Source organism: Nyctereutes procyonoides, unplaced genomic scaffold (assembly GCF_905146905.1).
Source record: "Nyctereutes procyonoides isolate TBG_1078 unplaced genomic scaffold, NYPRO_anot_genome, whole genome shotgun sequence".
NCBI classification, from domain to species: Eukaryota; Metazoa; Chordata; class Mammalia; order Carnivora; family Canidae; genus Nyctereutes; species Nyctereutes procyonoides.
This window is the reverse complement of record NW_026575040.1, coordinates 11,089,754-11,232,950: the sequence shown is the minus strand read 5'-3', so window position 1 is coordinate 11,232,950 and position 143,197 is coordinate 11,089,754. Positions and strand designations below refer to the sequence as shown.

At 44.5% G+C, this 143,197-nt stretch overlaps 3 protein-coding genes and 1 pseudogene across 6 annotated transcripts; 1 reads left to right on the top strand and 3 right to left on the bottom strand.

Moving 5' to 3' along the window:
- The first annotated feature begins 25,712 nt into the window (after positions 1-25,712).
- On the top strand, positions 25,713-71,896 carry ANKDD1A (ankyrin repeat and death domain containing 1A). Its single transcript, XM_055319626.1, has 15 exons — positions 25,713-25,983; positions 30,208-30,311; positions 31,149-31,247; positions 34,706-34,804; positions 40,882-40,986; positions 41,689-41,787; positions 47,257-47,355; positions 47,743-47,841; positions 50,219-50,317; positions 60,766-60,864; positions 61,426-61,524; positions 62,534-62,629; positions 65,551-65,746; positions 68,304-68,435; positions 69,450-71,896. The coding sequence occupies exons 1-15, from the start codon at positions 25,713-25,715 to the stop codon at positions 69,509-69,511; spliced, it is 1,758 nt and encodes a 585-aa protein (XP_055175601.1). The 3' UTR covers positions 69,512-71,896.
- LOC129506148 (60S ribosomal protein L36a-like) lies at positions 44,419-44,763 on the bottom strand (annotated as a pseudogene).
- Positions 71,897-74,208: 2,312 nt separating the features above from the next.
- Positions 74,209-97,613, bottom strand: SPG21 (SPG21 abhydrolase domain containing, maspardin). Of its 3 annotated transcripts, none has more exons than XM_055320141.1 (10): positions 97,376-97,612; positions 96,554-96,785; positions 93,745-93,831; positions 90,976-91,137; positions 86,624-86,704; positions 84,912-85,057; positions 82,157-82,265; positions 81,245-81,352; positions 76,312-76,452; positions 74,209-74,920 (listed from the first exon to the last, which is right to left on the bottom strand). In XM_055320141.1, the coding sequence occupies exons 3-10, from the start codon at positions 93,805-93,807 to the stop codon at positions 74,804-74,806; spliced, it is 927 nt and encodes a 308-aa protein (XP_055176116.1). In that variant the 5' UTR covers positions 93,808-93,831; positions 96,554-96,785; positions 97,376-97,612; the 3' UTR covers positions 74,209-74,803. The 3 variants fall into 3 exon arrangements, with proteins under 3 accessions (XP_055176116.1, XP_055176117.1, XP_055176118.1); XM_055320142.1 differs by having other exon boundaries at positions 97,383-97,612; XM_055320143.1 differs by lacking the exon at positions 96,554-96,785 and having other exon boundaries at positions 97,376-97,613.
- A 9,700-nt stretch (positions 97,614-107,313) lies between these two features.
- MTFMT (mitochondrial methionyl-tRNA formyltransferase) lies at positions 107,314-135,223 on the bottom strand. 2 transcript variants are annotated; one of them, XM_055320067.1, is made up of 9 exons: positions 134,970-135,223; positions 132,064-132,273; positions 129,214-129,336; positions 127,658-127,760; positions 126,417-126,492; positions 117,966-118,057; positions 110,088-110,166; positions 109,152-109,234; positions 107,314-107,747 (listed from the first exon to the last, which is right to left on the bottom strand). In XM_055320067.1, the coding sequence occupies exons 1-9, from the start codon at positions 135,188-135,190 to the stop codon at positions 107,550-107,552; spliced, it is 1,185 nt and encodes a 394-aa protein (XP_055176042.1). In that variant the 5' UTR covers positions 135,191-135,223; the 3' UTR covers positions 107,314-107,549. The 2 variants fall into 2 exon arrangements, with proteins under 2 accessions (XP_055176042.1, XP_055176043.1); XM_055320068.1 differs by lacking the exons at positions 109,152-109,234; positions 110,088-110,166.
- Positions 135,224-143,197: the final 7,974 nt, after the last annotated feature.

Below are 143,197 nucleotides of genomic sequence, written 5' to 3'. Positions count from 1 at the left end.
GGGGTCATATCACATAGGTCCTACTATAGCAGGCCCTTGAACAACATGGGTTTGAATGGTGCGGGTCCACTTATACGCAGATTTTATATATATATATCAGTACAGTACTGTAAATGCATTTTCTCTTATTATTTTTTTTTGAGATTGTATTTATTTGAGAGAGAGAGCAGAGGAAGAGAGAGCACATGAATAAGGAGGAGGGGCAAAGGGAGAGGGAGAAGCAGGCTCTTTGCTTGAGTAGGGAGCCCAATGCAGGGCTAGATCCTGGGACCCCAGGATTGTAACTTGGGCCAAAGGCAGATGCTTAACGGACTGAGCCACCCAGGCGCCCCTCCGTATGATTTTCTTAAGAACATTCTAGCTTACTTTATTGTAAGAATACAGTACATAATATATACAACATACAAAATACATGTTAACCGACTGTTAATGGTATTAGCAAGGATTCATTCAGGTCAACAGTACACTGTCAGTAGTTAAGTTTTAGGAGAATCAAAAGTTACATTTAGATTTTCAACTATGGGGATCCGTGGGTGGTGCAGTGGTTTAGCGCCTGCCTTTGGCCCAGGGCGCGATCCTGGAGACCTGGGATCGAATCCCATGTCGGGCTCCTGGTGCGTGGAGCCTGCTTCTGCCTCTGCCTGTGTCTCTGCCACTCTCTCTCTCTGTGTGACTATCATAAATAAATTTTAAAAATTAAAAAAAAAAGATTTTCAACTATGCGGGGGTAGTCAGTACCCCTAACCCTTGCATTGTTCAAGGATCAACTGTACTTTCTAATTCTATGACCTTGAGAAAGTCATTGAACTTCTCTGAGCTTCAGTTTCCTGATCTATAAAATAGAGATCCTCTCTCTTACAGCTGTCATGGGCGTAGGTGTGAGTACTGAACATGGGGGTTGGCCAAAGTAACTTTCTTTCTCCTTCTGAAGTCTTACCCCTCTTTCCTGCAATATATAACTTAGGTAGGAAACCTGGTCTCTCCAGCCATTTTCCTAACCACAGGGAGCTACTGCATTCCAGGGTATCCTACTCCAAAGGCATGCCTGGGAGGAGGTGTGACTTTGGCACCCATCCAGGTCTACCAATTCTAGGTAGAGAAGTGTTTCCTGGCATCAACTCTAAGTCCCTATGCTGCAATGCCAGCTCCTGTTCTTGTGCTCTAACTCAAGGGAAATGATCATTAGTTAGGGAGCCTCCTTCATGGAGGAGCAGCTTGGTGGTATGGAAAGGGTTGTGGCAAATTGGGTTCAATTCTGGCACTGCCATCATCTCACCTGTGTGCCCCGTGCCAGTCACTGACCCTCACTGTGTATGGGTTCTCTCATCTGTAAAATGAGGGGGCCAGCTTTGACTGTGAAACCTGACTCTTCCCCATGTATTCTCACCCACCGTAGATGGGGTGGGTGGAAGGGGCAGGGACTCCTGCCTACTTTTCCTAGGAAAAATACTTTTCCACTGAGGAACTAATTTGTTTCTCTTCGGGTTGAGGATGTGGGAACTGGGAGGGAGCAGGGTAGGGTGGGGATGGGGGCGGAGAGGAAATCATTAATGCAGACGTAAGACTGGCTGCCACTAAGCCCTTCCCACTGGAAACTTCCTTCCTGTTTCCTCCCCTATACAACCACAAGGAAGAGTCTAGGTGTTTCCAAGGATAGCCTGGGGAGGGTTAGATCAACAGACTAAGGGATATTCTCCGTGGGATATCTGGATTGTGAGTGGTATCTCCCTCCGAAGAGTATACTCTGGATGCTAATCTAGGTCTCCAAAACTGGGGGAGTAGGAGGGTTCAGAGATCACCTAGTCTAATCCCTCATCCTTTCACAGAAAGGGAAACTGAGGCCCAGAGTGGTACAGTCACTTGTTTACGGTCATGCAATGACTTGGCAGCAGAATGGGACAAGAACCTAGGAGCCCTGCCCCCTGCTCCCATCTTCCTGCCCTGCTTTCCCATCTCTCTTCCTTGTAACTCTGATGACACTTCCGGGTAGAAGTGGGGCTTCTCTAAAAAAAAATGCTCTAATTGATTCTTAACAGGAAGTGTGGGCTTATTAACAACCACAGCAGCTAAATACACACAGACAAGCACACGTATTCCCACATATACACACTCACACACACACCCAAATTTGTACACAGCTGTGTGTACACAGAGCCATCTGCTTGTACTTGTCAGCATTTAGGCATAGAGATGGGGCACACTTATGCACTTCTCGCGAGGTGCCATGGGATGTCCAATTGAAGACTCCCATTTTGTCCCCCTCTGATCTGTTTCATGCTTCCAAAGTGGAAGGAGGATTTGAAAGTGGGGGAGCTGAGACGTGGGGACCAGAGAGGGCTTCAGTGGGTACCAAAGGCCTCGGTGCCCCAGACAATCTTGGGCGTGAGGGGGCTGCTCATAGTCCACAGGTAGACCAACATGGAAACCCCTAATTTGTCATGGGGGCCCAATGAGCTGAAGAAATGGGGGCACTGGAGAGCTTAACTGACTTGCCCACAATGGCCCAGCATGTAAATGCCAAAGCCCAGATTTGAACCTGGGTCTGGATAGACCCAAGAACCCAGGTTCTTGGTTCCACAGACATAGGTTTCTTCACATCAAAGGACCTAATTCAGGCAGTAGTGACTCGTGTACCTACAAAATGCCGCAGAATTTCTCCTCGACAAAATAAAGGAATCAATACTTGTACGGATGAGTTGGCATTTGAAGAGGCTTTAAGAATGAATGAGATGGGATCCCTGGGTGGCGCAGCGGTTTGGCGCCTGCCTTTGGCCCAGGGCGCGATCCTGGAGACCCGGGATCGAATCCCACGTCGGGCTCCCGGTGCATGGAGCCTGCTTCTGTCTCTGCCTGTGTCTCTGCCTCTCTCTCTCTCTCTGTGTGACTATCATAAATAAATAAAAATTTTAAAAAAAAAAAAAGAATGAATGAGATTTTCCTGCAAAGAAGAGTAAGAGGGGATGGGGAAGGGCATTGCTAGTGGAAGGAACAGCACAAGCGAAAGCAGTGCAAGAAAGTACAAGGAGCAGCGCAGAGCACAGCGGAAGGAGGAGGGATGACTGTACAGAGAGGTATGGGGCCAGAGTTCTGGGATGCGGCTGGAGGACTGACGTGTGTAGTTGGGGGGTTAGGGGCCTTGAGTGCCAGGCATGGTATTTGTGGCAGGTGTGGCATCCTGGCAGGTGCTTAAGGAAAGGTGTGACTCCATCAGTCCATCCTGTGTCCCAGAGGCTCACCCTGACTCCAGAATGAAGGATGGTGATGAGTAGATGCAAGGACACAAAGCTGAGGCAGGGGTACCAAGGAAGAGCGGTCACAGGGGTACCAAGGAAGAGAGGTCAAGGGTCTAGAACCAGGCCTGGATCGGTGGGATGGCGAGAACGGTGGGTGGGGGAAAAGAGACAGCCCGAGAACAGACAGGGACTCTCCAGGGATTCAGGCAAGGATGATTATGCAGCCATAAGGTGGAGGCTTCTGAGACCACTCAGTGCCCATCTCTACCCCAGCCCAGGCCCCTGGACTCAGGCTGGAAGGCCTCAGAGCAAGTCTCACCCCCACCCTAGACTCCCTGCCATTTCTAGGTTTACCCACCCTATCCACTTGCTCTGGGGGGAAGCACCTGCAGGCAGGGCAGGATTTTCTCCTTTCTCCGCTCACTCCAACATTCAATCTTTCCACACAGCTGGAGGGATGACACTACCTGCTACTTCTGAGCATAGACACTGGCTCCACCAGCAGTGAATGAGGGACTCTGCCACTGTGAATGACTGTTGTTGCCTCTGGAAGCCAGATGGGGCTCCTTTGTCCTTAACTGACTGCCATGACGGATCCGTACAGTTACTGCCTCAACAGAGTCCGGGGGTGGGGGTTGTGCTAACTGGCCGGGTTTGGTCACATACCCAGCCTCAAGCTGCCTGGGAGGCTGGAAAACGGAGCATCTGTCACACTTAATCTCAGTGGTGGAAGCTAGACTCTCCCTCTTAAGAGTGAAGAATACCCCACACATAGGAAGGAATTTCAGATGCTGAGTGGCCAACACAAATGACAAACGTCCAATATACTATCTAATGGTAGGGACGCTGCTGAGAATTAAATTATATGTTCCATGTAAAAGTGCTTTGTGGGCAGCCCGGTTGGCCCAGCAGTTTAGCACCGCCTTCAGCCCAGGGCGTGATCCTGGAGACCCAGGATTGAGTCCCACATCGGGCTCCCTGCATGGGGCCTGCTTCTCCCTCTGCCTGTGTCTCTGCCCCGCCCCTCTCTCTGTGTCTCTCATGAATAAATAAATAAATAAAAATCTTTTTTTTTTTAAAGTGCTTTGTAGAGCATCTGGTATAAAGAGCATGCCCAGGGCAAGAAATGGACTTTTTGCTCCCTATGTCACTAGGTGCCCAGTGTGGTGCCTGGCACATAGTAGGAGCTGGACAAATGTTTGTTGCATGTATGTCTTGCTCCTCAAACCTGTGCTCTGTCCAACCTTGCTCTCCTCTCCTTTCTCTTTCTGCCTTGGTTGTGACCACAGCATTTTCCGAGGAGGAGACATGTGCGGGAGCAGAAATAACACTGTAGGAAGAGTCAGGTGCCCACACCTCAGCTCCACAACCAACTCACTACGTGATCCTGGGCAACTCATCTCCCCTCCCTTGGTCTGGGGTTCTGCATCTGCAAAATGGGTACAAGAACCTCTGCTACTCTGCCCCATATCTCTGACATAAAGGACAAATGAGAGCATGCAAGAAGCTGATTGCAAAGCAGCAAAAAGCCTCCTGCACCAAAGTGGGGGGGGGGGGGAAGCAGCTGCTGAAGCCATCCACAAAGTATTAGGACTCCACCCCCCAAAGGATCTGCTTTTGAAGAGGGGCTGAGGGGGAATGCACCGGGGAAACAGCCTTCCTCTCCCCTGAGTGAAAAGGCCTGCTCTTCACGTAGTATCTGAACTGAAGCTATTTTTAGGTAGCACAACTGCTATTATGACAGGGCCTCTTCCTGGAGGGGAAGGGTGGGGAGTAGACCTGAGTCATCAGTGGGGTGGTCAGGCTGCACAGGCTGACCCAAGGCTACTCAGAGAAGTCAGACCTATCCCCCTCAAATAACTCTTGGCTTCTGCCTTCCTCAGATAGAGGCCCCAAAGAGGGCAGTGGGGCGGGCCACCTGCCCCAGGAGGGATTAGGTCAATCATTGGGTTTGGAGCCTGTCAATCATTGTTGGTCTCCAATGAGCGAAGGGCTAGCAGGTCCCTGGGCGGGAACTGAGGACCTATTGAAAAGAGCTGGAATAAATAGATGGAAAGGATGCCTGACCCACCCTTCCTGCTCCCTGCAGGGTTGGCTGACTGAAATTGAGGGTTCAGCTAGGGTTTACTGGGCATGGACTGCATGCGCACTGTGCTTAGGGGCTTCATGTGTTCCCTTTTATTGAAGTCCTCCAACACTGTCCCCCTTGGGAATGGGGGATTTGCCTCCATTTCAGAGCCAAGGGTATCGAGGCTCCAAGGCTCTGCCTCCAGGGACGTGACTGACCCAGCCCCTCAGCATTCCTGACTGAGTCCTGAGCTGATGGACCCAACAGGAAGGGTGATTATTTTCTTTACTGGAAGACAGGGAAAGGCTTCCCAGAGAAGGTGACATTTGAGCTGGCCTCTAAACAATGAGTGGGATTTAGCTCTCTTGTGAGGCAGGGAGAGGGGAGAAGGCAGGCATGTGACACAAAAGGGATAGAGCATGGGCAAAGGCATGGGGATGTGACAATGCATGGCTTGTTTGGAGGTATCAGGTCATGCAGCAGGAGTGGTAGTGCGGAGGGTGGGGCTTGCAGGCTAGGCTAAGAGGTTTGGGCTTTTTGGGGTTCCTGCAGAGTTATGCAGTCCCTAAGCATACAGCCGGAAGTGTGGTCATGCAAGGGGCGGGTGGGGTAGCCCACAGCGGAGGAAAGATAGGGGGTGGCCTATCAGGCCCAAAGGAAACCAGGTAGGTTTCCTGCCCTGGAGCATGAGCTCAGACAGTGGCCAGGCCTGGTGGTCCTGCTGTCCCCCACCCGCCCAGCCTCAGTCAGGGCTCCGGGGCCTGGCTCCTTGATCCTGCAGGGTCCCTCTCCTCTGCCCTCTGAGCGCTTTCTCTGTGCCAGCACTGCTGCCTACAGTATTCCCTTAATTCCTAACAGCTACTTGCAAGGTGATTGGCCTGCCTATTTTGAACCAGTCTCTCTCTGGAGCTCTAGCCCAGCTGAGAAGCCGAGCAGCAAGGGACAAGTGGGGGTGCAAAGACTTGGGGGTGGGGGATGCTTATGGGACAGGTGATAGCTTGGGGCTTCTGGGGCAATCAGAGCCAAAATACATTCAGCCCTTTCATCTCACTTGAAACACTTCAGACAATTCAGGGCGAAGAAATATGCCTCTTCTCAGGACACTTTATGTGATCTTTCTGAAAAATGTACTGATTATGCAAACTTTGGTGGCATTGAGGTGACTGGCGCCCCCTAGAGTTGTACAGTGCACAATTTGCACAACTGTAAGCAGCCCTGAAAATAGAGCGAGTTCTCTGGTAATTCTCTTCACTTCTCTGTCCCTCCCCTCTTTTCCTTATCGTTTCTCACAGAGCCAGGGACCAGAGGCCATTTCTCACCAGGCAGAGAAAGGGAAGGAAGGGCAGAGACAGAGGAGGAGGAGAGAGAGTATGAGGGGCAGCAGAGGGAAAGGGCAGGACTTGTTTCGGCTCTTACAAACTGAAACCAAAAGTCCTGGCAGGAGTCAATGTGAAAGGCAGGTCTGCAGCAAAACGCTAAGGTTGCAAAGCTGTGCTGAGGGAGCAAAGTAGCTGTATCTGGGCAGCAGCCCTGATCAGAGACACTCTGGCCAAAACCTTTTGTTGCTATACCAGGCCTTGCCCCTCATCCTAACAAGAAGTACACAAGGCAGGAGTCTGTTTTCTCTGAGAATTCAGTCAGCCCCGCCAGACATTACAGCGCCCAGCACTGTGGTTAGGATCATTGCCGCAGCAGGCAGTGGGTGCCTACTCAAGCCAGTGAGTCACTTAATGGCCCGAGAGTGGGTGACCCTTAGCTTTGGCTGGAGTTTGTATTTTTGTGCACGTACACACACTCATGACGCTGGGGCAGGTGGCATCTGTATATGTCTGGCCCTATTTCCCCAAGTTATGCCTTTAAAAAAAAAAAGATTTATTTATTTATTCATGACAGACACGGGGGGGGGGGGTGCAGAGGGAGAAGCAGGCCCCACGCAGGGAACCTGATGCAGGACTCGATCCAGGGTCTCCAGGATCACACCCTGGGCCAAAGGCGGTGCTAAACCGCTGGGCCACCGGGGCTGCCCCCAAATTATGCTTAAGACATATGAAGTAACATGGATTTTTGTGTCCCACCTGATTGTGAGAGGTCACTGAGGTACCACCATATTGAATTCTTTGGTGCGCTTGATGCTTTATCCAACAATAAGACAGAATGGTTAAAATTTGGACTGTCTTTAAAAATTCAGTTTCTCGAACTAGGGGTGGTGGAAGGGGAGGAGGGCGGGGGGTGGGGGTGACTGGGTGGAGGGCACTGAGGGGGGCACTTGACGGGATGAGCACTGGGTGTTATTCTGTATGTTGGCAAATTGAATACCAATAAAAAATAAATTTATTATTAAAAAAATAATAATAAAATAAAAATAAAAATTCAGTTTCTAGGGGGATCCCTGGGTGGCTCAGCGGTTTAACGCCTGCCTTTGGCCCAGGGTGTGATCCTGGAGACCCGGGATTAAGCCCACATCGGGCTCCCTGCATGGAGCCTGCTTCTCCCTCTGCCTGCGTCTCTGCCCCTCTCTCTCTCTCTCTCTCTCTGTATTTCTCATGAATAAACAAAATCTTTTAAAAAAATTTCAGTTTCTGTGGTTACCATTTCTTGTGGCCTGTATGACTCAACAAGCCAGCTGGATCTCTAAAACTCAGGTGTCACCCCTCCCTGGAGGTTTCCTGGATCCTCTATGTAGGGAAGGATGCTGCTCCTGGAGCACGGTGGCTCCCACCTCCAGACTGGGCAGCCCTTGTGTGCTGAGACTGTTTACTTATCTTTGTACCTCTCATGAAGACAGGTGCCTCCCCTCCTCAAGATTGTCAGAGTATAAGCTCCTGACTTCTCCATTTGCTTCCTCAAGGGCTGACATCCACCCCGTGCTGGCCTCACAGCAGCAGGGAAGAAGGGGCAAGTGCAGGGGTAGGAGTAGATGGATGAGTCAGAGTACAGGGGAAACTGGCTCCACCATTTCCTAGCTTGGTGGCCTTGGACAACTTCCATTCCTCTCTGAGCCTCAGTTTCTTCATCTGGAGATAGGGATGATCTATATAGTTGACTTTGATTGAGTACGTACTGCGGATCAGGTATTGTGTTAAGCATATTGCATTCAGTGACTTGTTCAGAAAGTATTTATGAGGGTCTCCAATGTAGGAGGGACACCAGGAAGTCAGCTGAGGGATTGGAGGTTCGGAGAGTTAGGTGACTGCCAAGGTCAGATGCAGATGAGTGCAAGTATGTGTACCCCAGAACCCACTCTTTTAACCAGCCATCTGTGCTAAATGGACCCCAGGGGACTTGGGTAGACAGGCCCAAGGAGAGCTCAGCATGGAGCTGGCTCAGGGGAAGTCTACATGGTGGTGCTGTTATCAACGGAGGCCAGGCCTAGCTGGTCCAGAAGGCACTTAGCTGGTATCCAGTGGTTGGGGCAGTAAGAGCCTCGCCAAGTGACCCAACAGGATGCCATGGGAGGAGGCCCTCCAAACCAGAATTCTGAAAAATCATGTCAGCAGGAGGGGTCAAGGCTGACTAAGTCCCTGAGGAAGGGCAGGCTCTTCACTTCTGGCCTCAGATGGCCCCACAAGGTCTGGAACCTGAGAGGAAGCCAGGCGAGAGAGTGATGGAAGAAGGAGGAGGTCATATTCAGGTCTGGCTGACCCATGGGGCCCAAGCTGAAGACCATGGATCTGGGAGTGCCCCAGAAAGCAGGTCACTAAAGTGGCAACAGTCAACTCACTGGAGCTACAGCTTGGGATCTGGCTTTGCCTCGGTTCCCAGTGCCTCAGGGGAAGAATCTGGTTCTAACCTCAGACCAAGGACTGGCAGAGAGATGGTTCCGAGTAGAGGGGGCCGAGACTTGCTCAAGGACCCCTCCTGGAAGTGGCTGGGAGACCACTCAGCGTGCCAGAGAAGAGATGGATCTGAGGCACCCAGAGGGAGAGTGTGTGAAGGCCAGGCTGGATGGATGCAGGGAACCCACAAGAACCCCAGCAGCCCTGCTAAATCCAAAGCCCAGAAACCTTGAAGCATCCTTGCCTCCTTTTTCTTGCACCACACATCTAATCTGTTAGCAAATCCTGTGGGCTCATGTCGTCCCTACTGCCATCTCAGCCACCTGGGATACTCCAGTAGTCCCCTCACTGGCCTCCCTGTTTTCCCCCTTGTCCCCCAAAACTGGTTCCACACAGCAGGCAGAGCAATAATGTTAAAGATCAGTCTCAACTCAGGTGGGGCCTCCAGTGGCCCTGCCTCTCAATCCATACCTCTTTGATACCATGTGCTATTCCTCTTCCCTTCCCTCTGCTCCAGCCACTCCGGCTTCTTGCTTCTCCTCAAAATGTTCAGACAGACCAGGATACCAGCTAAGTGCCTTCTGGACCAGCCAGGCCTGGCCCCCATTGATTACAGCACCACCATATAGACTTCCCCTGAGTCCCTGTATTTCTGTGTTCCAGCAGAATACAGTGCTCCAATTAGGATTATTTGAGGACTATTCACAAAGGCGTGAATGGGATATAAGGAAACCCCAAGGGAGAGTACAATGCCCAGGCCCAGGAGCATGGGGCACCTTCACTACTCCCAGGCTTTCAGGCTGCTAAAAACAGGAAGGAGAGCATTGTGGGAGTGGACCACCTGACAAGAGCTATGGCCCTGCAGGGAGGGAGCCAGGGGAATGAGCACCTTCCTTTCCTTCCTGGCTTTCCTGCATGGGATCCCCACTGGTGAATCAGGCTGGAGGGCAAATGGACATGCCCCAGCAACACTGCCTTCTCTGCTGCTTCCACCCCCAGCCCCCAAGTCCTTTTACCTTGCTCTCTTGTCTTTCATGGCACTTATCTCCTAACATTTTACATTTTCACCAGTTATTTTATGTCTACAAGCTCTCGAAGGTCAGGAATTTTGGTCTAGGGCATGCCAAGAACACAGACTGGCACATAGCAGGCGCTCAACAAACAATCCCGGAACAGATGAGTGCCCACTCAGTCTCCCTGGGTGCCTCTGGGCAAGCCTTTGGGCCCCTGCCTGGGTAAGGAGTAGCTGGATGCTGCTGGCTGAGGCTCTGGGATTGGAGAAAAAGCTCTGTGGAGCCAAGCAGGGTTGGGAAGGCAAAGCTGAAGACCTGTGCTCAGAGCTGCCACTGTACCTGTGGTTCCCAGAGCAGATTCCTGCCTCTCCCCGTGGCTGTGATGTTGAGACCAGTAGGACTGTCCTTGGCAAAGGCCTTACTATTTGGTTTCTTGAACAAGGTACCGCTCTGTGAAATCTCCTACCTCATGAATCAGCTCTTTGAGGGAACATCTGGCCCCTCTCCTGGGCCTCTGAGGAATGTTTCCTTTAGGAAAGCCTGAATTCACCCTGCATGGAGCTCCAGAATTGTAGCTTTGGGTTGTGTTCTAGGCGTCCCTTGGCCAAGCCTTGTGTTCCCAGGGATTGGCCTGTGCAGGGCCCACTTGACCCCAGGGTGCCCCTTGCTAGGCTCTTGGGCTCCCTCTCCCACAGGTGCCTGGGGTACTGGGTCTCCCTGAGATAGCACAGCCACCCCCTCAATAATCCTCAATGTCCTAGAGAAGAGAAGACTCAAAACAACGTAATGATCATCCCTGACCTCCAAATATAAAGTTGCACATTTTCTCTAAGGGGTTTGTCAACTGAAAGCTATTTCATCTTTTTTTTTTTAATTTTTATTTATTTATGATAGTCACCCACAGAGAGAGAGAGAGAGAGGCAGAGACACAGGCAGAGGGAGAAGCAGGCTCCATGCACCGGGAGCCTGATGTGGGATTCGATCCCGGGTCTCCAGGATCGTGCCCTGGGCCAAAGGCAGGCGCCAAACCGCTGCGCCACCTAGGGATCCCCTGAAAGCTATTTCAATCCAAATACCAACAAGATTGGGGGGGGAGGGAGCCTCAGAAAATGATATTAATCTTCCTCTGGAAAAATAAACATTTGAAACTAGCAGGAACATTCTGAAAAGGGAAGGAACACACAAAATCCAAAAATCTTAAAGTAAAAGACTGGTCATTTGAACATGTAAAAAAAAATTTTTTTTAACCCAAATGGAGAAAATTATCAAAAAACAAAGCCAAAAGGCCACACGCTGGGAAAATAACGTGTAACAGAATGTCAGACAGAGAGCTAATTTCCTTAATATGCACATTTTAGAAGTCAATATGAAAAAGAGGGGATCCCTGGGTGGCGCAGCGGTTTAGCGCCTGCCTTTGGCCCAGGGCGCGATCCTGGAGACCCAGGATCGAATCCCACGTCGGGCTCCCGGTGCATGGAGCCTGCTTCTCCCTCTGCCTGTGTCTCTGCCTCTCTCTCTCTCTGTGTGTGACTATCATAAATAAATAAAAAATTAAAAAAAAAAAAAAGAAAAAGAAAAAGAGGTAACCAAATTTAAAAATGGGCAATTCACAAGGAAAGAAAAACTCTAGATGCACAGTAAATAAATGAACAGTTCTAGATGAACAGTATATGCCCTCCAGCATTTTGGAGGGCAATTTGGAAACAGTTACTATGGTAACGGTGGGCACAAATTCTTTGACACTTCTCCCATAAAGACAGGGGGTTGGTGATCTCTTCCTTTGAATTTGGGCCTGTCTTTAAATTCTCTGACCAATTAAATCTAGCAAAAATGATACTATTTTAGTTCCCAGCACATCCCTTAACTTGACCAGCAGATTCCGCTTCCTGCCTCTTACCTGAACCTCCGTGACCTGCCATCACCATGCCATGAGAAGCCCAAACCACATGGGAAAGCCCTGGAGGATATGACATCACTCGGAGAAAGAGGTCAAGAAGTGCTGAGGCCTTGTCATGTGAGTGATGAAGCCAGGTCGGCAGAGAAGCAAAGATAAACCATACAGCTGAGCCCTTCTGAATTCCTCACCTACAATATTGTGAATAAAATAAAACAGTGGGGGATCCCTGGGTGGCGCAGCGGTTTGGCGCCTGCCTTTGGCCCAGGGCGCGATCCTGGAGACCCGGGACCGAATCCCACGTCGGGCTCCCGGTGCATGGAGCCTGCTTCTCCCTCTGCCTATGTCTCTGCGCCTCTCTCTCTCTCTCTCTGTAACTATCATAAATAAATAAAAAAATAAAATAAAATAAATAAAATAAATAAAATAAAACAGTGGTTTTAAGTATTGAGTTTGGGGGTGGTTTGTCGTACAGCAACAGATATCTAGAACAGCCATCCAAATCTAAAGTTACCGTTTGACCCAACAATTTCACTTCAATATGAATCTAACCTACCAAAATGTTTGCACGATGTACAAAAACATCTGACCAAAGAAGTTCACTGCAGCAATGTTTGCAATAGATGGCACAAAACTGGAAACAATCAGTCTGTGCTTCATTAGGGGAAAAGCTAATATACCTAGTTCATGATATATATATGGTACCTACTGAAAGCCTGAACCAAGAAAAAGTGCCATTTGCCGTCCTATAAGCCTAGAGTGACATAGAGCGGTTAAGAGCATGAATTCTGAAACTGTAAACCCTGGTTCCACCATCTGTGATCTGTGTGACTTTGGGAAAATTGTTTAACCTCTCTATCCTATCATTTCCTTATCAGTAAATTGAGGATGATAATCCTAGTACTTATTTCAGAGGGCTGTAGTGGGAAATAAATGTGTTAATATTATAAACCTGGCATGGATCTATGCAATATATACTTTAAGATGTGAAGAGCCTGAATTTAAATTGAGTTGGACCAGACTTTTAATATCCTTAAGGGACTGCAAAGCCAAGGCTCTGACAGATTGCCATCCTGAGATAGGCAGGGGAGATTTGACAAAGAGTTGATGGCAGTGGTAGGAGAATGTTTTTAGAGAAATGGACACATGCTATGCTTCCTGTTCTGTTTCTTGCTATCTCTTAGACATACTTCCTACCTCAGCACTTACAGATCCATTCATTTCTTTTTTTTTTTAAGATTCTATCTATTTATTTATTCATGAGAGACACACACACACACACACAGAGAGAGAGAGAGAGAGAGAGAGAGAGAGAGAGGCAGAGACACAGGCAGAGGGAGAAGCAGGCTCCATGCAGAGAGCCTGATGTGGGACTTGATCCTGGGTCTCCAGGATCACGCCCTGGACCAAAGGCAGGCACTAAACCGCTGAGCCACCCAGGGATCCCCCCATTCATTTCTTTTTTAACAACTGTTCAGTATTGCCTTGTATGGTTTCATCTCAATTTATTTCACCATCCTCTAATTTTTTTCCAGATTTATTGAGAAATAACTGACATACATTACTGTTTAAGTTTAAGGCATACAGCATGATGGTTTGATTTACATATATTACAAAATGATTACCAACCCCTACTGGTGGACTCTTGAGTTGTTTCCTACATTTACAAACAATTTTGCAGCAATTGTCCTTGCACATTTACTTTTGCCCTAGTACGGCTATTATTTCTGTGGTGTAGATTCTTCCAAATGGAGTTCAGGGTAAAGTATATGTACAATTAAAAAAAAAGATTCTGATAGTCAAATCGTTTCACTATCTGGTCCCATCCCCACTGCATTTGTTTTCACAATTCTACTGTCTCTTTGTATTTATTATTTCTTTTAGATGGACTTTAGTATCATTTTGCAAAGTATTATCTGGCCTTGTTTTTGAATTGATTCAGAGATGAATCAGCCACCATATCTGTCTTGAAAAATTCAGTCTGGTAGAGATGAGGGGTGCAAAGTGGTATAGTGTTTGGGGCAGTAGCTGTAAAATAGTCACTCCATCAAGGCTAGAGCGCTGGCACAGAAGGCTGGACCCTGGGCTCTGGGAGCCCCCAGGAATGAGCAGCATTGTGGTCTAAGACAATCAGGGAGGTCTCCATAGAAGTTTCCTGCCTAGCCTTTGCACTGGCTACAGATCATTTTCTAGAACACTGACTCATTGAATTCTCACAGTAGCCCTTAGCATGAGGGAGTATTATTATCTCCACCTTCCAGATGAGGAAACTGAGGCCTGGAGAACAAAAGTCTTGCCCAGCTCCAGCCTCAAAGCTCTTAACTTCCCTTTTCCTCCCTTCGCTGGGCTTCTGCTCTCATGCCCCAAGCCCCAGCCCTTCCTGCCCCAACCCTGGGCAGCCAGAGCCCCGGGCTGTGGGCCCTGCTTCTGGACAGAGGCTGGGAGGCAGACCCCACAGGTCCAGGTGGCACCCCGCCCCCTCAGCCCTGCTGGGCACCGGCCGCTGCCTCACCTCCCAGCCCACAGCTCCGGGTCAGCCCGCCCTCCTCCAGCAAACACCTCCGGGAGATCAGGCCCTTGGAAGTTGGGAGTTTAGCATTTGCCCCGTGCTGCTGTGCATTAAATGCACGCCCCCCTGACGGGCACGCAGAGCCAACTGCCAACTGTTGGGTGTGAATAGCGTTATTGTATCTGTGCTCGGGTGGGCAAGGCCTGAGGCTCTCCGGGGGGGCCTTCGGCGAAGGGGAAAGTCAGGGGAGTGGGAACTCCGCCCGCAGTTCACACCCCCACCCCGGTCCTTACACCCCTGCAACTCTGCCCCCTTGCACCCTTTGCACCCCTTGCCCCCCGGGGTGCCCGTGCGCACACCGGAGGAAATTACGGTCCGGGCCGCCCGCAGCTCTGGGCCGGCTCTGGCGCCCCCGCGTGCCGGCCTCGAGAACTGCAGCTGGGCCGAGCGGAGCAGCTACGCGCGCAGCTGCTGCGTGCCTCCCTCGCGTCTGGCTGCTTGCACTGTTTCCTGAGATTTTCCCCAAAAAACGCTTTCTTTCTGGGCGACACAGAGAGAGCACCCTAGAGTCAGCGTGCCCCAGGGGACGCAGACCGAAGAGACATATTTGGCCTCACCTGGGGGCTGCAGCGCCAGGTGGACCACCCGACGTCGCCTTGGTCTTCGGAAAAGGCACACTTGGATTCGATTCTCAACTCTCTGTTCGCAGTGTCCCTGGGCGAGTCATTAACCTCTGCGCTTCACTTGCCTTCTCTGTAAAACGGAGCTCAGATTTACTAGTTCTTGCCCCACAGGGTTATCAAGATGATTCAGTAGGGACAGGTGGCAGGTAATAATTACCACCATAATGAGTCACTCATTGTGCGCCGCTGACTGCTCTAGGTAGTTTGAAATGACCCTATAAAAAAGGATCATCCATAGGTGAAGACATTGAGATTTAGTGATTTGCCCAGAGTCACACAGCTAGAGAGTGGCAGAGCTGGGACTAGACTCAGGAAGACATGAGTAGGCAAGTGTTGGGATGTGTAGATGGGGTCTAAGGTTTGTACGTTTGGGGGACGGGCTGAAAAATAAAACAGCCCTGCCTTCCTTTGTGTAGTTAATCAATGTTTTCTTCTTCTAATGAATTATTCATCCTGTCTTAGTATTATATTTTCCTGGGCAGGGAGTAAAGGACCATCCAGGCCTACTTCCTTGTGAACAGATGGGCAGAGACTTCTCCAGGGTCACAGAGTTGGGCACTGCAGAACAAACAAGGTTGGAGCTCACTTCCCGTCCGGGCAAGCAACACTAAAACTACCCATTCCAGTAGTGGCACCCCTCCAGGGGCTGTCCACTGGCTACTCCTAACCCTACTTGGTCAGAACCCTCAGCCATTCCCATCTCCAGGCTTTCCAGGCCTCTATCCCCCTGAAGGGCTGATGCTCCAAGCAGAGAGACCAGTTTAGCCTCTGGCTTCCAAGAGCTGACACCTGACCAGTAAATATTTTGCCATTGTGTGTGTGTGTGTGTCTTTTTTCCTTTTGTTAGAATGGGGCCTGCTGGGACATCTGGGTGGCTCAGTTGGTTAATCGTCTGCCTTGGGCTCAGGTCTTGATCCCAGGGGTGGGGTGTGAGGTCGGGGGGGTCCTGGGATAGAACCCCATGTTGGGCTCCCTGCTGAGCAGGGAGTCTGTTTCTCCCTCTTCCACTGCCCCCTCCCCTGCTCATGTTCTCTCTCTCTCTCTCTCTCTTTCTCAAAATAAAATAAAATAAAATAAAATAAAATAAAATAAAATAAAATAAAATAAAATAAAAAAGAATGGGGCTAGTTAGCTGTGGTAGATACACTTGTGGTGAGCATAGCATAACTTTATAAACTGTCTAAACTTGTCCAATCATGATAACGTTCATCTGAAACTAATGTAACATTGTGTGTCAGCTATACTCAACTATACTCAAAAAAAGAAGAAAGAAAGAAAGAAAGAAAGAAAGAAAGAAAGAAAGAAAGAAAGAAAGAAAGAAAAAGAGAAAGAGAAAGGAACTAACATATAATGAGTGATTCCCAGTGTCATCTTTGAGTATATAAATCATGGCTATATTTTTCTTTGTATTTTAACCTTTTTTTTTTTGGTAATGAACAAACATTACTTCATGAATAAGACAATAAATAAAAGTTGTCTTAAAGTTGTCTCAAGGCAAATGCCAATAATCATAAATAAAATGAGCTAGAAATAAGAACAGATTGTTCTCAGGACAATAAAAAAGGAAAATGGCTTTTAAACATAGACAAGAGAACCAGCTTTGCTTGTAATGACAGAAACAAAAATTAAAACTACACTGAGTTACCATTTTTTACCTATCAGATTGGCAAAAATCCGAGTGTGACAGCATGTTCTGTTGGGAAAGCTATGAGGAAACAGGCACTCTCATACATTGCTGATGAAGTGCAAAATAGTACAGATTCTGTGGAAGGGGTTTGGCAATCACTAGCAAAATCACATGTACATTTACCCTTTAACACAGCAAACCCACTTCTAAGAATAGATCCCATAGATGCACTGGTTAAAAAAAAAAGCCAATTGATACATGCACAAGGCTGTTCATTGTAACTCTATTGTAATAGCTGAAGATTGGATATAGGACATGTGTCCATCAGCAGGGACTGGTCAACTAAGCCACACAATGAAGGACACGAAACTGCAAAAGGGACAAGGAGGATTGTGACATACCACAGCAGAGAGATCGCCCGGGTGGGTTCTGTGAGTAAAGCAATGTGGGTGTCCACACTAGGCACATCTGCAGAGACAAGATAGAGTAGTGGTTGCTGGGGGCTGTGGTGGTGGCAAAAGTGGGGTGAGAGCTAAAAGGTATGGGGTTTCTTTTTTTAGGTGATGAAAATGTCCTAACATTTAATGGTGATAATAATACAACTCTGAACAATACTAAAAACCACTGAATTGTACACTTACATGTGTGATTTGTATGGTGTCTTATATCTCAATAAAGCTGTTATCAAAAAAAAAAGGTGAGATGAGACAGTTATGTATGTTATTGTAGGAAAGGAAAAAAATATACCTATGTCATGTTACATATACATGCGTGTGATTGATTTAAAGAATATAAGGCGTGGCGGCCTGGTTGACTCAGTGGTTTAACGCCGCCTTCAGCCCAGGGTGTGATCCTGGAGACCCCAGACTGAGTCCCACGTCGGGCTCCCTGCATGGAACCTGCTTCTCCCTCTGCCTTGTGTCTCTGCCTCTCTCTGTGTGTCTTTCATGAATAAATAAATTAAATCTAAAAAAAAAAATACAAAAAATAAAGATTATAAGGGTAAGCAACAAGAAAAGGTTATTGTGTCAGCCAGGATTCAACTGAAGAGCAGAATCACTCTGAGATTACAGGACGGGGGCTTTATTATAGTAATTTGCTTTGTACGATTGTGGAAGGAGCTGGTGAAGACAGTGACTGCAGGGGAGTTGGGGGATCAGAGGAGTCACTAGCCAGTCAATCTTAGAAACTAAGTGTGTCCAGCTGCCTAGATGGAACCACAGGGGTAGTTGCAGGGAGGTGTATAGGAAGCTGTTTTCTCTACATAGAAGATGCCTCAGGGCCTGCCTCTGAGCATCTGTGGTCGCCTGAGGCTGCTGTTGGCTAGTAGGGTCATCAGATGGGGAGAAAGGCTAGCTATGAATTAAGAAGAGCAACATCCAGCTGGAAGCTGCTGGTCTATGACAACTGATTGTGACAACCTTCAGAGACTGACCTGACTTTGAAACTATAAATATTTTATATAATTACTAAACAAAATTAACACTTAAAAAAGCAAAAATGAAACAAACCTATGCATTTTTTTCCCCAAACCTATGTATGTTGAGTTGGTAGCAAAACTACAGAGAGGATATATATATTCCAAGTGACTTCAAAACAGTAATGTGATTATATGCCTCTAGTGGAGTATATCCAAATGACAAGAAAAACTTTTTTATTTTATTTTTTTTTTTTTTAAGTAGGCTTCAGGCCTAGCACAGAGCCCAGTGTGGAGCTTGAACTCAAGACCCTCAGGTCAAGGGCAGCCCAGGTGGCTCAGCGGTTTAGCGCTGCCTTTGCCCCAGGTTGGGATCCTGGGGACCCAGGACCCAGTTCCACGTCGGGCTCCCTGCATGGAGCCTGCTTCTCCCTCTGCCTGTGTCTCTGCCTCTCTCTCTCTCTCTCTCTCATGAATAAATAAATAAAATTTTTTAAAAAAAAAGACCCTTAGATCAAGACCTGAGCTGAGATTAAGAGTTGGACCAACTGAGCCATCTGGGAGCTGCCCTCCCCCCTTTTTAAGTAAACTCTACACTCAACATGGGGTTCAAACTCACAACCCTGAAATCAAGAGTCACATACTCTACGAACTGAGCCAGCCAGGCGTTCCAACAAGACAAACTTTTAAAAATAACTTAAGCAGTGTTCAAGAATCACATTGTTGGTTTTTATGTTGTTATTGTTATTCTGAGACTGTTGTGAGTATATTATGGGTAATGTGAATGAGGAATTATATTGGAGTTACTGAGAAGTGGGACTTCCAAAGTGGAAGAAAGAAAATACAGATATAATTTTGATAACATTAGGTAAAAACCCCGTTGTCTTGAATTTAAGTTTATATTCCTTCAGTCAGGAGTATGAACTCATGATGCATTTTATCGGGAAACAAACAAATGAAACATGTCCTAGCTCTATCCACGCGACAGTCCTTGAAATAAGACCAATCCAGTATCAATGATCATCCCTAGAACCCAGACTCTCAACATCTTTCCCACTAAAAGGACCCAAGACTCCCTGGAGAAATGGGTGATTCTAGGTCTGGTGCTGGGAATGTGCTGGCTCAATCTGGAGTATCTTGTCACAACAGAAGCAGGGAAGCTGTTAGACTACTGTGGTTGAGGTAAAAGCCTTTAGGCTCCAGTCTGACCAAAGAGGACATATTTTGAGCCTTGAAAAATAATGCGAATCATTATCTTTAAAGTGGCAGGGAATTCAGGAAAGTTCAGACTGTTAAAAAAGAAAACCCCAGGCCCAAGATGGTGTGAGGCCAAGTCACCAAACAGGAGTTTAATACGTAACCTAAGTGCACTTTCAACCTCCATTGGGTCATCAGACACATGGGCTCTGTCCTTGCCTGGAACAATCCTTTCTTTTCTTTCGCTAATAACTTCCTTGTCCCACCCCTCTTCTCTAAAAACCTTCCCTTGTACATTCCTCAGGAGCTCCCCTCTACTTGCTAGAGGAGATGCTGATTCTTTTTTTTTTTTTAAGATTTTATTTATTTATTCATGAGAGACACACACAGAGAGGCAGAGGCATAGGGAGAAGCAGGCTCCCCATTGGGAGCCCGATGTAGGACCGGATCCCAGGACCCTGGGATCATGCTCTGAGCCAAAGGCAGACCTCAACCACTGAGCTACCCAGGTGCCCTGAGATGCTGATTCTTGAATTGCTTCATAAAGCCAATTAAGTCTTCAGATTTATTCAGGTTTTTTTTTTTTTTTTTTTAACAAAACACAGCACAACTTCCTAAAAGCTGTATGTCAGTATCTCTTTCCCCTAAAGATCCACTCATTCTAGTGGGGCCTCCACTTCTCCCAAATCTCTGCTTCTCTTCTAATCAGACTCTTTTTGTATTGCTCAGATGTTCACTGCCCAGCCTGGTTTAACATATAGAATAGTTTTGTCTGTCTATCCTTCCTGCCACTGAGAACTTCCCTATCACCGCAACAGCCCTATTGGGTGCCCACAAGCACCAGTCATTGCCTTCAGAGGCTGTAAAGACTCCTAGTTTAATGATTTTGAGCATGCAAGTGAATATTTATTTGTCTGTTTGCTTGTGATTTACCTCTCCTACTTCTTTTTTAAGATTTTATTTATTTATTCATGAGAGACACAGATAGAGACAGAGACACAGACAGAGGAGAAGCAGGCCCCATGCAGGAAGCCCGACGTGGGACTCAATCCTGGGATCCCGGGATCACACCCTGGGCCAAAGGCAGGCGCTAAACCACTGAGCCACCCAGGGATCCCCCCCTTTTATTTTTTTAAGTAATCTCTGCACATGATGTGGGGCTCGAACTCAGAGCCCCATGATCAAGAGTCCCAGGCTTCACGGACTGAGCCAGCCAGGTACCCCTTTCCCCACTCCTTTAAGCACTTCTATTCACCATTAAATCACAAAGAGAGGGGAAAGAATGACTGAATCAGTAGAAAATAAGTCTTATTTATTTGAGAGAAAGAACCCCGGAGCAAGTACCCGAGGTGTGGCCAGGAGAGGCAGCGGGAGAGAGGAAGCAGACACCCCACTGAGCAGGGAGCCTGACTTGGGGCTTGATCCCAGGCCCCTGAGATCATGACCTGAGCTGAAGGTAGACACATAACGAACTGAGCCACCCCAGTAGAAGGCAAGTCTTAATGGCACATGACTCCCTAGTTGATGGAAGCCCTGAACTTGTAGGTTTGAAGTCCCAAGTGCCCCAAGCAACATTTGCAAGGTGTCCAGATACTCCTAGATTTTACTCCCAGCTCTGACCTTGCTGGGTTTGGGAGCTGCTCTATTTGGTGGTCTGGGACCATAACACTTCTCTCAGGGGATCCCTGGGTGGCGCAGCGGTTTGGCGCCTGCCTTTGGCCCAGGGCGCGATCCTGGAGACCGGGGATCGAGTCCCACGTCGGGCTCCCGGTGCATGGAGCCTGCTTCTCCCTCTGCCTGTGTCTCTGCCTCTCTCTCTGTGTGACTATCATAAAAAAAAAAAAAAAAAAAAAAACACCACTTCTCTCAGTCGCAAAGAGCTACTCAGAATGGTGCCTAGGGGTCCGAGGTCTGACCTAAGAAGCCAGTTCACTGAAGCAAAAGGATCAGGACAAAGAGATGATTTTTTTTTCTCTTAATGTTTTACTCAGAAAAATTTTAAACCTATAGAAAAGTTGAAAGAATAGTACCACATATTAATATTTCTCCATATTTGCCTTATCCAAGGGATAGGAATTCTGTTAAAAAAATTATAGAAAATTTCAAATATACACAAAAGTAGAGCAAATAATATACTAGTCTTATAGTAGTCTAGTGTCCCCCTTGAGTATAAAATGACAGGGCAATGACTCCTGAGTAGAAACAGATAGACTCAGTGTTATTTGTGTGTTACAGAATTACAAATTGTGACTGTGCTCTGGAGGCAAAGGCTGCTGTGAGAGGGACAGTGAGGGGTGGCACAACGAACATGAAGCAATGGACACTTAAGCCAGTCAAAAATGACAAAGAGCGGGATGCCTGGTTGGCTCAGTGGTTTAGTGTCTGCCTTTAGCTCAGGGCGTGATCCCAGAGTCCTGGGATCCAGCCCCTCATCAGGCTCCTTGCATGGAGCCTGCTTCTCCTATCGCTACCTCTCTCTCCAAGTCTCTCATGAATAAATAAATAAAACCTTTTTTAAAAAATGACAAAGAGGTAATTGTGGAAATGGAAATGGCAAGTCCAAAGGCCCTGAGGCAGACCAGAGGAAACTTCATTCTACTGAAGGAACTGTAGCAAGTTTAATTTTGTATTGTTTTTTCCTCCCCCAGTAAGATGACTTCAGCTGCCTTCCTTTGACTCGATCTGTTCTTGATTGATTGATTTGTTGATTAGGTTCTTCTTTCCAGCTTATCTCTTAAAAGACCCTGCCGGCCAAGCATCCAGTGACAGGAGCTGAAACTACCACCCCCTCAAGCAATAAGGACTGCCCTGATGCCGGCAAGCTCCAGTGACTGACCCCAAGACAATGACTGACCTGACCTTTACTGCCTACCTGCACGTACCCAGTACCCACTGACCTTTGCCCCACATTTTCCTTATATAAACCGACAAGCATTCTCAGCACTTTGGAGATGGGCTTTGAGATGCTGGTCTGAGGTCTTTTGGGTGTTGGCCTCACTGAAATAAATTCCTTTCTGATTTTATCACCGCTCATTTCTCTGCCTCTGGATTTTGTCAGTGGCCAGTGGCCAAATCTTGGTCTGCTTGGGATCTCTGAAGCCAGGTGCCCTTGCACCCTTGCACCCCAGCTACATGAAGATTGGAAAAGGAAAAAGACATTTGAAATTATGTGCATCATTACTAAGCTACAAAGTTAATAGGCTAACACGATATGTAGAGCTCATAAATGACTATAATTGACATTTTTTCCACACACAAAAAAGTTTTCCATCCATTTTTTCTCACTTTGATATTTTTCTCATTATTTCTAGGAAGTTTTTTTTTTTCTTTTTTAAAAGATTTTATGTATTTGTTCATGAGAAACACAGAGAGAAAGAGAGAGAGAGGCAGAGACACAGGCAGGCTCTATGCAGGGAGCCCGATGTGGGACTCCATCCCAGGTCTCCAGGATCACACCCTGGGCTGAAGGCGCTAAACCGCTGAGCCACCTGGGCTGCCCTAGTTATTTCTAGTAAGTTTTAAAGTCAATCACATCCCTCTGTCACACACACTCATACAGGTCCTGGAGCCACCCCCACATGGTCTACCCCAAGCCCCAGCACTGTGCTTTCAGGTTCTCTCTCCATCCCTGTCAACTGTGATGGTCTCTGATTTACCTCTTTTTTTCCTGACCCCACTGTCCTTAATGCTAAGGGGATGGAGGCAGCGTGTTACTGTCTTCTTTGAGAATGACCTAGGGATCATCAAATTGAGCAAGTGAGTGATTGAGTGTGTATGGGGTTGGGGGATGATGTTGAGTGCTGGAGCTGGAGACACAAAGTGAAAATGGACTCTGCATCCCATCAGCGACAGGAAGAAGGCAGAGCCAGGGTTTGTTTACCCCAAATATCTCCCTCCAAATATCCCCAAAGAGAGAGCCATCTTACTCTCTTTGTGCATATAACCGTGGTTGTTTTAATAAAAATGCAACTTTTCTACCCTCTCCCAGTTATCATGTAAAATTGAAGTCCTCACTGTGGTTTCCTGTGCCCCTCATTCACCACAGTGAATTCCAACATATGAACATGCTAGTTTGAGATGCAAAAAGCAGCAGCCACTTCATTCTGCTGGCTCAGGCCAATGGATCTCATGGATGGCAGGTGGGCAGTTATACCAGCCAACTGCTCCCTGGCACCTCTGCATCCATCTGGGAGGCCAAGGTCTAGAGACACTGCCTGCTGTCTGTGGCTTTGACTCCATCAGCGTCCTCTCCAGCTGCCAGATGCTCATGCTCTGGCTCTTGAATCAGACCACCTGGGTTAGAACCCTGGCTCTACTACTTACCCATGTGAGGTAGGGAGAGTTATTTACTGCCTCCTGCTTTAGTTCCTCCTCTGTAAAATGGTGCACGTAGGGTGGTTTGGGGGACAACATGAGATAATCCACACAAAATGCTTAGCTTGAGGCTCTTTAAATGTTAGCTATTATCATTATGTTATTTTTCGAAGGCCATCCCAAATACCTCCTCCTCCAGGAAGCCTTGAACTACACTAATGACTGAAAAATATTCTTCCTTCCTTGATCCCTAGCTCTTTATCTGGGGGTAGAGATGCCTGGGACTTCACTATCCCTAAATCTAAAGGAGCTGTAAATGCCTTAAAGCCAAAAAAAGCAAAGAAGAGAAGACATGGACAGTCCCCAGGGGTCTGAAGTGAAACCCATTCTGATGTTTAATGTGTATCTTTTTGTTTGTGCCTTTGTAATCTGTGTTGTCCTGTGTGTGTGCATTTATTGATATTGTGTTACAGGTCTCACTGGGTTGTTTTACCTTTTCAGCTTAGCACTGGGCATTTGAATCCCTCTTGTGAATACACCTGGATGTAGAGGCTGCTTTTAAATAACAGGATTGAGCAATGGAAACCTGAGCAAGGTAAAAGGGCCCACAGCGACCACCGGCAGAGCTGAATGCAAACAGGCTCATTATGTGACCTACCTCCCTAACGCACCAATGGGGTACTTACAACCAGGCAGTCACCAAAAAAGGGAAAATTCACTCTGTCCCCATACTTCCTCATTCTGCCCTATAACTATAGCCCCTTTGCCACTGCCTTGTGGCAGTCCCCCCTTTGTTGTCCTGCCTGAAGCCCCCTTGCAGTGTATCCAACAAACTTCTGACGTTTTTGTTCTGCCTTGGGTGAATTCTTTCACAGCCTGCTGCCATCCAATCCCCAAGCTGCCATCCAATCCCCAAGCCACACATTGTTTCCTTGCTTCTCTGGTTGCATAATCCCACATTTTACCCATCTGCTCCCTCAGCACAGATGCTCCTCACCTCCGACTCCATCAGCAACCACAGATCAACAAGGCAGCAAGGAACAACCTTTTACATGTCCTTTTCTGAGACTCGAAGAGAAAGAGCTGCATTCCAGGGTCAAAGTTCACTGTGGTTAGCTTCCCTCATCACTGCCAGACTGCTTTCCAGAAAGGATGCTCCAGGCTACTCCCATCAGCAGTCCACCTGGCTGTGACAGCCCCTCATTCCCCCACCAACAGTTGGCATTATCTAGGTTTCTAACTTTGCCAGTCTAATTGGTGTGCTATCTCATTGTCATTTTAAGGTGTATTTTTCTTTCTTTCCTTCCCTTCTTCCTTCCCTTCCTTCCTTCCTTCCTTCCTTCCTTCCTTCCTTCCTTCCTTCCTTCCTTCCTTCCTTCCTCTTTCTTTCTTTCTTTCTTTCTTTCTTTCTTTCTTTCTTTCTTTCTTTCTTTCTTTCTTTCTTTCTTTTCTTTCTTCTTTCTTCTTTCTTTCGTTTTATTTATTTATTCCTGAGAGACACACAGAGGCAGAGACATAGGCAGAGGGAGACGCAGGCTCCCTGCAGGCGAGCCTCTGGCCGGACTTGATCCCAGGAGCCTGGGGTCACGCCCTGAACCAAAGGCAGCCGCTCAACCACTGAGCCACCCTTAGCTTGTATTTTTCTGAGCATGAAAAAATCTGAGCATGTCTTCATATGCTTACAGGCTTGCTGGGGGGTCTGTTCCTTGAATGCCTGTCCAGACCCTTGGAGTCTGACTCCCAGCGTCCGGGGGCAGCTGGGCAGGCTCCGGAGTCCCGAGGGTGGGGCCTGCAGGAGGCCTAACGCGAAGGGCCAGGGCCGGGGACGCCGGGACAGCCCCTGGGGGAGACACGCCCCCGGGAACCCCCGACCCGCCGGCCTCGGTGTGAAAGGCGCGGAGCGGCGGGCAGGCGGGGTCCGCCGAGGAGGCACCTGCAGCCCGGTCCTGCGGGCGGAGGCCGCGGCGGCTGCGCGCACGTCATGCTCCAGGGCTCGGGCGGGCCCGAGGGGTCTGCGGCAGCGGCCGCCGCGCGCTCCCCCGCCCCCCCGGGGGCGCCCGGGCCCCGACCTCGGCAGGAGCGCGCGCCCGGGCGGCGGAGCGGCGGCCTGGAGGAGCCCGCGGCGTGGGAGGCCGACGGCCGTGAGTCCGCCGCGGGCCCGGGGGCGGGCGCGGGCGAGCCCCGAGGAGCCCCGCACTCCCGCGGGGGCGACCGAGCCGCGGCCGCCGGCTTCTTTGTGGCGTCCGGGGGACGTTGGCCGCGCGTCCGGGACTGGGTGGCGCCACCAGTCCCGGGAGCAGCGCGATGCGGCCGCGGAGACGTTAGCCGCAGACACGATGCTTACGCGGTCCCGTGTGCAGGCTCAGTTGGCGCGCGGGGCGTGCGGTTTGACCTCCGCGGAGGACCGGGGCGCCATCTGTTGCTATCGCCGTTTTGCAGAAGGGAAGCCGAGGCTCGGGGTGGTTAAATAAGCTACCCGAGGTCACATGGCCTTTAAGTGGTAGGGATCCCGAAGGCCCCAGCTCTCCCGGAATGTTGGGGTTGGACGGGAGTGAAGACCATACCAGGTGGGGAAACTGGAACCCAGAGGAGGGAAGCTGCGGCTGCAGCAGGTGGCTGAGCGCACCACAGAGCATCCGTCCAGGACTGTGCTCCGTACCAGGGCCTCTAGGCTGGGAGCAGCATCCCTGGGGGGCATGAGCTGGCCTGAGGGGCTCCGGTTGCGCTCCCTGGGAGAGGGGAGAGAAGGGTTGTGCCAGGGTCCTCGCTGGGATGGGGGTGTGGGGTGAGGAGCTCTATGGAGGTGCTGTTTCAAAGGGCATGGGGTCGGCCTGGGGCAGAGGATCATTTGAACTGGCCCTTAAGAGCCAGAGGATCACTTGAGCTGGCTCTTACGAGCTGGCCCTTCTGCACATTCTTTAAGAGAATGTGCAGGAAAAAAAAAAAAAAAGAATGTGCAGCAATGGAATATTGGGGTGTGTGGGAGGGAATTCTGGGCAGAGGAGGCAGCACTGGGAAAGGTCTCCAAGGCCAGGGTTCAGTGTGTATTTGATATGGGCCGGAAAGAGGGTGCATGAGAGGAGGTGGATGGAGGAGATGAGATTGGGTTTCACTGTGCCTTGCAGGGTCTGCTGGCTCCTGCTCAGACTCATGGCTGTTTGCCAGCAGAAACCAAGCCACTTGTAGGTTTCAGCTAAGAAAAAGGGAGTCCCAGCTGGAAAGGATCTCTCTCTCTCTCTCTCTTTTTTTTTTAAGATTTTATTTATTTACCCATGAGAGAGAGAGAGAGAGAGACAGAGAGAGAGAGGCAGAGACACAGACAGAGGGAGAAGCAGGCTCCATGCAGGGAGCCTGATGTGGGATTCGATCCAGGGACTCCAGGATCATGCCCCAGGCCAAAGGCAAGTACTAAACCTCTGAGCCACCCAGGGATCCCAAGGATCTCTACATAGAACTTTCTTCACCGCCCTGCAGTTTTATTTATTTTTATTTTTAAAATATTTTATTTATTTATTTGTGAGAGACACAGAGAGAGAGGCAGAGACCCAAGCAGAGGGAGAAGCAGGCTCCCTGTGGGGATCCCGATGCAGGACTCGTTCCCAGGACTACTGGGAATCCCAGGATCACTACCTAAGCAGATGCTCAACCACTGAGCCATCCAGGCATCCCACCCTCCTGCGGTTTTAGAACTGAAGAAAGGGAGGCCTCCAAGGGGTACATGGCTAGCCCAGGATCCTGCTGCTAGAAAGTGGCAGAGTGGGTACTAGAACCCCAGCTTCTCTAAGCTCACACCTGAAGTGCCAGCTCTTTTCCTGAACCTGGCTCATGGTGTTCAGCCAAGAGGTTAAGGAAACAAAAGCTTGGGACTCCACGCTTCCTGGAGATGTTTGAGATCTGAGAGGGGTTCTTCCAGAAGAGCCTTCTCCTCACCTACAGGAAGGGCACCCCCCTTTGTGGATGGGGAAGGGAAGAGCTAGCAATGGAGACCACACTTAGAAGGTGGTGTTTCCCCCTCCCCTGAAATACTGATCTGAAGCTGCCTCCCCCTCAAAGCCTCTTTCCTGCCATTTATCTAAGCTTGTGGTTTGATTTTCCGGGGGACTAATGAGTCTTAATTGGGACAGTATCTTAGAGTTCAAAGGCCCCTGAAGAGATTAAATGATTTATATGTCACTCATTCATGTGTGCCAGGGCCTGAATTTGGGGATACAGCAATTAACATGTCAGACAAAGATCTCCTCTGTCCTCCCCGGCTTATAATAGGGGAAGCAGGTAATAAACCTGATAAATATGTAAGTATATCATACATCTGTGGTGAGGGGTGCCATGGAGAAAAATAATGCATGGAGGTGGATAGAGAGGGTGCTTTCTTTGGTTGGGATTTCATGGGCTTAGAGGACCCTAGGTGAAGGAGGCCCCACCACCTCCAGGTCTTTGACCACCAGAATTTACTTTGCCTTAGAGGAATAATGGTGAGGATGATGATGGCACTATTTGCTAGATAGATACCATGCTTGGGGCTTTTCTTATCTTATATCTAATCATTACAATAACCCTACAGGGTGGCTAATATTCCCTATTTTGCAGATAAAGGAACTGAGGCACAGGATAATTAAGTCACATGGCCTGGAGGCCTGGAAGTGACTTGCCAGAGTTGAAACCTAGGGCTGTGTGATTGCCCTGGGGCAGCAGCTCTGAGCTCCCTAAATTGTGTCTACAAGGCCCTTGAAAGCCCAAGACCCTGTCCCATACATATCTGGAAAGTAGACTGATGGCCAGCCCGTCTGTCACCTCAGTGCATCCTAGTTTTCCCTGCCAAAACACTGGCCACCTGTCCCTGGATATACACAGGGGCTGGATCTGGACATTCGCATTGGACCAAACATGCAGGATGTGGGTGTGGCAGCAAGTAGACCACAGATTATCTGCCCTCTAATGACCATGCAAAGGACCAGCAAATATTTGTGCCTGTGCTAGCGTGTCTAAACCTTTCTGGGGGAGGGACAGGTATCTATTAGTCTGAGGATTTATGTGTCACTCATGGAAACAGAGTTTTGTTTTTGTTTTAAGATTTTATTTTTTTTGTTCATGAGAGACATGGAGAGAGGCAGCGACATAGGCAGAGGGGGAAGCAGGCTCCCCAGTATGATACAGGACTCGATCCCAGGACCCTGGGATCACGACCTGAGCCAAAGGCAGATGCTCAATCACTGAGCCACACAAGCACCCCTGGAAGCAGTTTTATGGAGCCCTCCCTATGTCCAGCTTTGGGCCTGCTGTGAGCTGTAGGTGGATTGGCAAAGGTCAGATGTGGCCAGGGCCCCCCAAGGACCTTGTGGTCCAGCTAAGGACACAAGACATCCTCACAAGCCAAGAGCAGTCAGGATGATGGCAGCGTGGAGGGTCTGGTGAGATGAGACCTGGACCCTGTCACCAGGCCTGGATCTTCCTGGCTTGGCTACCACCCTGAGCCCACTGCTGGCAGGAGGCCAGCAGGGGGAGCTCGGAGGCTCCCTCTAGTCTGAGATAATGGTGCAGTGTTGAGGCAAGAGGAGCCCAGAGAGAAGGCAAATCTGGGTGGGCCCCACAGCTGGGAGGTGACAGCTGGTTGGGATTGGGGATGAAGGGAGAAGAGGTGGAGGGTCAAGGACAAAGAAGGAAGGTGAACATACCTCTGGCCTTGCCCAAGCTTAATGAAATACGTGGCTCAGTAAATCCTGGCTGCCTGCCCAACATGGGACTCAATCCCAAGACCCCAAGGTCATGACCAGAGTCAAAGGCAGATGCTTAACTGACTGAGCCACCCAAACACCCCTCCGTGGCATTTTTAAAAATAGAGGCTGAAAATTACTGCAAACTTTTGTTTTTTCTAAATAAAATTTAAAAATAGGGGCACAGGAACACCTGGGTGGCTCAGTGGTTAAGCATCTGCTTTCGGCTCAGGGTGTGATCCCGGGGTCCTGGAATCGAGTCCCGTATCGGGCTTCCTGCGGGGAGCCTGCTTCTCCCTCTGCCTGTGTCTCTGCCTCTCTCTGTGTCTCTCATGAATAAATAAATAAAATCTTTTAAAAAAAAATCCTGGCTGCCTTCTTCACTGGACAAAGCCATGGAAAAGGCAGTTATCAACTCCATTGGGAATGAATTCCATTCCCTTCCTCAAGAGCTGCTCTTGGGGTCATGAAAACTGGACGAGGACCATATTGGGCACACACCTGTGGGCAGTCTTGCCCATGCTGTCCCGTCTTTGGGGTTTTATTGAGTCCTGGTCGTGGGGACTTGTGGTGAGTTAGTGAAGAAAAGCAGCTTGTCTGGGGAAGTCCCCAACATCCAAAGGGAAGAGAGGCATCCCCACCACCAGTCCTAGCTAGAAGACTCCTGCCTGGGAAACATTCAGGGCAGGGAGGAGCTGTTCATCTCTCCTCCTTAGGCAGTGTGGGCACCCTCCCCTCATCCCACATCCACTTTTCTGCCCTTAGTGCTTCCTCTGGAGAGGCAGCTCCATGAGACCGCCCGACGGAACAACATCGGGAGGATGAAGGAACTGATCGAAAGGAGAGTCAACGTCAGAGCCAGAAACCACGTTCGTATGGGGGCTCTTCCAAATTGGGATGCTTGGATAGGCACAGTGCCTGCCATGGTGACACCTCCACACCAAGGGAACAGTTCATGGAGCCCTTGAAGGCAGAGCATTGCATGTGTTCACTTGGGGGAGGCTCAGATTGTTCATGTTGTCTCCAGGTCTCTGAGGCCTGGTCCAGGTCAGGGTAGGGATTCCCAGCCAAGCTTGGACAGGTGGGGAGCGCATACTCTTCGTTCCTGTCACCCATCTGAAAGGCACACCCAAGGAACAAAGGTTAGAGTCAGGAGGGCCAGGGAGGCTGGATTCCCCCAATATTGCTCATATGTGCTGAGACCAAAGACCATGATGAACTTCTGGGGTGGTCTGACAATGTGGTAGGGGATTGGGCCCCTTTGGCCTGTTCTGAAGGAAGGAGGGGCACAGAACGCAGGCAGTCAGGGGCCCTCAAAGACTAGGACAGGACTCCTCTGACAGGTGGCTATCCAGCAGGAACAAAGACAGGGCAGGGGGGAATAGTTTGGCATTTCTGAGTAGTGGGCAGGGCCCAGGGTTAGGAGTTTGTCCCAAGAGCAGTGGGAAGCTGGGAAGCCTTAGGTGGGGAGTAGGGGGATAGCTGGATCTAGTCATTGCATTTTTACTACGTTTGTTTCAGCCGCTGTCATGTGAAGGAGGAGGAGAGGGCCTGAGTGGGATTGGGGTCCTGCCCCCTTGTCACCAGAGCCTGCACAGTCCCTTCCACCCTGCAGACCAGGTGTCCTGCAGCCGGAGAGACCAGGAGCAGGGGGGTGTGGACCAGGCAGGCAGCTGGCACCTCACACTTTGCTCTCCCCCCGGCAGGTGGGCAGGGTGGCCCTGCACTGGGCCGCGGGCGCCGGGCACGAGCAGGCCGTGCAGCTGCTCCTGCAGCATGAGGTTGCTGTGGACGATGAGGATGCGGTAGGGGACCCCTCGCCAGGCGCGTCTGCGCATGTGTGCACGGCTGTGTGCCTGCCTGTCCCCGGGTGGGGAGGGGACATCCGCTGTGGCTGTCCCCGCGGAGGCTGCACTAATACACGCACACACAGGCACGGGGCGGACGGGAAGCGGTTTAGGGCCGGTGACACTATGCTGATCCCAGGTTTCCCTTGTGCAGCCGTCAAGATCTCTCCATTTTCAAGAGCTTTTTTTTTTTTTTTAATTTTACTTATTTATTCCTGAGAGACACACAGAGAGAGAGAGAGAGAGAGAGAGAGAGAGAGAGAGAGAGAGGCAGAGACACAGGCAGAGACACGAGCAGGCTCCATGCAGGGAGCCCAACGTGGGACTCCATCCCGGGTCTCCAGGATCACATCCTGAGCTGAAGGCAGGTGCTTAACCACTGAGCCACCTGGGCTGCCCATCAAGAGCTTTTTAGTTCTCGGTCCCTCATGATACCATGTGAACAGGGAGAGATAGGGGCTGTAGAACAGAAAATTGGGTGGATTGATGAACGACTTATTGGTAAAATCCTCAGGAGGTGGGTCTCCCATGATATGCGATGAGGCTTTGCCCTGGCTGACACTTTAACTAGAGACTTGACTGAAGACTAACAGTCTGGGGCTCCTGGATGGCGCAATCGGTTAAGCAACCGGCTCTTGGTTTCCGCTCAGGTCTCATCTCAGGGTGGTGAGATCACCCGAGTCTGGCCCCTGCGTCTGGCTGCGCTCAGCACAGAGTCTGCTTAAGACTCTTTCTCCCTTTGCTCTTCCTGCCAGCACACGCACGCTCTCTCTCTCTTTTTTTAATATTTAAGTTACTAAAAAAAAATAAAAAAATATTAAGTTACTTTCCACTTTTTTTTTAAGACTATTTATTCATGAGAGACACGCACAGAGACGCAGAGACATAGGTAGAGGGAGAAGCAGGCTCCCTCTGGGGAGCCTGCCGCGAAACTCGATCCCAGGACCTGGGATCATGACCTGAGCCAAAGGTAGACACTCAACCATGAGCCACCCAGGTGCCCCAATAAATCAATCTTTAAGAGAAAAAAAAAAAAAGACCAATAGTCTTACTTAACAAGTTGGCAGGCAACACATTGCTGAGAGAGAACACTAAAGAATAACAGGATCTATGAAATCATCTCTAGAGAGTTGGGGAGAGGACTGAGTCTGACGATGGCACTTGACAGGGATACATTTAAGAGTCTAAATTAAACAACTTTTAAAGAATTACAAACTTCCCTGCAGAGAGACACCTTTCACAGAAAACTGTTCTTTGCCCTGGCCTCTCTCTGTTCCCAGGCTCCAGTATGAGGGGGAGCTTGATGACAAGCTGGAGTGGAGGGGCGGGGGCAGGAAGCAACATCTCCCCCCCCACCCCACTCCTGCCCCATCTCTCTGCATTTCCTTAGGCCTCATTTAGAGGTGACTCTGGAAGGAGGATGCTTGAGATCCTTTAGCCTGTGTTTCCCGACAAAATATTGGGACCTCACACGAGGGGCCTATGCCCACAACCCCCCCCCAAATCACCTCTGTGCTCTGTTATTTCTTCCTTGAGGGAATCAGTGAGAAAAGAAGATATGAGGAAGAATAGTAAGATATGGTGCTTTTATAGATGTGTTTTCTTTGCAAATAGTAATAAATATATTTTGAAAAATAAGGGCAGTCTGGGTAGGTCAGCAGTTTAGCGCCGCCTTCGGCCCAGGGCATGATCCTGGAGACAGGGGTCGAGTCCCACGTCGCGCTCCCTTCAGGGAGCCTGCTTCTCCCTCGGCCTGTGTCTCTACCTCTCTGTCTCTCTGTTTCTCATGAATAAATAAGTAAAATCTTAAATAAATAAATAAATAAATAAATAAATAAATAAATGGAAAATAAGAAAGCTGATGGGCATGTTAACTTTAGTTAACAGGGATCCCTGGGTGGAGCAGCAGTTTGGCGCCTGCCTTTGGCCCAGGGCGTGATCCTGGGGACCCGGGATCGAATCCCACGTCGGGCTCCCGGTGCATGAAGCCTGCTTCTCCCTCTGCCTGTGTCTCTGCTTCTCTTTCTCTCTCTCTGTGTGTGACTATCATAAATAAAAAAAAAAAAGTAAAAAAAAAAAAAAAAGGTTTCATCTTTATTAAATGATGGGGAGAGGGGCAGCCCAGGTGGCTCAGCGGTTTAGCACCGCCTTCAGCCCAGGGCCTGATCCTGGAGACCTGGGATCTAGTCCCACATCGGGCTCCCTGCATGAAGCCTCCTTCTCCCTCGCCTGTGTCTCTGCCTCTCTCTCTCTCTCTGTTCTCTGTCTCTCATAAATAAATAAATAAATAAATAAATAAATAAATAAATAAATAAATAAAATCTTTAAAAAAATAAATGATGGGGAGAAGAGATGGTAGCTCTTTCATTTTTGTTATTTATTTATTTATTTATTTATTTATTTATTTATTTATAGACACACGAAGGGGAGGGGGGCAGTGGGAGAGGGAGAGAGAGAATCCCAAGCAGGCCCAGGCTCACCACAGAGCCTGATGTGGGGCTGCTCTCATTACCCTGAAGTCATGACCTGAGCTGAAATCAAGAGTCAGGCATGTAACCAGCTGAGCCACCCAGATACCCCTATTTAATTCTTATTTAAAGATTTTTTTTTTTAAGATTCCATTTGTTTATTCATGAGCGACACAGAGAGAGAGAGGCAGAGACACAGGTAGAGGAGAAGCAGGCTCCATGCCAGGAGCCCGACGCGGGACTTGATCCGGGGACTCTGGGATCATGCCCTGGGCTGAAGGCAGGCACTAAACTGCTGAGCCACCCAGGCATCCCAAGATTTTTATTTATTTATTCATGAGAGACACACAGGAGAGGCAGAGACATAGGCAGACGGCAGAACAGGCTCCAGGCAGGGAGCCTGATGCAGGACTGGATCCCAGGACCTGGGGATCACAACCTGAGCCGAAGGCAGATGCTCAACTGAGCCACCCAGGTGTCCCCGTACCTCTATTTTATTTATTTTTTTTCCCTGTGCCTCTATTTTAAAATTTTATTTAGCAAAAACAAAAGGTTGTGATAGTGTTTCAGCCTCTATTTAAAAAAATGCCATGGAAGGGTGCTTGGGTGGCTCAGTCGGTTAAGCATCTGCCTTTGACTCAGGTCATGACCTCGGGGTCTTGGGATGGAGCCCCATGATGGCCACTCTGCTCAGCGAGGAGTCAGCTTCTCCCTCTCCTTCTGCCCCTTACCCCCCACTTGTGCTCTCTCAAATAAATAAAATCTTAAAAAATTATAAAAATAAAAAAACGCCATGGTTTTCACATCCTTGGAGTTTGGTGCTCCCTGGCCTGAGTGGCATGCATGGTCCCTTATGTTTGTATGATTTTCATCACAGACCTGGGCTCATGTGGCACAGTGACACTTGCTTACGTTAACCTCACCTCCTCCCTGTGTCCTCTCCCCCAGTTTGGTATGAACGCGCTCCTCCTGTCTGCCTGGTTTGGCCACTTGCGGATCCTCCAGATCCTGGTCAACTCTGGGGCCAAGATCCACTGTGAGAACAAGGTAAGGCCTCAGCTGGCAGCCCCCTTGCTCCCCGGGTCCCTGCCCCCCTTTGCTCCCCTGCCCCTGCTGCACTGGTCTGCCCCCCTCTCTCCCCCTGCTTCCCATCGTGGCTCTGCTGTCCTGGCTTGCCCCTGCCTTCTGAGAACCCTCTGGAAGCCCCAGCTTAGCTCAGCCCCGTGAGGGTGGGATGCTTGCTATGTCCACTGGGCCTGGGAGAAGTGCTGGGGTGGCTCTCTTAAACAGCATTAAAAGCCTCTTTCTTCTAGTGCCCCGACCCTTTACCCCTTTACCACTGTGCCTGCATAGAAACAGTCCCTAGGCCTCAGGGCAGCCTCCTTAATCACACAGGAGGAATCAAAGTAACACCTTTAGAAGGTGGTTAGGAAGATTTAATGAGAGGCTGGGGCCTCCTCCCACCTCCAGCTGGGCCCTGCCTCCCTTGTGGTGTGGTGGGGTGGAAGGAGCAAAGTTCTGGTTACCAACCCTGGGACCTTGGGCAAATTACTTAAGCATCTTGAGCCTCAGTTTTCACCTTGGAAAGTGGGGATGCTAGTACCTCTGAGCCGAGGTACTAGCTCAGTGCTGTGTGTAAAGTACCTGGCTCAGTACCTGACACAGTAGGGAGCCTGGCTGCTCATTGGTGTGCTCTCTGGTCTGAGGGAGGAGGCCCCAGCTAGTCAGAGTGCCAGGGGTCTCGACACTGGTGTCTTTCCATTTAGGGGGTCAGTGGTCCTAATGAAAGTGCAGACATTTCTGGACCAGATGCTGTCAGCCAGGGATTCTCAATGTGGGTCCTTAGAGAGAATTTAGGGTGAGGAATAAAAAGAACATTTCTGTTTTCATTAACTTCTAACTTCTCACTTTCATCAACTTAAAAAATTGAACATTTTTTTCGATGATGAATGAATGCAAGAGTGGAAATGGCATGGTCTCTGGAGGCTTCGGCTGGGAAGTCACATGATATCACTTCTGCCATATTCTGTTGCTGGCTTCAGGAGATGGAGAATATTGGATTCTCCCCCTTGAAGAGAAAAGAGGACAATCCTATTGCTTTGGCTGTTTCCAGGGGTGGGAGGAGTGGTTGTGGCCATCTTTGCAAGGAGACCATCCAACTACCTTTCTATCCCTTGTTCAGGATCCTTCCTAGAAGTCTCCATCTCCCTTGCAGAGGAGCCTTGAGCCAAGCCATGGCTAGGCCACAGTTGGTTTAGCCCTGGAGCTTTCTTTTTCTCTGCTATTCACCTGGCTCTACTTTGCCAGGCGCTGGTGATATCTAGAGTTTTTTTTTTTTTTTTTTAAGATTTTATTTGTTAATGAGAGATACAGAGAGAATGAGAGAGAGAGAGAGGCAGAGACACAGGCAGAGGGAGAAGCAGGCCCCACACAGGGAGCCCGATGTGGGACTGAATCCCGCGTCTCCAGGATCAGGCCCTGGGCTTAAGGCGGTGCTAAACCGCTGAGCCACCGGGCTGCTCGATATCTAGAGTTTTACTAAACTATAGGCTGTGTTAGAATTTCAGCAATTTTCCCATTAATATCCTCCAAAGTAGTTGGTTACCTTGTCTCTCCTTAGTCTCCTCTGATCTTATGACAGTTTCTCAGTCTTGACTTGTTTTTCACAACCTTGACACTTTTGAGGAGTACTGTTGGGCATTTTGTAGAATGTCCTTCAATTTGGGCTCCTTTGATATTTTTCTCATGATTAAATTGGGGTTATGGAATTTGGGAAAGAAAACCAGAGATTCACTGCCTCCTATCAGGGGTCATAGGACACTGTCCAATGACAGTGAAAACTAAGTGCAGGCTGAGGTGGATTTATTTTTATTAATTAATTAATTTGTTTGAGAGAGAGAGATTGAGGGCATGAGCTGGGGTGGGGGAGCTGGGAGCTGAGGGAGAGGGAGGAGCAGATTCCCTGCTGAGCAGGGAGCCTGACTCAGGGCTGAATACCAGGACTCTGAGATCATGACTTGAGCCAAAGACAGACCTTTGGGGTTTTTGTTGTTGTTGTTGTTGTTTAACATTTTAATTAATTTTATTTAAATTAAATTTGCCAACAAATAGTATAACACCCAATGCTCATCTCATGAAGTGCCTCCTTAGTGCCCATCACCCAGTTACCCCATTCCCCCAACCACCTCCCCTTCCTCAACTCTTTTTTTGCCAGAGTTAGGAGTCTGTCATGGTTTGCTCCCTCTCTAATTTTTCTCACTTATTTCCCTCCTTTCCCTTATAATCCCTTTCACTATTTCTTTACTCCACACATGAATGAAACCATATGATGATTGTCCTTCTCTGATTGACTTATTTCACTCAGCACAATACCCTCCAATTCTATCCACATGGAAGCAAATGGTGGGTATTTGTCTTTTCTGATGGCTGAGTAATATTCTATTCTTTATCCATTCATCTGTGGAAGGACATAGTGGCTCCTTCCACAGTTTGGCTATTGTGGACTTTGCTGCTATAAACATTGGGGTGCAGGTGTCCTGCCGTTTCACTACATCAGTATCTTTCGGGTAAATACACAGTATTGCAATTGCTGGGTCATAGGATAGCTCTATTTTTAACTTCTTGAGGAACCTCCACACTGTTTTCCAGAGTGGCCGCACCAATTTTCATTCCCACCAACAATGCACCAAAGATAGACGTCACCCAGGTGCCCCTGAGGTAGATTTAGTTTCCTGCCCTGGGCCAGGTCACTGGGGCAGCCTCTATTTTGTAGATCTCGATATAAGAATTAACTTTATCAATACCAATATGGCCTGTCACTGGTGGCGTTACCTTGATCCAATTCTTTTTTTTTTCTTTTTAAGATTTTATTTATTTATTCATGAGAGACACACACACACAGAGCACAGAGAGAGAGAGAGAGAGAGGCAGAGACACAGGCAGAGAGAGAAGCAGGCTCCCTGCAGGAAGCCTGATGTGGGACTAGATCCCAGGACCTTGGGATCATGTCCTGAGCTGAAGTCAGCTGCTCAACCACTGAGCCACCCAGGCGTCCCTATCTTGATTCAATACTGATACCAGTTCCAATGTGTGTGTTTTTTCCTTATCACCAAGCAATTAGTTAAATTTTCCATGGACACTAACTGGGTATTCCACACATTTAACTCAATTCTAACACTATCTGCCTGGAGAGAGCACCAGATACCACTGGTTAAGGGCTCAGTCTCACAAGGCCTCCCCTACTTCAGAAGCCAGTCCCAAATCCAGGCTGTTACCTCGACTTTTCACCAACTGGTTATGAATAAGAGGTTCCCACAACCTCCTCCTTGGGTTTGGTTAATTTGCTAGAGCGGCTCACAGAACTTACTAGATCACAAATTTATTACAAAAGATATTAAAGGACACAAATCAATAGCCAGATGAAGAGACACATAGGATGAGGCCCCAAACAAAGGAACTTTTGAGCTTGTGGAGTGTGGGACCAGGCACGTGGACACGTTCTTGTTCACCAACCTGAAAGTTCTTCCGACCCTGTCCATTTACATTCTTATGATGCTTCATTTCATAGACAGGATAGATTAAATCCCCGATCTTTGGGGATTGACTCAACCTCCAGCCTCTCTCCCCTCCCTGGAGGTCAGGGGGTGGGATGGAAAATTCTAATCCTCTAATCAAGTTGGTTTCCCAGGCAACCAGCCCCCATCTCTAGGTTACCTTGGGCTTCCCTTGTCATCAAATTAACATAACAATAGACACTTTAATCACTCTATACACTTAGAAAATTCCAAGCATTTCAGGAGCTCTATGCCCAAAACGGGACGAAGACCAAATACACATTTCTTTTACTTTTTTTTCTTTTTAAAGATTTCATTTATTTATTCATGAGAGACACAGAGAGAGGCAGAGGGAGAAGTAGGCTACCTGCGAGGAGCCTGATATAGGACTGGATCCCAGGACCCCGGGATCATGACCTGAGCTAAAGGCACTGAGCCATCCAGGTGCCCCTCAAATACATATTTCTTATAATAAACCATAAATCTGGTGCGCATTGGCTGCCTTGAGCCGAGGCGGTCCAGCTCCAGTTTCTTAGTCGCTCCTCTTCATTGTTGACTATCAAAAAAAAAAAAAATAAACCATAAGCTCACTCTCGATCACATGGTTAAAGCGGGTGTCGGCCAGTTTTCTCCACCATAATGGTAGCATTTTTTTGCTCTTTGTGGTTTTAATTTGCATTTCAATACTGACTAATGGGGCAGCCCGGATGGCACAGCGGTTTAGCAACGCCTGCAGCCCAGGGTGTGATCCTGGAGACCTGGGATCGAGTCCCACATCGGGTTCCCTGCATGGAGCCTGCTTATCCCTCTGCCTGTGTCTTTGCCTCTCTCTCTCTCTGTGTCTCTATGAATAAATAAATAAAAATATTAAAAAAAATACTGACTAATGATGTTAGATAATCTTTTCATGTGCTTATTTGCCATCCATGTATCTTCTTTGCGTCAAAATGATTTTTTAATTGGGTTGTTTAATATCTCATTGATGAGCTTTGAGAGTTCTTTGTAAATTTTGGAAGCATTTCAAAATAAATTACAGACATCACTATACTTCCTTCTAAATACTTCAGCATGCATAACATGAATTTCTTTACCCACGATGAAATACACAAATCTTAAGTTTATATTCACTGAGACTTGACAAATTTTACTCCAGTGTAATCCAAACCACTGTCCAGATGTACAACATCATGATTTTTATGACCATCAATGGTTGCAACCTAGTTGAAAAACAGTGCTCCAAACAATCTAGCTATAATGCAAGGCCTTGGTAGAAGCTCTAGGCTACAAACATAGGATTTGTAAACCTCCCTCACTTAAATATTGCTTGTGGGGCCAAGAGACCTTCTTCCTGCCTACCCTTCTCCCGACTCTGGCCACTCCCCTCTGTTAAAGAACAAAATTCAAGTGAGTAAATTTAAAGATCCAATTGGCCTTATTCAATGATTCATGAATTGGGCAGCATCCCATGTGGCAAATAGGAGCTCTGGGGAGCTGTACAAGATGAAAGACTTTTATAGGCAAAAGGAAGTGGGGTAAGGAAGTTATTCTAGCAAAAAGTGGATTATTTTAGGCAAGATCACTTTCCTTTGGGGACCAGCGGGGGGTGGTGGCGTCTGTCAGGTGGACCTCTTCCCTAGTGTTTACCAGGAAATTCCAGACTCACAGGTTAAGAGTACTTATTTGAGAGGCTGCAGCTGCAATTTGTCTGGTATTAAGTCTCTGTTTTGGAGATGCCTGGGTGGTTCAGTGGTTGAGCATTTACCTCCGGCTCAGGTCATGATCTGGGGTCCTGGGATTGAGTCCCACATCAGGATCCCCTCAGGGAGCCTGCTTCTCCCTCTGCCTATGTCTCTGCCTCTCTCTGTGTCTCTCATGAATAAATAAATAAAATCTTAAAAAAAAAAAAAAGAGTTTCAGTTTGGTGATGTGGGTGGACCTTAGCACAAGTGACTCCATTGTGGATCTATTTGCTTTTTAACACATCCTAGTCCCTGCAGACCCCATCAGTTCTCAGTTCTCCCCAGGTTAGAAGGTGACCTCCTAGAGACAGATACTGGGCCCTTAGTCACCTCGTTTTTCATTTGGGGCTGTATCAAGGCAAGCAGTGGTTACAACTTTATAACAGTGTATTGATGGGGGGGGGGTGTATCCTGGGGACTGTTACTGCTATACAGCCTCACCTTACATCCTGAGTTGTTTTTCAGTGCATAAAAAAACTTCCTGTAAGTGATGCTGTACAACCCCCCTCAGTCACCCACTGAGGTAGTCACAGGTTACTTTGACCTGGAGAAAAATAGAGGCTCATGGAGGTACAGATAACTTGGTCTAGACCACACTGAATTGCTCATAAATGCTGGAGCTGGGATTTGAACTCTGGCATCCTTACTCCCACCAGTCCCTGTGAAGCTGAGTAGGCACCTCCCCAGGGGGCCCATCTCCATTTCTGTGCTGTGTTGTTTCCATGGCAAAGCTGTGTTCTGGGTTGCAAACACTCACCATCTGGGGGACAGTCAGTGTGTGAGAAACAACCTCCCTTCATAGAGATAGGGACCACCCTGGTCTTGTTTCCAGGACGGCTTCACCTTACTTCACTGTGCGGCACAAAAAGGCCACGTGCCGGTGCTGGCATTCATAATGGAGGATCTGGAGGATGTGCCCCTGGATCGTGCTGACAAGGTGAGAGTGGCCTCAAGGCTGTTTGTCCTTCCCGTTGGGTTTGGGGTTCCTAGGGCTACTCCTGCCCATTCTTTGAATGCATCCTTTGAGCTAGTACTGACTGGGCCCCACCTTAGGGAACTGCTGGTCTAGAAGGGGTAATAGGGCACAAATGAGCAGGACACAGGAAGGAAATGGTCTGTTCCCCCAGATAGGTGCTGATAAGGACTAACCAGACAGAGCCACTCCTTTCTGCCTTCTAAAGGAGGTGGCAGTTAGTGAATGAACTGGATTTTGTTGGTAAGATTACAAAGCAGGGAGGTTTTGTAAATAGAGAGGAGAACATTGTTAGAGCTTTAGAGGTGGAAAGGGGCCCTTTGCATGTGAGTTCAGATGGACTGGAATTTTGGGAGCGAGAGCCAGAGGGTTGGTGGGAGCCCCTCATGGGAATCTCCACCGACTTCAAGTCTCAGAAATCTGTCCTTTATTCAGTAGGCAGCAAGGAACCACAGAAGGATTTCAGTGGGGTAGAGACCCCACATAGTAGGTCTTGCTGGAAAGTTGGGGCTGGGCTTTCTAGGGAAGGTGTGTAGAATGAGGGGGCCAGGGAGAGTTCTGGGGCAGGAGAGGCCCTTGCAAGCCCTGAGTGGTTGGCTAGGTGGGCAGGGTGGGCATGCCTACTACAGGGTGCAGAAGGGTCACTTTCTTCCCCTCCCTGGGCAGCTGGGAAGGACAGCGTTTCACCGGGCTGCTGAGCATGGGCAGCTGGATGCTCTGGACTTCCTTGTGGGCTCTGGCTGTGACCACAGTGTGAAAGACAAGGTACTGTCACTGGGTCCCAGGGCAGGTCCAAGCTCTGGGCTCCTGACCAGGGTGGGTGCTGGCAGCTTACCTGTGCCTACTTTTGACTTCAGCATGCTGGAGGGCCAGTGGCTCAAGAACCAGAGTGTCCGATGTTCACCCAGCAGCGATTTTTCGAGCTCGCGCTATGGGCCCAGTCCATGCTGCCCCTGAGGAACACAACAATATCTAAGACACAGTTTTTCACTCAAGGAATCTGAGCTGCAACCCTAGTAGAAGGCTGTGATCAGATATGGGGAGCCAGGATGGCAAATCTATCAGCTGGTGGTGCTGCCTGGGATGGGTTTGAGCAGGAATGTCATGCCCCTGGGGCTGTCTATTGTTGGGGGTGAGGGGAAGAGTCAGGGGGTGGTGGTAGCAAGCCTGCTGGTTATTTACTTTCTTTGTCATTTAGTTATCTACTATGGTTATGGTAAAAATAGGATGAGAGCCCAGAGGAGGAAGCAGTTCATTGGGGGTGGAGAGTTTACAAGCAGGATATCACTAATCTGAGGAAGAGGAGGGCTGGGCCTAAGGGGACTGCCCTGTAAATGATTCATGTCCGTGAGCCTTGTGAATGTGAGCCAAGTATGTTGCAGCAAATTCTAAACAGTGCTTCCAGTAAAGGGACAAACTGCATTATTAATCTTCTGATTAATACACTAGGTCAGGATAGAGTTCTACTTATAAGCTAGTGACAGGGTCACAGACAAATGTACCACAGGGTCTTAGAATTGGAAGTGTCCTGCCTTGAGGACCTGTTCAACATTTCTCATTTTATAGTTGTGGAAACTGAGGTCCAAAGAGGGGATTCCAAAGGCCTTTAGCCAAGGTCACACAGCAAGATAAAAGTTGAGCCTGGTTTGGAACCAGCAGCCTGATGCGCAGCCCTGGGTTGCTCCCTCTCTTTAAGTTGCCTCCTGGGCATTAAGCTCTGGGGGTTTGCACCGAATCCAGTTGTGCACACTCATCCTTTTGGTCCTGCGGATCAGATCAGGTTGATTGCCTTCATTCTGGAAACATGGGCCGAGCAGGTCATGCTCTGAGCTAGGCTGTGAGCCAGGAACTGGGAGTACAGAGAGGAGTAAAGGACAGCCCCTGCCAGGACGCATCTACCTAGGAGTTAAAAACATGATCATGTTCAGGGGGCCAGGATGGTAGAAGCACCAAAACTGGAAAACAAGCAAAGCCCAATTTTGATGAGCTTACCCAAAATCTTGTAGTCAGAAATTCTAGAAAGAAGCTTTTAAAATTGCATGCCCCTCTTGACACCTACATGGCTTGGTCCGTTAAGTGTCTGCCTTTGGCTTAGGTCATGATCCCAAGGTCCTGGGATCAAGCCCTGCATTGGGCTCCCTGCTCAGCAGGGAATCTGCTTCTGCCTCTCCCCTCCGCTCATGATGTCTCTCTCTCTTTCTTAAATGAATTAAAAAAAATCTTTTTAAAAAATTGCATGCCCCTTTAAGTTTTGTATTTGCAGCTGAAAAGTGTTTTCACTTTGAATTTCATTGGGTGGGAGGCGTAGTAATATGCTTTTCAAGGCTCTGGGCCACTGAAGGTCTGACTCCTGCTAGGACCCCACAGCCTGCTAAGATGGACTGTGAGAACCCATGACAACACAGGGCATGCCACAGGTGTTATGATGTCAGGGAGGCTTTGAGAGCCCAGAGGGAGTGATTAAGTCCATTGGGAACATTGAAGAGCTGCTGATAAGGCATCCCAGAAGTGGAGAGGCTGGACATCCTCACAGGAGAGGAGAGGACACTCTGCCCAATGCTATGGCCTCCTTCTGCCCGGTTCTCCTGCCTCGGAAATCCCTGCCTTGCTCAGATAGAGTGAGAATGCTCTGTTAGGGGGTCTGTGCCACCCGCACCTTCAAAGAGCAAGATGTGGATATTTATTTACTTAAAGATTTTATGTATTTATTTGAGAGAGGAGAGAGAGAGAACCAGCATGAAGGGCAGAGGGAGGGCAGCCCTGGTGGCGCAGCGGTTTAGCGCCGCCTGCAGCCCAGGGCGTGATCCTGGAGGCCCGGGATCGAGTCCCATGTCAGGCTTTCTGTATGGTGCCTGCTTCTCCCTCTGCCTGTGTCTCTGTCTCTCTCTCTGTGTCTCTATGAATAAATAAATAAAATCTTTAAAAAAGAAAGGGGGGGGGTGGAGCAGAGGGAGCTGGACAAGCTGACTCCCCACTGAGCAGGGAGTTCTATGCAGGTAGGGCTCAATCCCAGGACCCTGGGAACATGACCTGAGCCGAAGGCAGATGCGTAACTCACTGAGCCACCTGGGGCCCTTCCCAGGAGGAAAACAAAACCTGCCCGCCTCCTCCATCTCCGCAGCCTTGCTACCTCGGGGTAGGTATTGGGCCCTCATGGTTTACCACTTCCTTTGTTTCCTTGAATGCAGACTTTACACCATGGCTACCTCCCCACAGCCTGGTCCTTGCTTGCAGTTGTTAGGCAGCTGTGCACACATCTGCAGGGAGAGTGGGAAAGGAGCTAGCAAAGCTGTTGAGGGTACATTTTGTTGTTGTCGTTGAGGGGATCATTTTATTTTATTTTATTTTTTGAACATAATCTCAAGATTTTATTGTCTTCATAACAAAATATGAAGCTTAGAACTGGATCACTTGGTCCTTTCTCTTCTTATCTCCTCTTAGTTCAAAATGCTTGCATCTCTTAATAGTCAGCATTCTCTTAGATCTGCAGTTGGGCTCAACACATTCAAGCCTCAGCACAATCTTCTTTGTAGTTTTAGGCTTTTTTCAGAAAATTGGCTTTGTCTGCCCACCTTAGCCACTCTGCTTCCTGTCATAATGCTGCTTTCCCTGGACATAAAGAGAATCTTTGCTTTTCTTGTACTGTGTCACTCTGTAGGGTTGGTGTTTGCCACACTTCTTGCAGAAAGTCCTGCAGGTTTTAGGAATGTTGGCTATGTTTGTGAGAGTGCTATCAGGGCAGAGAGAAAGGGTTTGTTTTATTTTTTTAAAGATTTATTTTATTTATTTATTATAGTCAGAGAGAGAGAGAGAGAGAGAGAGGCAGAGACACAGGCAGAGGGAGAAGCAGGCTCCATGCACCGGGAGCCCGACATGGGATTCGATCCCAGGTCTCCAGGATCGCGCCCTGGGCCAAAGGCAGGCGCCAAACCGCTGTGCCACCCAGGGATCCCCAAAGGGGTTTGTTTTAAACTTAACTTTTATTTATTAACACAAGATGGTAATGATCATAGAAGAAATATAAATGTTTCCTCTTCTATCCCATAAGATATAGTTGTTTTATGTATGTATGGATTATCATGAGGTATGTCTATAACTGCTTTAAGTACTGCTTTGGCATCAGAATATGTTCATCCCCTCATGGGGCCCTGAAGACTTCTGGCCTAATGTGAATGTCTTGATTCCTTCCTTAGGAAGGTGCTGAGACAGGCCAGGGCAGAGGAAAAGACCTTGAGCTAGAAGCCCTCACAACTGGTGTAGCTAAATCTGTCCTAGAGCCCTTCTGGGTATGATGATCGCTAAAGCTGGCCTTCTGATGATTTTGCAGGTTCCCTCAAGAGCCTCTGCTCTGGTTATCCATGTGTGGTTCTTCCTTAGGGACATACTTCTCTGGCTGGCCCCTTCCAGCTCTCTTCCTCTTTTTTTTTAAAAAATTATTTTATTTTATTTATTTATGATAGTCACAGAGAGAGAGAGAGAGGCAGAGACACAGGCAGAGGGAGAAGCAGGCTCCATGCACCGGGAGCCTGATGTGGGATTCGATCCCGGGTCTCCAGGATCGCGCCCTGGGCCAAAGGCAGGTGCCAAACCGCTGCGCCACCCAGGGATCCCAGCTCTCTTCCTCTTGTCCTCATCATCCACTTGTCCTTTGCAGAAAGTCCCCCCCCTTTTTTTAAGATTTATTTTTAGAGGGGAGAGGGAGGGACAGAGGGAGAGGGAAGGAAACAGACTCCCTGCCAAGCTCAGAGCCAGACATGGAGCTCAATCTCATGACCCTGGGATCATGACCTGAGCTGAAATCAAGAGTTGGACGCTTAACCCACTGAGCCACCCAGGCACCCCTGCAGAAATATCCCTTTAAGGACAACCCCACCAGGCTGCCCTCTGGCAAGAGCCTCTTCTGATACAAAGAACAGTGTGCCGTTTTGCCACACCCAGTAGAGCCACCTCTCTTGGCTCTGTCACTGTCACTTTTAGACTTCTCAGGTGTGAGATAACTACCAGCCCTATGGCTCTCAAGTTCCAGGAGACACACGTCAGTCTCTCCATCAAGCATTCACTCATTGAACAAATATTTTATTGAATGTCTGCCATGTGCCCCAGGCCCTATTCTAGGCACTTGGGGAAACATCTGAGAACCAAATAGACAGAAATCCCTGTGCTTTGGGTGTTTGTGTTCTAGCAGGAAGAGTCACACAATAAACAATAAGCATAGTGTACAAGCAAATTATAGTGTTAGGTTATCAATGCTTCAGGAGAAGAGGGAAAGAAAAATGGAGCAGGGGGGCAGCCCCAGTGGTGCAGCGGTTTAGCGCCGCCTGCAGCCCGGGGCATGATCCTGGAGTCCTAGGATTGAGTCCCACATCAGGCTCCCTACCTGGAGCCTGCTTCTCCCTCTGCCTGTGTCTCTGCCTCTCTCTCTCTCATTATGCATCTCTATGAATAAATAAATAAATAAATAAATAAATAAATAAATCTTAAAAAAAAAGAAAAATGGAGCAGGATCAGGGGGTCAGGAGAACAAGGGTGGGAGTTGCAGTTTTATTTCATTTTATTTTTTAAAAAGATTTTATGTATTTATTTGAGAGAGAGTGAGAGCAGTAGCCCAAGTCAGGGGAGGGGCGGAAGGAGAGGGAGAAGCAGACTTTCCACTGAGCAGGGCTTGATCCCAGGACCCTGAGATCATGACCTAAGGTGAAGGCAGATGCTTAATTGACTGAGCCACCCAGGCACCCTGGAGTTGCAGTTTTGAATAGTGTGGTCAGCATGGCCACACTATTCAGTGTGAAGCTACCATCTTGAACTGGGCCACACGGCTGGCTGCCTGGGCATAATCTGAGTGCAGAGAGTCCTTGGAGCTGTGGCCTTGAGCAGGGGGAGGGATGGACCTAGGATGGCTCAAGGAGGGACTGGCTTTAGACAGGGACATTGAAAGTAGGGATTTTCCCCCCAAGTATTGTGTCTGTCTTCAAGTATAAGGAGAGACTAGGACTTGGCACTTCGAAGTGCCCCTGGTTGTATGGTTTGGGGCCCACTTCTCAGGTGCAGGGAGACATTGGCCCAGTGTTCAGGGCTGTAGATTTTCAGACCTGCTCTGTGACTCTAGATGTGTCACTTCCCCCTCTCTGGACCTCAGCTTCCATGTCTGTAAAATGAGGGGCATTGCCAGCAGGTCCCCAGGGACCTCAAGGGTCTATGATTCTACTGGTCCCTCGGGAGCCCTTCTACCCACAGGAGGGGAATACAGCCCTTCACCTGGCTGCCAGCCGGGGCCATCTGGCTGTGCTGCAGCGACTCGTGGACATCAGGCTGGACCTGGAGGAGCAGAACACGGTGAGTCACCACCCAGAGGATGCAGAGATGGGTGATGCTCGCTAGCTCCCTGTTTTTGAGGAACCCACAGACTGAGGTGCAGCCTGATTTCCCCCTGCTAGAAGCTTCTGAAATAAGAAGGAATAGACAGAGAGCAGGGGTGAGGCAGCTTGGAGGGTGAGAACATGAGCAGGGATGCAGAGGTGGGAGCAGATGTCCCACATGCTCCTCAACATGAGAAAATCAGGTACCGGGCTCAGGGAACCACAAATAGTAACCCAGGGTATTGTCCTCAGTTGCATGGCAGTGGGGAGCTCAAGAACCCTGCAGCCGTGGACCAAGAGGTCCCTCTCGTCCCAGGGGTTGGCCTCGGCCTCCCTGCCATCCTCATTGCTCTGTGTGTTTCAGGAGGGTCTGACTGCCCTGCACGCAGCAGCTGAAGGCGTCCACGCGGACTGTGTGCAGCTGCTCCTCGAGGCTGGGAGCAGTGTAAACGCCCTCACCCAGGTAATCAGTCCTCCCCGGGACGGATGTCTGCCCTTGGCTTCTGACCTCTAACCCTAACCATGTCAACGGTAGCAGCCACAGTGGTTCCTGCACGTGTGTGAATAGGGGCCCTGGGGCAGCAGGCCTGGGATCTGGTCTTGGCTTCTCCACTGCTGAGCTCTGTGACCAAAGGCAAGTCACTTAAATTCTCTGGCCTCATTGCCCAACTATAAAATGGGGGTGCTATGGAGTCAGTTTTTTTTTTTTTTTAAAGATTTTATATATTTATTCATGAGAGAAACACAGAGAAAGAGGCAGGGACACAGGCAGAGGGAGAAGCAGGCTCCATGCAGGGAGCCTGACGTGGGACTCGATCCCAGGTCCCCAGGATCACGCCCTGGGCCGAAGGCAGGCACTTAGCCACTGAGCCACCCAGGCTCAGAGTCACGTTTTGACATTGCTGCGAGGAATAAATACCCCTGTTTTACTGATGAAGAAACGGAAGCTTAGAGAGATTCAGTGACTTTTGCGGATCACAAGCTGGCAAGAAGCAAAGCTGAGTCTGAAAAGCCTATTCCCTGGAGTCCAGAGCTCATGGCCTGGAAGCTTTGCCCTGACTGTGCAAAGGCCACACCAGCCCTCAGAGCTGGGGCCTGGGACAGGCCTCTTTTCTCTCTCACTACTGTACTCCGTAAGTCAGCTATCGGAAATTCTCTCTGTGTCCTGCAAAGGGTGTTGTGGCCTTCTTTAGGTAGGGCATTAGTATTTTTGTTTTGTTCTGCTTTTTACTTTTAGATCAATGACAAATAATCTTTCCTGGCTGATTTGAATGGCTTCAGGGTCTGGAATTCTCTGTTCTAAATTTCAGTAAGAAAGCAATAATGATAATAAATAAAGTATAATAACAAAAATAGTTTAAAAGCCCAGGAATTAAAATAGTATGCTAAAAATATTTAACACAAAAGGAGGCAGTCAAGGGACGCCTGGGTGCCTCAGTGGTTGAGCGTCTGCCTTTGACTCAGGGCATGATCCCAGAGCCTGGGATGAGTCCCACATCGAGCTCCTGCAGAGAACCTACTTCTCCCTCTGCCTGTGTCTCGGCCCCTCTCTCTGTCTCTCATGAATAAATAAAATCTTAAAAAGAAGAAAGAAGAAGAAGAAGAAGAAGAAGAAGAAGAAGAAGAAGAAGAAGAAGAAGAAGAAGAAGACAGTCAAGGAGAAACAGAACAAAAAAGAAAAGAAGTAGCAAAATGGCAAATGTAAATTCAATAATAATATCAATGTTAAACTCTCCTAAATGTGAGTAATACTTTATAAATCACAAAATGCTTAATTTGCAGAACTTCCCTAACTGCCCCAGGGTGTCAGAATGACACTGAGGTCCACCCAGAGGGAGAAAGTAGCTGCCCCAGGGCACCCAACTGTGTCCTTCCAACTGCTCTATGTTGCTCTTTGGTTGGCAGCTCTTCCTGTGTGTCCAGCACAGGGTTCAGGACTGGGAGGGATAAAAGAAGTGAAATGTCAAGGCCATCTCCCCAGCAGTAACAGCATAGGGGTTTAGAGACTGGGGAGGTCATATCCTGCTGGTGGTCATTGGCAGGGCTGGAACTGCCCACTGCGCTGGGCCTTGTGCTCTAGCCTTGGCTTGAGGTTTCTGGCAGAGGGCATGTTCTATCTGGACACCCTCACCCCTTGCAGGGTTTCTGAAGGTGGGGCTAACCCAAAGTGATTACATTTCCCATTGGGAGATGGACTAGTTCACACTCACTCACCCTGGGCACTCAGCTCAGATAGGACTTTGGGAAGGTGACCAGCTCATCCCAGTTTGCCCCATACTGTCTTGGTTTTAAAACTGGAAGTCCTGAGGACCAGTCTGGGCAGCCTGGGACAGTTGGTCACCTGGCGAGATCTGCCTGGTAGAGTGGGATATCTCACGTGAGATCCTTGTTTGGCCAGGGGTGGGCTCTGACTGAGAGCACTTAGAAGGCCCATGGGGATGAAGCCCTTGCTCTGGCGCTGCTAGGCTCCTGCCCAGACATGCCGAGACCAGCTCCAGCGGGGCAGTGTATGCCAGGTGGGGTTTGCTCTGTACTGGTAAATCTTATGTGTTCCCCTCTTTGAAAACCTCAGAGTATACTCTGCATGTCTTCACCAGCCTAGGAATTGTGCTGGCTTTCATGTATGTTCTCGAGTTTGTGACAGGAGGTGAGGAAAAGCCGAGACCACAGTGAGCTCATTTTACTAGTCACCAGGCCTGGGCAAGGCATTGATTTCTCCAGCCTCAGGGCTCAATGGGGGTAATAGTCCTGGGGGTCATGAGACACAAATGGAATAATGCATCCCAAAGCCTCACTGTGAGGAGCATTTAGGACCTTGTACTGTTGCCTGTTTCCTCTAGAAAAAACAGAGCTGCCTCCACTACGCGGCCCTTGGTGGCTCCGAGGACGTGGCCCGAGCCCTCATCCATGCAGGAGGCCAGACCAATGTAGCTGATCATGTAAGTGTGGGATCTTGGGCTGAAGGGGGTCCCCACTGCAAAGTCTTCATGACCTCACTGGTGAAGCACAGCAGGGAGAGATGAGTGCTTTGGGCCCCTGGGGTTGGGATGGGGGCCAGGACTGGGGGACTTGGTAGCGTGAGGGAGAGTTAGATAAGCTTCTAGCTACAACAGGGTTCACAAACAAGCTGCATTTCCTCCCAAGTGAATTATTTGCTCGTGTTCTCCATTTTTTTAATCCACTGAGACTTAGTGATGGTCTTTTATATCACAGATCTAGCCTCTTGGTTGTTCATTTTTTGTTATGTTGTATGGTACGTTCACAGGCAATAGTATATCCTTATGGTTAAGACACGGACTTTTTCAGACAACCTGGCTTTGAGGCCTGGCACTACCATTCACAAACTGAATGACCTTGGGCAAGTTGCTTTGGCCTTGCTGGGGACATATCTCAACATAATAAAGGCTTCATATGAAAAACTCACAGCCAACATTATACTCAATGGAGAAAAACTGAGAGCTTTTTCCACCATGGTCAGGAATAAGACAAGGATGTCCACTCTCACCACTTTTATTCAACACAGTACTGGAAGTCCTAGCCACAGCAGTTAGACAACATAAAGAAATAAAAGGCATTCAAATTGGTAAGGAAGAAGTAAAACTCTCAGTATTTGCAGATGGCATAATACTATATAGAGAAAATCCTAAAGACTCCACCAAAAAACTACAAGAGCTGGTAAATGAATTCAGTAAAGTTGCAGGATATAAAACCAATGTACAGAAATCTGTTGCATTCCTATACACTAATAATGAAACAGCAGAAAGTGAAATTAAGAAAACAATTCCATCTACTATTGCACCAAAACAATAAAATATCTAGGAACAAACTTAACCAAAGAGGTGAAAGACCTGTACTCTGAAAACTGTAAAACGCTGATGAAAGAAAGAAATTCAAGATGATACAAAGAAATGGAAAGACATTCCATGCTTATGGGTTGGAAGAACAAATATTAAAATGTCCATACTACCCAAAGCAATCTACAGATTTCACACAATCCCCATCAAAACAGCAACAGGATTTTTCCCATAGCTAGAACAAACATTCCTAAAATTTGTATGGAACCACAGAAGACCCTGAGCAATCTTGAAAAAGGAAAACAAAACTGGAGGTACCATAATTCCAGACTTCAAGTTATATTACAAAGCTGTAGTAATTAAAACAATATGGTACTGACATAAAAAGAGACATATAGATCAATGGAATAGAACAGAAAATGAACCCACAATTACATGGTCAATTAATCTTCGATAAGTGAGGATTGAACATATGATAGGAGAAAGTCTGCTCAAAAAATGGTGTTGAGGGATCCCTGGGTGGCGCAGCGGTTTGGCGCCTGCCTTTGGCCCGGGGCGCGATCCTGGAGACCGGGGATCGAATCCCACATCGGGCTCCCGGTGCATGGAGCCTGCTTCTCCCTCTGCCTGTGTCTCTGCCTCTCTCTCTCTCTGTGTGTGTAACTATCATGAATAAATAAAATCTTTAAAAAAAAAAGTGTTGAGAAAACTGGACAGTTACATGCAATATAATGAAACTGGACCCCTTTCTTACATCACACACAAAAATAAGCTGAAAATGAATTACAGACCTAAATGAGAGACCTGAAACGATAAAAATCATTGAAGAGAGGACAGAGAGTAATTTCTCTGATATCAGCCATAGCTCTCTCTCTCTCTCTGTCTCTCATGAATAAATAAATAAAATCTTAAAAAAAAAAAGACACAGACCTAAGGAGTGAAGATCTTAACAAGTCAATCTGATTTTTTTCCTCTGCTTTTTTTTTAAATTTTTTAAAAAGATTTTATTTATTTATTCATGAGAGACACAGAGAGAGAGAGGCAGAGACACAGGCCGAGGGAGAAGCGGGCTCCATGCAGGGAGCCTGACATGGGACTCGATCTCGGGTCTCCAGGATCACGCCCTGGGCTGAAGGCGGTGCTAAACTGCCGAGCCACCAGGGCTGCCCCATCCTCTGCTTTTTCTTATATTGTTTCTATGCCTGGAAAGTGAATCTCCTTACCCATAACTTCAAAATAATTTGTTCTCTTTAATTTTTGCATAAATTGGTTTTTAAAGGTTTAATTTTTTTTTTCTTTTTTTATTTTTATTTATGATAGCCAGAGAGAGAGAGAGGGGCAGAGACATAGGCAGAGGAAGAAGCAGGCTCCATGCACCGGGAGCCTGACATGGGATTTGATCCCGGGTCTCCAGGATCGCGCCCTGGGCCAAAGGCAGGTGCCAAACCGCTGCACCACCCAGGGATCCCTAAAGGTTTAATTTTTAAAAGATTTTTTTCCAAACTGATTTAGTGCCAGTAAAAACTTGTTTTTATTGAAAATGACAACAAAAAATGTGATATGTTTCTATCAAATAATGCAAGTAACATTATGATTTTCCTTTACTTTTGCCATTTTGATCTAAATTTAATACTTTTTTATTGGAGTTCAATTTGCCAACATATAGCTTAACACCCAGTGCTCATCCCGTCAAGTGCCCCCCTCAGTGCCCATCACCCAGTCACCCCACCCCACCCCTGTGCACCAAAAGATTTTATTTATTCATTCATGAGAGAGAGAGAGAGAGGCAGAGACATAGGCAGAGGGAGAAGCAGGCTCCTCGAAGGGAGCCCGATGTGGGACTCAATCCCAGGACCCCGGGATCACAACTTGAGCTGATGGCAGATGCTCAACCACTGAGCCACCCAGGCATCCCTATTTATATGTTTTTTTTTTTTAAGATTTATTTTTTTTTTATGATAGGCATAGAGAGAAAGAGAGGCAGAGATTCAGGAGGAGGGAGAAGCAGGCTCCATGCCGGGAGCCTGATGCGGGACTCGATCCTGGGACTCCAGGATCGCACCCTGGGCCAAAGGCAGGCGCCGAACCGCTGAGCCACCCAGGGATCCCCTATTTATATGTTTTTAAGTAATCTCTACATGCAACATGGGGCTCGAACTCACAACCCCAAGATCAAGAGTTGCACACTCTTCTGACTGAGCCAGCCAGGTGCCCCTCAATAAGTTGAGTTTTAAAAGTCAAAATTGGATTTTATTTTATTTTATTTATTATTATTTTTTTAATAAATTAATTTTTATTGGTGTTCAATTTACCAACATACAGAATAACACCCAGTGCTCATCCCGTCAAGTGTCCCCCTCAGTGCCCGTCACCCATTCACCCCCACCCCCCGCCCTCCTCCCCCTCCACCACCCCTAGTTCATTTCCCAGAGTTAGAAGTCTTTATGTTCTGTCTCCCTTTAAATATCTATGGTATCAAATAAGGATCAATGTGTACTTTTCCCTCCAAAATTACTAACTAGGGACGCCTGGGTGGCTCAGTGGTTGAGCATCTGTCCATTGCTGGATCCTCAGAGCCTAGAACAGTGCACACAGTGGACACTGAACGCATATGCACTGATTGAATGAATACCAGCTAAACATTAACCAGCATCAACTACCTCTATCTGCTGTCCAGGAGATACCAGAGCTCTGCTAGCTGGTTGTCTTTGGCTACCTCCAGCATGGATGTCCCCTCCCATCGATGCGAGTTCCTAGAGCCAATACTCTGAGCCAATTACCTGCCTGCAGCTAGGGTGTATCCTGGTCTCTTTTAGGGATGCCCTGTCCTCCTTTGTCCTATCAGATTGCTGCAAGGTGTGGCTCATACATGTAATTAAAACAGGTTTTTTGTTTTATCTATTTATTTTTTTAATATTTTATTTATTTATTCGTGAGAGACACAGAGAGAGAGGCAGAGACACAGAGGGAGAAGCAGACTCCTCGCAGGGAGCCCGATGTGGGACTCAGTCCCGGGACTCCAGGATCACACCCACCCTGAGCTGAAAGCAGATGCTCAACCCCTGAGCCACCCAGGTGTCCCTCTATCTTTTTTAAAGTAAGCTCTATGCCCAGCATGGGGCTCAAACTCATGACTCCAAGATCAAGAGTTGCATGCTCTACCAACTGAGCCAGCCAGGTGCCCCTATTTATCTTTTTTTTTTTTTCCTTAAACAATTGAAGTTCAAAATAGCTAAGAACACTCTGAAAGAGAAAGTGGGGTAGGGGAGTTGTCCTAAATCCACATACAATAAAAGATTGTTTTTAATTTTTATATAATCAAGTTTATCATTTTGCCTGGCAAAAGAGACTATAAGCCACGTCAAAGGTAAATGACAAACTAGATTCAAAGATAAAGGTCTGAGTCTTTCTAGTATATAAGAGTTTGTGCAAAGTATTACAACATAAAAAACAACCCAAGAGGGCAGCCCACGTGCCTCAGCGGTTTAGTGCCGCCTTCAGCCCTTCAGATCCTAGGTCTCCAGGATCAAGTCCCATGTCAGGCTCCCTGCATGGAGCCTGCTTCTCTCTCTGCCTGAGTCTCTGCCCCTCTCTCTCTCTCTCTCTCTCTCTGTGTGTGTGTGTGTGTGTGTCTCTAATGAATAAATAAATAAAAATCTTAAAAAAATAAAACCCAAGAGAAAAATGGCCAAAGGATATGAACAGACATTTGACAGAAAAGAAATACAGATGATTCTTAAGAGAAATACAAATTAATACTACCTAGACATATGATTCTTCACTCATCAGATTGGTACAAATCCCATAAGTTTTGCCAAATGTGTTGACAAAGCTGTGGGGAAGAAGGCATTGTCATATATTACTGGAGCCAGTATAAATCGGTACAATCCACAACAGAGCAATTTTCACAATATATATAGCAAAGTGCAAATGCATGGGCCCTCTGACCAAGCAAATCTACTTCTAAGGATTGTATGATCTATGTCTTTCTCTGACTTATTTCGCTTACTACTCTCTAGCTCCATTCATGTCATTGCAGAGGCAAGATTTCATTCTTTCTTATGGCTGGATAATATTTCATTATATATATATATATTATCATATATATATATATATATGAGAGGAGCCCAATGTGGGACTTGATTCCGGATCCTGGGATCACACCCTGACCTGAAGGCATACGCTCAACCGCTGAGCCACCCAGGCGTTCCAAATTGGGGAAGTTTTTGAATAAATATACTTCTATGAATAGATCTTAATACTGTAGTTATGTGAAAAAAATAAGATGAGCATTCTCCACCAAAAGGTACCAGGGCTCTTGGAGCAATGACTACTAGGACTGGGGCAAGAAATTTATAGGATGCATCTGGAGTCTCTTGCAGTGACACAAAGAAGTGCTTCATAAAAACACAGTGATGTTGGGCAGCCTGGGTGGCTCAGCGGTTTAAGCGCCTGCCTTCTGCCCAGGGCGTGATCCTGGAGTCCCAGGATCAAGCCCCATGTCAGACTCCCTGCATGGAGCCTGCTCCTCCTTCTGCCTGTGTCTCTGCCTCTCTCTCTCTCTCTGTGTCTATCATGAATAAATAAATAAAAATCTTTAAAAAAAATTATAAGCAAAAAACAAAAAACACAGTGATGTACACACCTACTAGAATGCGTCCAAAGGCTGAAACACTGGCAACACCAGATATTGATGAGGATGTGGAGCAGCAGAAACTGTCATTCTTTGCTGCTGGGAATGCAAAATGGTACAGCCACTTTGGAAAACAGTTTTCACAGTTTCTTACAAACTAAATCTACTCTTCCCATACGATCCAGCAATCACACTCCTATGTATTTACCCAAAGGAGTTGAAAATGTATGTCCACAGAAAAACCTGCACAAGGATCTTTATAGCAGTTTTGTTTACAATTACCAAAATTTGGAAGCAACCAAGAAGTCCTCCAGTAGGTAATTGGTTAAATAAACCGTGGTATATCCAGACAAGCAATATGCCAGAGTTAGCAGGAGGGATGAACAGACGAAGAGGATTTTTAGGATGGTAAAAACACACCGTATGATACTGTAATGGCAGATACATGACATTATGCATTTATTTTTTAAAGATTTTATTTATTTGAGAGAGAGAGAGAAAGAGCAAGCATGAACAGGGGGAGTGGCAGAGGCAGAGGGAAAAACCCACTCTGCTGAGCAGGGAACCCGACGTAGGTTCATGACTTGAGTTGAAGGCAGATGCGTAACCAACTGAGCTACTTAGGTGTCCCTCATACATTCACCTAAACCCACACAGAATGCATGGGACCGAGAGTGAACCCTAATGTTTTGTTTGTTTGTTTTTGAGTGAACCCTAATGTAAACTAAGAATCTTGAGTGATAACCATGTGTCAGTGTAGGTTCATTGGTTGTAACAAGTGTCCCCCACTGTGGTGGGGGATGTTGATAATAAAACAGTTTATGAACATGTGCAGGTGGCAGATATATGGGAATTCTCTACCCTCTGCTCAAAATTGCTGTGAACCTCCAGCTGCTCTAAAAATCTATCCTATTAAAAACGTCACCACCACCATCACAATGAAGAAGCCCTGTCAAGGGGACGCTGGAGCCAACTGAAAGGGTGCCCAGTGGTCAAAGCTGGAACAGTTTCAGCAACAAAATAAAGTGGTATTGGATTATAATCCAAAGTATAAAATAAACATGAGTCCATACTGATATAAATGAGTGAATGATTGAATCAAGTAAGTAGAGGAGAATAAACAAACCTCCCATGCAGAAGAAGTCCAAATAATTTATGTGGATACTCTGACCTCGAGAAAGTAGAGCATAACTCCCCATTCCTTAAATGTGGACTTTGAATAATGACTTTCTTTCAAAAAGTATAATATGGTAAGGGAAAAAAAAAAAGTAACCTCACAGGGGAGAAACCTGACACTACCTCAGCCTGGTGATTGAGGCCAACGTCAACAGTGATAAATCATGTTGACGGTATGTACCCTTAATACAGTGTGATGAAAATGACATTTTCCTCCTGTGATCTTCTTCCCCCAAACCCATAATCCTGGTCTAATCATGAGAAAAAATATCAGATAAATCTCAAATGAAAGACATTCTACAACATAGTGACAAATGCTCAAAACTATCAAGGTCATCAAAAACACTGCATGTCTGAGAAACCATCACAGTCCAGAGGAGCGAAAGAAGACATGGCAATTAAATGTAATGTTGTCCTCTGCATGGGATCTTGGAACAGAAAAGGTACATTCAGTGGGGCACCTGGGTGGCTCAGTTGGTTAAGCGTCTGACTCTTCATTTCAGCTCAGGACATGATCTCAGGGTTGTGAGATCAGCAACACGAGAGATCCTTGGGAGGGAACTATTCTGTATCTTGACTATGCAGTGGATTCATGAACATGCACGTGTGATAAAATGGTGTAGACTGAACACACGTGTGTACAAATGACTACAAGTGAAGCTGAGGGGAGCTGAATAAGATGGGGGATGTTGTCAGAGTCATTATCCTGCTTGAGATATTGTACCAAGGCTGTTTTTGTGCTTTTGTTTCGCATTTATTTATTTTATAGAAAGAGCGCAAGAGTGTGCTGGTAGTAGGAGCAGAGGGAAAAGGAGAGAGAGAAGGGAGGAGGGAGGGGGGGGAGAGAGAGAGAGAGAAAGCGGACTTTGTGCTGAACTGAGCAGGAGCCTGATGGAGGGCTCGATCCCAGGACCCTGAAATCATAACCTGAGCTGAAACCAGGAGTTGGCCGCTTAACTGACTGTACCACCCCGGCACTCCTGTACCAGGATTTTGTAAAATGTTACCATTGGGGGAAAATGGGTATAGGTTACACCAGAGCTCTCTGTATTTTTTGGCTGCATGTGAATCCATAATTATTTAAAAATAAAATTTTAATTTAAGGTTCTGCTTCTTTTTTAAAAAAAGTTTAAGCATCTGGAAGGATGCACATAAAAGCAATGATCAAGGTTACCAATGAGGTTTAGGGAGTATGAGCAGAGGGGTGATGGGGGTGGAAGAAGGCTTTCACTAGATACCTTGTGTACTTTTTGGTTTTTATAAATAAAATGTAAACCAACTAAAAGCTGTATTTGCTCTCTTTCCACTTCCCTTTCTAATCACATTCCCCCAGACATGAGGTTACATTCAGCTTATTTTCTTGTTTTATCTCCATACCCTGCTGCTTCCTTGGAAGCCGGTCCTTGTAGTTCTTTTTTTTTTTTTTTTTTGAACTTTACTTTTTTTTTAAAGATTTATTTATTTATTTATGATAGACATAGAGAGAGAGAGAGAGAGAGAGAGAGAGGGAGGCAGAGACACAGGAGGAGGGAGAAGCAGGCTCCATGCCGGGAGCCCGACGTGGGACTCGATTCCAGGACTCCAGGATTGCGCCCTGGGCCGAAGGCAGGCGCTAAACCGCTGAGCCACCCAGGGATCCCCCAGTCCTTGTAGTTCTGACAAGTTTCCAGGCTCACCGGACTTGTGCATTTGAGTCCATTTCAGTCTCTGCCCATTACTGGCACTGCAGACCTTTTTCTGGCCAGATTTTGATTTCATAGTCATCCGGCAACGATCTGAGGACACTGTTGAAAGTCTTACAGTAGTTTTACCTGAGTTAAAAATTTTTTTTCTAGATGTGTTTCAGAATACTTTTTGGAATTTATTGAAATTTGGATTTAAAAAAAATTAAAAACAAATTTGGGTTTAGGATTACATTAAACTTGTAAATAATATAAAATGGTCATCTTTATAATATTTTTTCACTAGAAGCATAAAGTCTTGCTATTTCTTTGTCTTTTATATCCCTCAGTGATGTTATATAGCTTTTAGTTTGCCTTTGGTGTGTCCATTAACAATTATACTCTTCATAGATACTTTGTATTTTTGGCTGTCGTGAATAGGATATTTTATTTTATTTTTTAAAGATTTTATTTATTTATTCGTGAGACACACACACACACACACAGAGAGAGAGAGAGAGAGAGAGAGAGAGAGAGACAGGCAGAGGGAGAAGCAGGCTTCATGCAGGGAGCCCGATGTGGGACTTGATCCTGGGACTCCAGGATCAGGCCCTGGGCTGAAGGTGGCGCTAAACCACTGAGCCACCCAGGCTGCCCAAATAGGATATTTTTTTTTAAAATATGTCATTTCTTATAGGCATGCAAAACAGGAATGCTATTGACTAGGGTTTTATATGACTTTTAATTAATTTTATTAGTTTTTTTGGGGGGGTAATAACTTTTTTAACCTGTCTAGGTATACAATCACATTGCCTACAAATAATTGTATAGTTTAAATCTTTCCCAGGGTGGCTCAGATGATTAAGTGTCTGCCTTCAGCTTAGTCATGATCCCAGGGTCCTGGGATCAAGCCCTGCATCTGGCTCCCTGCTCAGCGGGGAGCCTGCTTTTCTCTCTCCCTCTGCCTCCCCCCCCCCACATCCCCCCTTCATACTCATTCTCTCTCAAATAAAAACTTTTTTTCAGAAAGTGTTTAGAGGGATACCTGGGTGGCTCAGTGGTTGAGCATCTGCCTTCGACTCAGGGTGTGATCCTGGGATCCGGGATCAGATCTCCCTCTGCCTGGGTCTCTGCCTCTCTCTCTCTCTCTCTTATGAATAAATAAATAAATCTTTTCTTTTAAAAAAATTTTTTTAAAGTGTTTATGAGCACTTGTGTAGCTCAGTTGGTTAAGCATCTGACTTTTGGTTTCAGCTCAGGTCATGATCTCCCGGTTGTGGGATCATAGACATTGGTAGTGGACATTTGTGTCGTGTGTGTGCATGCTCACGTGCTCAGTTCTGTAATCTTTCTATATTCAATATATGAGTGTTTTTCCAACATTGATTTTATTGGCTTTGTACTATTTCACTATTTATGTGTCACTATATCCAGTGAGAAGGATGCTGTGGCAGTAGCTCCACTTTGTCATGTGGTCAGGGGTCACAGGGGACCATTGATGAAGGAGTCTTCCAGCCTTGAGCAAGGCCTTGGAGGTGTGTTGGACTTGTGAGGTCTCTGTTCTGGCTCTTTCATTCATTCCTTTCATGGATAAAGAGTCATCAGGCACCTATCTGGGTGCTGAGGAGAGAAACTCCCAATAACACAAGGTTCCTATTAGCTATCAGGCAAGTCACTTAGGTCTTCTGAACCTCAGTCTCAGTGTTTCCTGTTTTTAAGATGAAAATACTAATAACACCATTCCTATATACACTTCCTAGGTTCATGTGTGGATTCACTGAGAGAATTTTAAAGTGTTGCTAGAAGGGACCTTAGCAAACATTCATTAGGTGAAGAGTAGCAGAGAAGGGAAATGACTTGTCTGCAGTCACATAGGAGTTCCTGGTATAACAAGGTCTCAAACTTGGTCTTCAGGCTCCCACCCACCTTGACAATAGAGAAACTACAGGGTTTCAGCTGTTGGGGTTATAGATTCCTCAAGCCACCCATGCCCTTGGAGGAGCAAGAAGGGTCAAACCTAGAAGCATTATATCTATCTACCCCTCCCCACTTCCAACCTACCAAGCTGTGCTGGGCAGTCCTGGGAGAGACCCACTGATGGATCCATGTGTCTCCTTCCTCAGCAGGGCGCCTCTCCTATGCACCTGGCTGTGAAGTACAACTTCCCTGCCTTGGTCCAGCTTCTCATTGATGCTGGCAGTGACCTGGATGCCACCGACAATGTAAGTGGCTGCAGAAACCATCTGGGCCCCAGGGAGCCCCTGGGGCAACCTCCCAGGCTGGCAGGGCTTGGCTGCCATCTCCTAGCATGGCTCATAGTTGAGAAACTACTTTTTGAGCTTGTAAAAAAGCTCTTTGAATATTTGTTGAAGGTAACGTCATTTCATCAACCATTCCTCTATTTTGAACATTTTGGTGGTTTCCAAGTTGTTGCCATGGTCTGTGTAACACTGCAGTAAACATCTTCCCACGTTCAGCCATTTCCAACAAACCAAAAGCATTCTGCATTAAAGACTAGAAGAAATATATTAGGATCATTACAGAGATTGACTTAGTGAGCTAGCCAGTGGTGTTTTTTCCTGTGTTCTTCATGTTTCTTTTTTTCTTTTGTTTTCTCTGGTATTAGATTTATGACTAAATCCAGCTTACTCTCTCCCATAACTTCTTAGAGACTTTTTAAAGCCTAGTTAGGAGTGTACCCATCTTGGACTTGTCCTGACTTTGAGCCTTGGGCCACTGGTACGTGCTGTTCTACTCCTCTGTCCCCTTGGCTTCTTCCCCAGAGGCAGCAGACGCCCCTCCACCTTGCTGCTGAGCACGCCAGGCAGGACATAGCAGAGATGCTCCTCATCGCGCGGGTTAACTTAAACCTGAGAGATAAGGTACCTCTGCTCCCAACCAGAACTGGGATGTGGTTGTCTTTGGTCTTATGGCCCCTCAGACTTTGAGCTTCTTGAGTCATCTGGTGGGGAGAGGAAGGAGTAGAGGAGCTGCACATCACCACCCCACAGCCCCCTACGTGTGGCACAGGGATCGGGAAGCTTCCTGGCTCTTTGTGCCTCTGGGGTTGCTGCTCCTTCAGGAGCCCAGAAGTTCCAGACTAGTTGAGGACTTGGTATAAGGCCAAGGAGGTCACAGGCTCATGAGGGGAAGGGGCTGGCATATGAGGTGCATCCCGAGGACGGTGTGGGAAGAGTTGGGGGCAGGAATCGGCCCTAAGGCTAGACCTAGAGGGGCTCCCTGCTCTGAGGGGGCAGCCAGCCAGGTGTGCAGAGGAGCCCCCCATCTCCCTGCACCATGCTGGGGACTGAGGCCAGCCCTGTGCCCGAGGCCTGGAGCCGGGGGCCTGGTGGGACGGGCAGACGTGACCTGAGGAACCCAGTCCTTCTCCCGGCTCTGGTTTCATCTGAGAAGCAGAGCAGGTGACCCCTATTTCACAGGTGATGTTGAGGAGTTAAGCAGGCTGTTATGCTCTAAGACTTCCTAAATTCTAAAGAAAAACAAGAGGCAGTTGCTGGAATTATCATTGCCTCATTTTTTTTTAAGATTTTATTTATTTATTCATGAGAGACACACACAGAGAGAGGCAGAGACACAGGCAGAGGGAGAAGCAGGCTCCACACAGGGAGCCTGACGTGGGACTCGATCCCGGGTCTCCAGGATCAGGCCCTGGGCTGAAGGCGGCGCTAAACCCCTGGGCCACCCGGGCTGCCCCTCATGGCCTCACTCTACCTGTGTCTTCCACGCCCCTTGTCATGCCCAGGAAACTTTTCTGCTCTTCAGTGTAGACTGCTGGAAACCGCTTTCTTTGGGCAGGAACGTTTGCAGCCCATGCTAGAGGCCACCCTACACCTGTCCGGTGGCAACCCTGGCCTCCCCTCTTACTTGCAGCAAGGGAAAACTGCCCTGGCCGTGGCCGCTCGCAGCAACCACACCAGCCTGGTGGACATGATCATAAAAGCTGATCGCCTCTACAAGCGGGAGAAGGTACTGAGACCTTGCACGTGGTCCCTCCATGTTGCAGAGGGAGTGGCCTTGAACCCCGGCCCTGACCAATTCAGGGACCCCCTCAGTTTCCGAGGAGGTGATAATCCCTGCCTTACCTGCCACCAGGGTTGTCTGTGAGCATCTGGAGACAAGTGAGCACTGAAACCAGGCAGAGCGAGGTCCTGTCTGTGTGGAGACAGTTCTGGATGCTCTTGTAGCTCCTGCTTGATGGAGGCATGGGCGCACGCCTGGGTGCATGAATAAAGAGGTGGCAAGTTGGTTTCAGCTCACTGCCATCTCCAGGTGACTGGAATTGCTGCTTGGGGTGCTGTATACGGGCAACTTTCAGAGGCCAGAAGGAAAGTGTGCTGGGATTGATTAGTGATTTTTGCCGAGGAATTGGGGAAGAAGAGTAGCAGATGTGAGGCCATGCTGTTCCAGTGGTCAGCAAATGGGGGTCGGGTGGGGAGTTGTTTTTATGTCTTTGAGGTTGTTTTTATACATACAAAATAATTTTTGCATTTGCTTCAGTTTTAAAAATTAATTTATTATAAATGTTAAAACCTAGTTTTCTGGGGCACCTGGGTGGCTCAGTAGGTTAAGTATCTGCTTCAGCTCAGGTCATGATTCTAGGATCTTGGGTTCGAGCCCTGCATTGGGTTCCCTCCCTGCTCAGCAGAGGGTCTGCTTCTCCCTCTGTCCCTGCTGATGCTCTCTCTCAAATAAATAAAATCTTAAAACCCCACAAAACCCAGTTTTCCTTAAACTTTTAAATTCATTTTATTTTTTTAAAGATTTTATTTACTTATTCATGAGAGACACAGAGAGTGAAGCAGAGACACAGGCAAAGGGAGAAGCAGGCTCCACGCAGGGACCCCAACGTGAGACTCAGTCCCGGGTCTCTAGGATCAGGCCCTGGGCTGAAGGCGGCGCTAAACCACTGAGCCACCCAGGCTGCCCTGGACTTGGATTTTTTAAATCAAGACTCAATTTTATTTTTGCTTAAAGATTTTATTATTTATTCATGAGAGATACACAGAGAGAGGCAGAGACACAGGCAGAGGGAGAAGCAGGCTCCATGCAGGGAGCCCGACGTGGGACTCGATCCCGGGACTCCAGGATCACGCCCTGGGTCAAAGGCAGGCACTAAACTGCTGAGCCATCCAGGGATCCCTTTAAAATCCCTTTAAAATCTTAAACATTTTATTTTATTTAATCAATTTATTTATTAATCTTAAGCATTTTAAACTAATGATTAAATTTAATAGATTTTTTAAAGCACTTTGAATGCTTCCTATGTTCTTTTCTTTCTTTTTTTTTTTTTAAGAGAGGGAGGTGGGGGCAGAAGGAGAGGAAGAGAATTCCAGGCAGTCCATGGGGCTCAGTGCCACAACCCTAAGATCATCACCTGAGCCCAAAGCAAGAGTTGGATGCTTAACCAACTGAGCCACCCAGGCACTCCCGTAAATTCTTAAATTATCCTTGTAAATCCAGTAAATTAAACCTATAAATTCAATCTTAAATATCTTAAACATTCCGATATTGCTTACAAGTTTAGTAAACCTCTCAAAAAAATCACTATTTCAAAATCAATTAACAAATTTCAATAGGAATCTTAAGATATTCTCTTTAACGGATATGCTGGGTTCTCAGAAACATTACAGCCCCTTTGCATACAACAGATTGCTCCTAAATGTAACCCCAAAATATTAATACCAAGGGTTTTATGAACGGTTTCATCTCTGTGCTTAATTCTAACACTTTAGACTTTAAAAATTCTCAACGCTTAGACAGTGGGGCAGTTGGAATGACCAATCTCCCTCCCACCCCCAGGCTAATTTAATCAGAATCTCTGGTGTAGGGACCAAAGCTTTGGTAGCTTGTTTTGTTTTAAAGATAGTACTTTTGGGGCTCCTGGGTGGCTTAGTCAGCTAAGCTTCTGCCTTCAGCTCAGGTCATGATCTCAGGGTCCTGGGATGGAGCCCTGCATGGAGCTCCCTGTTCAGTGGGGAGCCTGCTTCTCCTCCTGCTTCTGCAGCTCACCCTGCTTGTGCTTTCTGTGTCAAATAAATAATATTAAAAAATAAAGATTTTTTTAATTCTAAATTAATCTCTATACCTAGCTTGGGGCTTAAACTCACACCCCCATGGTCAAGAGTTGCATGTGCTACCTACCGACTGAGCCAACCAGACACCCCAAACATCTGAGGAGTTTTTTTTGTTTTGTTTTGTTTTGTTTTTTGCATCTGAAGTTCTTAAAGCTCCCAGATGATCCCACTGTACAGCTGCAGCTGGGAACCTCCCCAGGTGAGAGCCAGTCTCCTTGGTCATTACGTCACCGGTGCCTGGCCAGACACTGTTGACCAGGAGGTTAAGATTTGCAGCTGCAGACGCCAGGACTCACCTGGGCTTTTTTAACAACCAGAACTTTGTATTCACATCCTGAAAAGGAGCTTACTTAGGCTTTTGTGGGTTTAACTTATGCTACCACAGAATTCCTTTGTAACTTCCCATTATATTACCTGCTTTGCAGAGAAAGAATCCTGTAATCTCGCCCTTCTCCTCATTGGGATTCAGCAAATCTAGTTAGTGCCTGATCCTGGCCTTGACTGGTGTTAGCCAAAGCCTCTGAGTCCTTCTGCTGGCTCTTGTGCCCTAAGAAGAGGAATTGGGAAGGCTTCTTGGAAGAGGTGGCATGTGGGTGATCTTTTGACTGTGGCAATGCAGTTAAGGGACAGGCAGGTGAGAAAAGGAATTCTGGATGGAGGAACAGTATGAGCAGCTGGGGTTCCAGAATTCAAAGCAAGGCACAGAGTGAGAAATCAAAGTAGCAGACCCAAAACCCCAGGCCTGTGGTGCTGCCGGAGCCTGGCAGGGATGTCCCCCAGGTGGCAGCCGGGCTTCTGGGATCTGCTCCACAGGATCACCCCTTGCGCAGGGAGCCCTCTGGGAAGAACTTGACCTTTAAGCAGGATCATCGGCAGGAAAGGCAGCAGTTCCACTCTGTGCTGTGGCGACTGGCCTCCAGGGACCTGCGGCCTCATGAATGGAAGAAGCTCGCGTATTGCTGGGAGTTCACTGACGCCCATGTCCACGCCATCGAGCAGCAGTGGACAGGTACTGGCCTGCTTCCCCCCCACCCCCACAACCTGAGAGCAACCAGTGGGTGGAGGGGTGGGGGCACCTGTGTATTGGGTTTTCTGTGTGTCTAGGAGAGAAGCCAGTGCAACCCACAGCCCAGCCACATGCCACCCCCAACATCCTGTGTGCCTGTCTTTCCAGGCCTTTGCTCAGGCTGTGCTCTCTGCCTCTCCCTCCCCATTGACCTGTGACCTTCATGTTCTTTATGAATTAGCCCAAGCTGATACCCATCATTCATACACCAAACTAAAGGTACTCCCTATAAAAAGGAGGAGACCAGCAGTTGCCACCATTATTTAATATCTGCTTGGAAATGTTGGCCTAGGGCAGCTGGGGGTGGCTCAGTGGGTTAAGCAGTTAAGCGTCTGCCTTGGGCTTGGGTAGTGATCTCAGGTCTTGGGATGGAGCCCCATGTCTGCATCCAGCTTCCTGCTCAGTGGGTAGTCTGCTTCTCCCTCTCCCCCTCTCTCATGCTCACTCCTTCTCCTCTCAGATAAAATAAAAAAGAAATGTTGGCCCTGGTACTAAGGCAGAAAACAAACAGAAATAAGGACTGTAAATATTGAAAAGGAAGAGAGATTTATTAGCTTCAGATGCTATAATCCTCTACCTAGGAAGTCCAGAAGAATCAACTGAAAAACTTAGATAGGGACACCTGCATGGCACAGCAGTTGAGCGTCTGCCTTCGGCTCAGGTTGTGATCCCGGAATCCCAGGATCGAGTCCCACATCAGGCTCCCCTTGAGGAGTCTGCTTATCCCTCTATGTTTCTGCCTCTCTCTGTGTCTCTCATGAATAAATACATAAAATCTTTAAAAGAAATAGAAATAATTCAGTGAAATGGCTAAATATGATAAAATATACAGACACCATGGTATTCCTATGTACCATCAATAAGTGGGGTAAATATACAGAGGTATTTTTGAAAAGATATTCCATTTGGAATAGTGTTTCTAAAAACATTCATGTTTTTATGAATATGTTTTTAGAAACAGTGTTTTTCAGAATAGTGTTTCTAAAAACATGAAAAATATGAATGGCATCTGAGTAAAACAATAAAAATTAGTTCAACTATAAAAAAAGACTTATGTGGGTGGAAAGATATTCTATATTCCTGGCTAGAAAAAGTATCAGGTAGACATTGATTTTTTTCCCAAACTAGATTGAAATTTTGATTTTTAAAAAGATTTTATTTGAGAAACAGAGCACAAGCAGGAGGAGGAGCTGAGGGAGAGAAGCAGACTCCCTACTTAGCAGGGAGCCCAACGTGGTGCTCCATCCTGGGACTCGAGGGTCATGACCCAAGTGAAGACCGATGCTCAACCCACTGAGCCACCCAGGTGCTCCAAATTTGATTTTTTTTTTTAAAGATTAATTTATTTTAGAGCAAATGGCAAGGAGAGGGAGAGAGAATCCCAAGCAGACTCTGCACTGAGCTCAGAGCCCTACATGGTGCTTGATCCTACAACCCCAAGATCACGGCCCTGAGATCATGACTTGAACCGACACCAAGAATTAGATGCTTAACTGACTGAGCGACCCACGTGTCCCTGATTTGGGTTTAATCAAAAATAGGTTTTTGAAACTTGACTAAAGGATTCTAGAGTTCACTTGAAAGAATGTTTAATTTTTTAAAAAATATTTTATATATTCACTTGAGAGTGAGCATGTATGTGAGAGAGCACAAGAGACAGCATGAGTTGAGGGTGGGGGGTAAAGGGAGAGGGGGAAGCAGACTCTCCACTGAACACGGAGTCTGACAGGGTCTTGATCCCAAGACCCCAGGACCATGACCCAAGCTGAAGGCAGATGCTTAACCAACCAACCCAAGCGCCCCAAAGAGGGAATACTTAAATGAATATTCTGGGGGGAAAAGTGAAGAGGATCCAATCCAACTAGACTCAACCCTTTACAAAGTTCAAATAATTGGCAAAGAGAGACACCTGACAAAAATCTGCGTACCAATTAGTGCGATAGAGCAGGATATCCAAATGCAACCTTTGTGACAGGTAATAACTTTCAGAAATGTAAAAGAGCACGGGGACATTATGGGATGGGGGGAAGGGATGGTGAATAAATGGCCCAAATGAAAGCTCTATGCCAAGGGCAGCATCATGAGAAAGTGTGTGCTGAGGGCCCAGAGGAGGCCAGAAAGTCCCAGGACCCAGTGCGCGGGCTGACCTGGCCCTGCTGGCTGTGCCGGCCAGGAGAGCAGACCTGGTCACAGGGTGTAGGACCAAGTTAACCCTCCTCCTCCGACACAGTTATTTTCAAACGTGGCTGTATGTTGGAATCACCTGGGAAGCCTTAACACCACTCAGTGCCCAGGCTGTACCCAGACCCAAGGAGGTCGGAGGGGAAAGGGACCCAGGTGTCTGTGCTTTCCTTAAGGCGTCCCAGGAGGTTCCAGTGAGCACTTTCCCACCTGGGCATGTGCAGGAGGTGGTGCAGGACAGCACAGACACTTGCTTAGAGCTGGCTCTGCCAGGGTGGGCCGAGCAGGCTCCTTCTCTTTCTCCCCTCGTGGTCCTCAGGCACCAAGAGCTACCAGGAGCACGGCCACCGGATGCTGCTCATCTGGCTGCATGGCGTGGCCGCAGCCAGTGAGAACCCCAGCAAAGCGCTGTTTGAGGGCCTCGTGGCCATTGACAGGAGGGACCTGGCTGGTAAGTGTCCTCTGTTTGGAGCTGTATGGCCCCTCTACAATGCGACAGAGCCCCCCGGAGGTCTGCTGAGAGCACAGGGCTGTGGTGCTGGCTCTGAGCCTTCCACACTCCTGGGCCTTGCCTTGTCCACTGGAATTCAGGGAGAGCTCTGGACAAACCAGTGCCTCCTGGCCCCATTTCCCCATCTGTGCCATGAGGGGGTTGGCGCAGTTGACGCCTGCAACCTTCACAGCCACAAAGCCACTGATGCTATCACCTCTTCCTCTCGGGTCCTCTGTACTTTGATTTTTTTTTTTTTTTCTAGTTTGGAATAAGGCTGGAACAGCCTGCAGGCTTCTTTTCCACAAACAGTAAGACGTATGGGCCAGAACTGGCTTGATAGGGGTTGAACCAGGTTGATCTGGTCAAATATTTCTGAGGCCATCACCACCTTTTGAGTCTGTCAATCCCAAAAGCCTGGTTTGAGATTCTGAGCACCCTGTGGAATCATCAGGCAAGTGAGATAAAAGGTTCAGGACTGATCCCTCATTAAACATAAAATCAGCTCATGATGAAAGAACCTTAAATACCATAGTAATGTGCATTGGCCTGGTGCATTCTGGGGGCAACCACAGGACAGGATGTTAAGCCGTCAGCAGTAGTAACCACGACTGTGTCAGGCACCAACAGTGAAAACATGGGTAGCATGGTATAGAGGGGAGAAGGGAAAGCTGCCTGTGTGGTGGGTAAAGTCACCGCTGCTGCCGGCAAGGTGGGAAAACAGTCATTTCAAGATGGAGGAATTAGGGACGACCGTCTTCTTCTTCTGAAATGTTCTGAAATATTATTGTGCTATCTTTTTTTCCCCCCAAAATCAGTAAAACTTTATTCGCTTCCATTCTTTCGCCATTAACAGAAAACTGGAGAAATTATTGCTCTATCTTAACACAAACAGTGGCAGGCAATTAAAACATAAAACCAGCCCTGCGAGGCAGAGTTTAGGCAACATGAAGCAATAGGATTTCTCTTTTGCAGAAAGCGTCAGGAAGAAAGCAAATGCTGACCCAAGTGCCCCCAGCAGGTGCATGGTCATGTAACTGGAGAGGCCAGACCTCCAGAGGCATGGGGCCTCAGAATGGGCGCCACTGAGCAGAAGAGGACCACCATTTAAGGGCTTAAAAAAAAAAAATCACTGTTAACAGACCTCCAGCTGCTTGTATTAAAGCAGGCAGTCGTGCCAGAGTAGCAGGCACTGCTTGTAATCTCATTTCCAGGGTTGGTCCAGGGGCCGGTTCGGGTTCTGCAGGTAACCTCTTCCCACAGGAAGGGTCCTTTACAGCTCTTGGAGCCTCACAGCAGTCCCCTGAGATGCAAGTGGCACCTTTTTAGAGAGGACACTGAGGCTCAGGATGGAGAAGCAGCTAATCAGCTATTGAGGTCAGGTGCCAAACCCTGCCTTCTTGTCTCCCCAACCTGGCAAAAGGGCTCCAACTGTCCCTTACAAAGTGGGTCGCCCTTCCCTCATTCACTGGCTTTTAATGAATGCTGTGCTTATTCCATAGCTGTTCTGTTCCCAAGTGTATTTGTATACCGTGATGGTTCTGGGAGGCACACACTTTTATTTTTTCTCTCTTGTTTTAGAATTTTTTAATTTTTATTTAATTTTTATTTTTAGAATTTTTTAATTTTAAAATTTTATTTTGAAATCGTTTCAGACTTCCAAAAAACATTGCAGAACCAGTACAGAGAATTTCTGAATACGCCTCACAATACAACTTCCCCGAGTACTAATGTCTTACATAATACAGCAAAATTTTCAAAACCAGGAAGTTAACACTGATACCAACCATACTACTAACTCCTCTTCAGACCTTATTCCGATTTTGCCAGTTGAGCCATTCAAGTCCTTTTTCTGGACCAGGATCCAGCCCAGGATCACACCTTGCATTTAGTTTTCATTCTTAGTTTTGTTTTTTTTTTAATTTGTATTTATTTATGATAGTCACAGAGAGAGAGAGAGAGAGAGAGAGAGGCAGAGACACAGGCAGAGGGAGAAGCAGGCTCCATGCACCGGGAGCCCGACGCGGGATTCCATCCCGGGTCTCCAGGATCACGCCCTGGGCCAAAGGCAGGCGCCAAACCGCTGCGCCACCCAGGGATCCCTCATTCTTAGTTTTAAATAGCCCCATACAAAGGGTCACCTGTCCAGAGCTGCACCATCTGACAGAACTTTCTGTGGTGACCCAGATCTGTGCTGTCCCTGTTTACCTCTAGCCACCTGTGGCTACTGGGTACTTGAGATGTGGCTAGTGGGACGGAGGAACCGAATTTTTAGTTTAATTTTTGGAAGTTTAAATAGGCGTCTGTAGCAAGTGGCAGTCATATTGGGTGGCACAGCTGGTCTGGAGCTTTGCTTTGAGGTGCCAGCGAAGCACAGGTGGCTTGGCTGCACCAGGAAGAGTGGAAAATGTGACTCTGGATGCCTCACCATGGTGTCACAGATGTGGAGAATATCTATGCAGGATAGCCTGCAAGTTCTGCCTGAAAGCTTTTTTTTTTTTTTTTTTTTAGTTTTTAAAATTTATTTTTATTTTTATTCGAGAGATCCAGAGAGAGAGAGGCAGAGACACAGGCAGACGGAGAAGCAGGCCCCATGCAGGGAGCCCGATGTGGGACTCTGATCCTGGGTCTCCGGGATCATGCCCTGGGCGGAAGGCTGAACCACCCAGGCTGCCCCGGAAGCTCTTTCTAATCTGAGCTCTCACGCATGTGGCACAGCTTGCTGTGGCCACTCTAGGAGCCCACGTCTTAGGAAAAACTCCCCACAGAGTCACTCGCTGGGCCTGAGTCCTGGGAGGGAGGGAGACCATGAAAGACATTAGAGCTGAGAGGGGCTGCAGCCATCACCTATGCATGGTGGGAGCTCACACACAGTGGTACTGTCCTCTGAAAGGCAGCTGGCATTCTATCTGCCAAAATTACAAATGCACTTGCCCTTTGACCCAGCAATCCCACCGGGAGGTATTTATCCTACAGATAAACCTGCAAACGCTATACTAACACTAATGCAAAGAAATAGAGCAGAAACTATGCTGTGCAGAGGAGTGCATGGGAACCTGCTCAGGGTTTTTTTTTTTAAACTATTCCTATTAATCTTTAAAAAAAAAAAACACTTAAAGCTTATGAAAAGAAAAAGAGGCTTTGGAACCAACCTATTTTACAGGCAGTAACCTGTAGGCCTGAGGCCTCAGAGTTCACAGCCAGATTCAGACCCCCAGGGGTGGCACAGGAACCTCCATGTCCTTCCTCTGCATGTGCAATGGTTTTGGGGTTTTGTTGTTTTCTTAAGTAGGCTCCACACCCAGTGTGGGGCTTGAACTCCCAGCCCCCTGGGCTTAAGATTAAGACCTGGGCTGAGATCAAGAGTCACTCAACTGACTGAACCACCCAGGCGCTCCTGCATGTGCTTTGCTGAGGGGGGGGGGGGGGGGAGAGTCTTCTCTTGCATTTATTCCATTTAGGAAATGTATTTTGTATCACACAGGACTTAGACCATTTATTTGAATTCTGTGGAATGAATTTTGTATTTGAGACAAAAGTTCTTAAATAAAATTGAAATGTTGAAATACAGCTTTCACATTCCGTATTCCTTTTGTTTGGGAGATGTATGGCAAAATTTCAAGCCAGACAAGCTGTTGTGGATTGATTGTGTAACCACACCACTCGGCTCACCACTGCCAGTCAATATTTACTGTCTTCCGTGCCAGGCAGTCTGCTGGGAGCTGAGTTATAGTGTGGAGTGGCCACAGTTCCTGCCCTCTGGAAGTTTGTGATGTTGGGGGGTGGATGAACTGGGACCCCAGTGAGGCGCTGTCATGTGGTTGGTGCTATGTGTGTGTAGGGAGAACTGTGGGACTTGTTCTTCCTTGGGGAAGGGAAGGAGGAAGGAGGGAGGGAGGTCTGAGAAGCTCTCAGAGAAGACAGAAGTAGGCAAAGCACATTGCAAGCAAAAAGCACAGTCTGTGCAATGGCACAGTGGTGCGGAGCTGTATCTCCTTGCAGAATGGTATGGTTGGAACACAGGAAGCATGGGAGGAAGAGGAGAGATGAGCTGGAGGGGCAGGAGGGCCTGGCTATTTCAGACCCTGATGAGATGATTCCAACGGACACTCATAGCTCCAGAGCCTCCTATGTGGTCCACCAGTGCTTGGTCAGCCCGTCACAGCTCAGCTTCTCCCCTGCCCAACCCTGCTTACTTCCACACCTCTTTCCTGTGATCCTCAGTAACCACCTGGCTCATCTCGAAGTTTCATCTTGGCATCTGCTTCAGCCTGAGACCTGGAGATGGGGGTGGCTGGGTTTCTAGCTGGGGAATCTGGGGGCACAGTGGTGCTGGGAACAGGGAGGATGGATCTAAGAGAGAAGGAGCAGGTTTGGGCAGTGGGGACATGGGTGTGCCTGTAGAAGGCTGGCCTGATGGGCCCATTAGGCATTCAAGGCCATCTCAGAATCAGTTGGGTTTGGCAATGGCAGTCATCAGGTCCTAGAGCCAGGGAGTGGTTGAAGCTGTCGGAGGCAGTGGCTCACTCAGGGAGAATTTGAAAAGAAAGCAGAGGGTAGTCCCACAGTTCACTGCTGTACCAGGTAAGGAAGGGGCTGCTGACCATGTGCAGCCTGGCCCTGCCCACAGGAGTTCCCTCTTGGTTGGGAAGGAGCCTCAGATGCGAACAGTTAAAAACATTAAAGCTCTACCTTCATGGCTTACCAGTTTCCATAACTCCAGACTGTTCTCAAGTCACAAGGTAGAGCACACACTAACCTACATGGAAAGATCACTGGTTTTAGGGATGGCCAGGCCCAAGTTGCCATGCCAGCTCCACCCCTCCCTGTGTGATGCTGAACAAATCTCTTGTCCCTGTTTCCATGACCTCACCTGTAATATCAGCCTAACCAGGGTTGTGGTGGGCATAAAACTGGAAATAGTATGGTTAACTCAAAGTTCTGAAAACTTAAAGGGAAAGAAGCATCGATGCTGATTTTTCTGGTCTAAATTGTACCCCAGTGAAACCAAATAGCTGATGAGGGGAAGATTCTTAAATCCGAGAACTCTAGTTAATAGAATAAAAATTAGAGTTATTGTTACTGCTCTGCATCCTCTAATGACATAGTGCATCTGTGCAGTGATGAGCAGTGGCAGGCAAACCATCAGTGGAATTCCCCAATGACTGACTGGATCTGGCTGACAACGTCTGAATCTACTGAGCAATCTTCACAACTTAGGGACAAGCAGGATGTTCTGGGCCTCCCGCAGTGACATAATGGGAAGCACACAGCTTTGCCTATGAAGTATTCCTGCCCAAAAGACTGAATGTGAAACTGACCCTCTAGATGTAACCACCAGTTCATGGGAAATACCAGGGACATAGAAACAAGTTAAAGGACACTGTGAGGCTGCAATCAGCCAAATCGAGACTGTGGGGGAATTCTACAGGGCAGATGAGCCTGTTTCTTCAACAAATTCATGGCAAGAAAAAAACAGGAATTTACAGTTTAAAAGAGATTTAAGAGATATTCCCACTAGGGGAAGACAAGAAGGTATGAAAAGTACTTGGCACATACTAACAGCTCAATAAATGAGAGCTACTGTTACTTTACAATGAGCAAACTGCACTTTAGTAAGTCACTTACCTGATGTCACCAAGAACTGGCCAATGACCCCATGGTCTGCTTTGCAGAAAGTCCTATGTCTATGCAGTCCAGTTGGGCAGCTACAATAATCACCAAAACCACTCACTGAAATTGAATTTTTATTCCAAATGACTGTAATGGCTAGAAAGACAACAGATAAAACTGAAAATGATCTGCTTAACTGGAAATTAGAAGTAGCTGATTTTGTAGGAGAGCAAACAGTGGGGTGACAGACAGCCTTGGCACTTGATAACGGTTATAATCAAGAAAGCATAAAAATAACCAATGTCCTTCTGATACACAATCTGGATGTGCAGCATTTACAGCAAATATCGTAAAAAGAAAGAAAAGAAAAAAACTCCACAAAATCCCAAACCTCAAAAATCAACATTCTCTTAAGAACACAGTGGTGAGAAGACTTTTGGTAGCAAAATTTTCACAATTCTTAAAGTGAGAGGCTTCAAAAGTACTTCCTCAAATTCAAAAGCTAAAAAAAAAAAAAAAAAAAAAAATGCAGAGGGAACAGTCACACTGGCTTAGAAGAGCTGCTGCCTGTCACAAAGATGACAATCAGTCCTGCTTCCAAACACAGTGATGACTGGCGAGCCTGACAACTGAACAGAGCCTGCCTGGCGGGTGCTGACGCAGCTGATTGTACAAGAACTCTCTGGATCACTCATCATTAACAGGCGGCAACAGAGCTATTGCTCCTCCTGACTGATGCTCAGGCTGCCTTTCTGCACCTCTAGTTCCTCAGCACTGACCATCGACGGGTCGATGGCCGCGTATTTGGTTCCATGGAATTGTAGCAAATGGATCTGTAGAAACACAGAATCATTATTTTAAATGCCACAGTAACACATAAATGCTTTTTTAAAAAGGTTTTATTTATTTATTTGAGAGCGAGAGAGCGCAGAGAGGAGAGGGAGAGGGGGAAGCAGACACCCCCTGAGCAGAGAGCCCCAACATGAGGCTTGATCCCAGGATCCCGAGATCACAACCGGAGCCAAAGGCAGACATCCAACCGACTGAGCCACCCAGGTGCCCTAGCATATAAATGTTTATAGTTCTAAAATTATAATGTAATTAGAGAAAAACTGGAAAACATAGAAAAAGTATTTTGAAAAACCACAATGTGGGATCTTTGTTCCCTATTTAATATATAACAGGTCCCTCCAAGTTCCTACAAACTCTTCATCAACATCTTAGAGGGTGGCACACCACTCTGTGAGTGGGTGTTTACCCTCCTGCTTTGCTGCTGTGACTCAGGTCCTCCCCCGATCCTCTGCTGTTCTGTGTGAGATCATGATCAATGTCTCCTGGCATCAGGTTTTTTTGAATTTAGGGTCTTCTCCTTAGGATCCATGCCACAAATAGATGGCAGGACCTAAGGATGTGACTGGTTTTTGAAGCTCTTGATACTTCCTACCGAACTGCCAGAGCAATAATTTCTCACTGCTATTTTATTTTTTCTTAAAGATTTTATTTATTTATTCATGAGAGACACAGAGAGAGACAGAGGCAGAGACATAGGCAGAGGGAGGAGTAGGCTCCATGCAGGGACCCTGACGTGGGACTTGATCCTGGGTCTCCGGGATCACACCCTGGACCAAAGGCGGCACTAAACCACTGAGTCACCAGGGCTGCCCTCTCACTGCTATTTTAATATCCATTTGGGTAGAAGATGAAGTGGCAGCTTTTGCTAGTTTTTGTACATGCGCACGTGTGTATATGTTAAGTTATATTTAAGTAATCTCTACACCCCATGTGGGACTTGAACTCACAACTCCCTGAGATCAAGAGTCTCATGCTCTTCCGACTGAGCCAGCCAGGCACTCCTGCGTGTGTTTTTTTTAACGCGTTAAAAATGGATCAGGAAGTTGCTTCAATGAAGGTTCCTGTTCTGATTGAATTCACTGTATCCAGGAGGCAAGGTCACATCATGTGGCATGGCCACTTCAGTATGTGTGGATGCAGGCCTGCTGTTCTTAGAAAAGAGATGGTAGGCAGAGTCACTCAACTGTTTCTAATATACCCACTTGGCTTCTGCTATAAATTATTAATGTAAACCACCTTTATCAAGTGAATGACTCATTGCTACAGAGAATTCTGTAGTCCTCTTATTCCACCATCAAAAAAAAAAAAAGCTTTATGTTTCAAACCATACACTTTGGGTTCAAAGTGTTCCGGCTCCCAAGCTGGGACTTACCTGCACATAAAGATTCACCTCCGCACTTCTGCACAGGTATGGGAAATTGCCCCCTGTTTTAAGATGAGCCCTCCGGGCATTAGGATACAGTTTGTACATTTCTTCTTTAGCTTCAGTTGAAAGTGCACTCTGGTCAAATACCTTTAAAAAAAAAAACACAAAGCTGTAACCTACCAGTGTTTTAGTAGGTTTTTTGTACATTGTGGAAAGTGCCTTCCAAAGCATTTCTTTCTGGCTTTCTAGTGAAGAGATACCGCTGAACCCCTGGCCAGCCTCGGTAACTTGTTCATCTCTGGTAACTTCTAACTCCAACATAAGCTACAGATTTTGTTGTCAAACACCTCTTGCATTCATTGGAGGGAAAATTCTTATCATGAATTTTTTCCCCTTAAACATAGCTAACTAACTAAATTAAAAGAACAATAGTGAATGCCAAATCATTTCAAAAAGATCACTGAAATCCCCAAAACTTTTTATTTTATTTAAAGATTTTATTTATTTATTCATGAGAGACACAGAGAGAGAGAGAGAGAGAGAGAGAGAGAGAGAGGCAGAGACACAGGCAGTGAGAGAAGCAGGCTCCATGCAGGGAGCCCGATGTGGAACTTGATCCTGGGTTTCCAGGATTACACCCTGGGCTGAAGGCAGGTGCTAAACCACTGAGCCACCCAGGGATCCCCCCAAAACCTTTTAAATTTTATTATTACTTAAAAACAGTTACATAAGTACTATATGATCAGAAAAAAAATCCAAAAAAAAATTTTTTTAAGAGTATAAGAAAAAGTCCAGATCCTTTCCTGGGGGAGCCATTGTTAGCTGTTTGGAGTATATGATTCTAGACATCTTTTAATGCCCACATAAACTTACCTGTTTTTTGTTTGTTTGTTCTTAAAGATTTTATGTATTTGAGAGACAGAGGGAGAGACAGCATGAGCAGGGGGAGAGGGAGATCAGGATCCCAGGACCCTGAGATCATGACCTGAGCCAAAGGCAGACACTCAACCGACTGAGCCACCCAGGTGCCCCTAAACTTATGTTTAAACACGCGCAGACAAGTTTTCAAAAAATAATATTTAAAATGAAGCACACACACTCAAAAAGTATCTCCAACTTGCTAAAGCTTACATATAGTTTTCAGTGACCACATACCCAAGTGGTAAGCTCAGCTTTGAAAGATGGGCAAGCAGAGCAAATGTACCATGAGGACCAAGTATTTTACCAAGAGTACCGAAAAGCTCGTTCTGTGTCATAGTAAATGTTGGAACGTAGAGATTACAGTGGAGAATTAGAAGTTATAATTTACATGCTTGTAATTTCCTGAAAAATCAATTCTTAAAAATGTTATTTGATTTTAGCAATACATCCACTTATGAGGCAAAATAATTATATGATTAAAAAAATATGCCAAAACCACAATGAAATACCACTTTGCATCCATCAGAATGGCCATTATTAAAAAACAAAACAAAACAGGAAATAACAAGTGTTGGGGAGGATATGGGATGACTTGAAACCTTGTGCACTGCTGTGGGAATATAAAATGGTAGTCTCTGTAGAAGATGATATGACAGTTTCTCAAAAAGTTAAACACAGAATCACCAATATGGCTCAGCAATTTCACCTCTAGGTATTGACCCAAAAGAAGTGAAAGTAGGTACTCAAACAGGTATGTGTATACCAACATTCAGAGCAGCATGATTCACAAGAGCCCAAAGGTGGAAAAACCCAAATGCTCATCAACAGGTGAATGGATAGGGGCAGCCCAGGTGGCTCAGCGGTTTAGCGCCGCCTTCAGCCCAGGGCCTGATCCTGGGGACCCAGGATGGAGTCCCACGTCAGGCTCCCTGCATGGGGCCTGCTTCTCCCTCTGCCTGTTGTCTCTGCCTCTCTCTCTCTCTCTCTCTCTCTCTCTCTCTCTCATGAATAAATAAATAAAATCTTTAAAAAAACAAAACAGGTGAATGGATAAATAAAATGTGGTATATACACACAACAGAATATTATTCAGCCTTTAATACATGCTATAGCATGAATAAACTTTGAAGATATTCTGCTAAGTGAAATAAGCCAGACACAGAAGTACAAATTTTATATGATTCCACTTCTATGAGATACATAGAATAGTCAAGTACATAGAGCAGAAAGTACAATGTGGGTTACCAGGGTCTGGGAGAAGGAGGGACTGGCAAGCTAGTGTTTAATGGGTACAGACTTTCAGTTTGGGATGATGCAAAGTTCTGGAAATGGATGGTGGTGACAGTTTCACAACACCATAAATGTACTTAACTCCACTGAACCGTACACTTGAATATGGTTAAAATGTTAAGTTTTGTTACAAGAAGCAAACTTTTTTTTGTAATAATTAATTTTTATTGGTGTTCAATTTACCAACATACAGAATAACACCCAGTGCTCATCCCATCAAGTGCCCCCCTCAGTGCCCGTCACCCACTCACCCCCACCCCCCACCCTCCTCCCCTTCCACCACCCCTAGTTCATTTCCCAGAGTTAGGAGTCTTTATGTTCTGTCTCCCTTTCTGATATTTCCCACACATTTCTTCTCCCTTCCCTTATATTCCCTTTCACTATTATTCATATTCCCCAAATGAATGAGAACATACACTGTTTGTCCTTCTCTGATTGACTTACTTCACTCAGCATAATACCCTCCAGTTCCATCCACGTTGAAGCAAATGGTGGGTATTTGTCGTGTCTAATGGCTGAGGAATATTCCATTGTATACATAAACCACATCTTCTTTATCCATTCATCTTTCGATGGGCACCGAGGCTCCTTCCACAGTTTGGCTATTGTGGCCATTGCTGCTATAAACATCGGGGTTCAGGTGTCCTGGCGTTTCATTGCATCTGTATCTTTGGGGTAAATCCCCAACAGTGCAATTGCTGGGTCGTAGGGCAGGTCTATTTTTAACTCTTTGAGGAACCTCCACACAGTTTTCCAGAGTGGCTGCACCAGTTCACATTCCCACCAACAGTGTAAGAGGGTTCCCTTTTCTCCGCATCCTCTCCAACATTTGTGGTTTCCTGCCTTGTTAATTTTCCCCATTCTCACTGGTGTGAGGTGGTATCTCATTGTGGTTTTGATTTGTATTTCCCTGATGGCAAGTGATGCAGAGCATTTTCTCATGTGCATGTTGGCCATGTCTATGTCTTCCTCTGTGAGATTTCTCTTCATGTCTTTTTCCCATTTCATGATTGGATTGTTTGTTTCTTTGGTGTTGAGTTTAATAAGTTCTTTATAGATTTTGGAAACTAGCCCTTTATCTGATATGTTATTTGCAAATATCTTCTCCCATTCTGTAGGTTGTCTTTGAGTTTTGTTGACTGTATCCTTTGCTGTGCAAAAGCTTCTTATCTTGATGAAGTCCCAATAGTTCATTTTTGCTTTTGTTTCTTTTGCTTTCGTGGATGTATCTTGCAAGAAGTTACTGTGGCTGAGTTCAAAAAGGGTGTTGCCTGTGTTCTCCTCTAGGATTTTGATGGAATCTTGTCTCACATTTAGATCTTTCATCCATTTTGAGTTTATCTTTGTGTATGGTGCAAGAGAGTGGTCTAGTTTCATTCTTCTGCATGTGGATGTCCAATTTTCCCAGCACCAATTATTGAAGAGACTGTCTTCCAGTGGATCGTCTTTCCTCCTTTATCGAATATTAGTTGACCATAAAGTTCAGGGTCCACTTCTGGGTTCTCTATTCTGTTCCATTGATCTATGTGTCTGTTTTTGTGCCATTACCACACTGTCTTGATGACCACAGCTTTGTAGTACAACCTGAAATCTGGCATTGTGCTGCCCCCAGATATGGTTTTCTTTTTTTAAAATTCCCCTGGCTATTCGGGGTCTTTTCTGATTCCACACAAATCTTAAAATAATCTGTTCTAAGTCTCTGAAGAAAGTCCATGGTATTTTGATAGGGATTGCATTGAACGTGTAAATTGCTCTGGGTAACATTGACATTTTCACAATATTAATTCTGCCAATCCATGAGCATGGAATATTTTTCCATCTCTTTGTGTCTTCCTCAATTTCTTTCAGAAGTGTTCTATAGTTTTTAGGGTATAGATCCTTTACCTCTTTGGTTAGGTTTATTCCTAGGTATCTTATGCTTTTGGGTGCAATTGTAAATGGGATTGACTCCTTAATTTCTCTTTCTTCAGTCTCATTGTTAGTGTATAGGAATGCCACTGATTTCTGGGCATTGATTTTGTATCCTGCCACGCTACCAAATTGCTGTATGAGTTCTAGCAATCTTGGGGTGGAGGCTTTTGGGTTTACTATGTAGAGTATCATGTCATCGGCGAAGAGGGAGAGTTTGACTTCTTCTTTGCCAATTTGAATGCCTTTAATGTCTTTTTGTTGTCTGATTGCTGAGGCTAGGACTTCCAATACTATGTTGAATAGCAGTGGTGAGAGTGGACATCCCCGTCTTGTTCCTGATCTTAGGGGAAATGCTCCCAGTGCTTCCCCATTGAGAATGATATTTGCTGTGGGCTTTTCGTAGATGGCTTTTAAGATGTCGAGGAAAGTTCCCAAGAAGCAAACTTTCATGCTAATTAGACTTTATGGAATTGATTCTCTGCCTCTGTGAGGCAACTTTTCTTTGCTGCACAGATGTGTAGTAGCTAAAGTGCAGTATTTGGTGATGACAATAGAAAAATCCATCAAAATGGGTAAGGACTACCATGTTTGTTTATGTTTATTCTGATTTCAATGGTGTTATTACTGCCAGGGAAAATATGGGATAAGCAATAAACTGATTGTTTTAGAACTGTGTGGTGGTGGTTGTTAAAAAAAAAAAAAATGCAAGGCAGCATTTAAAGAGGCACACTGAAAGATTATAAAACAATTATGAGGAAGCTCTTGATATATACATTTATAAAGCTAAAGCATCTATTTTTTTTAAAAGGAAGCTTACATCCATAATGGTCACAGGGATGTCTCGAATCTTATGAGGTTCCACATAAGAATTTTGACAATTCAGGGTAAGTCTTGAAGCCAGTTCACTCTGACCCAAACTTTCCAGCTGCAGGAAGAAACACAGGCAAAGTTTTTGAATTAATTTTGTTCCTCATGTTATATTAAATCCACAGATAATACCTGCACTTATAAAGGTGCCATCATGTGTGGTGGGCCGGGTCACCAGTGAGGAAATACAAAGTATCTGAGAGACCATGCACTGGGCCTCCAGCTGGTGGTATTCTATTCTGGGAACCTAGCATTACATACCCCTCACCCTGAACTGCCTCTGCAACCGGGTAACCGTGGGTAGCAGGCTACTTCCCAAAGCCCCAAAGTGACAGATAAACACTTTTACAAGATTTTGGAGCTGGAAGAGATCTCAGAAAAATCATCTAGCCCCATAGCCTCTAAATGCAAGTCTGTAGACCTGCTACTTTGGGCTCCCCTTGTTGGGGAGAAAGAGAGGGGGAAGAGAGTAAAAATGCAAATTCCCCGACCCTATGCCCATGGATTCCAGTTCAGTGGGCTGGTGAGGCCTTGGAATCTGTACTTTTTTTTTTTTTTTTTTTGAAGTAGGTTCCATGCCCAACATGGGGCTTGAACTCACGATCCTGAGATCAAGAGTCACACGTTCCATGAACTGAGCCAGCCAGGTGCCCCTGGAATCTGTATTTTTAAAAGCTCCTCCCAAGTGTTCTGATGAATTACTTCCCAGCAGTAACATCTGTTGGGTACATTAAAGTAAATATGGAAGACTGGTTAACAAACATCTCTAACATACTCAACGAGACAGATCTATCATCAAGAACTAGGGAGACATGGAGATTCCTAGTACAAAGTGTCCCCATTCTAATGCCAAAATCCTTACCCTGTCCACCATAAAATCAATAGCATCAGCCATCATAGGGTCCACTGGGCCAGATGAAAAGTTTCCAAGAACGATTTTTTTGAGCATAAATGATGGCATCAGCCAAAAGCTGTAAAACAAAGACTTGATCATCAAATCTGCAAGACCACACAAAAATGGCAAATATTCATTCAATATTGAAGCTTTGTATTAGTTACTTAGGATCTATTGATAAAATGATCTAGTCTCTTTTTTCAAAGAGCTGGTTTTGAAGCATATTTTTATGTAAATTTTCCAGAGCTCCTAAAAGAGTTATGGTTTAATATAGTCAAGTTTTATTTGAGGATTTGGAATAATTATAAGCAGTATTTCAAACATCTTTACCAAGGTAGACATTTTGATAATTCTGAGTTTTTGTTTTGGTTTTACTAATTGGCCTTATTTCCAATGGCTAAAACTATTCTCCTTAGAAAATGGAAAATGTGGGCTGCCTGTGTGGCTCAGTCGGTTAAGTGGCCGACTCTGGATTTTGGCTCAGGTCATGATCTCAGGGTTGAGGGGTCGAGCTCCACAGGGGGCTCCGTGCTCAGGAGGGAGTCTGCTGGAGAGTCTCCCTCTCCCTCTGTCCCTCACATTCTCTCTCCCTCTGTAAAATAAATAAATCTTAAAACAAAACAAAACAAAACTGAAAACTTAAGATTTCAACCTTCAGGTTTCTATCACCTTTTGATTGCTCGGTATTTCAAAATAGCAAAATGAAAGAGTGATTGTACCTTCCAAAGTTTGCTACTAGTAGATTCAACTGCACTAATTCAAGGCAATTCAATTTATGAATTTCTATATGTGATTTTTTTGTTGGTATTTATGCCATTAATTATAAATGTTCAGAGCCATTATATAGGGTGAACACAACTTTCTCCAAACCTATGCTGAAAATGACTTATAAAAGGAAGAGACCACCTTCTGATGTGCCTTCTCCATGGAATGGCTTGTTGGAAGGTGAGCATCCATCACGAGGACAGCTGGCCATCCTTCATTACCTTTCTCCAACCCAACCCCTACGGCTTCCTTAGCTTCTCAAGGTGATCCTGCCTAGGCACTTCGTGAGGGGCAGACCCTCCTGGCTTTGCTTGCCCCTGTGGCCTCAATGGGTGGTACACAGCAAGCGGTCAGTTGATAAAATGTAGCTCACGTGCTGGAACACAAAGTGGGGGCTCTCTTGGTTCTGACAATTAAAACATTAAAATCGTCAAAAATCGTCAAAAATGGGCAGCCCGGGTGGCTCAGCGGTTTAGCGCTGCCTTTAGCCCAGGGCCTGATCCTGGAAACCCGGGATCGATCCCACATCAGGCTCCCTACATGGAGCCTGTTTCTCCCTCTGCCTGTGTCTCTGCCTCTCTCTCTCTCTCACTCTGTCTCAAATAAATAAATAAATAAATAAATAAATAAATAAATAAATAAATAAATAAATCAATCTTTTAAAAATCATCAAAAATAATCAGTGAGCTTTAATGCATTGTGTGGACATGAACTATTTGTAGTGAATGTATGTAAGAAACTGTTGCACAAATGCTGAACTGACTACTGAGATAATAGAAAGAACAGAGTACAATCTTTTTTTAAGTAAGCTATATGCCCAACATGGGGCTCAAACTGATGACCCAGAGATCAAAAGTCTCATGCTCTACCAACTGAGCCAGCCAGCCGTCCCTACAATTTTAAAGAGATGTGAAAATCATGAAAACAATGTTTATCTATAGTATTCTGTGAAAATCAACCTGATCTTACAGGAATGTTTACTCACTGGGCTTTTTTTTGGGGGGGGGGGGCAGGGGGGTGAGTTGAGCCTAGCCTTGCTAGCAATGAAAGAAACCACATTAGGTCAGCTTTAAGGTACTATTAGATACTTTCAAACTACTAAAAATGATATCTTCAATGAAAGGATGGCTCAAAAGTAACAAGCACCCCACTGGTTGCCCCAAAAGCATTCCACCATTTCCATCTTTCTGAAAGCAGACTAATATTAAAGTGTCATGATGTGCAAAACATCCACTGACAGACTAAATGTTCTATTCTATTTTGGGAAACACATCTCAAGGAAATAACCCAGAAAGGGAAGGAAAAAAAAGTAATTTGTACAAAGATTTACAGTAGAACATGATGAAAAACTGGGGGATGCCAAATGGCTAAAGAAACTGTGTTGCTCAATAGATGGCATTGTTTACAGAAAATAAGTGGAACAAGTAGAACACTATAGTTATATAGGCACTGAAGAGAAACTGTAAGAGCATATAAATGTACATTAAACAAAACTAAACAATTTAGAGTAATAGAAATAGCTGAATCCAGAGTTTATTTCATTTTGTAAAGGTGTTTGTAATTTTATTAAAAAATATTTTTAAAAAAGATTTGTCTATTTATCTGAGAGAGAGAGAGAGAGAGAGAGAGAGAGAGAGAGAGAGAACAAGTGGGAGGGGCAGAAGGAGAGGGAGAAAGAATCTCAAGCAGGCATCACACTGAGTGCGGAGCCCAACTCAACTCTCTCAACATTAGGACCTAAGGTGAAACCAAGAGCCAAGAGGCTCAACCAACTGTGCCATCCTGGTGCTCCTAATTGTTTCAATTTTAAAAGCCAGGGCAGTTTCAAAAGACAGGAGTAGACATAACCCCTTCCTCCTGCTCTTCGATGCAATGAAAAAAACCCCAAAAGCCAACATATTAAAAATTCCACTGAACAAAAATCGTAAGAATTTTGACCAAGTGTTTATATTCTTACCTGTTTGCAGTCCAAGTTTGGTTGAAGATAGAAGTGTCACTGAAGGAATTGCAGAGGATGAGGGAATGGACTCTGGGAGACTTGTGTGTATATTCAGCAAATTTCTGGGCCAAAAAGCCTCCCAAGGAAGCCCCAAAAAGATGAACCTAATTGCAAACAAACATAAGGATACTAAAACAATAATCAATCCTAACATAAATACCAAAAAAAGCTGTTTTAGTTATCACTAAAAGTCAGGTATAAAAGTCACCTGACAGGTACTCACAGAATATAATGTCACTATAGTGTTTCATCACTAGTCATTAGATGAAAATATCTATAGTACTTTGGCACCTAGGAAATATTGTATTTTTTTAAGGTTTTATTTATTTATTCATGAGAGACACAGAGGGAGGCAGAGACACAAGCAGAGGAAGAAGCAGGCTCTATGCAGGGAGCCTGATGTGGGACTCGATCCCAGACTGCGGGATCACGACCTGAGCCCAAGGCAGACACTCAGCTACTGAGCCACCCAGGCGCCCCAGGAAATATCGTATTTAAATACAATTTATACATCCTGTCAAGAAAACAATTTGTGCATACAAGTTAAAAAATATTATCCACAGATTGCGTTAGAGAATAAAAAAAAAACCAAATTACTAAATGGTTTCCAGATTTTATTTATATTTGATAGAGAGAGAGAGAGAGAGAGAGAGAGAGAGAGAGAGAGAGAACAAACATGAGTGGAGGGTGGGGCAGAGGGAGGAGGAGACTCCTGCTGAGCAGGGAGCTCCAGGAGAGCTGGATCCCAGGACCCTGAGATCATGACCAGAGCCGAAGGTGGAATTAAGCGACTGAACCACCCTGGCACCCCACTTAGTAATTTATGTTTAAGAAAACTATGACTTAGTGATTCTACTTCTAGGTACATACTCAAGAGAACCAAAAACATATGTCCATACAAAAACTTGTGCACAGATGTTCAGAGTAGTGTTCTTTCTAAGAGCCAACAATGGCAACAATCCAAATGTGCATCAACTGACAAATGGATAAATAAATGTGGTACACATGTACAATGGGATATTATTTGACCATAAAAAGGAATACGAAGTACTGATACATGCTACTATGTGGATGATCCGTGCAAACATTATGTGAAGGTAAAGAAGTCGGTTAGAAAAGGTGAATATCACATGATTTCATTTATATAAAATACCTAGAAAGTATATATTCACACAGGCAGAAAGTAGATTAAGTTGCCAGGGCCACAGGAAGGAAGGTGAGGAGTGACTGCTAATGAATATGTGGTTTCCTCTGGATGAAAAAAAATGTCCTAAAATTGACTGTGCTGTTGGTTGCACCTATCTGTGAATATATTAAAAACCCTACTCACACACCTTAAATTTTCTTTTGGGAACTGTCATTTTAAAAACAAAAGAAAAAATTAAAAAATAAAAGAAACAAAAGAAAGACAACGCCAGCCTTTATAATGTAAATGTTGCATTTATGGGACGCCTGGGTGGCTGAGCAGTTAAGTGTCTGCCTTCGGCTTAGGGCATGATTCTGGAGTTCAGGGCGTTTTCTGCAGTCCCGAGATCGTCCCACACCCGGCTACCTGCATAGAGCCTTCTTCTCCCTCTGCCCCCTGTCTCTGCCTCTCTCTATCTCTCATGAATGAATAAATAAAATCTTAAAAAAAAAATATCACATTTAAATAGTTTTAGGGTACTCACTTTATCCAGTTGTAAATGGTCTAAAAGTTTTCTGAATCCATCACAGAATTCAAGATGGTCCCAATAAACTGGATACTGCAACTGAAATAACAGCAATTATTAATTAATAACAATATATAAATATATGAAAAATTCAGGACTCCCATAATGCTTTTCTCATTTGCTCAAGCTCTGCTCCTTATTCAGTCTATGAGAAAATAAGCTCTCATCTTCTTCTAAACTTTAAAATTCAGTTTACCTAAGAGATCAATTTAAAACAGAATAGCACACCAGTGATATTATGAGTAACAATTTCAATTCACATCTGTTTCCTTTCCCAATAGCTGAGAAACTCTGGGGCTCATAGGATGAATACGCCAGAACCCTTCAAAGTAAAGAAATACTGTTTTCCCTTAAATTCAACTTAATTCTAATTATGGTTCAGGAGAACTTGAAATAAAATTCTATGGAGAATTCCCGCTCTTTTTGGCAGCAAGGCCCAAAGGGAGTATTCAATAAAATTGTTCCTCTTTTATAATTGACTTAGTCATTCTATTATCTGATTTCTTATACTTTTATTTTTTTTTAAAGATTTTATTTATTCACGAGAGAGAGAGAGAGAGAGAGAGACAGACAGACAGACAGACAAAGACACAGGCAGAGGGAGAAGCAGGCTCCATGCAAGGAACCCGACGTGGGACTCGATCCCGGGACTCCAGGATCAAGCCCTGGGCTGAAGGCAGGCGCTAAACCGTTGAGCCACCCAGGGATCCCTTATACTTTTATTTGTGACCAAAAAAGTATGGTGCCTGTCCCTCAGTAGCCTATGGATACTGAGGAGGAGGAGGAAAAGAAATATAAGCCACTAACTCATTTTGAGGGGACTCAAGCTTGTCACCTAAGAATTCCCCTCTATAATAATAAGTAAAAGTCACCTGACAGGTTAGTTGTTTTAAGTACTTAGATTAATTTTTTGTCATTAACATATCGCTGGAATAGATACCACCGTGTATATTATAGCATAATTTTAGATTTGATGTAATTATGTTACTTTTATTATTAAACATTTTATTTGTAAGATTCCACTATTCTGATAGGATGGAGAACTGCTGCTCCCTAGCAGAAAATTTGAGAATTTGAGTCAGATGATAGAAAACAAGATTTTTTTTTAAAAAGGATTTTATTTATTTGAGAAAGAGAAAGAGAATACACATTTGTGCGTGCACAGGAGCAGGGAGACTGGCAGAGGGAGAGGCAGAAGACGACTCCCCACTGAATATGGAGCTCGACCCCAGGACAGAGATCATGACCTGAACTAAAGTCAGAGGCTTAATGACGGAGCCACTCAGGCTCCCCAAGAAGATTTTTTTTTAAAAGATTTTATTTGGGATCCCTGGGTGGCGCAGCGGTTTGGCGCCTGCCTTTGGCCCAGGGCGCGATCCTGGAGACCCGGGATTGAATCCCACATCAGGCTCCTGGTGCATGGAGCCTGCTTCTCCCTCTGCCTGTGTCTCTGCCTCTCTCTCTCTCTCTCTCTGTATGACTATCGTAAATAAATTAAAAAAAAAAAAAATAAAAGATTTAAAAAAAAAAAAAAAAAGATTTTATTTATTTATTCATGAGAGACACACACACACACAGAGAGAAACAGAGACATAGGCAGAGGGAGAAGCAGGTTCCATGCGGGGAGCCAGATGTGGGACTCGATCCCCAGGACTACAGCATCACGCCATGAGCTGGAAGGCAGCTGCTTAACTGCTGAGCCACCCAGGTGTCCCCCAAGAAGATATTTTTATGAAGCCTTTAATTTAAAGATATCTATGTCCTAGACAGGTGATAAAATTGTATACAACTTAACACACACACACACACAATTGAGTACAAGTAAAACTGGAAATCTGAATAAGATCAGTGGATTGTATTAATATCAATACTCTGGTTATGACACCCTACTATAGTTTTGTAAAATGTTACTGTTGGGAGAAACTGGGCAAAGTATACAAGGGATATATCTCTGTCTTATTTCTGACAACTGCATGTGAACAAATTAAAATGTATTTAAAATCAATAAAAACCAATAAATCAGTAAAAATTTAAATGAGAAAAGTGCCTGTGCCTTTTAACTGTGAGATACTAACAATTATTTAATAAATTTTAAAATCTCATGGAGGTAGGTGTATAAGGACAAAGTAACTTTGAAGACACCATTGGCCTTTTCCATTTTAAAGATTTTTTTTAAACTTTTTTTTTTTTTTAAGATTTTGTTTATTTATTCATGAGAGCACAGAGAGAGGCAGAGACATAGGCAGAGGAGAAGCAGACTCCTGATGTGGAACTCGATCCCAGGACCCTGGGATCACGACCCAAGCCAAAGGCAGATGCTCAATCACTGAGGCACCCAGGTGCACCCTTTTTAAAGATTTTATTTTTAAGTAATCTCTACCCAACGTGGGGCTCAAATCCACAACCCCAAGATCAAGAGTCACATGCTCCACTAATTAAGCCAGCCAGGAGCCCGTGGCCTTTTCTTTATTCATTATCCAGCTTATGAAATAAGGAAATCCCACATCAAGAAGCTTGAGGGCAAGAAGAAATATCCATCCAGAAGGCAAAGCGATCATGACCTGTCAGTTTGGAGCAATAAACACACGGTCAACTTCAGACAGTCTCTGAAGTGGGAGAGATGCCTATGGCCCCTCAGTTTCCCCGTCCCTGGCTGATTAAGAGTGGCCACCAGGAAAGGTACTGTGGTAGGGTGACATCTTGCTCTCCTGCAATGCTGTCCATCAAGAGGAATTTACAAAAACCCAGAACAAGGGAGGATTATTTTGCAGAGACTCAAAGCACATCATATGAGGAATGATTAAAGAATGTGGAGAATTTTGCCAGAGAAGAAAAGACCTTGGGGAAGGCAGCAGGCGGTGCTGATAATAACTAGTTTTCTCCAGAAGGGCTGTCAGGAGGAAGAACTAGGATTTGTTTTGTGTGGCCCTAGTTGGTGGTAAACCCAGCAGAATTTTCAGTTACATTCCAAGAGAAGAGATCTGGCCAGCATTTTCTCTCCTTCAGACAGTAAATAAAATGTATATTAACATTTTTAACTCCCATAGGGAGGCCCGTTTCTGTGTTACTATTCCAGCTCCCAGAAACAACTGCCAGCCAAAGCCAGAGTCTCTCCTTCCTGGGGAGTTAGGAGACCAGCCTCCACTGTCACACAGTCGAGGCATTGCCACAAAACTAGTCACAAAAAACAGTGCCTTCTCTCACCTCCACTGTTGGCCCAGAAGAGATTCAAGAATGATCAATGGGAAACTAGATTTAGACCAAAGGCAGTAAAAAGGTAACAACTGGAAAAAAACTTCTTAACCAAATGCTGAGAGTCTGAGCTAATTCATCAACCTCATCTCAACTTACACTGAAGCAAGCTTTCACTCACCTGAACGTGGGCAGACCCCTTTGCTGTGCCATAGTGCACGGTCCGCTCCCCTGGAGGCAGGGGTGTAATGAAGTCGGAGTAGAAATGGACTCAGAAGACTCAGGCCGGTTCTCCCTCCACTACCTCCCGGCCATGAGCCCCCACGATCACCAAAACGGCCTGGACCTCCATCTCCTCATCTATAAACAAGGACAATGCCTCCTACTGTTCAGACTTAAGAGAATGTACACAACAGCTGGGCGTCGAGGTTTCCACAGGGGTCTGTCCCCGCTGCATCTCTGTATGTCTGAGTACTGTACCACCTTTCTTCTAAAGGCTTCAGTTCACATTTTTAAAAAAGGAAGACAGGGGCGCCTGGGTGGTTCAGTCTGTTGCGATTCTGCCTTTGGCTCAGGTCATGATCTTGGGGTCCTGGGATTGAGCCCGACATCCAATATCCAACATCCGGCTCTCTGCTCAGCAGGGAGTCTGCTTCTCCCTCTGCCCCTTCCCCCAGCTCATAGGCTCTCTAATAAATAAAATCTTTTTTTTTAAAGATTTTATTTATTTATTCATGAGAGAGACAGAGACAGAGAGACAAAGAGAGAGACAGAGAGGCAGAGACACAGGCAGAGGGAGAAGCAGGCTCCATGCAGGGAGCCTAATGTGGGACTCGATCCCAGGTCTCCAGGATCACACCCCAGCTGAAGGCAGCACTAAACCGCTGAGCCACTGGGGCTGCCCTAATAAATAAAATCTTAAAAATAAATAAATAAATAAATAAATAAATAAATAAATAAATAAACAAACAAACAGGAAAACAGTAGCTTCCTTCAATTAAAAAAAAAACCATACGCATTTTAATTAATCAGAAACACAAGCACACACATAAAAAAGAAAAAACCCCACCCCCACGAAATGTGGACTTGAACTGTAATACTGAATCCACAATACTTACAGCTATAACCCGGTAACCCCATCCAGTCAAAGCCAAAATCTGCCGGAAAAATACATCTGCAGTTCCACTGACAGGGGGAAGAAATATCAGAGGACACCTGATATTTCTGGGGCCCGCATCGTACAGTGACCATATTTTACTATCATCATCATCCACGATAATCTAGAGGGAAAGTTATAAGAAAACAATATGGAAAACTTTATGGATTTGGTTTTATATTGTTACTGTCTACTATAATTTCTCTGACAACTTTAATGCCTTGGTTGTTACAAGGTATCCTGGGATCACACCAGACTAGCACATATAATAAACTGCATTTGGTCTCTTTTTGCCCTCCTCAGTGCTAACATATCATACACAGAATCGCTCCATACTCTTCCAAAGAGCTGTTTTTTTTTAATCAGTTTTCAATTTTCCTTCCCATCCATGATTATATGAAGCCTATTTTATTTATCACTAAACAGTAAACTCTGTTCATGGCATCTTCTTTCTTTCCCATACTTCTGGCTGTGTGTGTGTGGAGTGTGTGTGTGTCTAGAAGGCAATTTGCGGAGTCATTCTCCAGCGCTGTTCAGAAGGGAGAAAAGACTCCAAGCTCTCAGGAAAAACTAGGGAGAGACGGTACCACTCAGGAGATGCTTCTGGAACCTGATCTAGGCAACACCTCTGAGGGAGAGATTTTTGCTAAGATAGGAAGGATGCTGCCGCTGTAGGTGTCCCTGTCCTGGAAGAATGTTTCAAACCAATCAGTCAGGAGTGGAGAGTGGGCACAGGGAAAAAACTGGCTTTCTTGGGAAAAGAGGGTAGGGAGCAGGAAGGTCATCACAAACCTTCCTGAATAGTGGTCCTTACACAACAAGGAAAAAGGATGAGCTTTAAATGAGCTGAGACAAGTCAAGTGTTCAGTGCTGAGTTTGGCAGATATTTTGTGTTCAGTGAGTGTTAGTATTATTCGCTGTGTGATTACTTTTTGTTTTCTTTGACTTTTTGGTGGTATTTGGAAAAGTACATTAACTGCCTGAACTTTTGCCAATGTGAATCAGTATTTATCCTACTTTTACATTAAAAAATTCAAGGCCTCCAGATTCTGTTTTCTGAGAGCTCCTAGCTGGCAATACTGCGGGTCCATGGTGTCATTGCAGACAGCAACACACTGGGATCACAGTGTCACTGGGAGCAGTCAAATAGGGCAAGGTAAAGTCCAGAGGATGCTAACAATACCCTTTTGGACTTCCCTGGGTCAAAGATGATGACAATAATAGCTCATACTCATGTTTTTGCACTTTGTATTTTGCTGCTCACAATTTGGCTTTTCATTGTTTTTCGATTTTTCTGGGTTTTGGTTTTTTTGCTGTTGTTTGTTTTGCTATAATTGTGGTAAAAATCTCTTAACAGCCTTTGACAGTGCACACAGTAAATCCCAATCTTGTAGTAACAAAATTCCTAGAGATAAGATATTCAGATCTCTAAAATTTTGTAGGAAATGATTTTAATAATTCATTTGGAATAAGTTTATCACTTCAATGTTCTCAGAGCTCTTTCAATGGCAATTTTGTCAGAATTCTATTTGATAATTTTAGAAGACACAGTATCTCTTTGATAATTTAAAATCTAGCACCATGAAATTTCAAGCAAACTTATCACAATCACGGACGAACTGAACTGACAGCTGGAGAAAAGTACATCAATGAAGCTACTTGCTATAACTACTTCTAAGAATATTTCAAGAAGTTTGGGTTGCTTTGGGTCTGGTGATCAGCTTGCTGAGAAACTGAGTCCATCAAGAGGAGCTCACATGAGTTACTTGAGGGAATGGGACAAGGTAGAGGACCCCAGGAGCTAATCATCTTTTGGCATGGGCAGTAGTTTCCCAGGGAGCAAGAAGGAAGGGAGGCTCCCTTTGGTTACCAGTCAAGTACTTCTGGCTTTGATGCCAGACTAATTTGATTATGATCCAGACTCTACCAAGCTATGTGACCTTTAACAAGTTAACCTCTCTGAACTTCAGTTTTCTCATCTGTGAAATGGGCACATAGCTACCCATGCTTGTTAAAACTGTTAGAAGAATTAAATAGTGCTATTACTATAGTGACAGTTATATGGCAGATATCCTGTTTATATTTAGAAAACTGTATCTCAAATTTCTAGATGGAGAGCAGCTATGTTATTAATTCAAACCTGCATCGTACTTCCACAGATGTCTACCCTGACAAAATGATTTTAACAGATATAGATGATTTTCAGATCATCCTAACTAGCTTTTGTTAATGTGATCCCCAAACATTTGGGATTAATTAGGAGCTCAGAGTCAACAGTCAAACTTCAAGATAAATGCTTAGGGTTTTTGGACATCCCAGGCAAATAAGGTTTCCTGAAGACGACTATCATTGCAAATATAGGATTTATAATGTTACCCAATGTAACTCTTAAATCTGAAGAATAGGAAAAGGCTTTATAATAGAATCTGACTGTACCTACTATATAGTTGTTGTTACTGCAAGCTTTCCACCAGAGTACACATATTTCTGCTTGCGTGAATACATAAAAGCAATTATAAAATAATGAGTATAGTTATACACCCACTTTTACTCTTGAATGAGTCTCAAAAGCTGATTGCGCTTGACAAAGAGGTGAACTTTACGCTCTGCAACCCAGAGTCAGGATACTTGGCAATAACCTTTACTCTCAAACACTACTAAGGCATAACATCTAAGTCACAAGAACAATACATGATTTTGCAAATAAGAGGTGTAGTAAAATCATACATACCTTTTTAAGGGGAACTGTACTTCTAAACCAGTTATAATCAGGAGAGACTTTAATCTCTCCCATGATTAGCTGAAATGGAGGTTAACCCTGAAATAAAAGCATGTGATGTTTCATGTCAAGAATTCATGTTTACATCAGAACTAAATGTAGAGTCTGGTCTAGCTATACCAACAGTACTTTAAATGGTAAAACCAAGGAAATGGGCTATTTTACCTTGTCAGAAAACAATTTTGTGAAATTCTATAGTCATAAAGCAGGAAGGGGCCCTGAGAGATAATGATTTTAACTCCCTTAGTTCCTCCAGATGAGGAATCCAGTCTAGAAAATTTAAATGACTTACCAGAGATCCTATGGCTATTGCAGAGCTAGGCCCAAAGGCAGGGGAGTCTTTTCTGACACCGACTGCCTGTCCTAGTTCAACGACTGCAAACTGCAGTGCCCTCACCTATGTGTTGACAGTACCTTAAAAATACATTTTAACAAAGAGGTCTGATAAAATTATAAGGAACAGTCCATGCTAGAGAAAGGAGGTGATATAAGTCTGCCTCCTGATCACTCCACAAAATGCTATAAATCTAATTCTGGTTGAACATAACTTAAGAACTTCATATGTAGTTCTTAATGTAAGATACAGGAAAATTTGCTGTTCACCTTGTTGGTGTGAATAAAAATGATATAACCTCCTCTGAAAGATCTATGATAAAATACCAGGAAAGGCTTGAAGGCACTATAATTAGGAATAAAACATACGTCTTTAGAAAAAATATGTGGTCTTTTCTTGTAAGATTAGTGATTTCTAGCTTTTATATAGCTCTGTGACCTTGGAAAAGTCACCTACCCTCTTTGGATGTGTTTTCTCATCTCTGACTGTTTCACCACTCTATCTCCAGAGCCTACAACAGTGTTTGGCACAGAACACGCATTATTCATTGGCTAAATGGCTATGTCCTAAGAAGACTGCATCGGGAAATCCTAGAGTCCCTTTTGACCCAGGCCTCAGAGCTTTGGACTGGCTAGGCATCTTCAATTGAAAGGCTGCCCCTCTTTGCTCAGGCATCTGTGTTATGTCCTAATAGGAACCTGAAATTACAGTTCCCATTGCAGATTCTTATTGCCAAATGAGGAACTTCCACCCACTGGTTTAGAAGGATTCAAATACTTTTTTTTTTTTTTTTTTTTAGGATTCAAATTCTTGCTGTGTGTCCTGTCCTGTACCCCCAGGGCAAGTATGGATTTCCTAACCAGATGTAGGATGTGTTCAAGACCATAGGACTTAACTCCTGGGCTGACTCCACGGGAGCAGGAGGCTTCTCTGGACTGGCCAAGAGCTGGGGACTCTAAACCCAATGAAACTCTTCCTTTCTTGACCTCTCACATCTGCTATCTCAGGAGTACAGGGAACTCAGCAGTCTTAACAGTTACCTCTAACCTTGCGGGGTTACTAAACTAAACCCCAAGGAGATGGTAAATGTAGACATCCATTATTAAACTTGATTTACAACCTTGACATTGTAATAATGGTCTGTTCTCTCAAGGCTGGGATGGTAATTTTAGAAAAGTTCGTTAAAATCATAAGCTGTTCTAAAAAGTACCAACGATATCATTTAGCCAGTCTTATGCTGAAATCAGTGTGCACAGATGTAGTTATAGTTCATACTGGAATCAAGAAAATCATTCTTTGCATATCCACTTTCTCTTAACAAATAGTAACATGTTAAAAAAAATCTAAGCCATTTGAATCTACCTCAGCAGGTTCATAAAACACCTAAGCTACTTATAGACAGATAGCTTCTAGATTTGCCAAACTTGGAATAAATTATTCAGTTTTGGAATCGGCTGCAATGTACAAACCAACTATCATACATATACCAATCATACGCAGGCACTCACATGCACTTTCATCCACTTCTTCCCACAGCAATAAGTAGAAAGATGTTCCTTACCACAGTCCTCGGTATTATTCACAACCAACTCAGTATTATAACATTTTATAACTAATCTCACTTGATGGAGAAATTCCACCCAACTGTGACTAAATTTTTGTAGGGGCAAGTGATTTTAACACTTGCGCTGGTTTGGCAGTACATCAAAGGTAAGATAGATACCAAATGTTGCATCTGACCAACTGACGTCTAAGTTAAAAAAAAAAAAAAAAAAAAAAGAGCTCATTCCTGCAAAGGGAAAACAGCTGTGAGTGGTATGAAAAGGAAGTTTGTTCTCCTAGCTCTCATTCACTAAAGGGGTATACTTTTCCAAGTCACAAGAAGAACATTTCTGTATACAGCAAAAAAAGGTTAACTGAGATTGTGACCAAACTGGCCAGTATTAAATAAGAAAGAATGTGGATCATGAGCTCAAGGCTGATTTGATCTCTCACGATTCAATTCTTCACAAAAAACAAAAGCACCTGTTCGTGCTGGTGGGAAAAGGGCTGCAGAAATTAGCCTTAATCTTGCCTAAAGAAACCCCTCCTCAGGGAGTGCTCTGGACACCCAGTCCTCTCTCTGACCCTTGAGGTACTGGACAATAAAATTGCCAATTATGAGTGTGCACCTAGAATTACATGCACTTATCCCTCAGGGTTTCAACAGAACCTGCCAGTTTACAATCAATGGAATTGTCTCTAAAAATGTTTAAGTCACATAACCAGCTTAACTAGTCAGAGGTTTTCAGAACCTTTATCTCAACCTGTAGTTGATCTGCATACGGACAATCTGTGATTATTAATACCAGCTGGAAGTAAGTATTAGACCCTGAGAGTCTCCAGGAGATACAATTGGCTTTTTAAATGCAAGTCCCCGTAACTCACCACACCAGTAGACAGCTATCCTTTTTTCAGCTCTCTTCGGGGGAAGATTTATCCCTCTCTTCTTCAGGAACTTATTCCATTATCGTCTAAATCTCATGGGAGGAAAAGCTGCCTACTTGACATTTCTTCTGTGACACCTCATCTTGTGCTGTCTTGGGATAAAAGCTCTTGGAAATTTGCACACAGCTATTAAGTTACTCCTCAGTCTCTGGAGTCTTTCTGCTAACAGGAGCTGCAACATCGTATGAGGAGACAAAGAAGCAGCATAAATGCAGAATTTAGAACTCCCCAGGAAAGCCAGAAGAGGAAAAGCAAAACACTCTAGCCCTGCTACTTTCCTCATTCCACCCCCACCCCCCCTTCACAAGGCTCACACCTGGCGATGACAAAGACATTTGACACTTTCAGGCTGAGGTGCACTCTCTAACATAACTAGCTTCTTTCTGCTCAGAGTTCTTAAAAGTTGGAAAAACATATTCCTGGACTGCAGCAGAATATCCCCAGGACCGGATTACAGCAGTATGCTCTGGTCAAGCGCCCTCCTCCCCCCACCCCAATGATCCAAACCAGACCCCACCCTCTCCCAGTCCCACCAAAAGGCAGGGTCACAGGTACACCGACCACCCCGTGAACTCCACCTCGACCTCAGACAGACAGACAGACACACACGCGCGATCACGTGCACAGTCACATGGACCAGCCCACTAAGGGCCACACGAACAAAGTCACCCCACCGAGGCAGCCGCGCACACTACACACACACCCACCTGCAAGCCTCAACACCTCGCGCACCCACACCCCGCTTCCCAGGGCCTCGCCCACCTCTCACCCGCCGTGGCCTCCTCCACGTACGTCCCGGTCCCTCCTCCCCAAGGCGGCTCTCCCCTCCCGCAGGGGCGCGGGCCCCGGTCGCCGCCCGCAGCCGGAGCGCTGGGTCCTCGCAGGCGCCGCGGTCGGCGGGGGCGAGCCGGAGGGCGGGCCTCCGAGGGGCGGGGCGCGCGGCGGGCGAGCCTGGGTCCCGAACGGTCCGCGCAGTGGGCGCGAGCCTCGCGCTTCCGGGTTCGGGGGAGGCGGGGCCACGTCCTGAGGAAGGGGCGGGGCTGCGTGGCTCCGGCGGTCACCATGACGACGGGGCGGGATGGAGCCCGGAGAGAGACTCTCGGCGCTCTCTGCGCATCCTGCCGCTTGGGAACTGGCGGCCGCCCCCGGGTGGCGGTGGGCGCTGGGAGGAGGTCCGAATTGCCTCTGGGTCAGCTCTAGGTCACCCATTCGCTGCGGGCACCGAGGGAGAGATTGTGCGAGCGGCAGAAGGGGGCGCCTGACACCTGGGACCTGCCTCTGCCTTCAGTTCGCGCCCTCCTGGAGGAAGCAGGTGCGGACCGTTTTCTCTCCGCCACGTGAAGCTTTGGGGGACCACCCCCCTGGGTTGCAGGTTTTGGTGAACAGCACTTTGTATACTGTCTTTGCTTGGCAAGATTTTTTTTCCCCCCATCTTGGCACAACGCCCTCCGTGGTCTTACCCTGTAAGGCTCTCACTGCTCTCTGCAGACTTGCGCCGACTTTCTGGAGGATTTTTGAGAACAGCTCCCACCAGGCCTCCGGCTCCTGTATCACTTTCCCCTTAAAGGAATAGGGAATGTTAATATATTTATAAGCATTCTTCTTTATTTATTCATTCATCCATGAGAGACAGAGAGAGGCAGAGACACAGGCAGAGGGAGAAGCAGGCTCCATGCGAGGAGCCCGATATGGGACTCGATCCAGGGACCCCGGGGTCACTCCCTGGGCTGAAGGCGGCGCTAAACCGCTGAGCCCCTGGGGCTGCCCTATAAGCATTCTTCTTAAGCAAAATTTGGTAGAGGTTACAGTAAAACATTGGCAGCTTGCTGTAAGAATGTATAATAAGGTTGGATAACATGTAAATCTTATTTGAAGTCTTTCTGTGATCCTGCAACAATGTCCTATTGAAAGTGGCTCTCCCTAATCTGTTTTAGGGAAAGCTTATACCCTGCTAAAGCTTTGGCATAAACAGCAACTGTTTATGGGATTAAGGTCAGGGGAGAATCTCAGTAAATTGGAATCCTTAGTCATGATCTCTGCCTTCCTGCTTGTGAATGTTGGGTCCCAGTCTAGAACTCCAACAAATTGCAGATGCATTCCCCAAGAACACAATCACACGTTAGCCTCCTGTTCCCCACCTCATCACTTCTTTCAGAATTCTCAGAGGAAGTGGTCTTTTATAATGAGCACCAGGTAGGTGTATAGGGCATGTTTCTACAGAAGATTTGTAACCTGTGTCTTTCCCCTCAAAACTTTGGAATAGTTTAATGAATGGAATAATTGCCAAAGCACTGGTTGTGTGTAAAGACTGTTATGGATACTCATTATTTTTGTCTCCTGAGGTGGTCTGTGAGCTTTAATTTAGGGCAAAAGGAACAGAGTAACCAACCAGTGTGTTAGCACATGATTTGGCTCATAGTAAGTACTAAATGTACCTTCAATGAATTAATGAGAGAATAAATATATCTATCCACACATATTCCTAACACTGGATTCCTTACTCCTCACACTCCTAGACCTCACTTTAGTAACAGCCCTAGTGAGATTTAAGCTATGGATATGCCTACATATATTAAAAGTCCTTATTTTGTTAGTTTGATGATAATTTTTAATTTGACTGTTGATAGTGAAAAGCCATCTCATTATGTAGATTTTTTTTGTTACATGTGAACTTTTATTACAATGTAAAAGATTAAACCCAAAATAATGAATGTTTTCTTTCCCTGAGAAAAGTACCCCTTGGTCATGTTTGGATCTTCAGTTGTCCTATAACACATGGCAGGCACATTATCCATTCCCTAATCCGAACAAGGAACATTTAATCTCTGTGAATTCCAGCTGTCCTGTAATTGCACAACTACAGGGAGCAAACTTTTGACCCAGGACAGGCCCTGGTGCAGGCAGACCTGGGGGATATGGCTGTGAGGGTTTGCAGCTGTCATGGTTGGGGTCTTCCAGATGGTTCCCACAGCACCAATCCCTGTGTGAGAACCTCAGTTAAAAACTAGAATGTTCACAAAATACTCTCTGAACTCCAGGCAAAGTAAACAGATGGCCATCTGGTTCTCAGAATTGTTCAAACCGAAGATCTATCCTTCAAATTGATCTTTTGATAGGATAATATTTGTTTTAAAGCACACGTGCAAAACAATCCTAGATATATCTCTTATGCACAGTTACCTCTGAGGAGAAACTGGAGGATGGAAGGGTGGTGAAGAACTTTGGCTTTAGATTTAGCATTTGAATTTATATAAGAATGTGTTCATATATTATTGTATGATTTAAAAATAATTAAAATCAACTTTATTCATGCTCTAAGCCCTGCTTCTCCTTTAGTAACACCCTACTCTATTCAAGCTAAAGTCCAAGGTCCACAGGCAAGAGCAGGTCTGGCTCTCTCAAAGGGCCCCAAATACCCTATGAGGTCTCAAACCTCTAGGTGTTTATATATACTCTTTCCTCCTCTTAGAATGCCTCTTCCACTTGACCCACCAGAGTGAATTGCCTCTATTTTACCCCCCACCGTAAAACCACAGATGTGTGAAAAAGTGAAAGAGAAACTAAACACTTAGTTTTTCACAGTAATACCAGTTCTCGGAATACTATCCTTTATAGCTGCCCAGGATACATTTGACTACAGCGTTATATATCAAATTATGCTGAGACCCAAGACTGAAAAAAAAGGCTGTTTCCTTACTGCCAGACTCAGTCTGTGTTGGATACATGCCGCACTGGATTATAGGGATCAGACACAGAGTAGGGATTCTGGAACTGCCCGAGAAAGATGCTGGTGTGTCTATTCTATAGTTTCCTACCTGTTTCAATACCTGGGTATTGAACTAAGGTCCTATCAAACAAGTTATATACAGTTATTTATTTATTTGAACTTGTTCTAAGATTTGTATTTATTTATTAGAGAGAGAGAGAGCACATGTGTGTGCAGGATGGGGGAAAGGAGAGGAGAGAGAGAAGCAGACTACTTGCTGAGCAGGGAGTCTGACTAGGGCTTGATCCCAGGATCTGGAGATCATGATCTGAGATGAATCAAGGCAGATGCTCAACTGAATGAGCCTCCCAAGTACCCCTACTGTGATTTATAATTAATAATTATTATCCAGGAGTTAAGAAACTGGAGTTTTATTCTTGGGCAAGACATTTCTTCTCTCTAGTGTGGTTTCCTTCTCTGTGAAATGAGTCCAAGGTTAGACTAAATGATCTCTAAGTTCTTTTTTAAAAAAAATATTTTATTTATTTATTCATGAGAGACACACAGAGAGAAGCAGAGACACAGGCAGAGGGAGAAGCAGGCTCCATGCAGGGAGCCTTATGTGGGACTTGATCCCGGGACTGAGATCATGCCCTGAGCCGAAGGCAGGTGCTCAACCACTGAGCGACCCAGGCGTCCCTATCTCTAAATTCTTAACAAGTCTAAGATTTTAGATTCTATATGTTTATGACAGGTATATCACAGAATCTTTACAATAGCCTTGTTTCAAAGCTGTTCTTTTTTGGTTATCCACACCCCCCCCCCCCCCCGACATTGCCTCTCCCTTCCAATCAAACTTTTAAAAAGCAGCCTGTGGGGGATCCCTGGGTGGCTCAGCAGTTTAGTGCCTCCCTTCGGCCCAGGGCGTGATCCTAGAGTCCCAGATCAAGTCCCACATCAAGTCCCACATCAAGTCCCCCTGTGTCTCTGCCTCTCCGTGTGTGTGTCTCTGATGAATAAATACATAAAATCTTTAAAAAGAAAAAAAAAAAGCAGCCTGCACACAAAAATGCCTTTCTATAGGAATAATATTTTACCTTCTTAGATAAGCTAATATTTGTCCATTGTTAACTTTTTAAATATAAAAGTGCCTAAGCAAAGGTAACACATTTTTAAAAATCATCTGACAACTAAGCATTTCATTAATGTTTCTTCTGTAAATAACAATGTGACAATCTATCTTCTGCAAGAAAAGCTGCAGTAAAGAATCCTGGAAAACAAGAACAGCACTATTATACTACAAAATAGAGCAGCTTCTATCTGTAGGATTCTAGAAAACTTTATGAATTCTTAGAGTTAATAAGGACAGTGATTAAATAGTAACTGAAATGAGAAAATCTTTTTTTTTTTTAAGGATTTTATTTATTTATTCATGAGAGACACACAGAGAGAGGCAGAGAGATAGGCAGAAGGAGAAGCAGGCTCCCTGTGGGGGGTGCCCAGTGTGAGACTTAATCCCAGAATTCTGGGATCATGACCTGAGCCAAAGGTAGATGCTCAACCCCTGAGCCACCCAGGTGTCCCAACAAGGTTATTTGTTTTTTGTTTTGTTTTTTTTTTCCAACAAGGTTATTTGTAACGATAAAATGAGATACTTCAGGTCAAGTCCTTGGAAGTCTGGCTAGCACTCAGTAAATGTTAGCTAAAAATAATGCTTTTGAGAACCTACTATGTTCCAGGCACTGTGCTGGGTGCATTACATATATATATTCCTCGTGACATCCCTTGCAAAGTAGGTACAATTTTCATTTCATAGATAAGGAAACATATTTAGAGAGGGTGATTAACCAGCCTAGACTTAGGGTCAGTAGCGGGGCCAGGGCTCATGCCATGTTTGTTGAATCTAAGTCTCTGCCTTTCAAAATCTTATATCTTCATTTTGAAATTGTTTGATGAATATTAAGAAAAGTGGTGAAAAGACACTGTGCTGTCTTAAATACAAAGTATAAAATAATAAACATCTCTTGGCAGCCATTATCAAGAACTTGATTTTATGCTCAGATAAACTACTCTTGTCACCCAAACCAAACCACGAGTAAAATTCTTTTTTTTTTTAAAGATTTTATTTATTTATTCATAGACACAGAGAGAGAGAGAGAGGCGCAGAGACACAGGCAGAGGGAGAAGCAGGCTCCATGTAGGGAGCCCGGATGTGGGACTCGATCCTGGGTCTCCAGGATCACACCCCAGGCTGCAGGCAGCGCCAAACCACTGCGCCACCGGGCTGCCCACGAGTAAAATTCTTAACAGAATTTACTGTGGTCTTGAGGTTCTAATCCTAGTATTGTCACTAGCTAGTTGTTACTAAGTCCCTGTTTCATCATCTCTTAAATGAATGAGTTACTAAATCATAGGACCTTTCCTATTCTAAAATTCTTTTCTTCCTGTTGGTCTAAAGGCATCTCAGCAAGCTGTTGCTGCCCTCCAGAGGAGAAAATATTGTTGCAAGGCTCAAAGAAGGCATTGCAGCAGTATTATTAGACTCTGCTGACAATAATATCTAGCACTTACTGACTATCTACTATGTGCCAGGAAGTTTCTCGGGCATATTCGATGTGTGTTTCTATTCTGCAAGGTGGGTATTATTACCCTTGTTTTTTTTTTTTAAGATTTTATTTATTCATGAAAGACACACACACACACACACACACAGAGAGAGAGAGAGAGAGAGAGAGAGAGAGAGAGAGAGAGAGACAGGCAGAGGGAGAAGCAGGCTCCATGCAGGGAGCCCGCTGTGGGATTCGATCCCAGAACTCCAGGATAGTGCCCTGAGCCAAAGGCAGACGCTGAGCCTCTGAGCCACGCAGGCATCCCCACCCTTGTAAATTGAGAAATCATTAAAGAATTTAAGTAACTTGTCCTAGGTTACCCAACTTTTAATAAGTAACTAAATTCTGTATTCAGTCTGATTTTTTTCCTGCAATGACAAGAACCAATATAGAAGCATCTTGCATAAGGAGGCAATGTTTTTGTGATCTATCCTGTAAGCCAGAGCATAGAATAGGCTGTGTTCCTGGGAGGATCCTGGACCTAGGGGTCAGGACATAGTTCCATGTGCACCTCTTAAACTAGTTAAAGCTGTTACTACTCTAGCATAAAAATTATGTGTGTGATTAAATGCAGAGTCCCATCCTGAGAGACTGATTGAAGGTCTGCAGTTGGGCTCAGGAATCTAAAATTTTGGTGCACCTGGGTGACTCAGTCTGTTAAGCATCTGACTCTTGATCTCAGCTCAGGTCATGATCTCAGGTTCATGAGTTCAAGCCCTATGTTGGGCTCTGTGCTGGGATGGAGCCTACTTAAGGAAAAAAAAGAAAAGGAACCTACATATTACGTATGCATGTATGTAATCTACGTTTTAAACAAGTACTCTAGGTGACTCTGGCTTAGCTGAGAAACATTGCTCAGTCATACTGGACTGTGGTTTTTTGTTTTTAAGATTTTACTTATTTATTCATGAGAGATAGAGATAGAGATATAGATAGAAAGAGAGAGAGAGAGAGAGAGAGAGAGAGGCAGAGATGCAGGCACAGGGAGAAGCAAGCTCCATGCAGGGAGCCTGACATGGGACTCAATCCCAGGTCTCCAGGATCAGGCCCTGGGCTTAAGGTGGCACTAAACCGCTGAGCCACCTGGGTTGCCCTCGACTGTGGCTTCTATAGGGGGCCTGAAACTATAAATATAGCTTCCTGAGGCTTAGCTAGGATGTGTACCGTTTACCTTTTCAAAATGAGTTGCCAACTACAAATGGCATTTCTAAACCTGGTGTTTGCCCTTTAGGCCCAGGATGGCCTCGAGGATCTCTGCTTGGGAAACTGCCCTCTCTGAGATGGGTCTTGCCCTCTTGCCTCAAGATTTCATAGGTATGGGGATCCCTGGGTGGCGCAGAGGTTTAGTGCCTGCCTTTGGCCCAGGGCACGATCCTGGAGACCCGGGATCGAATCCCACGTCGGGCTCTGGGTGCATGGAGCCTGCTTCTCCCTCTGCCTGTGTCTCTGCCTCTCTCTCTCTCTCTCTCTGTGTGTGACTACCATAAATAAATAAAAAATTAAAAAAAAAAGATTTCATAGGTATGAAAGGTATTTCATGGTATACCAACCATGCCAATCATGGTAGCCCGCTTCCCTTTCCAGCTCACACAGCCTCACCCACAGCCCCCTGCTTGGCATTAGGCAATGTTTTTTGTGCAGGTAAAATCATTGGGACTGGACTAAGTCTTGACTCACAGTCTGGCCAAGGGCCAGAGGCAGTCTGACACCAAAGATTCTACCCAGGAAGGCCAATGGTAATTAGCAAAACAAGAGAGGCTCTGCCAAGAACGTGGGGTGGCAGCCTTGAGACCATTCACCACTAGACTGTAAGAGATCAGAGAAAGCCGTGCCCTCAGTGAGGTTCTCCACTCCCTGTGGCAGTGTCTGAGTGGGCATTTCCTTACCTCTAGTCACCACTACTGCACTGCTGCAAGCTCCGAGGTGGTACTGATTCTCGTTCTCTCTGAATTGCGTACCATGACGGCAGCCCCTACAGAGGAAAGTAAGTGCTCCATGCATATTACCTGGAAAACAACAGCAAAAAAGCACTTTCACACAAGCACTAATTCTCAGTGACTTTTCAGGGCGTTTTTTTCTCTTCAGCCCCATTTCACATATGAGGATACTAAAGTTCAGTGAGGTTAGTGACTTCCTGGAGATCAAAAAGCTAATCAATGGTGGAGCCAAAACTCTCCATCAGAATCCAACACCTGAACAATAACCCACATTCTCACTTCTATAGCAAAAATCTGGTAAATTCTTTTCCTCCCTTCCCCATAACTGCAGCTATAGTTCATATTTTCACATTTCTAACTTCCCACCAAATCTTCCTGCCACACATTTTACCTCCACTCCACCTTCTGCCCCACTACCAAAGTCACCTTTTTGAAATACAAATCGGGTTGTCACTTCCCTATTCCATGCCAGACAAAGGTCCAAATTCTCATGGTCAAAGCCCTCCGTGAAGTGGCCTCCTGTCTTGCTCTCCCAGTCTCATCTCCATCCATCCTATTCCATTCCTGCCAGTTCTTCCAGTTTCTTCAAAACACTGTGCTCTTTCCCCCGTGTTTAACTTGCCATTTGTTTCTCCTCTGTGATCCACTTAGCTTTTTCCCAGCCAGGTGCATATATGTAAGTGTATAACTAGCTCATACATTGAAGACAATGCATAGCAAACTAATGGTTTAAAGAATCATACATAATAGGGACACCTGGATGGCTCAGTGGCTGAGCATCTGCCTTCAGCTCAGGGCGTGGATCCCAGGGTCCTGGGATGAGTCCCACATCGGCTCCCCATAGGGAGCCTGCTTCTCCCTCTGCCTATGTCTCTTACGAATAAATAAAACCTTTAAAAAATAATTTAAAAAAGATTGGTAATAAAAAGCTTGTTCATGTTCCCATCATCCAGTTAAGAACCACACTTCCATACCCCACCCCCATGAGATAGTGTTTTTTTATGCCATTGTGCCTCTCTGTACATGCTAGAATGCATTAAGTCTGCATGGTGAACTCATGATTTAGAACCAGATTCAGCTTTACCTTCTTTAGAAAGCCTCCCCCGAATCCCTTGAGGGAGATTTAATGCTTCCATTATGCCTCCATTATGGGATTCATAACAGTATTATATTTGCTTACATGTTTGCCTCACCAGTAGATTGAAGATATCAAATATTATTTAATCTCTGAATCTTCAGCAAGCAGCACAAAGGCTGGTAGCACAGCAAATGTTCAGTAAATAGGACAGATGTCCGTACAACCTGGTTTGCCTGGGAGAGTCCTGGTTTATGCCTGTTGTCCAGGAATTATTGTGCTTCCTTTACTCATGAACGTGTCTAATTTAGATGGCCAATTATATGATCACCCTATCAATAAATGTGGAATGGATGAATTAATGAATGAGAAAAGATTTTTACTGATAGAAATTCAACAGCTGGCCACTATACCTCCCCTTCCTGCTCCAGAAGTGCTTGAATCTCTTGGAGACATAGATGAGTTTGCACATTGACCAAATGCTCAATAACCTTTATTGCATAATTAAATTGAAAAGTGTTAGCATATTCCTACTTCAAGAAAACCTAGATGTGAAATATGAATTTATAGTACAGATTCATGTGACAGAGATGATTATATATTATGTATGTTTACTATTTTATGAAAACTAGATGGTAGATAAATTTAAGAGCTGATTTATGCTTGTTGAAAATCAGAAATGCAGAATTAAACACTGATATGATAGCATAATAAATGGGGACATATGATCTAAAAAATTTAAATAGATGCACTTTTTATTTTTTATTTTTTTTAAGATTTTATTTATGTATTCATGAGAGAGAGACAGAGAGAGAGGCAGGCCCATGCAGGGAGCTTGATGTGGGACTCGATCCCGGGACTCCAGAATCACGCCCTGGGCCAAAGGCAGGCGCTGAACCGCTGAGCCACCCAGGGATCCCACTTTTTAATTTTATTTTTAAAATATTTTATTAGTATTTTATTTATTTATTCATCACACACACACACAGAGGCAGAGACACAGGCAGAGGGAGAAGCAGGCTCCATGCAGGAAGCCCAGTGTGGGACTCGATTCCGGGACTCCAGGATCACGCCCTGGGCCAAAGGCAGGCGCCAAACCACTGAGCCACCTAGGGATCCCCTAGATGCACTTTTAAAAAAGAACCTCAGAGTGTGATCCCAGAATCCCAGGTTTGAGTCCTGCATTGGGCTCCTTTCATGGGGCCTGCTTCTCCTTCCCCTCCCTCTGCCTGTCTCTGCCTCTCTGTCTCTCTCATGAAGAAATAAATAAAATCTTAAAAAAAAAAAAAAAGAACCTCTATTCAGTATGTATACAGACACACATACTAGTTATTAATTAGTTGCATTTAGTTTTAGGGAAAGATAAAACCTCCTTGAGTTTCACATTATAAATACAAATTTTATTTAAAGCTTGTTTGGTTATTCAAATAGAAAAAACAGTTTTTAACTACTGTTAAACAAAAAATGGGAAGTGAGGTAATTCATCTTTTTGACAATAATCTTCTTTCCCTCCAACAGTGTCATCTTCTTTGATAGTCAAGGTAATTCCTTGTAAATAAGGCTTTTAATAAATTACAAATATGTAGTAGGTTCTTGTCCATCTACTTAACTACTTAATGCACTGTTGCATAGCAACAATTTTTTCCCCCTGCTTCTTCTTTGGTGGAAGTCTGAGAGTCTGAAATCTGCATTGGCTTGGTTGAGCTTGGGAATCTTTCTGGTACCAGGAGTGCAGATATCCATTGTAGAAATCAGTAGCTGTTAGTGTTTTCTTGAGCAACACTGATCGAACACCAATCCAGCCATCCTAACGGGCAAACAACAGTGAACAGGCAGTGATGGCAAAACTGGCAATTTTAGCTTATACAACCTTTATCATGAAAACAAACAAACCTACAAATCTTTACCAAATGCCTAGCTGCAGACAGTACTGTACCAAGTAACATATATGAGTCTTTGGCTCTAAGTTTACTACCAAGTGATAACAAATATACAGATCTGTATAAATAAAACAAATTTAAACACAAAGGGGACAGAATAAAGACAAGTGCCATATTGGATGGTACTTTACAGTGTTCAGAATATGCCCACATATCTTATTAGGATTGGTCATCAGAAATATAACCACTCTAAAAGTAGGCAGATCCAATATCATCCCTGGTGGGAACTAATGTTAGAAGAGAAAACTGATGCCCAGAGAGGTGAGTGATTTGTCTGAGGTGACGTAACTGGTGGAACTTAAACTCACATGTTCAGACAACCTCAACCTCCGCTGCTTCTATGAGAGCAAACTGCAGATTTGCAATATAGATATTGCAAGGACAAACCCAGACAAGGACAGCAGACATATGCACCCTCCACTGTTTGGGAATAAACTGAAGAAAGATGAAGAGAGGCTGATGTGGGGGCTCTGCATCCACAGTCTGTGTAGGTCGGATCACCCTATCACATACTTTAAACATGGTCTCTGGAGCACAAAACATTGCACATAACCATGGTAGGACAGAAAACACCAGGAGACGAAGAAACATGGACATTTTTTAGGCCGTTGTCATAAAATAATAATGGTTCTAAAGTCATTTTAAATAGGTTAAGAAATCTCTTTAACCACTATCAAACGGTAAAAGCAACTAGGATACCCGTACTATAGTGGTTCAGGTAGGTACTCTGATATGGCTGTCTTCTGTGATCATTGTATTAGCAGGATGAGTTGCTAGTTGGACAAGACTTGTTAGTTATTAACAAGAAGTTGTTAATTAAACCGAACTACTGAGAATATACAAGTTTCTTTTAAGAAAGCACTAAAGTTACTGAATCTTCTTTCAGTAATCATGCCTGGGTAAAATTGCATCACTTTCAAAAATTATCCTAGAGATTCTACTATTTCTTTTTTTTTTTTTTTTAAGATTTTATTTATTTATTCATAGACACACAGAGAGAGGCAGAGACACAGGCAGAGGGAGAAGCAGGCTCCATGCAGGGAGCCCGATGTGGGACTTGATCCCGGGTCTCCAGGATCACACCCTAGGCTGCAGGCGGCGCCGAACTGCTGCGCCACCGGGGCTGCCCGAGATTCTACTATTTCTCAAGAAAAATTAAACTGTCCATTGGCTCAATCTGATGAATAAACAGGTGAGTGAAGTCTTAACTAAAGATGATGAACCATAAATTTAGTAAAACAAATATAATTTAAAATTAAAGGAAAATGTACCTTGCAACGAACCAGCAGTATTTGTGACTGTTTGTGGTATATGACTGATCCTGGAATAACAGGTTGTCCTGTTAATTTTGGATCTAAAGAATTGGTGGGGTAGGGGAGGATAGGAGAGAGAATAAATAATTATGCAACTTCATGCTGTTTACAAATAAAAAACATCCCGGGAGGTAGTACTAATACTGGAGGGTGTAACTGCTGATGTCCTGACCCTGACATCCAAACTTATGATGGAGCCATGGTGCTCTGTATCTCAAACCCAAAAGTAAGCTTTCTATATACATATAGGAACTTCCCAGTCCTTTACCCAGTCTCCCAAAGATCAACATAAAAATGTCGAATTTAGAAGTTTTGACCGTTTGGGGGAAATAGCTAGCTACCAGTGGTGAGGTATATAGGAAGCTTAGGATCTAAGCTGACCCTTCCATCCATGACCCAACAAATCCCAATTCTTAGATCCCTGGGGCACTCCGACTCCCTCTGAGCTGCACCAGCTCCCTTTGTGGCTCCCACTCCTTTAGTCCACCGTATTGGGAGGGCACTGATGGGCCCTTAGAATGGACTGTCATAAAATGCTACATCCAGGCCTAGGAGTCTCACTGAGCTGCCCAGGGATTTTCATTATGATATTCAGCAGAATGAAACTGACCAAGTTATTCTGCATTTCTTGAAAATCTTAGTGTACAAAATCACAGAGCTTAACATGGGATAGTAACAACTGCTTTGCCTACTTCCACATTCTTAGGATGACTGAAAAAATACATGTGAATAGACAACATAAAAAGTAAGACAATGAATGTAAAGTATCATCATTACTGAACTGACACAAACTAAATCCTTATTTTTACTAAACGTGACCTATGATAAACAGACACATTTTCAAATGGCGGACAGTGAAGATACTTTCCACATCAGCTATTCAAGAGTTAGTACCAGTGAGGATTGAACTATTAAGTTCAACCAAATCCAGAAGTTTAATGGTATTATCCATCCAGAGAGTCTGCAATGGAATCTGTAAATAAAATTAAAGAAGGTATGATAATGCAATACACTCAACCTCCAAACCCTTTTTAACTCCTATCTTGCATTAATTTGGTCTAACTTCTCTCCCAATTACAGAAGAATTAGGAACCCAGTCTCTAAATCTTATGAAACAGAACACATATGTGACCCTCTACATCAGTCTCCAAAATTTATAATATCTTAAACACTATTTTAAAAATCAAGGTTTATATCTTTATTAATATTTCTAATTTAATTTTATGCTTATTTTAAAAAATACAAGCATTTACAACAATTATGCTAAAAAAATTTAGGGGTGCTGGGCTGGCTCAGTTGGAGGAGCTTGTGACTCTTGAACTTGAAGTCCTATGTTTAAAAAGTTTTTAAAAATTTAGAAAAATTCTGTACTCCCATCCCCAGAAGTAACCACTGTTAACAATTTGATGTGTATATCCTTGTATTTTTTTCTGCAATTATAAAAACCTGGAACATACTGTCTTAAAAGGAACTTTTTTGCCTAACGATGAAGCATGGGCAACTTTCATAGTGCATGCATATCTACTTCCCTCTTTATCTAGTGGCACAGTACTCTCACTTTGACTATATCCTAATTTATGCAACCAATACCTTTATAATGGATGTTTCTTTTTTTTTTAATTTTTATTTATTTATGATAGGCACACAGTGAGAGAGAGAGAGGCAGAGACACAGGCAGAGGGAGAAGCAAGCTCCATGCACTGGGAGCCCGACGTGGGACTCGATCCCGGGTCTCCAGGATCGCGCCCTGGACAAAGGCAGGCGCCAAACGGCTGCGCCACCCAGGGATCCCTATAATGGATGTTTCAATTATTTTCAATTTCTTGCTACTATTAATGGCAATTTTTCTCAGTGTATGGCCCTTTAATCTTGGGTACGGCAATTTTTTTCTGTGCATAATTTTTAAATTTAAAAAAATTTTTAATTTTAAAAAAATTTAATGGAGTAATATTAACCAGTTTTCTCTTTCATGACTCCAGTAGTTCATGTAAAGCTTAAAAAAGGCTATCCCACACTTTAAGATTGCTAAATATTATAAAATCATTCAACTGTGCTTTTCCCTTAGTTCTTTGTGGTTTCACTCTTTTACATTTAAATGCTTGATCCATCTAGAATTTGACTTTGAATGGCAGGATTTGAGGGCTTCCCCCTCTAATGGTTAACCAGTTCCAGTTGTCTCAACCCTATTTACTGGACAATCCATTTCACCCTTCCCCACAATGTGAAATGCCATTTCCATCACATTTTGATTTCATATTAATAAAAATTAACATGTACCAGGAAATAAGTTCTCTCAAATTTCTGAAGTAAATAAATTTATTTTCAGATTATAGCTCAAACCTTTATTTCACAGATAAGGAAAGTGAGGCCCAGAGAAATGCAGCTATTTTCCCAAGTTTAGACACAGGTAGTTAGTTAATGGTAGAGCCTAGGACCAGAATCTAGGTTTCCTCATTCTCAGTTCAATGCTCTTTATGGCCTCCACTAAAGAGGACATTTAATTTTCAGAAGAGTTAGGTCAAAGATTTGAACATGACATCAAAGAATTAAATACATTTGAAGAAAAGTTGATAGGTGTTTATCACCTTACATATGACATATTTTAGGACAATATCCTCTTCTATAATTTGCTGGCTTATTTTTCTTTCACCTGCTTCCAGTAGAAGTTATGAAACAATTTTTACATGTATAACTTCTTTCTTTCAAAGAACTCAAAATACTTTTGGAATGTGCTGACTAAAGAAGGGTTTATATTTACTGAGAGTTATAAATATACTCGGTATATGGTTCTTTTTTTTAATCTTTTTTTTTTTTTCTTAAGATTTTAGTTATTTATTCATGATAGACACAGAGAGAGAGACAGAGACACAGGCAGAGGGAGAAGCAGGCTCCATGCAGGGAGCCCGATGTGGGACTCGATCCCGGGACTCAAGGATCACGCCTTGGGCCAAAGGCAGGCGCTGAACCGCTGAGCCACCCAGGGAATCCCCCTCAGTATATGGTTCTTGTTCAGAATATATACTTCTTATTCTTGAGGAGGGTAAAGCTCACCTTCACCTTATCATCACAGTATTGCAGAAAGGGAAGGGACGGTAAAAATATAGTCATTTCAGTATTACCATCATTACTGTCAATATCATATATTTGCACAGACTTAACTCAAAAAGGTTTATCTCCTTTGATCTTGGCAGTTGTGGACATGGTCATTAACCAATTTTTAGAGGTATAAAAGCAGAAACCCAGAGAAGATACAGGTTTTGCTCTTGGTTAGTAAATGGCAGCTCTAGGAATCAAATTTCACCTTCTGGCTCCTAAATTCTCATTGTTATAGCACAAACTTTTTCTCAGTGGAGAGGAAAGGTGAATTAGAGAAGATAAGGCTCATTATATGGTAATGTAACTGTGTTTAACTTTTTAAAGATTTAAGTAATCTCTACACCCAACATGGGGCTTGAACTCACAACCTCAAGATCAAGAGTTGTATTATACTCTACCAACTGAACCAGCCAGGTATCCCTGTGTTTAACTTTCTGAGGAATTATCAAACTATTTTCCATAGCAGCTGTACTAGTTTGCATTCTTGCCAACATGAGGGTTCCAAATTTTTCCACATCCTTGTCAACACTTGTGATTGTCTGTTTTTTAAATTTTACCAATCCTAATGGGTGTGAAGTGGTAACTACAGTTTTGATTTGCATTTTCCTAATGACTAATGAAAATGATGGTCTTTTCATGTGTTTAGTGGCCATTTATAGATCTTCCTGGAAGAAATATCTATTTAGATGCTTTGCCCATTTTCTAATCACGTTTGCCTTTTTGTTGTAGAGTTGTAAGAGGTCTTATATATTCTGGATACAAGACCGTTGTCAGATATATGATTTGCAAATATTTTCTTCTACTCCATAAGCTGTCTCTTCATATTCTTTTTTTTTTTTTAAGATTTTATTTATTTATTCATGAGAGACACACAGAGAGAGGCAGAGACATAGGCAGAGGGAAAAGCAGTCTCCTCATAGGGAGCCTGACGTGCGACTTGATTCCCAGACCTGGATCATGCCCTGAGCCAAAGGCAAACGTTCAACTGCTGAGCCACTCAGGCATCCTCATCTCTTCATATTCTTGATGGTTTTCTTTTAAGTCTTACTTCTCTATATTTAGTTTGGTTGCTTAGGCTGTAGGCAACATATCTAAAAACTATTGCCTAATTCAAGGTCACAAAGACTTATGTTTTCCTCCAAGAGTCTTATCATTTTAGCTTTTCTATTTAGGTCTCTATCTAGAGTTCATTTTTGTACATGGTGTGAGGTAGGAATCCAAATTCATTTCTTTTGATTGTGGATATCCAGCTGTCTGAGCACCATGTGTTAAAAAGACGATTCTTTCCCCATCAAACTATGTTGGTGCCCTTATCAAAAATCAATTGATCATAAACACGAAGGTTTATTTCTGGGCTTTCAATTCTATTCCATTGAGAAATAGGTCTATCCTATGTCAGTATCCCACTGTCCTCATTATTGTAGCTTTGTAGCAACTTTTGAAATTAGGAAGGGTAAGTTCTTTAATTTTGTTCTTCTTTTTCAAGATTTTTTGGCTATTCTGGGTCTCTTGGGATTCCATATGAATTTTAGGATCATGTTGTCAATTTCTGCAAAGACATCAACTGGGGTTTTTATAGGAATTGTGTTGAACCTGTGGATCAATTTGGGGAACAGTGCCATCCTAACAATATTAAGTCTTCCAACCCATGAACAATGAAATCTTTCTATTTACTTAGGTCTTCTTTACTGCTTATTAGCTCTAAAAGTTTCTTTTGGGGGCAGCCCTGGTGGCCCAGAGGTTTAGCGTGCCACCTTCAGCCCGGGGTGTGATCCTGGAGACCCAGGATCTAGTCCCACATCAGGATCCCTGCATGGAGTCTGTCCCTCTCTCTCACTCTCTCTGTCATGAATAATTAATTAATTAAAATAAAATAAAATAAAAGTTTCTTTTGGATTCTTTATGGTTTTTTGTTTTTTTTTTTCTTTATGGTTTTCTATATGTAAGATCGTGTCATCTGCACATAGAGTTTTATTTATTCCTTTGCAGTCTGATTCCATATTATTTCTTTTTTCTTGCCTAATACCCCTAGCTAGAACTTCCAGTACAATGCTGAATACAAGTGGTGAGAATGGACATTTTTGTCTTGCTTCGACTTTGGGGGGGGGGGGGAAGCTTTCAAAGTTTTCACCATTAAATATGTTGTTAGCTGTGGGTTTTTGTCAGGTTGATGAAATTCTCTTCTAGTCTTAGTTTGTTGAACATTTTTTATCATGAAAGGGTGTTGGATTTTGTTAAGTGCTTTTTCTGCAGCTATTGAGTAAACTGTGGATTTGCCCTTTATTCTGTTAATATGGTATATTACATGGGTTGATTTTTCTATGTTGATTCAACCTTACATTCCTCAGATAAACCTACTTGGTCATGGTATATAATCCTTTTTTATTTTTATTTTTATTTTTTTTATAACCCTTTTTTAATACGTGGTTTGTTTTAGTTTGCTAACTCTGCTGAGGATTTTGCAGCTATATTCTTAAGGGATATTGATTTGTGGTTTTCTTTTCTTGCGCAGTCTTTTATCTTGTGTTGCCTACTTTAGGTTTTGTACTAGCTGCTCCCTCTGCCTAGGGATGCTATTTTCCTCATCTTGGCAAGACTAGCTCCTTATTGTCTTTCAGATCTAAGCTTAAATGTCAGTTCAGAGATGCCTTCCCCACCTACCTAATCTAAAATAACCCCCAGTTAGTCTATCACATTTTCCTATTTTAATTTTTATCAAAGCACTTATCACACTCTGTTTTTATTTATTTGCTTGTTTGTCTTCTCATATGTTTATCTTTAGTACCTAGTACAATTCCTGACACATCATAGGCTTTCATTTTTTTATTTTTATTTATTTTTAAATTTTTTTCATCATAGGCTTTCAAAAAATATTTTGTTTAATGAATGCTTGAATATATGAATAATAGATAACATTTAATGAGTACTTACTCTTTGTCAGATCCTATACTAGATTTTTTTTTTTTTACTAGATGCTTTATATACATTATATTAGCCCTAATTTTCAGATGAACAAACAAAGCTCAGAGGCTAAGTAATTTTCCCAAGTCTACCAAATTAGGAAGTGACAGAGACAAGATGGAACCCAGCTCTGCCTGGTTCTAAAGTCTATGTTCCTTTTCCTATGCCATTCTGCTGCATGGGAAAAGTACAGGGTATGAAGTCAGACAGATCTGATTCCAAACCTGCCTGTGATTAACAAGCAATGTGACCTTGAGCAACACTTAGTAACCACCCATTCTCTACTTTAAGCCTCAATTTCATCAACTTAAAATCAGGTAATACCCACACATGAGGTTGTGATCCTCAGTGAAGAACTTGGCATCCTAGAGATATTTAGTGGCAGGTCTCCATCTTACTCAATATTAATAACAAGTGGTCTATTAAAAACCCCACACTTGGTAGTTCCCGAGTTCAAACAACACAAGAAGCTATCAAAATGAAGGGGAAAAAAAACCAATACCTTTGTCAAATAACTGATAATTTAACTTAGGTTTTTTAATAAGGTTTTTTTTTGTTTGTTTGTTTTTTTACTTTTTAAAAAAGATTTTAAGTAATCTCTACATCTCAACGTGGGGCTTGAATTTACAATCCTAAAATCAAGAGTCACAAGCTCCACCAACTGAACCAGCCAGGTTGCCCTAAGGGTTTTAATAAGTATTTAATAAAAACTATAAGTATACATAAAGAACTATTTAATAAATAAGTTACAGTTACAACTCCATTTTGTGTACCATCTGTAGAAATTGAGGATTTAAGAAGTTAGTTGTAGGGGTGCCTGGGTGGCTCAGTCAGTTGGGTGTTTGCCTTTGGCTTGGGTCATGATCCTAGAGTCCTAGGACTGAGCTCCATATGAGGCTCTCTACTCAGCGGGGGTTCTGCTTCTCCCTCTGCCCCTCCCCTGTTCATGTTCTCTCACTCTCTCAAATTTTTAAAAAGACTTAAAAAAAAATTTAGTTGTAAAAAAATTGGCTATGGGTAGAAAGATATACTAGAAAAAGCACTGGATTAGGAGTTAGAAGATTCAGATTCATTACTTCAGAGCACTCTGAAGTTCATCACTTCACTTTTATTCCTCTCATCTATGAAAAGGGTAATAAAATTTGGTTATGGGAAACTGCAAAAAATATATATATATATTCAAAAGTGCTTTGTGAATTCTAAGGCCCATATAAAAACTTGAAGTCTGAAGAATATTTTAAAAATGAATTTCAGGGGGATCCCTGGGTGGCTCAGTGGTTTAGTGCCTGCCTTTGGCCCGGGCATGATCCTGGAGTCCCAGGATTGAGTCCCACATCAGGCTCCCTACATGGAGCCTGCTTCTCCCTCTGCCTGTGTTTCTGCCTCTCTCTCTCTCTGTGTGTGTCTCTCATGAATAAATAAATGATATCTTTAAAAAATAAATAAATAAAATAAAAATGAATTTCATATACACAAAAGAATTTCTGAAAGCAGGGACTCGGACATATTTGTACACCAATGTTCACAGCAGCATTATTCACAATACCCAAAAGGTGGAAGCAATCCAAACCTCCATTGATAGATGAATGAATAAACAAAATGTGGTATATACATACAATGGAATATTTTTCAGACTTAAAAAGGAATGACATTCTGATACATGGTACAGCATAGATGTACCTTAAGGACATTATGCTAAGTGAAATTAGCCAGACACAGAAGAACAAATATTGTATGATTCCTCTTAGATGAGATACCTAGAATAAACAAATTATAAGAGACAAAGTAGGATAGTGGTTACCAGGGACTGTGCAAAGGAGGAGTGGGGACATTAGTGTTCAGTGGGTAGAGTTTCAGTTTGGAATGATGAAAAAGTTCTGGAGATGGATAATGGCAATGGTTGCACAATGGTATGAATGTATATAATGTATTGATATATACACTTAAAAATTGTAAAAATAGTAAATTTATGTATGTTTTACCAAGTTATTATTATTATTTTCATTTGACAGAAAGAGCGAGTGCGCACAAGCAGGAAGAGAAGCAGCAGGCAGAGGGAGAAACAGGCTCCCTGCTGAGCAGACAGTCTGACCCAGGGCTCGATCCCACGACTCCAGGATCATGACCTGAGCCAAAGGCAGATGCTTAACCGACTGAGCACCCAAGTGCCCGTATTTTACCAAATTAAAAAAAAAAAAGTTTAAAAAATAGAATGAGGGCAGCCTGGGTGGCTCAGCAGTTTAGCGCTGCCTTTAGACCCTTTGGCCCTTTGCCTGGAGACCCAGGATCGAGTCCCATGTCGGGCTCCCTGCGTTAAGCCTGCTTCTCCCTCTGCCTATCTCTCTGTGTCTCTCATGAATAAATAAATAAAATCTTTTTTAAAAAAATAGAATGAATTTCAGGATTCTTTGGTTTAGTTTGAGATTCATTCCTAAATAAAAACATTTTGAGGGATCCCTGGGTGGCGCAGCAGTTTGGCGCCTGCCTTTGGCCCAGGGCGCGATCCTGGAGACCCAGGATCGAATCCCACGTTGGGCTCCCGGTGCATGGAGCCTGCTTCTCCCTCTGCCTGTGTCTCTGCCTCTCTCTCTCTCTCTGTATGACTATCGTAAATAAAAATAAAAATTAAAATTAAAAAATTAAAAAAAAACATTTTGAAAGTAATTTCACATACATACACAAGTAGGTAAAACTGCAATGGGATTTCCAACTTACTATATTTCCAATGGCACGATAAAGTCTGAATATTTGCTCTGAAGTTTGTTCCTCCCATTTTATACAGCTGGTACCAGCAGAAATCTTAGGAGCTACAAGATAAAACCAAGAGCAAGAAAAAATATCAGATTCAATGTCCATGAATTAATAACTATTGATTGATGTGGAATAATAGATGCAAGAGAACTTGTATTATTTTCTCAACTTTTGAATATGTTTGAAATTTTCTTTAATATGAAGTAAAAATAAATCAGTTATACTAAGAGAAAAAATGAATGCATTTCTTTATAATCTGGGAGTAGAAAAAGCCCTTATAACAATGACTCAAAAATCCAAAAACAATTAAAGAATGATAAATATGACTACATAAAAATAAAATTTAATAAAAATAAACTTTTTTAAGACAAAAAGAAAGGTCATAAATCAAGTTGAAAAACAAATGACGGGGTACCTGGCTGGCTCAGTTGGTAGAGGATGTGACTTTTTTTTTTTAAGACTTTATTTATTTATTCATGAGAGACACAGAGAGAGAGGCAGAGACATAAGCAGAGGGAGAAGCAGCTCCCTGTGGGGAGCTCAATGCAGGACTGTTCCAGGACCACACGATCATGACCTGAGCCAAAGGCAGATGCTCAACCACTGAGCCACCCAGGTACCCTGAGCATGTGATTCTCAATCACAGGGTCATAAGTTTGAGCCCCACATTGAGTGTAGAGATTAGTTAAAAAACAACAATAACAAAAACAAAACCTGAAGGTATTTGTAATTTTTTTTTAATTTCTTTTTATTTGTTTATGACAGTCACACACAGAGAGAGAGAGGCAGAGACACAGGCAGAGGGAGAAGCAGGCTCCATGCACCGGGAGCCCGACGTGGGATTCGATCCCGGGTCTCCAGGATCACGCCCTGGGCCAAAGGCAGGCGCTAACCCGCTGCGCCACCCAGGGATCCTGTATTTGTAATTTTTAACATAATAGTTTAGATTTATAAAGAATAAAAAATTTATAATTACATGTTAATCTAGGGATCCCTGGGTGGCGCAGCGGTTTGGCGCCTGCCTTTGGCCCGGGGCGCGATCCTGGAGACCCGGGATCGAGTCCCACGTCGGGCTCCCGGTGCATGGAGCCTGCTTCTCCCTCTGCCTGTGTCTCTGCCTCTCTCTCTCTCACTGTGTGCCTATCATAAATAAATAAAACAAAAAAAATCTTTAAAAAAAAATTACATGTTAATCTAAAATATCTATGTAATATAATATTAATATATCTAAGGGCATTTATATTTATTATGCAGACTTATTTATATCTATTATATAAAGTACTCCAAAAACACTGAGAAGAAAAAAGACCAAAAATATGATAGAAAAATGGCAAAAGAGGGATCCCTGGGTGGCGCAGCGGTTTGGCGCCTGCCTTTGGCCCAGGGCACGATCCTGGAGACCCGGGATCGAATCCCACGTCGGGCTCCCGGTGCATGGAGCCTGCTTCTCTCTCTGCCTGTGTCTCTGCCTCTCTCTCTCTCTCTGTGTGACTATCATAAATAAAAATAAAAATAAAAATAAATAATAATAATAAAAAGAAAAATGGCAAAAGATACAATGTCCCTTCCTGGAAAAAAGAAATGCAAATAGTCTTTAAACACATAAAAAGATCCTCAATGTCACTTACAGAAGTAATGTAAATTAAAACTACTCCAGATGTAATTGCTTGTTTATTTGATTCAGAACTAAATATGCTTCAAGTTATTTATAATGGCATTATTTGAAATAGCAGAAGTTTGGAAACAACCAAAATGTCCATCATCCATCAACTGGGGATCTGTTGAATAAATTATGATACATCCACACAAGTGAGAACTATGCTGCCATAAAAAGGAATGAGGAAAATCTCTTCTATGGAGAGGAAAGGATTTCCAGGGTACGCTGTTAAGTAAAACAAAAACAAAACAAAAAGCAACAAAAAACACAAAGGTACAAAAGAGTATATATTTTATGCCACCTTTTGTGGAAGAAAAAAGAAAATATGAATTTAAAAGTATGTGGTATTTGCTTATTTTGATAAAAGTAAACAACTGGAAGGCTAAAATCAGATACTCCTAAAATTACAGAGGGAGGGGAAACAGGGAGGAGGAGCTACGGATGGAAGTGAGACTTCTCTGAGTATAATTTTTCAAATAGGTTAAAAATTTTAATCATATAGATGTTTTATGTGATTCAAAAGATAAAATTTGGGCAGCCCGGTGGCTCAGAGGTTTAGCGCCACCTTCAGTCCAGGGCCTGATCCTGGAGACCCGGGATCGAGTCCCACATGGGGCTCCCTGCATGGAGCCTGTTTCTCCCTCTGCCCGTGTCTCTGCCTCTCTCCCCCTGTGTCTCTCTCATGAATAAATAAATAAAATCTTAAAAAATAAATAAATAAAATTTAATCATAAAGAGAAAAAAAGCAACTCTGAAAGCTGAAAACAAACTGAAACAAATAAACCTAATTATATATCAAACTAGGTAGCAAAAAAAAATGGAAAAAATAATTATCTCCAGTAAGTCTTTTTTTTTTTTTTAAGATTGTATTTATTTATTCATGAGAGATACAGAGAGGAGGAGGCAGACACATAGGCAGAGGGAGAAGCAGGCTCCTTGCAGGGAGCCCGATGTGGGACTTGATCCAGGAATCCCAGGATCATGTCCTGAGGCAAGGGAAGACCTCAGCCACTGAGCCACCCAGGCATCCCTCCAGTAAGTCTTTTTTTTTTTTTTAATTTTTTATTGGAGTTCAATTTGCCAACATATAGCATAACACTCAGTGCTCATCCCGCCAAGTGTTCCCCTCAGTGCCCATCACCCAGTCACCCCAACCCCCCACTTACCTCCCCTTCCACTACTTGTTCATTTCCCAGGGTTAGGTGTCTCATTGTCACCCTCACTGATATTTTCACTCATTTTCTCTCCTTTCCCTTTATTCCCTTTCACTAATTTTTATATTCCCCAAAGGAATGAGATCATATAACATTTGTCCTTTTTTGATTGACTTATTTCACTCAGCATCATACCCTCCAGGTCCATCCACGTCGAAGCAAATGGTGGGTATTTGTCGTTTCTAATGGCTGAGGAATATTCCATTGTATACATAGACCACATCTTCTTTATCCATTCATCTTTCGATGGACACCGAGACTCTTTCCACAGTTTGCCTATTGTGGACATTGCTGCTATAAACATCGGGGTGCAGGTGTCCCAGTGTTTCACTGCATCTGTATCTTTGGGGTAAATCCCCAGCAATGCAATTGCTGGGTCATAGGGCAGATCTATTTTTAACTCTTTGAGGAAACTCCACACAGTTTTCCAGAGTGGCTGCACCAGTTCACATTCCCACCAGCAGTGCAAGAGGGTTCCCCTTTCTCCACATCCTCTCCAACATTTGTTGTTTCCTGTCTTAATTTTCACCATTCTCACTGGTGTGAGGTAGTATCTCATTGTGGTTTTGATTTGTATTCCCCAGTGATGCGGAGCATTTTCTCATGTGCTTGTTGGCCATGTCTATGTCTTCCTCTGTGAAATTTCTGTTCATGTCTTTTTCCCATTTCATGATTGGATTGTTTGTTTCTTTGCTGTTGAGTTGAATAAGTTCTTTATAGATCTTGGATACTAGCCCTTTATCTAGTCAGGGTCAAATAGGTCATTTGCAAATATCCTCTCCCATTCTGTAGGTAGTCTTTTAGTTTTATTGACAGTTTCTTTGGCTGTACAGAAGCTTTTTATTTTGATGAATTCATTTTTGCTTTTGTTTCTATTGCCTTCACGGATGTATCTTGCAAGAAGTTGCTGTGGCCAAGTTCAAAAAGGGTGTTGCCTGTGTTCTCCTCTAGGATTTTGTTGGAATCTTGTCTCACGTTTAGATCTTTCATCCATTTTGAGTTTATCTTTGTGTATGGTGTAAGAGAATGGCCTAGTTTCTTTCTTCTGCATGTGGATGTCCAATTTTCCCAGCACCATTTATTGAAGAGACTGTCTTTTTTCCAGTGGATAGTCTTTCCTGCTTTGTTGAATATTAGTTGATCATGAAGTTGAGGGTCCGCTTCTGGATTCTCTATTCTGTTCCATTGATCTATGTGTCTGTTTTTGTGCCAGTACCACACTGTCTTGATGACACAGCTTTGTAGTACAACCTGAAATCTGGCATTGTGATGCCCCCAGCTATCGTTTTCTTTTTTAAAATTCCCCTGGCTATTCAGGGTCCAGTAAGTCTTGAACACAGTACTCTAATTGCACACTCTTAGTAGGATATATCAAAAAAAAAAAAAGAAAACCTGCAGAGAAATCTGAAATATTACTCAGTTTTACTGTTTGTAGTAATACTGGTAGTGTAATTTTGAAACTATTTTACGTCTAGTAATTAAATAAATAGGTCAGTTTAACTTTTGAAAAGATAATTCAGTTTATTTATTTATTTATTTATTTATTTATTTTAAATTTATTTATTTATTCATGATAGACAGAGAGAGAGAGGCAGAAACATAGGCAGAGGGAAAAGCAGGCTCCATGCCAGGAGCCTGACGTGGGACTCGATCCCGGGGCTCCAGGATTGCGCCCTGGGCCAAAGGCAGGCGCCAAAACCGCTGAGCCACCCAGGGATCCCTGATAATTCAGTTTAAAAGAAAAACGCTAGGATCCCTGGGTGGCTCAGCGGTTTAGCACCACCTTTGGCCCAGGGCGTGATCCTGGAGACCCAGGGTCGAGTCCCACATTGGGCTCCCTGCATGGAGCCTGCTTCTCCCTCTGCCTCTCTCTCTCTCTCTCTGTGTCTCTCATGAATAAATAAATAAATAAAATCTTTAAAAAAATAAATAAATAAAAATAAAAGAAAAACCCTGAAATTCAAAATCTGAATCGGGGGTGCCTGGGTGGCTTTATCAGTTGAACGTCTGCCATTTTGGCTCAGGTCATGATCTAAGTCGTCGGATGGAGCCCAGACTCAGGCTCCATGCTCAGCAGAGTCTGCTTGTGCATTTCCCTCTGCCCCTCCCTGCTCTCTCAAATAAATAAAAAAATAAATAAATAAATAAATAAATAAATAAATAAAACCTTAAATAAATATATAAAAAATTGAATCAGTAACTGTATGAACTCAAATATTATTTAAAAAATTTAATGCCTCACCTTGTCCACTGACACCTTATCTTGAAACACACTGTTGTACCAGGTGGTTTTCTAAATACCACTCCCCCAACTAAAATGATCAAGGGAGGGATCCCTGGGTGGCGCAGCAGTTTAGCACCTGCCTTTGGCCCAGGGCATGATCCTGGAGACCCGGGATCGAATCCCACGTCGGGCTCCCGGTGCATGGAGCCTGCTTCTCCCTCTGCCTGTGTCTCTGCCTCTCTCTCTCACTGTGTGCCTATCATAAATAAATAAAATTAAAAAAAAAATAAAATAAAATGATCAAGGGAGAGATGGCTGATTCCAACATGGGACAGAGAATTCATGAGGTGAGCCTGGGACATCTTATAAAAGAAAGCAAGGAAGCACTGAAAAACTAGTTGAGGCTGTCAAAAGGATGCAGGACCCAGCTTAAAGGGGCTCCCACTGGCCAAATTTAGGATGACTTGAAGAGCACAAAGCGTTGTAAATGTAATTAACTGGGGGTGACTAGGTGGCTCAGTAGCTGAGCGTTTGCCTTCGGCTCAGAGCCTGATCCTGGTCCTGGGATCAAGTCCCACATGAGGCTCCCTGCAGGGAGCCTGCTTCTCCCTCTGTCTGTGTCTCTGCCTCTCTCTGTGTATCTCTCATGAATAAATAAAATCTTAAAAAAAAATCCACTAGTCAAATCATAATTTTAAGAACTCATTTGCCACCATATTGAAGATGATTATGGTACCAACTTCTTCCTCTAAAAATTAGTAGAGAAGGAATTAAGCATTGATCTTGCCATTTAGGATGAACTAAGATTCATTGTCAATTAATGAGGAAAAGCTCTTCTTTACAAAATAAAGTCAGATATTAAAAGCAAAAGGAATTGGAAAATTACCATTTTGTAATCCCAAGTGAAATAATCCATTCAGGGAAGAAGCATCAACCCATGCCAAAATCATTACGTGAAAGGTTGTTAGAGAACAGGCTATTTGCATGGTGCCAAAGTATTATCCCACAGATTACTTGCCAACTGCAAAGGGAAAAGCGAATCTTTACACTGGACTCAACCAAGTGACCTATCTGAACTTCACCAGCCTTGCTGCAACCTGATATTTGGATCACTGATGTGACATCCAAAGACTAGAGCAGAGAGAGGTGACACTTCTGAGTTTATCCTTGTAGACAGTTTTGACTGTTGAATCATGTAAATGGTTTTACATGTTTGAGAAATAAATCATAAATAAAAATAAAAAAGCAATCCTTAAAATTAAAAACAAACTGAAACAAATACCACTGGAACACAATACCATCTATGAAATACTCTTTCCAGAAACTTCAAGCCTGAGTCTAATCAAACTCTTAGAACTTCCAGTTCACAAAAAGTACGAAGGCTAAAAAAAAAAACAAAAACAAAAACCAAGTTAAATAACACTGGAAGGAAACAGACAACTGGCCTGGTCTCTTCAAAAAGTCAATGACAGGGATCCCTGGGTGGCGCAGCGGTTTGGCGCCTGCCTTTGGCCCAGGGCGCGATCCTGGAGACCCGGGATCAAATCCCACATCGGGCTCCCAGTGCATGGAGCCTGCTTCTCCCTCTGCCTATGTCTCTGCCTCTCTCTCTCTCTCTCTCTCTCTCTCTCTCTCTCTCTGTGACTATCATAAATAAATAAAATTAAAAAAAAAAAAGTCAATGACAAAAAAAAAAAAGTCAATGACAGGGATGCCTGGGTGGCTCAGCGGTTGAGGGTCTGCCTTCGGCTCAGGGCGTGATCCCACAGTCCTGGGATCGAGTCCCACATCAGGCTCCCTGCATGGAGCCTGCTTCTCCCTCTGCCTATGTCTCTGCCTGCCTCTCTCTTTGTGTCTCTCATGAATGAATAAATAAAATCTTTAAAGAAAAGAAAAGTCAATGACATGGAGTGGGGGAAAAATAATGGAGGAATTACTTTAACTTAAAGAGGCATGCCAACTGATTACAATTAGATACTAGTTTGAAAAACTATACAGCTAAAGAATAAGTTTTTAGACAATTGGAAACTTTTATGTACTGTATATTAAATGCTATTAGGGAACTATTCATTTCTCTTAAGACATGCAGGCTGAAATATTTAGGAGGTAAAGGTTATGATACATACCTCTGAAGGATTAAGCAGAAATTTAAAAATATATACTAAGTAAACATCCATATGCAGAGAAAGAAAATATGACCAAATACTAATAATTGTTGAGTCTAGGTTATATAGGTATACACCATTTAAAGATTTATTGGGGTGCCTGGGTGGCTCAGACAGTTGAGTGTCTGCTTTCAGCTCAGGTCATGATCCCCAGGTCCTGGGATCGAGCCCCACAATGTGGCAGGAGGGAGGATGGTCTCTGCTAAGCAGGGAGTCTGCTTCTCCCTCTCTCTCTCTGCCTCTATCACTGTCTCAAACGAATAAATAAAATCTTTAAAATAAAAATAAAGAAGAGAAATTATTTTTAAAGAAATTAAAGATTTACTTATTTTAGAGAATAGGAGGGGCAAAGGGAGAGGAAGAGAGAGTCTCAAGCAGACTCCCCACTGAGTACAGAGCCCAACGTGGGGTTTGATCTCACGACCCTGAGATCATGACCTAAGCCAAATACAAGAGTTGGATGCTTAACCCACTGAGCCACCCCAACACCCTGGTATTCATTATCTTTTAACTTATCTCTTGGGGGATCCCTGGGTGGCGCGGCGGTTTGGCGCCTGCCTTTGGCCCAGGGCGCGATCCTGGAGACCCGGGATCGAATCCCACATCAGGCTCCCGGTGCATGGAGCCTGCTTCTCCCTCTGCCTGTGTCTCTGCCTCTCTCTCTCTCTGTGTGTGACTATCATAAATAAATAAAAAAAAAAATCAAAAAAAAATTAACTTATCTTTTTGGTACTTTTCAATATAAAGATAGGGAAAACATTTCCTTTTTTTTAAAGTTAAGATTCTTTATTTATTTACTTATTCCTGAGACAGAGAGGCAGAGACACAGGCAGAAGGAGGAGAAGCAGGTTCCATGCAGGGAGCCTGATGCAGGATTTAATTCTAGAACCCCAGGATCGCACCCCAAGCCGAAGGCAGATGCCCAACCAGTGAGCCACCCAGGCATCCCAGGAAAAACATTTCCAATCCTTCAAGAGACTACATGCTAAGAGGGAATGGGAGACCATACCAGCCATTCTTTGGAAAAGGACATATAAGTGGGCAATCTTGAGTCAAAATTAAGGGTGATGTGCCAGTGAAGTCAGAGCACTCAGGTGCTATCATGACAGACAAAACCTGGTGAAGGAGGTAGGGATCTCTGCAGTCTTCACTTACCATGTGTCACTCCCTCATTGGGCTGTTGCCTTCCTTTGCTCAAACTCTCAGGCAAATTTTTCAAAACTGAAATTAGCTTTAAAGAAAAAAAGGAGAGCAACATATTCAAGATGAAAAGAACAAAAGTAGAAATACGTTATGATTCAGTACCATGACATTACAGAAAGTTTGGAAGGAGCTGTGTGGCAGGGTAGGGTGGTAAACTGGCTTGAGCTGTGATGATACAGGTCTACTCAATGGAGTTTCAATGTTGCTGTCTGCAGAGGACAGAGCGATGATGTGCTTCCAGAGAATGCTGAGCTTTGTTGGCTATGTAAGCTGTTGGTGTCAGGACAGCATGGGCTCAGGAATCCACACTCTAACCCCATAGGAGGTGAAGGCAGTGGAGCCCCAAAGAAGGGGAAGGAGAATGAATTCTGGAGACACACTGTTTTGGGTTCAAATCTTAATTCCACTACCTACTCATGTGTCATTGTGGAGAAGTTATTTGACTTGTGTGGCCTTCACAGTCATCATCTGTAAAACAGGTGACAGTAACAGCTACCTCAAAGGTTAGTTGGGAAGGTAAAAAAAAAAAAAAAATGTACAGAGGATCCAGAATAGCCCTGGCACACGAGCCAGTGTTCAAAAAACGAGAGCTACTATTACAATACCATTTCTGAGGTGAGTGCCTAGATTAGGAAGCACCATCTGGATAGTTGGGGAAAAACTATCCTCTACAGAATATTAACCAGTTCATATGAAAATCACTGATTTGGTTGTTTAGCATTCACTCAGATATACTGCATGCAGATCTGAGCTATACAAAGCCAGAGTTCATTCACAGCGAAGGGGTCAGCAAAACTCCAGTGCGTATGGAGATGATGACCGCCATGCAGGCACAGAGGTGGGAGGAGTGCTAGGTCTCTGAGGGAATGGCAGTTGGTGAGTCTCACAGGGGCACCAGGTGAGTCTAGGAGTTGGAGGGTGAACCCTGAAAGAAGTGTCTAAAGGCCTCACTGGAACATGGTGGGGCCACAGAAGCTCATGTGCTTCAGGAGAGTCTTTATGAAGTACCCACTCTGTGCTTTTCTCAAAGACTCACATGAGAAATGCCAACCTCAACTGTAGGAAGCAAGGATAAAAATCACTTAAGAAAAAAAAAGGTGAAAATTATGTATCACGAAAGCATTCTTTGCATCATAAAAAGTTAGGAGACCTAGTGAATGAGTACAAACCAGTGAGATATTAGAGGACCCTACCATGTCGGCACCCAGTCTTGACAGCATTGCCTCCAGTTCCTTGGCGGTGCTCTTAGGTGGCACAGGAACCGTTTCCTGTTTGATAATTGGGCCGACGTCAAACCTAACCAAAATCAAAAGCAAATAACATTATTCCTTCTTTCTTGTTTTTTTTTTTAAGATTTATTTATTTATTTATTTATTTATTTATTTATTTATTTATGATAGACATTGAGAGAGAGAGAGAGAGAGGCAGAGACACAGGAGGAGGGAGAAGCAGGCTCCATGCTAGGAGTCTGACGTGGGACTCAATCCCGGGACTCCAGGATCGCGCCCTGGGCGAAAGGCAGGCGCTAAATCGCTGAGCCACCTAGGGATCCCCAACATTATTATTTCTTAAGATCAATATGTTATGTCTACTCATGTAGACACATGAGTGTTTACATACCACAAGGATGGTTTAACTCTGGCTATTATCTATAAGCAAAAGAGAAATGTCAGTTTGAAAGAAGAGAAAGCACAATCTGGCCTGTACTCAGATTTTAAATCTATCTTTTCCCGAAAGAAAAAAGTATGAAGTTGTATAGCAGAAATTTAATTGCAGTTGTAAATAGCTCCTTTAGTAATAAATAGTATTTTAAAAGTTTCTATTTATACAATAAAGGCATAGAGCAAAAAAATTCTTTTCCTAGGAAGTACTACTAAGAAATGCATAACGATTTCTTTCTAGATTTCCTTTCTCAAAGGACAAGAGTTGTGCCTGGTTATGAGTAGGTACAAGTTTGTTTTCCCAGTCTTACATTTTGCATCAAGCTCCATAAATACTGCTATGAGCTTTTATTAGAAATATGCCCTATTTTAAATATTCAACTTTGCAGTTGTTAATTCTATTTTCAACCTCTGAGCTTTAATAAAATGCTTACTATGAAAAATTGCAAACATCCACAAAAAACAGGAGTGAATAGTCTTCTTGGATCCCCAGAGTTTAGAATTATCAAAGTTTTGCAACTCATTTCATCTGGCCCTCTCGTTTTCTGAATTAAGTTAAAGCAAATCCCAGGTATGCAGTTGTTCTTGTGAATCAGTGAATTTTCTGTGGGGACATTAGGTAATAACAGATAGGGGCTTAATATAATTCTGTTTTAGACTTAGTAGGATAAAAAAAAATGAAATGCTTAAGACAGTTATATTACACATTGGCATACAATGTAGTCCTAATTCAGGTTGCAAAAATTTTTTGACCAAAGAAACCAAGACCAGCAAAACCAGGATTCATTACAACTCATATACAAAAATCCATCTTTCATTTACACAATGCTTTTTTATGGAAATCCAGTTGTTAATAATATAATTTACTTCAATTAACAAGTTAAACATTTCACAAGGACTGGGATAACTGCAATAATACAAAACCACATACAGTATATGTCAGAAAATAGGAAAAGACAAATGGAAGGCACTCTGGTGTTAGAGGAATTAGTGAGCACTATCCATTCACCCACTTCCACGTCCCCTCCAAACGGACTGAAATCAACATTCAAAACCATAAAGTCTAAAGAAAGGAAAATGTCTTCTACCTTTTAGGTCTAATTTGCATAATCGTCACTCCAGTAACTGTGTCTCCATGAAGCACGGTATGGATTATAGGGGCTGGACCACGCCACCTCGGGAGGCAACTGGGATGGACATTCAACATGCCACTGAGTCAGAGAAGGCAGAAATTAGTGGTGCAAGTGGGCTTTACCACTTAGTTCCTGCTACCGAAACAAATATGCAACTTTTTAATCATTACATTTCCCCAGAAAGTTTGAAAATCAAAGTTGAATCTAGTTTTATGCCACCTGTGAAGGGAGTCAGAGATGAAGTTTACTCTCTTACCATAAGAGACCAATGAAACTCAGTTAAAAACAGAACAACTATTAATTATCCCAAAGATATTCCACTGCAGTCTGTGATATCTGGGAGTTTTTAAATATTTTATTTTTTATTTTATTCATTATTATTTTTAAAGATTTTATTTATTCATGAAAGACACAGAGAGAGAGGCAGAGACACAGGCAGAGGGAGAAGCAGGCTCCATGCAGGGAGCCCGACGTGGGACTTGATCCCAGGACTCCAGGATCATGCCCTGAGCCAAAGGCAGACGCTCAACCGCTGAGCCACCCAAGCATCCCAAAGATTTTATTTTTTAAATAAACTCTATACCCAACATAGGGCTCGTGAATCTACAACCCCAAGATCAAGAGTCACACGCTCCACCAACTTAGCCAGCCAGGTGTCCCTGGGATTTTTTTTAAAAATAAAAGAAATAGGGATCCCTGGGTGGCGCAGCGGTTTGGCGCCTGTCTTTGGCCCGGGGCGCGATCCTGGAGACCCGGGATCGAGTCCCACGTCGGGCTCCCGGTGCATGGAGCCTGCTTCTCCCTCTGCCTGTGTTTCTGCCTCTCTCTCTCTCTCTCTCTCTCTCTCTGTGACTATCATAAGTAAATAGAAAAAAAAATAAAAGCAATAAATACCTTTTATACTGTAGGAGAAAAAGCACTCAAACCCTACTGTGCATCTATGGACAATGTGAATATTTATAGTTTCTTCCAATTACCCTGTTTCATTTTGTTTGCATATAGAATCCCTAAAACAAGTTTCTTGAATCTTCCTATCTAGTCACCTTTGCTGTTTATCCCAACACATCTATTGCCCATAGACGAGCAATTTAAATCATTTACTAAGTAAGCTGATTAGTTTGATGTCTCCACTATAGGAATATGCAAGTGGGAGTTTATTTTTTTTAAAGATTTTATTTATTTATTCATGAGATACACACACACACAGAGGCAGAGACATAGGCAGAGGGAGAAGCAGGCTCCATGCAGGGAGCCCGATATGGGACCTGATCTCGGGACTCCAGGATCATGCCCTGAGCCGGAGGCAGATGCTCAACTGCTGAGCCACCCAGGCATCTCGAAGTGTGAGAGTCTTATATTCAAAGTTCCATTGCTCAGACCAGTCTCATTCATCAACAAATATTTACTGAGCACAGTCCATGTGCTGGCACTGTTCTAAGTGATGGCGTTACAAGCAACACTGAACCAAAAAAGAAAAAAATTATGCCCACAGGGAGCTTACATGCCAAGAGCAGGAGATAAGCCAATACAAAAATGTGTAAAAAGTTTGGCAGATGGTTCTAAGGGCTGTGGAGAAAAATAAATCAGAGCAGGGGTAGGAGTACTGGGTGGGAGGCTACAAGTTTCATAGGGGTCACAGAAAGTTTACCAGTAAGAAGACAACACTTGAACAAAGATGTTAGGAGGTAATGGACTAAGCCATGCAGACATACTCCAGGCAGAGGGAACAATAAATATCTTGAAGAAGGCAAATGTTCAGCAAGTTCAAGGAGAGAGGCCAGTGTGGCTGGAGTGGAGTGAATCTGAGGAATAACACTAGAAGATGAGGCCACAGTTAAGAGGGAACCAAACCTACCCAGTAGGCAGGCAGGTCCCTACAGGCCCATATAAAGACTTTGAGGTCTTCTGAGTAAGATGGAGAAATATCAGAGAATTTTGAGCAGAGTGATATGATCCAACTTCTGTTTTAAAAGGATCATTTTGGCTGCTGGGTTGGTAGAAGACCAAGAAGGCCAAGGACAGCAGACAACAGATGGAGCTTACTGGAGTACAACAGGTGAGAGTGGTAGCAGTGAATGTGTTGAAAGAGCCAGTCAGATTCTAGATAGAATTCAAAGGCAGAGCCAATGGATTTCCTGATGGATGGGATATGTGGTGAGGGAAGGACTTACGAGCGACTGAAAGGTTTTTTGTTTTTTTTTTTTAAGATTTATTTATTTATTCATTCATTCAGAGAGAGCGAGAGAGAGGCAGAGACACAGGCAGAGGGAGAAGCAGGCTCCATGCAGGAAGCCCGATGTGGGACTTGATCCTGGGTCTCCAGGATCACACCCCGGGCTGCAGGTGGCGCTAAACCCCTGCGCCACCGGGGCTGCCTGACTGAAAGGTTTTGAGTCTGAACAACTAGAAGGGTAGAGTTGCCATTTACTGAGATGAAGATTTGGGGAGGAGCAGGTTTTGGGCAAAAGTTCAGGAATGTAATTTAGGACACCTTAAGTGTAAAGTGCCTCTCAGACACCCAAGGAGAACTGTGGAGGAGGCAGTGGGTATTGGTGGCCTGGAGTTCAGGGAGAGATCTGGGAATTGTCAGCATATATATGGAATTTAAATGAGGGTGGGTGAGAACCCACAGATCAAGAGCATCACACATTTCAACAATTAATGCACTAACAAGATGTTTTAAGAGAAAATAGTAAAGAAAGCAGAATTAGAATTCAAGTCATTGTACTTTAGACACCAGGCCCATATACAAAGACCAAGGCTTCTATACTGTATTCCCTTAAAAAAAAAAAAAAAAACACTTACTAGGGAAATTTAAGAATAAGAGCCTCACTCAAAAGTCGGCCAAATGAAGCTACCACTCCAACGTCGTACTCTCCAGATCCCATATCTGGCCACTCATACACTGGAAGCTGAGACTGGACAGCATATTGCTTCACTGGCAGTCCTTTTGGTGATGGAGAGGGCACTGTGACCACCTCCAAATTTTCAATTAACTCTTCCTCTTTATTTTCCCTAAATTGGAAAGATTGGAATAAAATGTGAATTTTAAGACAATGACTCAAAGTTAAACTACTTCACATACTACCACGCTACTTTTATGGTTAAATTCATGAAACAATTAAGGGTAAGTGATTAAAACTACACAACTGAGAGACTGAGTTTTTATTTTGTACTTAATTTTAGTTATTTGTAATTTAAAGAGCCACATGTGGCTAGTGGCTACTGTTTGGATGGCATGGTACTAGAAATTTCCTGTGCATACAGAAACATATACGGTGTAGATACTTTACACAATTAGAATTTTATATATACAGCTCTACATTTTGTTTTTGTTGTTGTTTTTTTTTTTTTAGAACACTATTATTATTATGTGGTGAGTCTTTTTATAAAGTGGGTTACGGTGATCCCTGGGTGGCTCAGTGGTTTAGGGGCCTGCCTTTGGCTCAGGGCATGATCCTGGGGTCTCAGGATCAAGTCCCACAACGGGCTCCCTGCATGGAGCCTGCTTCTTCCTCTATCTGTGTCTCTGCCTCTCTCTCTGTCTCTCATGAATAAATAAATAAATAAAATCTTTTTAAAAAAGCGGGGGGGGGGGGTTAGAATACATTTGCTTGTATATCTAGCAAACATTTCTAGAATAAGAGAACAGTGGCTGTCTCTGAAGAGAACTGGATATAGGAGATAGAGGTGGAAAGAACTGACTTTTCACTATAATATCCTTTGAACCTTTTGAATTTTTTTTTTTTTAAGATTTCATTTATTTACCTGACAGAGAGAGAGCACAAGCAGGGGGAATAGCAGAGAGAGAAGCAGATTCCCCACTGAGCAGGGAGTCAGAGGTGGGGCTCCATCCCAGGACCTGAGCTGCAGGCAGACACTTAACTGACTTAGCCACCCAGGTGCTCCTGAACCTTTTGAATTTTGTACCACAACCATGTGTTAGCCAAATAATAAATACTTTTATTTTTTAATTTATTTTTAAAGATTTTTAGAGAGAGAGGGAGGGCACCGGCATGCAAAAAAGCAGGAGGGAGGGGCAGAAGGAGAGGAAGAAGCAGGCTATCCACTGAGCAGGGAGGCCGAGGTGGGGCTGAACCAATAAGCACTTTAAAATGTGTCCGTGTGTGTGTGTGTGTGTGTGTGTGTCCACGCGCATGTTCCATTGGCATCATTACATAGTAATACATGTGTACTCTTTTTATCTGTTGTGTTGTCCTCCAGTGCTCAGAGGGTGTTAGTTTAGTTATTTATTTTTTAAAATATTTTATTTGGGGCAGCCCTGGTGGCGCAGCGGTTTAGCGCCGCTTGCGGCCCAGGGTGTGATCCTGGAGACCTGGGATCAAGTCCCACGTCGGGCTCCCTGCGTGGAGCCTGCTTCTCCCTCTGCCTGCGTCTATGCATCTCTCTCTCTGTGTGTGTCTCTCATGAATACATAAATTATATATTATATATAAATATATATATTTACATATAAAATATATATATTTTAAGATTTTACTTATGTATTCATGAGAGACACACACAGAAACAGAGGCAGAGACACAGGCAGAGGGAGAAGCAGGCTCCAGGCAAGGAGCCCGACGTGGGACTTGATCCGGGGTCTCCAGGGTCATGCCCTGGGCCTAAGGCAGCGCTAAGCTGTTGAGCCACCAGGGCTGCACGGTGTTAGTTTATTTACCAGGTATTGCATCTAGTGTTGAGGAGTTATGAGAAAAGGAGTATATAGGAGGACCCTAAAGACAAAGCACAGGGGTAATGGAGCTGCCAAGCAAAGCATCAACAGAAAGGTCAACACATGCAGTGAGATTCGGGAGGCAATCTGGGGAAAGCCGCACGTGGAAAGGTACATCACAGAGGTGTGCAAAAGGAACATGTGTGAAGGGAGTGTTTCAGGGTGTGTGCGGAGAACAGAGTGATGGAGGGAGGAATATTTTATGGGGGGAATGATGGGGTTGTCCATAGGAGGGGCTGCTATGAAGAATATGTAGGAAAGATTTGATGGAGATGACAGAAATGAGTGTTGGGGGCGGGTCAGGAAAAAAGAGCGCAGAAATAATAAATGGAGGTTGGGGGAAAGAAGGCAGAGCTGTACAGTTGGGTAGAGCCATCACATAGCATGGACTTTCAGAACAGGTTGGATCTCAATCTCCTGCCCCCAGTAAACCAACATTTGTTAAATTTTAGAAATACCAAATGTATACTTAAGAGTTCTGACTTATACATTTATTCAATAGCTGAAAACAGTTGTTTTTGGACTGTGTCCTTATTTCAGCCCCAGAAAACTGGGTCCCACGGTATACAGGGAGGAGATAGGAAGCGGTGAAGGGAGACGTGGGTGTGCAAGTGCCCAAAGAAGCCCGAAGGCCTGGAGGGTACAAACTGGATGAACGGAGGCCTGTGATGACCTCGGGCAATCACTCAACCTCTCTGAGCTCGAGTTTCCTTTACACACGGATGCGGCCAGGAGGTGGTGGCAGAGGACAGAGGCGACTTCTGCGAAGCGGGTGGGACAGTGGAGAGCGCGGAGCAGGAGTGCAGACCCGAGCGACCCGGCAGGCGCGGGCACCTTCCGGGAGCCGCAGAGACACGGGCCCAGACCCTTCCGGCGCCGCCGCGCTCCCGGGCTAGCAGCGCAAACCCTCGCGGCCGCCGCGGGGCTCGGCTGCGGCGCCTCGGCAGCGGGGCCCCCCACGCCCCGGCCCCCGTACCTGGCGGCGTGCAGCGCCCGCAGCGCCTCGCGGGCGAACCGGTCCGTGCCGAAGAAGAGCACCCGCCAGGGAGGCTTCTCTCGGACGCGGACGCCCCGGCCGTCCTCCCCGCCGGGGGACGCGCCGAGCCCGGCCAGCGCTCGCCACTGCGGGCTCGGCCTTCCGCCTGGACCGCCCCCCACCGGCCGGGGTCCCCAGCCGCGCCGCACCAGCACCCGCATCGCCTCCCCGGGCGCCCCGTCCTGCGCAGGCGCATCGAGGTGGGAGGGGGTGCGCGTGCTCGGCCGGAGGGGCGGGGCCGAGGAGAGCTGGTGGGCGGGGCCTGCTCGCTATTGGAGGCGTGGCCTGTGTGGTTGGAGGCGGGACCCGCCTGTGTTGGAGCTCCTCCAGGAATCTGCAGGCTCGAGCCTCCCCATGATTTTTTTTTTAAATGATTTTTTTTTTTTAAGATTTTATTTATTGGGATCCCTGGGTGGCGCAGCGGTTTGGCGCCTGCCTTTGGCCCAGGGCGTGATCCTGGAGACCCGGGATCGAACCCCACGACGGGCTCCGGGTGCATGGAGCCTGCTTCTCCCTCTGCCTGTGTCTCTGCCTCTCTCTCTCTCATTCTATGTGACTATCATAAATAAATAAAAATTAAAAGAATTATTAAAAAAAAAGATTTTATTTATTTATTCATGAGAGACACAGGGAGAGGCAGAGACAGAGGGAGAAGCAGGCTCCATGCAGGGAGCCCGATGTGGGACTCGATCCTGGGAGTACAGGATCACGTCCTGGGCCGAAGGCAGATGCTCAACTGCTGAGTCACCCAGGCGTCCCTTAAATAATTTTTTAAAAAGATTTTATTACTTTATTCATGAGACACACACACACAGAGGCAGAGACACAAGTAGGCTCCATGCAGGGAGCCCAATGTGGGACTTGATCCCGGCACCCCAGGATCACGCCCTGGGCTGAAGGCAGGCGCTAAACCGCTGAGCCACCCAGGGATCCTCCTCCCCATGATTTTTATTGCATTTGTTTGCATGATTTAGCCAATCTCCTCAAAAGAACTCTTTTGGGAGCAAATCATGTGTTTTCAGACAATGAAATAAAGTAAATTAATAAAGTATATATTTACTGTAGACCATGCTTTGGCTAAGCATTTTATATCCATTATTTCAGTTACTCCTCATATCGAGCATACAAATAGATACTATCACAACCATTTTATTGAAAAGAATCAGAGGTGGGGATCCCTGGGTGGCGCAGTGGTTTGGCGCCTGCCTTTGGCCCAGGGCGCGATCCTGGGGACCCGGGATCGAATCCCACGTCGGGATCCCGGTGCATGGAGCCTGCTTGTCCCTCTGCCTGTGTCTCTGCCTCTCTCTCTCTCTCTCTCTCTCTCTCTCTCTGTGTCTATCATAAATAAAAAAATAATAATAAGGAAAAGAATCAGAGGCTCAGTGAACTGAAGGGAATTACCTACTTAAGGTCCTAACAGCTAGTCCATGTTGCTCCGAAGTCTGTGGTCCTTACCATTTGGTCTTTATGGCGATTCTATATACTAGGTAAGTCAAAGCCTCCAACTTGCACCTGAGGAAACTGAGGCCCAGTTACTTGCTCACAGTCATTCTGATGAATCTAAGGCCCCACTCTTGCCCCTATCCTGTGGGTTCCCTCCTGCACAGAGGGATACCATAGGGGAGGTTTTCAGGGGGAAAAAAGCAGGGGAAGCATTCCCCAGAAGACCTGTAAGGAACTTTAGTGCTTAGGTTCTATATTCCAGAGGCCTACACAGTGACCTTCTCACATATGGTTACACATCTTGTGTATGGCTATAGAGTGGAGACTAGATCTCCTTTCTAGTCTTACTCTTACTGCATTTCCCCATCACACAGTGTTAGACCCAGTGACCCTGGGTCAGTCCTTTTTCCCAAATTATGAGTTCTGCACATTCCTGCTTCCGTGCCTTTGCTTGCTGTTCTTTTTTCCCCCTAAGATTTATTTTTATTTTAGAGAGAGAGCAAGAGAGCACACAAGCATGGAGAGGGGGAGGGGCAGCGAAGAGGGAGAGAAAGAAAGAATCTCATGCAGATTCTACGCTAAGCATGGAGCCTGACGCAGGGCTTAATTCCACCACCTGAGCTGAAACCAGAATCTATTGTCCCTCAGGTGCTTCTGCCTGCTGCTCTTTCTAAGCTGCCCTCCTCATATCATTTCTCTAAATGATGTCCACTCTTTTTTTTCAGATTTTTATTTTTATTTATTCATAGAGACACACACACACACACAGAGAGAGAGAGAGAGAGAGAGAGAGAGAGAGGCAGAGACACAGACAGAGGGAGAAGCAGGCCCCATGCAGAGACCCCGATGTGGGACCCGATCCTGGGTCTCCAGGATCATGCCCTGTGCCGAAGGCAGCACTAAAACCACTGAGCCACCTGGACTGCCCTGGTATCCATTCTTCAATGCCAAGTTCAGATATCCTCCCAGAAGCCTGTGCTCTGTGGGAACCGCTGCTTCCACACAGTTTGGAATTACGGAAGGAAGTTGTCTGATTTTGCATACACATTGACAAATTCACCTGTGTGTTAAATAGACTTACTACTCATGGTAGTAAGTTAGGAATATATGGGGAAGTATACTTCCAAGCCCAGGAAAATCCATTGTTGGAACTACTATAAAGCACACAGAGAAGATGAAGATTCCAGCCCCTTATGGCAAGCAGTTTTAAGTAATAAGTTAAGATGTCCAGAAAGTACATCCAAGGGACTGGGCTGTAATATTACCCTGGTGCTCTGGTTTCCAGAAATTTCTCTCTACTGATGAATGAAGTATATATGTATGATGAATCAATGAAATTGCTCCAGGTTCTGAGTCCAGGTGACAAGGCAAGAGTAGGATCACTGACAGAGGAAGCCTGCTTGGTGCTGTGACGATGTTTTAGCTTTGAATGCTTAAAGATTGATATGTTGAGAATCAAGTGGAGATGTTTGGTGGAAACCTTGAATGTAAAATTGATCTTAATATCTGGAGGGTGAGAAAGCTGATCTGGCATGAGAGGAAAAAGGAAGCATCTCCTCTTCCTGTTCTCCATCATCTCACCTTAATCCTGAATATGTGTGTATAATTTCTTTTTTTTTTTTTTTTGGTAAGGTTTTATTTATTTGTTTGAGAGCAAGAGCAAGAGCGAGCAGGAGCAGAGAGAAGGGAGAAGCAGATTCCCCACTGAGCAGGGACCAGATGTAGGACTGGATTCCAGGACCCCAGGATCCTGATCTGATCTGAAGGCAGACGCTTAACCTATTGAGCCACCCAGGAGCCCTGTGTGTATGATTTCTGAGGAGTGCAGAGACCTGCCAGAGAGTCAACTTCTGTGTGTGTGATCAGCCCTTTTGGGCTGAGAGTCAAAAAGGAGGAGCAGCAAGAGCCCTGGGAAAGATGGAGCAGGAGCACAGGGAGGAGAGTGGTCAGAGCTCTAATTGGTAAAATGGCCAATGCCTGAATCCACAAGAATTTCCGAGCATAATCTGGGACAATGCCACATGTGTCAGGAGAGGGTCTACCGAACCACGGGGCGGCCACGAACAGCACTGTGAAACGTCTTTTGGGAAGCAGTTTCCTGTATTACGATCTCCTGCCTGTAGTTGCATCAGAAGTCCGCCAGGAGGTGCTGCTCACCAATATTTCCTGTCGTTGAATGTGATGGCCCATTCCCAAGCTCCAGCACTTTCCACTTGGATTCGCTGTCAGTGTTGCTTCTACCCTATGTGGTCTCAGTAGGTGTCCCTCCGTAGGCTGTCCAGCTGCTCGGTAAAGCAGGACTGGGCTACAAGTCCACTCACTGGGGACAGACCGGGACAGGATGCCTCCCCACCTAACCCATCCTGTACTAAATAGTAAGAAGGCTGTTCTATGCAGTAGGTTGTGTCTCAGTAGGAACCCAGGTGTCTTACCATCCTAAGTGAGAGCTTAAGAGGCAGGTTGTGCCCACAGGACTGGGTGACCTTGATGAGAGATTCTGGAGAGGTCAAACGTCATCTAATGGACGTCAGAGTCCCAGGAAGGGAAGGAAGCTGGATGTGGTAGTACAAGAATGAGAAGCAGCCTTAAGATAAGGAAGATTTCCCTTGCTGCTGATAAATAGTAAAACCAAGTGAAATATCAAAACAGATGTAAAGAGACCAAATCTTAAAATCTTTAGTTTCCCCCCGGGAAAAAAGCTGTACAATGTTAACAAAGGAGTATTTCTTTTTATAAAGTACATTTTCCTAGCTCTGCAAGGAAGTTGACAAGATAATAATGTGGGGGCTCAATCTCATGACCCTGAGATCACAACCCCAACTGAAACCAAGAGGGGGATATTTAACCAACCGATCCAGGTGCCCTGTATACTCCAATTTTTAAAAAGACTCTATCTGATTTTATTACAAAGTAAGTAAAATTCCAACATAACATTTTAGTTCATATAAGGCTTGGATTTATATTCTTATATTCATATTCTGATAAGCCCAATTAATTGAAATTTCCAAATTCTTTATACTTGTCTTACAGGCCACTGAAATCATTACTTATACAAAAAAATATAAGACTATGTAGATATAAGCATGAGGCCTCAACCAAATTTAATTATAATAACTAGTGTAGTATGTAAACTTCATGCAATGTTGTAAACCATATGGAACCACAGAATTACGTTGCTTGCATTACATCATTAAAATTTAGCCTGTGTATTTAATACCAACAGTGATTAATTTAATATTGAATGTCAATTTGAGTAATAATTCTAAGATAACTAACTTTAAGTGTTTAGACATATTAATTTAATTAATAAATGATATTTTGTTTTCTGACAAAAAATTAAGAAATTAAAAGGAGTAGCATGGAAACAGTATGAGTACTTGGGAGATTGCACACTACTTTTTATAACCAGTCACTAAAAGACCAAATAAATGTACGATTCCACCTATATGAAATGTCCAGAATAGGCAAATCTATAGAGGCAGAAAATAGGGCAAGGGTGGATGTTGGTAGAAATGAGGGATTCTTGGGGTGCTTGAGTGAGTCAGTTAAGTGACCAGCGATTTCGGCTCAGGTCATGACCCCAGGGTCCTGGGATTGAGCCCCACGTTTGGCTTTATGCTCACTGGGGAGTTTGCTTGAGATTCTCCCCCTCACCTTCCCCCTTCCCTCCCTCATTTGCTCACTCTCTCTCTCAAATAAATAAATAAATCTTGGGATCCCTGGGTGGCGCAGCGGTTTGGCGCCTGCCTTTGGCCCAGGGCACGATCCTGGAGACCTGGGATCGAATCCCACATCGGGCTCCCGGTGCATGGAGCCTTGCTTCTCCCTCTGCCTGTGTCTCTGCCTCTCTCTCTCTCTCTCTCTGTGTGTGTGACTATCATAAATAAATAAAAATTAAAAAAAAATATGTTTAAAAAAATTAAAAAAAAATAAAAAATAAATAAATAAATAAATCTTTACAAAAAAAAGAAATGAAGGGTGCCTGCCAATTAGCACAAAGTTCCTTTTGGGATTGATGCACTCTGAAACTGATTGTGATGATGGTTGCACAACTCTAAGAACATACTAAAAGCTACTGATGTACACTTTAAATGAGTGAATTGTGTGCTATGTAAATTATATCCCAATAAACTTGTTTAAAAGTTATATTTTTATTTACTCTTATCCATACAAAGTGTACTTCTTTTTTTTTTTTTAAGATTTTTAAATTTATTTACTCATGAGAGACACACAGAGAGAGAGAGGCAGAGACGCAGGCAGAGGGAGAAGCAGGCTCCATGCAGGGAGCCCGACGTGGGACTCAATCCTGGGACTCCAGGATCACGCCCTGGGCCGAAGGCAGGTGCTAAACCGCTGAGCCGCCCAGGGATCCTCCAAAATGTACTTCTTTCCTCACAGTCAAGTTACAAGAATAAAATTATTGTAGTAAAAAAAAAATTAAAAAAAATATTGTAGTAAAAAGTATCTTAAGAGACTTCACAAATCTAATTTTATTTTTTAAACCAAAATTTAGGGGCTTCTGGGTGGCTCAGTTGGTTAAGCATCTGCCTTTAGCTCAGGTCATGATCCCAGAGTCCTGAGATCGAGCCCCACATCAGGCTCCCTTCTCAGCGGGATGTCTGCTTCTTCCTCTCTTTTGTCTCCTCCCCCTCTGCTCAAGCTTTGTCTCCCTGTCTCTCAAATAAATAAATAAAATCTTTTTAAAAATTTTAAAGCTTTGGGCAGCCCCGGTGGCTTGGTGGTTTAGCGCCGCCTACAGCCCAGGGCGTGATCCTGGAGACCTGGGATCGAGTCCCACGTCAGGTTCCTTACATGGAGTCTGCTTCTCCCTCTGCCTGTGTCTCCGCCTCTCTCTCTCCTCTCTGTGTATTCTCATGAATAAATAAATAAAATCTTAAAAATTTTTTAAAGCTTTGAATAATGTTGTACTTAACATTATTTAGTACATTTATTTAAAAAATATATAATGAGATATTAAAATTAGTTAAATAATTGGGAAGCATATATATAATAGGATATTAATATAACTCCACTTAATACACTGATCACATGTCTGATCGTGTGTGTACAGTCTATAAGTCATCTGAGGTAGTGAAATACAATTTTATTTTTCTTCTGCATAAATGACAGAAGCTTTTTGCTATAATTTCCAAAATGTAGACTATTAAAAGAACCCATTAACTTCCAGGGAACTTTTGGAAATACATAATCTTCAAACAGCTATAAGCAAATAAACAAAATGACAAGAGATTCCTTATTTCTTTTATGGAAATGATACTATAAAGCCCTCCAAGGAAATGGCTTATGGATCATAACCTTCCAGGTAGAAAAGGCTGCCCCTTCCAGGCAGGCCAGAAACATTGACAACCTTCAGGGAGATTGACCAAATCTGGTGAGGTGGTTTCTGGCCTCAGAGCAAATGGGCTGATAAGGTCAGTAGAAAGCATATCTGGCACCATGGAAAGAATGGAAACTTACCCCCGGGGCTTTATACAATTTACAGGGAAAAGTTAACTTTCTGCCTCTAATTTTGTGGCTCTAATTTTGCTTACTGTTCAGCAAGGTCTTTGTACATTTATAGATGCCTCTTTTTAGAACTCTGAATTAAAACATGACACATAGAATAACACTTACATGATTCAGATTCATAAGCTGCATGAAATTGTTACCACCAGACTGAATCACCATACAATATTCCTTTGGAAACTCTTCCCAAATATAGGAAGCTTGTTAAAAGGAATAATATTAATGTGGATATGAATACTTCTGACAATGATGATTATGTATGTTTTGTATGTCTACTTGCCTCCATTTTTAAAAAATATTTTTATTTTATTTATTCATGAGAGACACAGAGAGAGAGGCAGAGGCAGAGAGAGGAGCAAGCTTCCTGCGGAGAGCCCCATGTGGGACTTGATCCCAGGACCCCTGGATCATGCCCTGAGGTGAAGGTAGATGCTCAACCACTGAGCCACCTAGGCATCCCTACTTGCCTCCATTTAAAAAAAAAAATGTAAAAAGTGATCAACCAGGCATGACATTTAATTAACATAAAGAGACAGCCAATTTTTTTTGACAGATCTTTAAAAATAATCTGAGCCAAAAGGAGAGGCTTCAAAAGAAAAATTGTCCCAAACCTAATTAATCAAGGACAGAACTTTTCTTCTTTTTAAATAATTTCACAACTTCCTTCTGGAAAGAAATTATGATTCCTCATCAAAATGTGTAGACAATTTTCTGCTAAATTTAAGACAAGATTTGTTCTAGAAAACTAGTCACCCACCCACCCAACTGACACCAGTCAAGAGTCTTAGTGACCCTTTAATCAACAGTCTTCTTTTTTAAAAAATCTAGTCTGAGAATGATTATCTAACCATTCACCAAAAGTGAATTTTTTTTTAAAGATTTTATTTTATTTATTCATGAGAGGCAGAGAGAGAGAGAGAGAGAGAGAGAGAGGCAGAGACACAGGCAGAGGGAGAAGCAGGCTCCATGCAGGGGAGCCCAACGTGGGACTCAATCCCCAGGATCACACCCTGGGCTGAAGGCAGTGCTAAACCGCTGAGCCACCCGGGCCTGCCCCAAAAGTGAACTTTTAAACTAGGACTACCAGAGGCGTTTTCCCTTATAGCAAGATTGTAATAAAACTAAATGGTCCTAACTAAATTATCAGAAATGTTTTCTTTAATGCTGGTCAGCTGTATGCTGCGGAGTTCCCCCCC

Coding starts and splice junctions, on each gene's coding strand:
- ANKDD1A (XM_055319626.1), top strand. CDS start 25,713: ATGCTCCAGGGCTCGGGCGGGCCCGAGGGGTCTGCGGCAGCGGCCGCC. Junction 47,356..47,742: donor ACCTGGAGGAGCAGAACACG/GTGAGTCACCAC, acceptor TGTGTGTTTCAG/GAGGGTCTGACTGCCCTGCA. Junction 47,842..50,218: donor GTGTAAACGCCCTCACCCAG/GTAATCAGTCCT, acceptor TGTTTCCTCTAG/AAAAAACAGAGCTGCCTCCA.
- SPG21 (XM_055320143.1), bottom strand. CDS start 93,807: ATGGGAGAGATTAAAGTCTCTCCTGATTATAACTGGTTTAGAAGTACA. Junction 85,058..86,623: donor ACCATTTACAACTGGATAAA/GTGAGTACCCTA, acceptor GTTTGCAATTAG/GTTCATCTTTTTGGGGCTTC. Junction 76,453..81,244: donor TCCCTGTGACCATTATGGAT/GTAAGCTTCCTT, acceptor TTTTTTTTAAAG/GTATTTGACCAGAGTGCACT.
- MTFMT (XM_055320067.1), bottom strand. CDS start 135,190: ATGCGGGTGCTGGTGCGGCGCGGCTGGGGACCCCGGCCGGTGGGGGGC. Junction 129,337..132,063: donor CTTATTCTTAAATTTCCCTA/GTAAGTGTTTTT, acceptor TCTCTGACTCAG/TGGCATGTTGAATGTCCATC. Junction 127,761..129,213: donor ATGCAAATTAGACCTAAAAG/GTAGAAGACATT, acceptor GATTTTGGTTAG/GTTTGACGTCGGCCCAATTA.